The sequence below is a fragment of the Lemur catta genome, chromosome 7, assembly GCF_020740605.2.
Source record: "Lemur catta isolate mLemCat1 chromosome 7, mLemCat1.pri, whole genome shotgun sequence".
In the NCBI taxonomy this organism is placed as follows: Eukaryota; Metazoa; Chordata; class Mammalia; order Primates; family Lemuridae; genus Lemur; species Lemur catta.
Window position 1 is genome coordinate 11,738,509 of NC_059134.1, and position 142,493 is coordinate 11,881,001.

The window sequence follows — 142,493 nt, forward strand, 5'->3', positions numbered from 1 at the left end:
AACTCCTGTGCACAGCACCTCTTGAAACCCCGCTGGAGACTGGCCACCGTACTAACCCCTTAGCTCACACTATTCTTTCAAGCAGCCCTACCATTTATTAGCTGTAAGTTCTGTGAAGACAAGAACCGTGGGTGCATCGTCCGGCCTGCACCTTGGGTACCTGTGTGCTTGGCTGACAGCAGGTACTTGACACGCGTTGGTGGATGCAGGCTGCTGGTGAGATGGTGGACCTGCTTGCTTGAGGACGCGCTGGCGGTGAGGACAGGCAGGGATGGGACTCGGGTCTTTTGACTCTGAGTCCAGTAATCTCTCCCATATGCCATGTTTGCCTGTGTCCAAGCACCATGGAAACTTGTTGCTGTGGTACCCTCTGCCATGGATGTATTCTCCAGGAATAAATCCAGCTCTGTCTCTAGGCTCTTCACAGCACTCTGAAGCCAGCAAGGGGAGGGACAGAGAGGGAGACAGGGAGAGAGAATGGAGAAGGCTGTGATGGGGGGGCTGTGAGAGAGGCAGGGCAGTGGGGCGGGCGGTGTAAGGGGGGGGCGCTGAGGGGAGGCTCAGAGAGGAGGCAGCGGGATGGAGGCTGCCATTTCCATCTGACCTCTGGTGCCCGTTGGGTCCCCAGCCCTCTTTCCCATCTTCTGCACCTGCCTGAGCGATGTTCATGCCAAGGCTCCGGCGAGGGTGGGGGAGGCCGTGGCATAAAGACGCACTGGGCATCCCCCAGCACTGCCACACAAGGCCCTTTTGTGTGGCTGTTGAGAGCTCAGTGTGGAGGGTCCTGGAATGGCAGTTCTGGGGTCGAACGGGTACCAGAATGGACCCCCCGAAGCCCTCCAGCTGTGGCTTCAGGGCGCCCTTTCCTCCCTCATCCTCATCCCTCCCTTCTGTGGGTCCAAAGCGGAAGCATCAGCCGTCCCACACCACTGCTGGGCCTTCTTCTCTCTCCAGCCCCACCTCTGTGCACTCAGTTTCTTTTGGGCCAAGAGACATACTTTCTCCTCAGACTTTCCTTTGGACCAGACCCTCCCCCCATTAACCCTGCACTCACCTGCGCCATTCCCACCTGCACCATTCCCACCTGCACCATTCCCCCCTGCTGACATCTCATCTCCACCCTTCTGAGCTGACCATTTCCTCACTCTCCCGCAGCACAGTCTCTGTTCCAAACATGGTAGCCTCTTCCTCACGCCACAAACTTGCCAGCCAGGTCACCTCCTTGCCGTCTCCCCCCAGGCATTTGATTGCCACGCACCTTTACTGAATTCCCACTCTGGGTAGGTGCCAGGGTCACTAGGCAGACCAGACCCTTGACCTTGGTGGGTTTCAGACCAGCAGCTTCTCCGGCCTGCAGTCTCTCGTCTCCTCCACCTTGTCTCTTCCTCTCCTTTCTTGAAGATTGAGCTCAGCTCTCACTTCCTTTGCTCAGCCCTCACCATCTGCACCACCTCTGCCCCTGCGGTTCCGCTGCGATTCAAGCCTGGTCCGCTGTCTCTGTGGAGGTGCCATGTGGACGGAGTTCAGCAAGTGCTGCTCAAGTGGTCAGCCTTATCTCTCCAACCAGACGCGAAACTCCCGAGGGACTGAGACTGTGGCCGGCCACTTGGATGTCCTCCACAAGGCCTAGTGCACTGCTGACTGCAAGCCGGTGTTCGGGCGCTACGTGTTCCTCGGGAGCCCCTTCTGCAGGTGCTTCTCCAGCTTAGGGCCTGGCTCTATCCACTTGTCATTCTAGCATGGCCTGCCCCTTGGCTGACTCCACATATCTTCCTGAGCCTCTGCTCGAACCACCCTTTTGCCGGTTTCTAAAGGTTGCCAGCAGCGTGAGTCCATGACTCCATGTGCCTCTGTGGAAACTTCTATGCTACACCAGAATCCCTGGCCACCCAAGCCTCCAAGATTTTGGGATAAAGCTAGGTCCCATTTTCCTCCTATGTAATATCACAAGGGCATGGCACAGGGCCATCAGGGAGTCTGTGACAAAGAAACTGCCCATAGGAACGTTCAGGCCCTTCTCTCCTGCAGACCATAGTTCCCGCTACCTTCTACGGTTCTTTTCACAGATGGTGGATGATAACTCAGGCAAAAAGGAATGAGCCAAAGCCCCAAGCTGCTAGGGCCAGAGCCAGACGGTGCCACGGAGCCCTGACCCAGGGCTGTCTCCTAGAGTCCTGAATGCTAGGGTGTGTGAGTGAGGTCCCACTACTGCCACCTGTCCCGGCACCTCACTGAGTGGGCCCTTTGGCCATGGGCAGGCAAGGGCACACTCATGTGCCCCAGGAGGCCTAACTGTAGTTTCCAAGATGCAGCCCCTGGTAAGGTGAGGAGTTGCTGAACAGTGATGGTGACATGTTCCCATGGGACACTTCACAGTTAGGGCCCCTGAGTTTTGTGGGACAAATTTCATGCAGAGCAGCAGACCTCTTTTCTGCACTCCTAGCTTAAGCCACAAAACCACAAAGCATGTCTTCTCTGAGATTCTTCAGAGCTGGCCTGAAACACCAAGAAGAAAGAGAGGGGTCAGTATGGCTGAAGGTGCTACCCATCTGGTTTTCAAACAAACTTGTCTTAAATTATGAATTTACTTTCTACTTCAGGCAAGAACATGTTCCCTTTTCAACCAGAGAAGAAACAAATATAGTTTGGCTAAAATTCCAGGAACTGGTTTCTTTATCAATTAATTTCTACTCTGTTGCCTCAAACACAACTTTAGGAACTCTGACTTAAGGCTCAGCAGGAGAGAACTCTGCTCTGTAGATATACACAGTCAGACCTGTGCACGCATACATGACCAGGGCAGGCTGTGGGAGAGTGTCATCTGCTGCCCACTCTCAGGTGCACGACATCTGCCACATGTAGAGGACGGTTGGAGCACAGGGAAGCAATGCTAGGCTGCACCTGTGCAATGGATGGGATTCTGGTAGACTCTCTTCCTGGGCTTGTGGACTCATGTGGATGAAGTAGCAGAAAATGGTCGACTTCCATGGTTGAAACAGGTTGTCTTAAGTAAGGAAAGACTGGATCAGTCTCCGGGACAGTCACCCCCACCTAAGCAAGCTGTGGCCTTCAGGGGAAATTGCAACTGAGCAAGAGAACTCTGGATATTCCAGGAAATTTGAATCATAATGACATTGAGTTTTAATAAGAAAAAGGCTTCAGGAACTTATGTTTGGAGAGGGAAGGTGGATTGTTGAAGGGCTGCCTGGGTCCAGAGAAGCAATGATCAGAGGCCACCTACCCAAGAGCCAAGTAGGGAGCTAGGAGGGAAGGAAGCCATGCAAGGTGCCTGTAAAGTTCTGTCAGCATTTTGAACCTAGATGAAAAATTCTTACACAATAGGAGGATTTGAGAATCTTGCAAAGATTTTCTCCACTTCTGCATCAGATTTTAAGATTAGGTGTTTATATCTCAGAAATCCAATTTTCTTTGTTTATTTTCTTCTCTCCTTCCACGTTCTTTTAAAACATGCTGATTGGTCTCTGGTATATTAAGAGAAAACAAGGTGAAAGGATTTGCTTCACAAATGGGCTAGTTTTTTATAAGGGTCAAGGGCACATCTCTGAGATGTGGGACTGATGATGGCAGTTTAAATTAAAGTGAGAAAATTCCAAGATCCTGCTACTGTATGTCACGCCCTTTGGTGATGGTTAGTTTTAGGTGTCAACTTAACTGGGGTAAGGGATACCCAGAAAGCTGGTGAAACATTATTTTGGGTGTGTCTGTGAGGGTGTTTTTGGAAGAGATTAGCAATTGAATCAGTAGACTGAGTAAAGATCTATGTTTACCACCAGTGTGGATGGGCATCCATCATTCAATCCATCCATCAAGGGCCCTGATAGAACAAAAAGGCTGAGGAAGGGCAAATTTGCTCTTTTCTGGAGCGGGGACATCTTCTCCTGCCCTGTGGACATCAGGGCTCTAGGTTCTCAGGCCTTCAGACTCAGACTGAATTATACCACTGGTTTCTCTGGTTCTCCAACTCCCAGCTGGCATATAGTTGGACTGAGCCTCCAAAATTGCATGTGTCAATTCCCATAATAAATCCCCCTTATATAGCTATATCTATATTCATCCTATGGTTCTGTTTCTCTGGAGAACTCTAATATACCTTTCTTTCTAGTGATTTCTTCTAGAGTTCATTTTTGCTTTAGTTTTGAAGACTTTTTTCACAGCAAATTGTATCAAAACTGGCTGCAACACTCCCTACTTGTGCAATCTCCCATTCCACAAGTCCTTCTTACAGTGAGACAGGGACACTGCTCTACTGAGGGGTAGGAATCTGTATGCTCTCCCTTTGAACTGGGAAGGTTTTTGACTCTGGTGGAAGGGATGCTATGTGTCTTCCAAGGCTGGGATATAAAGGGTGATATGTCTTTCACTGGGTGCTATTGGAGTGCCAGCTCTCGGAACCCAGCCACCTTGTGAGGAAGCCCAAGAAGCACATAGAAAAGCCCACATGCCGAGGAACCACAGCCCTTTGCAGGCAGCCCTGGCTAACAGCCAGCACTGACTTGCTGGTCATATGAGTGAGCCACCTTGAAAGTTGAACTTCCATGGCCCCCTGGAGCCGATGCCACATGAAATAGAAAGAGCTGTCCCTACCAAGCCCTGCTCAAATTGCACATTTGTGAGCAAATGAATGTCTTATTAGTTTAAGCCACAATATTTTGGATTGGGTTTTTACATGGCAAGACAACTGATACAGTTTCCTATTTATATAAACACATGCTCTTTGGTGTTCATTTTGAGTAAATTGCTTTGATTTAGAGCTGCTTCTCTTCTTCACAAGCAGCTGTCCCAACAATTGTTCTATCCTGCATTCTACAAAGAGGTCTGGAGCTAGTGAGGAAGGTAGGAAGTGACAGGTGAGTGAATTATTGTTTTCTAGTCCTACTTGCTCAGTGGATATGAGGAGCGAGTGAGGCCAGTTTCCTCTTCTCTGAGATTTGAAGCTCCTGTCAGCACCTTTCTCACTCGCACTCCAAGGGCCTGTGGGGATGGGTGGGTAGGCGGCTGGGTGGGGTTTTTCGTGGACTAACTGACAAGACTAGTGTTTTGTATTTCCAAAAAGGGAATGCCTCTGTGAGGTTAAGAGAAGATGACATACACTCCCATACTTGATAGCCACAGCATTCCTGGATAGATCACTGCACTTGCTATCAAAGTACACCTAGGAGCTGCTCATGAGAATGGCTCATGTTCCTTCCATATATCCTTCTCAACAGCTGGGGTCCATACTTAACTGTATATGTTCATGCCAGGAAGTGGCTGACATCCTTCCTGGGTCCAAAGCTCAGCCATACGCCAAGAGGAAAAGATTTTGTTGGTCTCATTCCTCACCATGACCTGATATGTTATATTTCTCTTGAGATGACCCGAAACCCAGCTGAGACATATCTGATGGTGATGTTGATGATGATGATGATAACTTTTCCCTTTATCTTTCAATTTTCTTCCCTTTCCTTTCTGCCTTCACTCCCTTGTTCCACACTATTTCCAGTAGACTTACCCAGAAAAAGTTTATTCTTCTTTTTAGATAGTTCCTTTGAACCCCTTCCCAACCCAACTCATACTTTTAAGCTTGTTCTGTGTGTTTTTTTATTTCCAGTCTGACAGATGCTTTAATTCCCTAGTAGAAACCCCCATTCTGAGTAGGACAAAGTAGATGGCCAAACAAATGCATTCCAGAAGGATGGTGAGAGTGGCCTTACCCTGAAGGCCACTAGGAGAAGCTTTCTCTGACCCCTAATGTTTCCCATTCCCCTGACTTGTTTACACCTAAGAACGGTGAGGAACTGGAGTTGGCCCTTGGGAATCCAGCATCTCTCTCGCGGCCACAGTTAGCTGCTTAGAGGTTTGGAAGGAGGAGAGTCCTATAATCACTAGTTCTGCAGATGGATTCCAGTAAGGCTTCACAGCCCTAGGACCCTGGGAAAGTGCGTGTGTGTTGGGCTGGAGTTACCCTGGGGCATGCTGCCTGCAAATTACTGCATCAGTGAGACCTGGAGCTTCCAGCTCACTTCATAGCCCCACGAAAGGCATCTTGGCCCAGGAAGAGAACCTGAAGTAATTGCTCAGGGAGAGAGGTACCCAGAGTTACACATCTTCAGTGTGTTTGCATGAGTGGAGTGGGTGGGGAGGACAGGAGGTTATTCAGAGTTCTGGTTCTCCAGATTATAGCCAGGTGCTAAAACTTTACCAGTGTATTTACTACTCTGCTGGGGGTCCCAGCTTTTCACTTCCTGGCTGGCAGCAAGCTAAGAGGGTTCAGGTTTCAGAGAATGCTGAACCTCCAATGTTCAAAGCCACTTTCTATGCATGTGCATGTTGTGCATGTGTGTGTATGTTTGTACATGTGCATGTCCTTTCCCGTATTTTTCTTTTGGGTGCTTGACATCCTAGAACCAGGGCTTTGTGGCTAATGAGTTCTTTGAGACGATGACATTCCTGAGCTCTCCCTCTCTGCCCCTCTATTTTCCTTCCTTGGCCAACAGCCCACCCTGGAGAGCTGTGTGATTCTTACCATTGCTTTCCCTCCTTGAAAGAACAAATATCTTCACTGCAGCCTCAGAACGCTGGTGTGAGGTGATTGTTTGTAGTAGATGTTTCCATGACACTCATTTATTTCTTCTGCAAATAAGACTGTACTGGGGGAGGGGATAAGGAGAGGTTAGAGTAGGGGTATTGGGAAATCTGAAGACCTTCCAGTTTCCTTACCTATGTTCCTCTGCAGGAATAAGAAGCCCCGCTTCCCATTTCTCGGGGTCTCCTCCAACCCGAACTCCTGAACCGCTTCCCAAATCCATCTTGGCCTCATTCTGCTGAGATGGGGCTAGGCCCTGAGTAAGGTGGGAGGGGAGGACTCATGTGCACGAGGATGAAGCCTTTTTTTAGGAGAAGGGGGAAAAAAAAACTTTCATTGCTCAAAGTTAAGATTTAGTAATGATGAGCAACGATGACCGGCACTGGGGGTGGCAGCATGTGTGTATGCGTGTTCCAAAGGGGTCTGTGACACTTCGCAGCTGAGCGAATGACTCATTCCAAATCTTAACGACTTTTAGAGGTCATTTTAGTCATCCCCCTGCCTGCAGGCTGGATGGAGCCTAACTCAACATCACGTTTGGTGGAGGTGGTGTGCTGCTCGGGGGAAGAGTGTCTGTGTGCGGAGGGGAGTGGGGGTGGGGGAGGCAGCGCGTGACCTCTCTGAAAAAATCTCCAGCGAAGGACGTTCCCTAGCTCTCCCAGGCCGCCCGCTCCTGGGCTTCCCCATCACTGCATCAGCGTGGTCCTCTGGGAACTGCTTTTTGCTGGATGGAAACCGGATGTTGGGTTCCATGGGTGGGCGGGGGCTCCATCCCCTCAGACTTGACCAGGGTAATTAAGACATGTCAGGGTCCCGTTGGAAGCTACCATTTCCGTCACCAGAAACTTGCCATGCAGTGTGAGCAGAGAACAGAACCGAGCGGAGACGCTACAACGCCTTCTCCCCGGCAATGCGCATGATTCTGCGGCTCTGTGCTCGCCACACTTCAACGTACCTTGAAATGGGCTCGCCTCCCTCGCGCTGCGACGGACAGATATCCGAGCCAATTGCAATCTAGACTTGTGGGCAGTGGCCAATAGGCAGGCGGCGGGGGGCGGTCCCGGAGGCCCGGCCCGCTAGGCTTCACCGTGGACCCGGCTGCGCTCTGCCTCGGCTGGCAGTGCAGGTGCCGCTGCGCCGGGCCGGGGAGGCTGCGCGCCGAGCCGAGCGGAGCCAAGGAGGGATGGAGAGCTGGCCGCCCGGGCTGCAGGAGCACCGGCGCGGGGCGTAGGCGGGCGAGAGGCGGGCGTGAGGCGGGCGCTCGGGCACAAGAAGTGTGCGGGCGCAGGGGCACTTTGCGATAGGATGAGGCTCTTGGCTGGCGCGCGGTAGTACTATGATTTGGTATGTGGCCACTTTGATAGCAAGTGTGATCAGCACCCGAGGTCTTGCGGCTCAAGGTGAGTTGAAGTGCAGCCTCCCTCCTCTGCCCCTCCTGGCGCTGTCAGCCCCTAGCTCCGGGGCTCGGGCTCCCCGGCGCGCCGCGCCTTCCCACGGGGAGGCTCGGGCTCTGGCCAGGCGCATCCCGGGGCGCTGCCGGGGAGGGCCCGGGGCCGCAGGCTGGCGGAGCCGGGCGGGAAGGGGGCCGAGCTCACGGGCTGCCGGGCACTCGGGGAAAGGACACCTTGGAATCGAGGTTGGCTTCGCCCACCCTGGGCCCTATGGTTCACACGAGCGTGCCGAGTCCGTTGCCTCTTGCTCGAGCAGCCGCCTTCTCGAGCTTTGGAGAGTCGGCAGCTCTCCTAACTCTGGCTGCAGCGGAGTTTGCGGGTCTTCGGGCAGGCTGCAGCACGCTCGAGCCCCGCGCAGCGCCACCGCTCCGCGGAGGAGCCCTTGCAGGGAGGCGCGACCCAGAGCCTTGGGACTCTCGGCACTACGTCTAAAGGTCGGGGTTCTCGGCCCTGCGGGCACCCCCAACTCCGCTCGCGCCCCTCCTGCCCACACATCCTGGCAGCTAGAGGTCGAATCCCCCTTGCAGGGACTGGGGGCGCCTGGCGCCCCGTGGGAGGAGGAGAATTGATTAAGCCAGTTCGGAGGAGAGGAGTGTCCGCTTTTGGCTGGCCCTGCCAGGCGCCCGCGTCTATCTTAGCCGCATCTGGGCCCAGGCCAGGCAAAAGTTCCCCGGGAGCGCGCCGCAGCCGCGCGGACCCCACGCCGCCCTCCCCCCGGCTGCGAGGCAGAGCTGGCTGGGGGCGAGGGCGGAGGGGGAGAGGGTCTCCGCTGCTGCATCTCGGAGCAGGGGGAGGGTTCTCTTTTCGCTTTCCCAGGTCTGATGTGGGGAAGAGGCAAGAAGGAAGCCAGCGAGTTGGGTGATGCGTGCATGAGCGCGCGGGCTTTTGCTTTGGAGACGGGCAAAGCGACCTACAAGCCTCTGGGTGGCATCCCTGCTCTCGGCCCTTGTATGGAAGTAGGAGCGGAGCCTGGAGGGTGCCAGGACTCTGAGCTCACGGCTCTCAGCGCGCAGACACGACCCGGCTGCGGGCAAGTTCACAAAGCCGGGAGGAGATGGCGGCAGGAGAGAACCGGTCCGTGGGTGGAAGTCAGCCGGGAGCACGCGCCAGCCAGAGCACCCACTGCCAGTGGCGCTAGGGCAGCAGGGGTCGGCAGGAGGCGCCTTTAACAGGGTCCTCTCATCCCCTTGTCTGGGGGTGTGGAGGGGGGAGTGCTTCGAGAAAGTTTCTGGAATGGAATATATCTCCTATGCTACTGGGGGCGGGGGTTGTCTGAAAACAGAACCAGCGGAGGGCGAAAGGAAGGGTGATTTTGTCCAGTGATTTTTTGATCTGGCTGTTTTTGAAACTCCCCATTTGTCAAGTGGGAAAACTGAGGCCAGGGTGGCAGCAGAAGCTTATGGAATGGGGGTGGATGTGAGGTGGTTGTGCTTGAGAATCTTGTCTGTAGCCTCATCCTCACCCTCTCCCCCATTTCCTTGTAGTCTTCCAATGCCCTCACCCTCCTCCCCGCCAGTTTTTGGTATGTTCCTGCTATGGGACTGTCCCTGAAAGCACAAAAGGATGAGCTGGGATCTTTGAATAGAAAGGAGATGCTGAAGGAATGTTCTGAAATAGCCTCCAAACCTAACTCAGGATGGGGGGAATGCACTTCTTTGTAAGTTTAAGTACAGAATAAAGGAAAATGGGTTTACATTTCAGCAACACACAGGATGGCAAGACAGAAGGAAAGACTTCCCAGCATTGAAGGTTGTTGGTATGAAGGTTATGCCTTTTTTTAGGGTGCAGAGAGGTCCTTCTGTCTGGGATGAGTTGACACACAATCCTGTCTGGATGCAGAGGGTGATCTTACTGGTCTTGGGGTCTTTTTAGCCTAAAGTGGCTCTATGTCTGGTGGTTAAGGACCTAGGTCTAAAGTTAAATTACCTGGATTGGAATCCTGGCTCTACCACTTGCTGACCCTCTGACCTTGGACAAATTGCTCAACCTCTCTTAATGTCACTTGTGTCAATGGGTAATAGTATGAGCTTAGAGGTTTTTCCTTTTTTTGTGAACATTAGTAGTGCTATAAAGAAATGAGTGGTTATCTGTTATATAGTATATGCTTAGTAAACATTAACCTTATTATTTTAGTGGGATCTCAGGCTTCACCTCAATTTCTTTCCCTTGGGCCATTCAGGGCACCAGGAGCTGGGAGTATGTTGGGGAGGATTTTGTTAGGCTACCTCTGCCAGGAACTGAGACCCCTTCATGGGCTGACCTTGTCTGGACAGTACCTCTTGTCCCCCTGCCTTCTAGGGACACATGTGCAGGGTGTGCAGGGTGTGCAGGCCTCAAAGCTGCTTGGAAGTCCTTTGCAAGGTCTGCAAAGCTGGAGTGTTTCAGTGGCCAGAGGCTCGTGGAAGGACGCAGAGCCCAGGAGGTGAGCTGCTGACAGCACGTAGCCTCTGGAGGGAGTGGTGCCTGCTCATGTGAGAAGCAGCAGTGTTCAGATGCTGGTGAGGGTCCCCACGAGACCTCAGCTGTTCTCTGCCTGGGAGAGGTGACTTCTGGGGCAATCCCTGAATGGGAGGGACTTTGAGATGCCGCTCTTAGGATTTGGCTAAGCAGGGGCTGCTCCAGCAGAGGGGTGCAACGGGATGGGACCCTAGGTGGTGTCATGTTGGGACTATCAAGCTCAGGTGTGGGACAGAGGTAGGGATGGATGGGCTCTTCCTTTTGACTTTGATCATGTGTGTCTGGGAGGTGATTGAGGTCAGTGGACAGGTTGGGAGGGTGAGGAGGGCTGGAGTGGTACCTGGAGTCTGGAGCATGGTAATTGGCATAGTCTCAGCATCTCAGACTACTGCTGAGCAAGCTGGGAGGAGTTTGTCCCTCTGTGGGAGGCCCCTGGCCCTGCTTAGCTGACTCTGGACTCAGATGGGGGAGGGAAGTCTGGGCCTTTATGCCCAAGGCTGCCTCCTCTGTCTGTTACCAATTCTATGGTTGGCTTATCCCTGACTATAGTGTCCCTATGGGTTCTAGCTCAGATCCTGCTGGTAGTTGGACCGGAGCCCTCTACTCTCTACCTGGCTTTGGACCATCCTTGTTCCTTTTGGTAACTAAGATGGGGGGGAGGAGGTTTAGACCTGGAGGTTGCTAGCAAGACCCTGAGGGCAGCCCATCAGCTGAGAAGAACTTGACTCAGGAAGTGGTCAGTGGAGTGTGTGTGTGTGTGTGTGTGTGTGTCCCCAGCACATATGCTGGAGGCAGGGGTGTGTCTGGCAGCGTGCACCATGGGGAAGTTTGGGGGGGATGTGTTGGAAAGGGCATGGCCGAGGGGCAGTGGGAAGGATCTGCTTTCAGTTGCTGGCCTGTGGCCCAACATGTGACAGTCTTGGAGTTGTTGGGTCCCAGACCCTGAGTGGTTTCATGTTTATGGCTCTGAGACAGAAACTGGGATCTGGTTACCCAGGGAGCAGAGGCTGCCCAGCTGGGAGCTGCGGAACCCCAGCATCTCTCTGCCCCTCCCTCCCTCCGTGCCTTTGCTCTCTCCTGGTGAGGGCACTAGCTCTCGGAGCTTGGCCTGCTGTGTCTCCTCCCTTGGCCCTCTCGTACCCAGCCCTGCTGGGTGCTCCCTTTTTCCCCCACAGCCTTCCTGTTTGCCGTGCCCAAGATGTTGGGGTGGGAGGTGAGGCTCAACGAGGGCTGGGCCTGAGATTTAACATAGCTCCTTCTCCACCTTCTGTGGTCTTCTCAGGCTGGGTGCAGGGTTCCCTTCCCTCTGCTTCCTTGCATGCCTTAAGCAGCTTGGCTGAAGAGTGGGTCTGAATGGTGAGAAGAGCTGTAATTGGTGAGAACTTTTAGCTGTCTGGAGGTATGTGTGCACATGTGCCTGTGTACCTGTCCGTGTGCATGCCTGTGTGCATATGTGTGTGTAGACTGTACGTGTGGGTACACACACATGTGCCACACCTGTGTGTTTGTGTGCGTGGGTGTGGAATGTGGTAGGACAGGGACAGTTCGTGTGTGGGCATAAGGTGGGGAGCCAGTCTTCTCCGAGTGTTGTGCCTTGAGACCACCCTCGGAGCAGACTCCTTGCTTTCCTGTCCCCTTGCTCTGCACTGGAGTCTAGGCAGCCCAGAAATTACCACAGTGGGAGGCTCCAGCCCAGGGTCTGCACTGAAGGGTGCCTGAGGTCCCAGAGAGAAAGCCCACGTACGGGGCAGATGAAGGCAGAGTTCTCGAAGGTGCAGGAAATGGTCTGTCTTCTAAGGGGTGGGCTGTGGTCCCAGTTGTCCATTAGCCCGGCACACTCCAGGGTGAGATGGGAGGACTCTGGGTTGGACAGGCAGCTTATAGCCCTCCCACCAGGGGCACTGCCCACGGGTGTGAGCCCGGTCTGCCAGAGGCAGCTGACCTATTTTTCTTAGGAATCTTCCTGCTTTTCTGTTCTCTCTTGCGTGAATAAGCAGGAGATTGGGGAGCCAGGATGGGGCCCCCAGGAGAGTTGTGGAGAAAGATTCCATGTGGGCCGGGCCTGTGAGGGGGTCTCAGCCTCCTGACTGTCCTTCTGAGAAGGCCCCTCTCAGCCCGGCCTTTTGTGCCCCCCGCCCCCCCCCACCCCCGGCGCCTCCTTGCATGTGCCCACCGAGACGGAGCTGTGGCACAGACTTGCTCACAGGCACAAATTGTACGAGGTGAGTCACTGTCTTTATTTTCTGGCTTCAGAGTGGGGAATGTTGACATTTCCCCAGGAGTAAATATGGGACTTAGCTTTCCCACTTACTTACCGTGTTGATGTGGCACCCTACCCACGGAGTCCGGCCTCGTGGCAGGCCAGGCCTGCGGTGCCCTCTCTTGGCGGGGCCTGCTGGCCGGCCTCCACTTCCGGGCAGGCTCCTGGGCACCCAGTGTGCAGGGCAGGGCTGCCAGGTGGGGGCAGAGGGCTGGGGTGGGGGTGTGGCTTTGCTTTTCTGCTGAGGAGCCATTAAAGGAGCAGAGCGGAGATTGAATTACTGACTTCCTTCCTGCCAGTGGCTCATGGGGAAAGGGCTCTTGGAAACATAATCTATCCGAGAGCAAATTAAGGTTGCTAATAGCACGGCTGCCTCCCTGGCTGCCTCCCTGGCTGCTGGGGGGAGCCCAGCTGGGAAGGGTCAGGGAGGAGAGGCACCTGCAGAGGGAAGGAGCCCGCACGCCTGCGCCTCCCTCCCCAATGCCCTGCTCTTCATAAGGAGCCCAGTCTGGACTTCCCTGACCTCTGGCCCTGACCCTGAGAGGTCTGATGTGGAATGGGGGCCGGGACGACCATGGGGACACTGAGGGGGAGACCCCCGAAGGGTGTCCGGGATGCCCTCTACCCCACCTGCCTTCCGAGAAGGAGAACAAGGACACCATCGGTGTTTTGGGCACAGGTCTGTTCTGCATCTCGTACTTTCCCGGTGTTCTTCGCTTTGCTTTGGGCCTTGGCCTTCCTCCTGCCACCCCTCTGGGTGTGTGCCTCCCACTTGGTGAGCGCCCCAGTCTCCCGGCTTCCTGGAATCTCCTGGAGCCTCCTGGCTTGTCGGGGAGGAGGGATTGGGGGACTATTGGGGGCTGTGCCTTTTTTGGACTCAGCAGGGATTATTTTTAGGCTGGCAGATGGAGGTGGCGGTGGCTGTCGCTGGTATTATTAGACAACAGGCCTGTGGTTTGGAAGTCTGGTGCCCAGAGGAGGAGGAGGAAGAGGAGGAGGCTCCAATAAGGACTTGTACTAATGAGTGCCGGCGGCTGGGGCTCAGTCTGTGTTCCCCTTTCCACAGCCGCCAGCCAGCCCCAGTCAGGGGTTCCAGCATCTCAGACAGACGCTCTCCCCAGAGCCAGCCAGAGACAGCCCGGCCCGGCCTGCCTGGGCTGCAGGGTTTGGACTCTCGAAACCTGTCCGGAGTGTGGGGTGGGGAGGGCTGACCTCTGACTCGGTAAGAAATGGGAGGGACAGTCATGGAGGGGCCTTGGTCCCCTGGGCCTGGGGTGGGCCAGAGTTGTGTGATGGAGCTGGAATGAGTGGCCGGGTGAGCCACTCACCCTCTGGTTTGCTCGTTGGCAAATTGGAGACAACAGTACTTCTGCCGGGCCGCTGTGGGCGGTAAATGAGATTCAGGTAGCATTCCTCGAACAGCCTGGTATGCAGTAGGTATTTACAGCAGCCCTGGCTCCTCATACCTTCCTTTGGTGGTTAGAGTGTGTCCTGTTCTCTGGGGAACCTTCCCTCCCCCAGCCCTTCCCTACAGATGAGCTCTGGGCCGTGAGTGTGGGACGTGGGGCCGTGCCAGGCTCCCAAGGCCTTGTGGTTCTGTGCCCACAGGGGGTCTGATGGCAGCCCTGGACTCAGCTGCCCACTGGGTACCACCTGGCCCAGGGAGCGGGAGATTGGTACCCTATGGGCTTGCCAAAAGGTCAGCCAGACCGCAGGGGCCACCCCATCCTCCCTTGCCCTCCTGCTCTCTCTTTCCTGCCAGAACAGCTCCAAAGGGGGCCGGGCAGGTCCCTAAGCTGTAGATTTGCTAGGCTAGGAGCACTGCTATTCCCTGCCTTCTCTAAAAGGGTGCCTGAGACCTGCCTTCCCACTGTGCCACCCCCTGCCAATGCCAGTTTTCCCCAGTTGCAGGAGGAGGCCAGACCCCCAGGGCTGCGGTGGGCTGCTGTGATGGGGGTGCTCCACCCTACCCCATACCGCCTCGTCCGCCCTGCCTGCTCCCATCACAGCAGTGGGCAGCTGCTCCAGCCGGCCCTGCCAGGGACAGCTCGCCTGCGCCTTCCTGCCTCAGCTCTGTCCCTGTCCTGGTTCTGGGTGCTCTGGTGGTGTCTCTCTGTCAGGGCTGGGCTTGCCTGTGCCTGCTTGCACCGGGCGGGCCGCAGCTCCCCCCTGCCGCTTCCTGTGTCCCTTTTGCCTCTGGATTTGCGCCTGGTTCCCCCGTTTGGGTTTGCTGGTCTCTCCTCCACCAAGCCCCTCTTCCATCTCTGCTGCCAGCCTGATTACTTTTTGTTTTTTGTTTTTTTTTTTCACATTGAGCCTTTCTGGAGAGAGTGTTTTATTAGACATGCTTTGGCTCAGAAAGGATCAGGCTTGGGGGAAGTGCTTGTGTGGATGGAGTGAGAACTCGCTGTGCGTGTGTGTGTGTGTGTGTGTGTGTGTGTGTGTGTGTGTGTGTGAAGGAGATGAGGGAAAACTGGTAAATATTTTAGGATGCAGCAAACCGAGAAGGCTCGGACTGAGTGTGGAGGCTGGGCCTGGGCTATCACCCCTCTGCTTTCTTGTGGGAAAACTACCTCTTGTTTTGTCTTCTTATCATCTTTGGGATGTGTCCTCTGCAGCTGCCTCTGCCTGGCTGAAAGGGTCCCAGAGAGAGACGTGGGTGGGGCTGCCTGCCTGGGGTGGGCCCAGGGGGTGGCTGGGGCTGGGGCTGGGGGTGGACCTGCAGCTTTTGCAGGGCCTGGAAGGTATGAGGAGGCTGCTCATTGCCATGCAGTGGGAATGAGGAAGGCGGGCGAGGTGTGAACGAGCAGCCAAGCTGTGGGGACCCATGTCACTGCAGACTTCTGACATTGTCCCCTGGAGACCCCTGAGCAAAAACTGTTAGAGGTGCCTGTCACTCCCCTCAGGCCTCTTCCTCCTGCTTGGGCCCTAGGGCCAAAGCCCTGGAAAGGAGCCACCCTCTGTGGCCCACCCTGCCCTCTCCCAGGTAATCTGGCCCCTGGGAATAACTCTTTCCTCTTCCCCAGGCTCCGGTAGTTCTTTTTCTCATCTCTCCATAGGGCTGTGCTGAAGACAGTAGTGTGTGCACCTGTGCACACTCGTACACACACATGCTGCTTCTCTGCTTGCTCATGGCACCCACTGTTCACCCATTCCTTTTGGTCCAGCATCGGCCTTTGTGCTCCTGGGTGCTGGGAGGCAGGCTTGGCCTGCGATGTGCCCCTCAGGGTACAGGGTGTGCTGCTGCAGCTGGGCACCTCCATGCCTTCCCTGAGGGCTGGGATGCAAACCTAGCCTGAAGCAAGGTTGGGGGTGGGGAGAATCGGGAAACCTGCTGGGGCCTCAGGCAGGTGAGTGTAACACTCTGCTCTGCTCCAAAAATACTCTGTGATCTTAGCTCTTTCTCTAGAAAACAGTGATGTCACCAGGAGCCAATCAGCTTCTGGATGGGCTTGCCTCCTCCTCCTCCTCCCTCCGCAACTTGCAGGGGAGGGGGAGGGGAGAGAGAGACACACAGATGACATACAGACAGACACGGAGAGACAGACACAGAAGCACATGCATGTAGTGACAGCCCCTGCACAAAGAGTAGCAGGCAGACCCCTTCCCCTTGCACAAGCCAACAGAAATCCACAGACCTCCATCCCCCAACACACACACACACACACACACACACACACACACACACACACACGCTCATAGGGACAGAAACAGGCAGGTAGACAGGATCACCCACATAGAGTGGGAGCTAGAGAGGAAGAGAGAGACACTGGCAGAGACACAGAGAAGGAGCAGGAGACAGAGACATGCACACACATACAGAAGAAGCCAGAGAGAGACAGAGACAGACGGACAGAGAGACACAGGGAAGGAGCCAGAGGGACACACATTCGTACACACAGCAGGAGCTGGAGGGAGACTGAGACAAACAGACGGACAGAGACAGAGAGACACAGAAGGAGCCAGAGAGGGAGAGGGAAACGCAGAGAGAGACACACAAAGAGAAGGAGCCAGAGAGAGGCAGAGACAGAGAGATGAACAGGGAGACAGAGACAGAGAGACACAGAGGAGCAGAGACAGACAGACAGACCGAGTGGGGGTGGGGGGCACACAGAGGAGCCAGGTACACACACACACACACACACACACACACACACACACGTGTGCGAGGAGACGGAGGTACCAGACGGAGACAGGCAGGAAAGAAGACACAAGCAGGAGCACATGGGTCAGAGATGCAGAAAGTCAGACCGAGGCACTGGGAGGGACAGAGTCTGGTGCTGCTCCCCGGGCACCCTCCGCATGGGAGGACCCAGCAGGCTCCCTGGCTCTGAGCCTCTGGCATCCCTGCCGCAGCTGCTGTCCTAGGTGCTGCCTGTAGTCGGGACGCCCTGCCTGAGCCTAGGAGGGGTGGGCATGGGGAAAGCCTGGGTCCACGTGGGAGTGGTGGGTAGCACCAGGGAAGGCAGGGGCGAGGGGTCTCCCCCGCTGTCCCTTCCATAGGACATAGCTGTACAAGGTGACCTTGTGGTCTGCCTGGCCGCAGAGGCCTGGTGTGGGCAGAGTGTCTGCTGGGGTGGGGCTGCACACCCTGCTGGGGCCCAGGAGCCGGTGCTGCCCTGCGTGGGACGGGGCGTGGGACGTGGGACGGTGCATGGGACGGCGTGCTCCAGCTTGCAAGAGGGTGGGGGGTGGGCCTCCTGCCTGCCTCCTTCATTGCCCCTCTCCTGCCAGCCGGGATGGGTGTGCTGTCTGCTATCTGGTTTCGTTGTCCTCTGCCAAAGGTAGGGACAGCCAGGGCTTCCCTCCTCTGTCCCTAGCATCCTGTTCTCCTATCAGTGATGATGTCTGGGGCTTCTTAGAGAGGCTGGTGGATTTGGGGCCAGGCAGTGGGGGGCGGCAGGCCCCTCCCGCTCCCCCTCTTCAGCAGGGCTGGCGCACACTGTCGGGAAGGAGGGGCCGGGCCAGCTGTGGGGTTTTCCCTCTGGTGTTGCCATGGGCAGCCTCGGCTTAGCTTGTCAGGGAATCCCTGCTCCTGCGTGGAGTACCCTTGTGTTGTGCAGCGCACATCCGGCAGGGCTGGGGGCGGGCACAGGAGGAGGGCTGGCTCTGCCGTCTCCTACCAGGCTCTGCTGGGAAGCGTCCTGGTTCAGGAAGAACATTCCATGTTCACAGGCAGCTGCAGCTGGGCAGGGCCACGGGCCTCCATGGAGAGGGCTGAGGCCCCTCCGCCTCTGTGTCTATGAGTCCTTATAATTCTAGGGGGTTGTCAGAGGGGGGCAGGGGCGTGATTATACCTGCTGCTCTTTGGGGCTGGGTAGGGAAGGTCTGGCTTGCAGGACCGAAGGGAATAGCTCCCCTCTCCTTCCTTCCCCTTTCCCTTCCCCCCAGATTTGGGGGTGCTTGGGCCCCAGGAAGGGGCAGGTGTGAGCAGAGGGGTGGAGAAGGGGAGGGGGTGCTCTTGGGACCCTCGGGGGAGGGCAGGGTGGGTGGCGGGCGCAGGGGCCAACGGAAGGCAGCCGCGAGGAGTGGGGGGCAGCCCTGTGACATGGGCATGGAGCTGCCAGGGCAGGGTCTCTTTGTCACCTCCTTTCTGTGTCCCACTGGCTGTCCCGCCAGGCGCCCACGGCCTGCGAGAGGAGCCCGAGTTTGTGACTGCGAGAGCCGGGGAGTCTGTGGTCCTGCGATGCGACGTGATCCACCCGGTGACGGGACAACCCCCGCCCTATGTCGTAGAGTGGTTCAAGTTCGGGGTCCCTATCCCTATCTTCATCAAGTTTGGCTACTACCCGCCCCACGTGGACCCCGAGTATGCAGGTAAGGTTTGGGTGCTGGGCTTCCCTTCCTGGGCCTTGCTGTCCCTTCTGCCCGGCCCCCAGTGGTCACCAGGAGGTCACAGGCTCCTCCGCCCTTCTCTCTCTCTATTGCCTCTTATCTTTTCCTGACGGCTCTTATCTCCCCTCTTCACAGTCTGTGTCTTTTTCCTCTGATCCTCTGTACTCTGGTAGGTTTTAATTAAGTGGTGGGAGGAGAGGGACTGGGAGGTGATGCAGACATACAGCCCTTCCAGGGAGCACAGCCCAGGGGCTGGAGAGGCTGGTGGGCAAGAGCGAGGACAGTGGGGAGCAGCCCCTGCCGGGCAGAAGCTGAGTCAGCGCCGCCTCCCTGTGCCAGGTGTGGCCGCGGCAGCAGGGGCAGGATTTGCTCTGTCTGGCTTGCTCTGAAGTTGGGGCGCCCTCCCATCCCTGAGCCCCCTGCTGTCTGTGTGGCTGGCGGGCACCTGGGCTCTGCCACGCCGCGCCCCCCTTCTCCTGGCCCTGCTTGTGTCTTACTTGGCACTTACTCCCACCAGCGGTGGCCTCGCTGTGACTCACTGCTGCCGCCTGCCCCCAGCCTGTGAGGAGCAGGGCATGGGGGATGCGTGTGCATGTCTGTGTGTGTGAGAGAGAGAGAGAGAGAGAGTATGAGAGAGTGAGAGTGTGTTGGGGTTGAGAGGAAGAGAGCAGAGAGGAAGGACGCGGCCTTGACTTTTACCTTTGCTTGTGGCTTCTGAGTCTGAGTGCTTCCGTTTCTGCCTTTCCTCTCCTGTGCTGTGTCTCTTGCCCTGTTTTTGGCGAGGGTTGGTTTTGATGGTCTGGTTTTTGGGCAGATTGCCAGTGTCCAGACAGGGAGGAAGGCAGAGGAGGGCGTGGTAACTGGCTCTGGCTAAGGGTAGGAGGGGAGGGGCTGACCCCCGAGGGCTGCTCCGCCCTGCTGCCGGGGAGGAGGGGGCGACCCTGGTTTTTTCCTTGCCAGGAGCCAGAGAAGGACAGCATCCTGCTGGGGGCGAGGGTGGAGTTAAGGAAGGTGGCTCGGGGCTCTCTGCTCTGCCTGCCCACCCTTTCCTCATCCCGGGGGTTTAAGGGCCCCACTGCCCTCGGTTCCTAGAGTTGCTGAGCTTTGGTAGGATGTGTTGTCCCTCTGGCACTGGCAGCAGAACTGGGAGGGGACCCTAGCATCCAGCCCGCAGCCTGCCTTCCCTCTGCCCTGCAGAGGGTGAAGCCAGGTGAGGCCGTCCTGGGCACCCAGCCGGGGCAGTGATACCACTTCACCTGACCAGAGGTGCTCCAGGGCCCGCCGGAGGCCCCATCCTCTTCTGTTGGCACCCTCTGTCCGCCGCCCCCTTCATCTCTTCTCAGCTCTGTATCCATCATACCTTACCTTGGGCCCGGGAGATCTCCAAAAGAATGGAAGTATTCTAAGGAACTGAGGCTTTTCTCAGTGCCAAACACATTGAGTTGCCGTTGCCGGCTGGGGCAGGGCCAGCTGGGGAGGGAGAGTGGCTCCATGGCCAAGGCATAGTGCCTTTGCCTTTGCCACCTGCTGCCGGAGGTGGGTGCCAGCTGTTATTTTGGGGCCCTGCCATGGGAAATGGTGTGAAGGTTATGATGGGTCCCCTGCCTTTGGCTGGGGTGGGGGCTGGGAGCTGCTGGCCTTTGCCCTGATGGCCTCTGGGGCTTTTGTCCACTCTGTTCCCCCAGGCCGGGCCAGTCTCCACGATAAGGCATCCTTGCGGCTGGAGCAGGTTCGCTCCGAGGACCAGGGCTGGTACGAGTGCAAAGTGCTCATGCTGGACCAGCAGTATGACACCTTCCACAACGGCAGCTGGGTCCACCTCACTATCAACGGTGCGTATGGGCCGCCTCCATGGGGGGCCCAGGAACACTGCTTCTGAGGGCTGCCCTGGGGAAGCCCCTCTCCTGCCTGCTCCGTGTCCCTCCCCTTGCTGCAGTGGTAGTGGGGGGGATGGGGGCGGGGGGAGGCCTGGCCCTGTGAGCTATCAGCTGCCTGCTCCGGTGCCCCCTTGGTTGTCCTGGCCTTGGGCTCAGGTGCCCCCTTGGTTGTCCTGGCCTTGGGCTCAGGTGCCCCCTTGGTTGTCCTGGCCTCGGGCTCAGCAGGGGGTGCACAGGAGGGGCAGCTCCCTGTGCGCATGGTGCTGCCAGAGTCCCATAGACGGAGGAGGGAAGCTGTTTCTTGAAACCAGGAAGGTTAAGGCTCTGTGGAGGCAAAATCAGCCCCTGCTGGGATCATTTCCCAGCCTTGGGACGGCCCTGATAGCCCACTCCCCTGTGGAATCCCTGCAGTCCCACCGTTGGTCTGTCTTCTTGGGTTGATATTGTGGCTCCTCGTTCAGCGTGTTCCCTTGAGGAGTATGTGCTGAGGGTCTGTTGCGGGCCAGCCCTGCCCCCGACGACGGGTAGACCACGGTGAGCAAACCCGCACACGGTCCCTGCGCTAGTGGGCTTCCCCAGCTGACAGAGCGTGAGGAGCCTGGGAAGAGTAGCAGTTTTAATGGCTGTCAGCTATTTATAGCTCAGGCTGGATGAATTGTGCTGTGTGTGGATGCTTTGCCAGCGTCGGGTGAGGGCCAGGGGCCGGGTGAGCCTGCTGAACCTTGGGGCTGCTGTGACGGCACTGGGGGCTGGGCCCTTGGGGTCCCCTCCGAGGGTAGGCTCCCCTATGTGGCCCGGGGAGTCCTAACTGGGAGGCGGTACTCTGGAGGAGCCAGAAGCTGGAACCGTGGCGAAAACATGAAGGAGAAGTGGTCTCCACAGTGGAGGGGAGCGGGTTTTCCATTCTGTTTTGCTTCATTTTTTTGCCAGACCCTTATTCTTTACTCAGTTGATGACAAAAATGTATTCAGCCATCACTGTGTTGCAGACACTGTACTAGTCATTGCGGCTTTGACAGTGTTGGTGCTGGCATGTGCCACATGCAGCTAGGTCCTTATGGTTTTGATGTCTGAGACTGTAGGTGCTGGGGTTGGGAGAGAGAAACTGGTGTTGCTCTTGGCTTGGAAGCTCCTGTCGACATTGGCCTGCCGTGAAGGGTGGCTCTGTCCTCCCTACCTAGTGGGGCTCCTTCTGGTCTGGGTACCTGTCCAGGGTCCTGGAGGAACAGAGGGTTTTATATTGTAGCAAGACCACTGGACTGTAGGGGCCTCCAAGATGGTGGCCCCACATCCACGTTGGTCTAGCCTGCCCACCCACCCTCCACATGGGGTGCAGTTGGCTCCTGTCCATCAGTCCCGACAGACTGATTGGAGACATATTTTACATCTTGGGTGGGTTGTCCCTACCACCCAGCAAGCTTTTGAGTCAACCCCTTTTGATGCCAGCTGTTGTGTGAGCAAGGAATGAAAACTCATCTGAACAGTAACCCAAGCACAACATAATTAGGAAGGTAAATCTGCTGCTACAAGCTTGCCTGGATGAGCACCAGGCCCAGAGTTCCCCCGCTACTTCCTTTCTCTCCTGTGCCCTTTCCTAAACGGGGTGGAAATCATCTCGTGGGCTGCCTGCTTTCCTTTCACATCGTCCTGGCTGGTAGCGTCCACTTCAGGAACCCAAGACACCGAGCATTCAGTGGACACGCATGGGATGGAAAAGTAGAATTTAGTTTGGAATTGTGTGCCCTGTAGCATCTCTGTTTCCGCTTGTGCGAGTGGGGGTGGATTCTTTGGGAATTCCTGATTGCTTGGAGTGGGGTGAGCGTGGAGCAAGACCCTTAAAGGACCTGGATGGTGTCTCGAGCTCACGGTGTGTTAGCCGTTTGATCCGGGCAAGGGAAGTCACCTCTTTGAGTTCAGCTGCATCTGTTACAAAAACCAATGCCCATTTACAGAGCTGTTGTGAGGATTAAATGAAATGCTGTGTGAGGAAGTGTCTTGCAGTGTCCAGAACATTAATTACATGTGGGTAATTATGTGAGATGCTGGCCATCCTCCTTCTCAAGAGAGAAAAACATAAAGTCAGATGAAAACTGAATAGCAGGGACAGCAGGCCTGGAAGAGGCAGAGGGCTTTGGTAGTTTAAAAGTCCTTGTGAATCCATCAGTGACTGTCCATTCAAAGCACACTTTGGATGTGCACCTGTGGCAGGCTGTGAGGGTGCAGCAGCAGGCACGACCCAGTCCTGGCTCTTAAGGAGAGGTCAAGTCCAGAGAGGACCTGCAGTGTGGCTTTGAGAGCACAGAGGGGAGCGAGCTGCTCTGGAGAAACGGCCTGAGCTCAGGCCGGCCAGGGCAGGAGACAGCCAGGTGCAGGTGGGAGGTGGGAAGGGGACTCCTGGCAGAGGGAGGGAGCAGCACAGTCAGGGAGTCTGGGCAGGGTGTTCCTGTGGCCACGCTGGCAGAAGAGCTGGGCCCGGGACATTGCCTGCTGCAGGCTGGAGAACCAGGGCTGACGGTGGAGCATGTTTTGCCGAATCAAGGAGCCTACCTGCGCACAGGTAGAGCAGAATAGACACTCCTAAGGTAAAAGAGAGGTCTCTCTGCTGCTTTCCCTTGTGCCCAAGTTCTGAGGTTCGTTTCATCATAAATATTTCCATTATTGAAGGAAAGAATCCAAGCACCGGCATTCCATCGCTTCCAAACCGGAATGTTTAATGTCGGCATTTTCTGACAGGGATCACCTTTGGAAAGTGAAAGGCCAGTGAAAAATTAGAATTACAAATTGACTCATTCTCCTTCTGTGTTTTCTTTGAAGACCAGTTGGGTGGAAACAAGCCCAATTATTTCTTTATCACACATAAAATACCCGAGAAGCCCAAGCCAAGGTTTGCTTTAGGTTGGTGAATTGGTGGAGGAGAGGCCAGCCTGTTTCTAACCTGCACTATTAATTATAGGGCACTCGTGAAAAAGAATTAAGCCTGGAAGTGCAGCTGGCAAACTAACATCTAATTCAGTAAATAATTGAGAGTCAAACCATTATTTTCCTGAAAACTCGAAATTGTTCAAAGTACTTTCCTGATTAGCACCTAAATAATAAAGTAATTATGTAATTAGTAAGTAATTTGTCACTTCAGGATGTAAATTTAATTTATTATCTTTTCTTTTAAGCTCGACACCAGAGGTAATCTGGCCGTGGCTGTGTTAACTGTGTTTCGGGGGCCAGGCCGGGCGAGGAGGGCTTTCTGGGAGATGCGCACACACTGCCGGGGAAGAGAGGCCGCAAGCTGGGATTCTAGGGTCCCGGTACAAGGACGTGAAAGGACTTTTTATCATTATTTTTAGTATGTTCTTAGATATTGGATGAGAATTGATTTTCTTGAGAACGTGTGTTGTCTGGGTTTTTGTGTGTGAAGGGTGCTGCTTAATGCCTTCAATGGTCACTCTCCACATGCCCCGTGTGCCCACACTGAGCTGTGGGTTTTGAAGGTTGTGGATCACGGTGGTCATGCTCTTAAGTAGTTGTATGTGTTTGCATTTGTGTTGGCCTGTGGGTGTGCATATGTGTGCACCCTTCACTCCTTTGTTTGTTTCATTCGCTTGTTCACTGGACAAACGTTTGTAGAGTGCACTGCTGGATCTAGGAACTGTGCTGACGGCTGGGCACACAGTGGTGCTACGCAAAAGAAGCCTGCTCTCAGGGAGCCACCCTTGTAATAAGCAGACAGATAAGAAGCAGGGAAACAAATACATATTTTCCAGCACCAGGGACTGCGGGGATCGCTCCTGCTGCCCACTGCCCTGCCTCCGTGTCCCCAGCTGCCCTCCTGACTTCTGGCTGGTGAGCGGCACAAGGCTCTGACTCCTCCAGAGACAAGATCATTCCTTGCTACGGATTTAAAAAGAGCATCCTTTGTCCCTCCTTTGTGTCTCTGGCTTGGGCTTTGCTGGGAGAAGGGTGGGTAGGGTGTGTGAGTGAGTGAGAGAGAGAGGAAAGAAAACAGAACAGTGCGAGGGAGTAGAGAATGCTGGAGTACCATCTTAGATGGATGGGCTGAGCAAGCAGTGTTGTCGCAAAGACTTGCATGAACCGAAGGAGCCAGATGTGGGTACAGCATTCCGGGCAGGAGAGCAGCAAATGCAGAGGCCCTGAGGGCGGAAGATCTTGGCACACTGGAGGGAGACAAGGAAGGCCTGCATGGCTAGAACGCAGTGGAAGGGAGAATGCGGGCCTACAGCACTCCGCCTAGTTCTCAGGGCAGGGCTGTGGGGGAGAGGAGACGGCTCCCAAAGCTCCTCAGTGGTGCGGCTAGTGGGGAGATGATCGTGATGGGGGTAGTAATGGCGGGATGACCAACATTTTACGAGATACTTTTCACAAATATGTATTCCTTACGTCAATTCTGGAGGAGAGATGGTTTAGATGAGGCCCAGAGAGGCTGAGTGAGCTCCCCAAGATTACGACAAGTGGCAGGCTAGTGCTTGAACTTGGGTTCTGAGCTTTGCTCTGGGCCTCTGGGCTGGCATTCAGGAATGGGGGCCTCCTTGCCATTTCGGAAGACCCGGAAGATGGTGGGACTGATGGTCCAAGGGGTTAAGGTTGACTGGATTGCTTCTACAAGCAGCTCAGACAAATGAGTCTCTTCAAAGCCGATTATCCAAACAGGATGGAGTTTTAATCAAATCTCCAATGAGGGGGGAGATAACCTGGCACAGGCAGAGGGGACTCGGGAAGGGAGGAGCCTGCAGAGTGGGGTGTCCACTTTCACCCACGGGAGCCAGAGAGGGTGGAAGGGGGATGATTTTCTCGGCAGAATCTGGGAAAAGTAAGACTCCTTGTAGCCTTGGCCTGTGATCTGTGTTAGGCCCAGACAGGGCTCAGATGGCAAATGTCCGGGAAATATGGGGACCTGGCGGAGCTGGGGTTCAGGAAGTAGGGGCTCCTGTGTATGAGGAATAATCCTGAGGAGAGAGGCTGAAGGGTGATAGGATAGTCTGGGGAGCCGGCGTCCAACAAGTGTCCTGGAAGGGCCAGGAGAGAGCCCTGTCATTGACGTCGTGTCTCCAGTGTGGAGCACAGCACCTTTCCTGTAGTAGATGCTCGATAAACATCAGTTTATTGTGGAGGCACTAGGCATGGTGGAAACCGTGTAAACTTTGGACCCGGCCAGGCTGAGTCTGGATGCAGGTCTCTTCTCCTGCATAACATCCGGGGGTGAGTTTACTCCTCACCGCTGTGGGCTCCTCCTTGCACCGTGGAGCTGCACTGAGGATCGCACGCCGGCGGGCACTGCCTGCGGGCAGCCCCTTGGCTGATTCCGTCCTTCACTGTCGTGGTGTCCTTTGCAGCCCCTCCCACCTTTACAGAAACACCCCCCCAGTACATCGAGGCCAAGGAGGGTGGCAGTATTACCATGACTTGCACAGCTTTTGGGAACCCCAAGCCCATCGTCACCTGGCTCAAGGAGGGGACGCTCCTCGGTGCTAGTGGGAAGTACCAGGTGAGTGTGGCTCTAGGCTGGGGCCACAGCAGTTGCTCTTCCCCACCTCGCTCCCCTCCAAGGCGACCTCCCACTGCAGCCGGCCACTGACGCTGTGTGCACAGGCACAGAGGGGGTGGAAAGCCAACAGCTCAGCACGGCTGCAGGCGTCCTGTCTGTGTCGTTAGAGGGTGATCAGTGAGGCAGCTGCCCTCTGTATCCCCAGGTGCATGTGTCCCTGGGGCCATCTCCACTTCAGCATCTTCCATTGCATCCCTCTGCCTGAGAGTAGTGTCGGTGGGGCCCAAGGGTGGGTGCTGAGCTCCGTCCGTCCTTGTCCCCCAGGTGAGTGACGGCAGCCTGACGGTGACATCAGTCAGTAGGGAGGACAGAGGCGCCTACACCTGTCGAGCGTACAGCATCCAGGGGGAGGCTGTCCACACAACACACCTGCTTGTCCAAGGTAGGGATATTTCCTTGGACTCTTTTGTGGGACGTCAGCCCAGGTGAGCTATGGAGGGCATTTCCCCAGGGCACACTTGGCACAGCGGGGGGTGGGGTGGGGATGCAGCCCGTGAGGAGCTGTGCGGGGCTCCTGTGTGCCGTGTGCCTACCCTCGGCTCCCGCACAGGCCTGCCTGCTGAAGGGCTGGGCCCAGAGGCTGTGGCCGGGCACCACACAGTGTGGCAGGGAGGCAGTGTGCTGCCTGGGCTTCTGGTTTCTCCCTCTGTCCAGATGGCATCCCTGCCATGCCTCCATCTCCCCAGGAGGGGAGACCTCCTTCAGGTCATCTATCCATTAGTGATGGCATCAATAAATATAGGAATTCAATCCAAGCCCCAGACAGTTAAATAACACTAAGGACATTTGGCAGAGCTGAGGTCTGTGCAGTCAGCACCAGGAGATGCCAGTCTGTCCTGCCTGGAGCCCCAGAGTCACTAAGGAGGGGCCGGGCACTGCCCCACATGGGGCAGCATCCGAGTTGAGGGGTCTGTGCAGAGCCCATAACCTGCTCTGCCACCTCACCCCTGCCTGCGAGAGAAACGCAGGGGAGGGTTGGCAGTGGCACATGCTCCTCCTGCCTCCTGCTCTGAGTGCAGAGCCACAGCCAGGTCAGAGGTCCCTGCAGCCTGGAGGGAAGCTGCCCGCCCTCAGGAGGCTCCAGCTGGTGCCTCTGTCTGGGCAACCAGCGCCAGGGACTGCAGGGATCGCGCCCACTGCCCACTGCCCTGCCTCTGCACCCCGGCTGCCCTCCTGACTTCCGGCTGGAGAGCGGCACAAGGCTCTGACTTCTCCAAAGACAAGATCATTCCTTGCTCTGGATGTAAAACGAGTGGCCTTTGTCCCTCCTGCGTGTCTCTGGCTCAGGCTCTGCTGGGAGCAGGAAGGGCAGGAAGGGTTTTGTGTGTGTATGTGAGAGAGATGGCTGGTCTGGGTGGCCGTGGGTGCAGGTGGCAGGTGTGGTGGAGACGGGGCTGGGAGACAGCATGTGGGAACGTCTCCGTGCCAATTGCCTGGGTTGTGCTGTCCCCAGCGTCCCTTCCTGGGGCACTCGGAGCTTCCTGGGAGGCTGGTGCTGTTGCCCTCCCCCTTCAGGTGAGGTGAGGCCTGTTCCTTGTCTCCCCAGGGCCGCCTTTCATTGTTTCCCCGCCTGAGAACATCACCGTCAACATATCCCAGGACGCTCTGCTCACCTGCCGGGCAGAGGCGTATCCCGGCAACCTCACCTACACCTGGTACTGGCAGGACGTGAACGTCTACTTCCAGAAGTGAGCACCCGACTCGGACCCTGTCACAGAGCCCCCACCCAGTTCCCGGGGGCAAGGCCCTGAGCAGAACCTGTGCCTGTACAGGTGCCCTCGGGCTCGGGAAGCGTGGAGAGGCGGGCGGTCCAGCCAGTGTCCCCATGCTAAGGCCACAGTCTGCACGGAGGGGCTTTGAGGGAGGGGCCTGGGAATGCCAGGGGGCCCGAGGGCTAGGGGAGGTGGAGGTGACCCGATGCCACCTTGCTCTGGTGTCTGTGGCGGGACCCCCTTCTCCCACGTGCCAACACCTCCCCCCACGTCTCCTTGCTGGCTTTGCAGTGACCTGAAGCTGCGGGTGCGCATCCTGATCGATGGAACCCTGATCATCTTCCGGGTGAAGCCAGAGGACGCAGGGAAGTACACCTGCGTCCCCAGCAACAGTCTGGGGCGCTCCCCCTCTGCCTCAGCCTACCTGACGGTGCAGTGTGAGTAGGGGTGCGGGAGCTCCAGAAGGTTCAGGCCCAGTTGGCCAGACTGCAGGCTGGAGGGCAGCGGACACGAAGCACCATTCGGGGGGATGAGGGAGGAGGAAGGATGAGAGAGGAGGAAGGATGAGGGAGGAGGAAGGATGAGGGAGGAGGAAGGACCAGGGAGGAGGAAGGATGAGGGAGGAGGAAGGACGAGGGAGGAGGAAGGATGAGCGAGGAGGAAGGGGGCAGCTCAAGAGGAGGCCGAGGCCCTGCTGGGCAGGAGGGTGGCCCGGCACTTGCTGGTGTGTGCTGTGGGCGGGCATCGCTGTGTGTGCCAGCCAGTTCACCTCAGCAGCTGCGCTTAGGCTGGGCTCGAGGAGAAGAGAAACGGGCGCTCTGGGCAGTTGTTCTGAACAGTTGTCCCCGGGCTGGACGCCGGTGCCACCTCTGTACCTTGAGTGGTTGCTCTTTTCTCGGGGGACTGAGGGAGCGCAGCCCGGAGCTGGGGCAGGGCTAGGTTTCCCGCCGGCCACGCCCCCTGCCGTTCTGTGCCATGGATGTGGCCGGCATGGCCAGCGTGGCCAGCAAGGGCCAGAGGGCCCTCTCCGGGGCTGTCTCGATCGAGCTGTCATGCCTGCTTCCTGGGCGCCCTTCTCTGGGGTTCCCAGAGATGCAGATGAACGAGCTGCTCCTCACCCAGAGCAGTCGTGGGCTTTTGTTGAGCACAATAATTCTGTTTGCTAATCTTCAGTGCTGGGAAGGCCAGTCGCTCTCCCACCCCCTGGCAAGCTGAGCATGTGTGTGAGAGGGAAGGATGAGTAATGAAGATTAATGTCTTCCTTTTGATTTTCGGATGGCCCTGTCACTCAGGCAACAAAGGCCCCACGCTGCTGCTGTAGGTGACACTCACTCTCCGTCATTCAGGGCTGGTGTGGGAGGAGTGCTTACACCCAGAGGGGCAGGGGTGAGAAGTGGCAGAGTCTGCAGACGTGGCCCGGGGTCAGCACAGGAGCTGAGGACAAGTAGGGAAACCGTTGGTGGCCCCAGAGGCAGAGCTCGTCTGATAGCTGCCTGGAGCTGGGTGTTTGCGCACAGCGCCGTGGCGTGGTCATGGCGGTGGGGCTGAGAGGGACCCCCTGAGCCCCGAGGACCCCCAACCTCGCATTCTCACCGTTTTCTCTTCGCGATGGAGCACGTTTCTCTGCTTCACTGTCAACAACGTAAAAGTACGCTTAGCGTGCAGTGTTGTCAGTGCCAGGCATCACAGCCGTGAGCCCAGGGCCGCAGGTCTAGCGCACCCGGCCGCAGTGAGAGGAGGAGTCGAGGCATTGCTGTGAGTGAATTAGGACGTGCCCCGAGTCGGGCTGGAGCGGCCAGAACTGAAGGGAGACCTGCCCCTCGGAGGAGCGTCCCATCCCTCGGGGCAGGCTGCCGGCTGTGCCACCTGGGCAGGAAGGTGGCCGTGGTGGGGCGGGGAGCCGATGGGAGGTGGTCCTGGGGTGCCGAGCCCAGCTGGGATGAGACCCCAGCCGCCGTCCGTCCGTCTGTCTGTCTGTCGGGAGGTGTGCATCGGTCTCCTCGTCTCTCCCGGCGCCAGCACCACCCACTCCTCCTTGTCCTTTTTTACCTCCTTCCTGCCTTCAAAGAAAAGCCAGGGGGTTGAGATTTACAGGTGGGTGAGACGGGGATCTTTATTTCCGCTAAAAAGCAGTGTTCAGAGTATTTCTCATTCATAAACCCTTTGAAAACCTTGGAGGAGAGAAAAAAAAACTCTACCATACAAAAGTAGGAAGCTATGTCTAAATATATAACCGGGCCTGGTATTTATGTAATGCTGTTCTCTGAAGAGCTCGGAATGCTCAACAGATACCAGCTCATTCATCCTTATTGCCGCCTTAGTTCTGCGTCCTTCTCCTCCGTGGCCCTCAGGGGAAGTTGGGGAGAATCGAGAGGAGGTGACTCAGGCTGGGTGGCAGGATGTGTGGGGCCCTCTCGCCGCTCTCCTGAGGGCCTTTCGTCTGATCTGTGGGCAGGGTTGATTCTGCATTTCAGCTGCAGAATCAGATGGGGAAACCAAGGCCTAGGGAGACTGGACAAACAGCAGAATGGAGAGGAGGAGGAGCACCCTCTTGTGCTTACACCCGCGATGGCCTTACGCGGAGAACCAACGGCTGCCCAAGAGAGACTTTGGGGAAAGGAGCCGTTGGGAAAGGGTGTGGGCATGTGTTGGCCTAGGGGCTCAGGGTCTAGGGGCTGAGGACGATGGACGTGGAGAGTCCTTGCCTGACGGGCAAAGCATTTAAGGAGCACTCTGGACGGGGCAGGCTGGAGTGTGCCTTTGGGGGCCTCCAGGCGCTGGGAACAGCAGCCCTGCCCATCCGGGCTTGTGTGCGGGCTTGCCCCCTGCCTGACTTCTCACTTGGTGCCCCGTGTCTGTCTTCTCTCCCACCCACGCCAACTCTCTGCAGACCCTGCCCGCGTCCTCAACATGCCCCCTGTCATTTACGTGCCTGTGGGGATCCATGGCTACATCCGCTGCCCTGTGGATGCAGAGCCGCCGGCCACCGTGGTCAAGTGGAACAAAGACGGCCGTCCCCTGCAGGTCGAGAAGGTGCTAGAGAGACGCATGCTGGGGTTCAGAATGAGAGGCCCCTCCTGACACTGAGGTGCTGCCTCTGGGGCCTGGTTTTCTGCCAGGACTTTCCTGCCCCCTCCAGAATCTCTGGGAAGACAAAGAGCTGCTTCCGTAGGGGTCTGTAGTCCGGCAGGAGCTTTGCTGTTCCCCCGGGATGCCAGGCGATGCCCGCCCCAGCTGGAGCAGGGGTTCAGTCTGGTGTTGCCTGCGCAGCTCAGATCCAGCCTGGAGGGGGAGCTGGGACAGGTGCCCACTCCCTGACCGCGTTCCCTGCTCTGCTGTCTGTCCGGCAGAACCTAGGTTGGACCCTGATGGAAGATGGCTCCATTCGAATTGAGGAGGCCACAGAGGAGGCTCTTGGCACTTACACCTGTGTGCCTTACAACACCTTGGGGACCATGGGCCAGTCTGCTCCTGCACGGCTTGTCCTGAAGGTGAGGCCCCAGGGCTGTGAGCGGCTTGCATGTGCACGGGCACCCGAACACCCGACTTCACGGGTGTGCCTGTGCCCTCCTCCCAGGACCCCCCGTATTTTACGGTGCTACCAGGCTGGGAGTACAGGCAGGAAGCTGGCCGGGAGCTGCTCATCCCCTGTGCGGCCGCAGGGGACCCCTTCCCTGTCATCACATGGAGAAAGGTACCTGGGCTCCGGAGTTCCTGGGGCCGTGGGGGAGGTGGCGGGGACCTGGTGCTGGTTCTGTTCTGGATCCTCTCTGAGCAGCGAGGGGACTTCCCAGAGCAGTGGGCACTCTGGAGCAGGGGCAGCATCGGGTTTGGTGGCTTCTCCCCTCACCTCCGTTTCTGTCCCTGCCCTCTTCCCTGCCCCCTTCTTGGCCAAGGTAGGGAAGCCCAGCAGAAGCAAGCACAACGCCCTGCCCAGCGGGAGTCTCCAGTTCCGCGCCCTGAGTAAGGAGGACCACGGGGAGTGGGAATGTGTCGCCACCAATGTGGTCACAAGCATCACTGCCAGCACCCACCTCACCGTCATCGGTACGCGGCCGGCAGAGGTCCGGGTGCTGGGTGCTGGGGGTGTCCCATGGTGACTGTCTGTACTCTGCGGTGTCTTTCTGAAGTCAGTCCAGCCCCTGAGCCCAGAGTCCAACGCGTGGAGCCCTCGCCCCGTGTGGGCTCTGTAAGGGAAGGTCTTATCCTTGGGGAGGTCGTCTCCTGGCGGGCGGAATGCACCCAGCACCCCCTCTGGTGCAGAAAAGAGGCAGCTGTGTAGCTGGCAGTGACTGTGGACACGCCCAGCTGAAGGGCCAGGGAGCAAGCTGGACAGACTGGGACGCAGAGGAGTGGGCCGTGCGGCACCTTGGACGGGGACGCTGAGCTGAGACCTGTGGCCTGGGGCTGGGTGGGGGGACGTCTCTCCCTGGTGTTCCCATTTTTGATGGCCTGAGGTAGGTGTCCCCAGGACCTCGCCTGCCCCTGCAGCCTGTGCCTCTGTGTCCTGACAGCTATGACTGTAACCACAGCCAACACTTTTGAGCTGTTACCAGCAGTTTTAGGCTCTGTACCCACGGAGCGTCTGCAGCCCTCACCATTCACAGTTCAGGAGGTGGGCGCTCATGTTTCCCCCATTTATGCTCTTGGAAACCGAGGCTGGCGTGGCTCGAACCCCTTTCCTGGGTCACGTCACTAATAAGTGCTGGGCCCAGGACTCAAACCCGAGTTGAAGTTCTTACCTGCTGTGTCGTGCTGCCTCTCAGCCAGGGTTCAGGTGGAATGTGGCTGTCTCGTGAGGCCAGAGAGCTTTGCAGGAGATGGGACTTTTCAGCTTTCCCTGGGACTTTAGGGGACAGTGTTTCTAGCTTGCCTGAGGAACACAGGATTTGGGTCTGGGATAAGGAGCGTTCTGGTTTTCCTTTGGCCGGCATTCCTGATGCTCATGCGATCTAGTCCCACCAGACTGCACAGTGGGGTGGGCTTCCCTCCACAACCCCGCTAACCAGCAGGGTCAGGGAGCCAGCACGGACAGCATCCCCTCGTCCCCCAATAATGTCACTTGCAGTATTGCATGTTGCTGCCACCGGGGCTCCCCGCAATGAGACTGGGCCCCCAGCACCACAGGGCCAGTTCTCTTCAGTCTGAGGGGTCTCCGCTTGGCTTCCAGGCACCAGCCCCCATGCCCCGGGCAGTGTCCGGGTCCAGGTCTCCATGACAACTGCCAACGTGTCCTGGGAACCCGGCTATGACGGAGGATACGAGCAGACATTCTCAGTTTGGTACGGACCTCTGTGAGTCACCCCCGCATGCTTTGCTCTCTGCTTCCCCCCTCCCCGCCCCGACGGCAGGCGGTCCCACGTGGGGGGAGGCGGGGGACACGGCTCCTCTCCTGCCAGACCTGCAGACAGCGAGGTGGGCCGAGGCAGCGACCAGTTCTCGTGGATGACGCCTGCCTGTGGTCTGTGAGGGCCTCTGGACGGGCTGTGTCCCCAGCCCTGCAGGTTGGGGTGCCCATCTGGGCTGTGGCCTGAATCGCCCAGGACTCTCTGCTGCCCCTCCCGGCTGGTCCCCTACCCCCTGTTTCGTGCCCTACTTCATTCCTCTAGGTTCCTCTGGAGTCTGGGAGAGACTCCTAATCCATGAGAGCTTTGTGGAATAGCCCAGCCTGAAGGGAGGAGTCTAATTTGCATTCTGTCCCTTCCCCAGGGGTCCCAGAACCCAGAGTGGAGAAGTGATGCTCCCTTCCTGGGTGTGTTCAGCAGCGGCACTTTCTCTCTAGGACCGTGTGTTTCTTTCTTGCTTTTATTCCTTGTTGTGAACGTAGCCAGGTGCAGTGATTCGAGAGTGTTGCCCAAACCTTAGGGGACATAGAAACCTCAAAAATGCATGAATCAGGGTGAGGACAGGAGGCCCAGGAAAGGAGGAAAGAGAGGCCCAGCTGACTTCCTCCCATCACCCCAGGGCTGCTCTCTCCCCACACTCCTGTCCCGAGCCAAGAGCTGTGGCCACCTGCCTCGTGGGTGACACCTTTAGGCGGGGAGGACAAGCCCCCTCGCCGCCTCCTTCAGGCTTGTCTCACCTGGGCTTATGCTTCCAGCCAGGCCCAGCCAGAGCCTGGGGAGGAGGAAAAATGGGACTCCAGAGGGGAGCTCAGGGGGATTCAGGAGACCCTCGATACACTTTCAACAGCAAGGGAGGTTGAGAAGGGGACCTCCTTGTTGCCCGTCAGAGTGGTTTGGTGCCAATTTCCTGGGCATCTTGAGTTCTGGAGAGGTGAACGCATCTGCAGGGTGGCAGTTGTAACCCGGACACTCTCCCACCGCTTTGTCCTTATTCCTCCCGCAGCAGGGTGGGGGACTCCTCAAAAGCCTGCCCGGTGGCTGCTGCAGGTCGTGGTGCTGCCAGGCGGCTGCATGGCCAGGGGAGGGGCGTTTGGCATGGCCAAGCCATCTGTGGGGATGCCCGAGTGGGAGGTCTGGCGTAGACAGGGGCTCCCTTGCTGCTTGTGGCTCGCCGCACGCTGCTGCTCATCTGCATCGCTCCATCACGCCACTCCCTGCTTCAGTGCCCCGGCGGGAAGGGCGGGTGCCGGGGTTGGGGGAGGTCTCCTTGCCGCCTTTCTTTCTGACTGCCTCTAACCCCCCGTGTACTGACTCAGGCGTTTGGCACTAGCTTCTTTCTGCTGTGCTTTCTGCTGCCTCAGCTCACCCTCCTGGGCATACATGGTGGCAGCCTTGATACCTAGAGGGGAACCCGGTGGGCATCCACTGAGGTACAGCTCAGGGCTGCAGCAGAGGGCCACTCCCACGGGACAACGTCTCCCCCCTGCGGTGACTGGCGGCACTGCACCTGCCGCTGGCTGCTGTGTGGCTTTTTGGGAGGTGGGGGCACAGCCAGGGAAAGCCCTCACCCCTGGTTTCAGTACCCTCCACACGTGCTGTGACCTTGCCCTGCATTGTGATTTGTACCTCTGAAGGCCTTAGGGATCCTTGTCCCACTGCGGGGAGACCCTGGGCATTTTGTCACATGCCCTGGAGGTCCTCAGATGATCCAAATCGGACAGGACTGAGGGAGCCCTGTGGGTTACGCTGGGTCCCACTTTTGACTGTCGCTGGGAGGGTGGCAGCCAAGTCACCTGGGTTCCTTCCCTAGTCCTACCATTGCTGAGTTGTGCCTCTCCACCTTCTAGTGTTCATAGCCTCCCAAGGCAGAGCCCACTCTTGGGGCCACACCCAGGGCGGGATCCTCCCGCAGTGCGACTGGTGACATGACGAGCGTCGTGAGCGTGACTCACACCTCAGGGCCCTATCAGAGGAGGAGGCACCAGCCGCGGCTGGTGACCCGGCATCATGAGGATTGGCACAGCCACAGCCGGGCAGGTCTCCCGCCTCGGTCATCCCCTCTTCCTGCCCTTGAACCCGGGAACGCCAGGCCCACCCACTGCCTTCTCCATGAGGACCCTTGTGTGCACTCTCTTCTCTCCAGTGTAACCCACCCGACCCCTTGTTCCCTGCCCTCTCTCTTTGTTTTGGCCAGGATGAAGCGGGCACAGTTTGGGCCCCATGACTGGCTGTCCTTGCCGGTGCCGCCGGGACCCAGCTGGCTGCTGGTGGACACCCTGGAGCCCGAGACAGCGTACCAGTTCAGCGTCCTGGCCCAGAACAAGCTGGGAACCAGCGCCTTCAGTGAGGTGGTCACTGTGAACACTTTAGGTGAGGGCCCGGCCTGGGCTGCCTTGGGGCTGTTTCCCGGAGGAGCTGGGGTGAGAGGCGGTGAGAGGGACGGCCCACGCGGCGAACGTGTGGCCTGCTGCACACCGGCACCTTGCTAAGTGCGTCACGTAATCGTGGCATTGATCTCCCAGTATGGACTTCTCGTACCCTTCTGTGGGCTTTGCCCAGTCTCAGAACACTTTCGGCCAGATTCCTGTTGTGTTTTCAGATGGAGGAAAGAGGCTTAGAATTTTATTCTTCCTTGTGAGGCCACATGTTTGCAACTTCTGTGGCTTTGCAGGGGAGATTGGGACTCCTTCCTCCTGGGCCCTGCCTGCAGGTCCCCTGAAGCAGGAGGGAGGGCCGCTGGGAACAGGCTCTTCCCATGTGGAGTGGGCGGCACGACCCTACCTGTCCCCGAATTCTCTCCTGAACAGCCGCCAAGGTGGGCTGCAGGGTGGGATGCTCACCCCGGCTCTCAGCTCCTCTGCTGGGCCTCGTTTGGTGCCCCCGGGCAAGGAAGGCTGTGAGAAGATATGCCCAGCTCCTTGAAGAGCACAAAAGAGACTTTGATTCCCCCGCATTCTTCCTTCTTCCCTCTTTCCAGTCTCCCCCCTTTTGAGGTTCATGACTCCTTCATGCATGTTCTGTAGCAGAGCTCTGAACACAGAATCATGAAGCTCTGGCCCCACTGGCCCTGACCTGTCCCGCTTCTTGCCCCGGAAATGACGTGCGCAGGAGCGTGGGGGCCGTGGTGACCTCGGCGCTCTGATGCCATCTCCCTTCTCCCTCTCCCTGGCACAGCATTCCCTATTACAACTCCAGAACCCCTGGTGCTGGTCACCCCACCGAGGTGCCTCATAGCTAACCGGACTCAGCAGGGTGTGCTCCTGTCCTGGCTCCCGCCTGCCAACCACAGCTTTCCCATCGACCGCTACATCATGGAGTTCCGCGTCGGCGAGCGCTGGGAGATGCTTGACGATGGCATCCCAGGCACCGACGGAGAGTTCTTTGCCAAGGATCTGTCACAGGTGAGGGCTTTGCTCTCCTTGCTGCTTCTTCCCAAATTGTGGAAGTGACATGACTCTGGAGCCACTGGAAGCTTGGAGTGACCTGCTCAGGTTATGAAGTCAAGCCACATGCTGCACCTCCTCACCACCATTCCTGGGTCCTCCAGATCTGCTGCTGAGGCTTGGGCTCCTCAGATCACTCTGCAGAGGTCCCACAGATTCAGGGCCAGCTTGGTGGCCATGGGGACTTGTGCTGCACTGAGGATTTTCCCCAAGGTCTGACACTTGCTGGGCAGGGCAGGCAGAGAGGCCAGCATGGACAGACAGATTGCTGACCTCAGCTCCCTGCTGAGTCTCACCTGGGCGGCGGGGCAAGTCCCAGAAGGATTGTCTCCAGGTTTGCCCAGGGAAGGACCCCTCTTTTAATAAGTTAGAACCCCTGGAGGAAGATGCATTATCTGTTTTTCCAACTGATCCTCTTTAAACTTGGATCTCTCTCTGGCTGGGGAGAGGAAGCAGCTTGTTTCGTGGACAGGGACAATCTCATCTCTCTTTCCCCCTTCCTTGCCTGGGCACTCACTTAGTGGCATGCTGCAGTCGGCTCACTGTGGCCCTCGAGAGCCCATTGTGGGTATCTCTTTCCATGATCTCCTGTGCTTGGCTTGAAACCAGCCATGGTGGGGGTGTTTACACGCAGCAGTTGGCCACTGCTACCAGTCACTTACCGTCAGACACTTAGCAGTGCTTAGCAGCGCTTTGGGCTCCCCGTTCTGCGGGAGGCCAGGTGCAGGACCAGTGGGGGAGGGGCAGTGGTTGTCTTGGGTCCCTCAGCTGATGGGGTGTTGTCCCTGGGGCTGTAGGACACCTGGTACGAGTTCCGGGTCCTGGCCGTCATGCAGGATCTGATCAGCGAGCCCAGCAACATCGCCGGCGTCTCCAGCACAGGTACTGTGGGGTTGGGGCTTCTCTTACAACCACAAGGACGTAAGCCCCACAGCTGCATGGGAGTCCCTTTGCTAAACAGCTAACGGGGGAGGAGAGGCTGGATTGGAAACTGCGTGAGTCATGGCATTTCTTAAGCCCACTGGATCCATGCTTCTGTGATGCGTGGGATTCTATCCAACTTAGGTTTCTGACACACCTGTAAGATAGCCACATAAAGAAATTCAACTAATCTTAGAGTGTCAAAAAGGACTTGATTTATGTGCTACTTGCTATACATTCTTGGTTTCATCTAGTGCTATGCTCTGCAATGCGGGTGGGGCCGTGAATCCGTGGGAAGGAACAACAGGTCAAGCATTTATTGAATGCCTGTTGCAGACTTCTTTATAATTACATGGGTTTTATTTGGAAAATTGTTGTTTGTTGTTGTTTGCCTCCCTTCCTTCCTCTCCCTAGATCTTTTCAGGCTAAATAAAGCCAACTCCCTAGCATTTTCTCCATTTATCTTCCTTTCTCTTGGCCCTGGTCCCATTGCTACACATCTCTCCAGCTACAGTTCCTGAAATGTAGCAGGGTCCCTCCCTGAGTGAAGGAGCATCGTTGGTGTAGGGAGAGCAGGCAGGTGACGGCGCCACTCCCTTAGCGCTGCCCGCCCAGAACCCCTGGGGACCCAGTGGCAAGGGTGTGGGCCAAGAGGCCGGTGCAGCAGCACTTGCAGTTAGGAAGGCGCCAGTGTGGGCAGCCTGCAGGGAGGGAGGGCCGGAGTGGGATGAGATTGCAGGGGCAGGAGGAGAGTGTGATTTCTGCCTCTTTTATTAGGGGCCAGCAGACTTTTTTAAAAAACAAAGTTGTCCTCCTATAGGCAGCAGAACCAGAGTGCTTCTGTCTTGGCCTCTCTCCAGGAAGAGACTCAAAGATGGAGGAACAGCCAAGGCCAGAGTAGAGGACTTGAGCGTTTTGCAGGCTCACCTCAGTGGGCTGTTCTGTTCCCAGTAGCTTGGTGCCGGCTCCTGGAAGGAAACAGGCCTAGTCAGACGATTCCACATGGGAGAATGAGGATGCGGCAACCTCAGCATTCCCTGTATTTAGGTCTCCCCTTTCTGATGGCTGTAACGTTCATTTTCCACTCAATCAATCAGCATAATTTAAATTATTTTTATCCATTACTCTTATTGATGTAGCAATGAATTCTGGCCAAAATATCACAATATATCGATTTTCCCTGTGATGAACCTAGAGTGGCACTTACTGATGTAACTGTGCTATGAGTATAATACACAGGCCGGGGTCTAGTCCTGGCTGTGTCAGTAATGAGCTCTGTGAATCTGGGCACAAACGGGGCCTCAGTTCCTTACCTAGGAAGAGAGAATTGGGCCTATCTCTGCTGCCCGTGCCAGCTGTAGTGTTCTTCCATACCTGAGATAACCAGAGCATGCCAGTCCTCCCTGTAGAAAGCTGCTTGCCTGTGCTGTAAGGGGTTCAAACATGGGTGGATCTGAATTCTAACGTAATGGTCCCTCTCCCTGCTATCGTGTTCTACCTTCAAGGTGCCTTCATACCTGGGCTCTCATTTTGTGGAGACAGCATGGTGGAAGGCAGAGAATCCCAGACTGGAAGTCAGAACAACTGGGTTCTGGGTTGGCACTGATGGCAGTGTCTACATAAGCAAGTCTCCCCAGCTAAGCAAGTCCGAGCTTTTTCATTTAGCGAGTGGGAACAGTATGTGTGCTCTGTGTCCTTCATGGGGGTCATGCGAGAAGGCCCAATAACATGCATGGAAGCGCTTTGCAAAATGTCAGGCACCAGCAAGTACAGATTAGCACTGAAGTAAGGCATAGATGTCTGTCCTTTTTAGAAGCTGTGTGAAGATTGCTTGACTTCTGCAGACCCTCCCCTTCTCCCTGGTCGCTTTGCCGTGCAGACCTCCCCATGAGAGCCAAGCGTGGGGCCTGAGCCTCAGTACTGCCTGTCCCACAGAGGCAGGGCGGGATACTTGAGGGCCGTGTGTTAGGGCCGGTGGCGCCCAGGGGAGGGACGGACTCAAGTGCTCTCTGCCCTCCCTGCAGACATCTTCCCGCAGCCGGACCTGACCGCGGACGGGCTGGCGCGGCCTGTGTTGGCTGGAATCGTAGCTACCATCTGCTTCCTGGCAGCTGCCATCCTGTTCAGCACCCTGGCCGCCTGCTTTGTCAACAAGCAGCGCAAGCGTAAGCTCAAGCGCAAAAAAGGTGGGTGTCGGTCCCCCTCCCCACCTAGCCTGGTTTCAGATGCTCCCCATTAGGAGAGATGGACCACTTTTAGCATGAACTCCCCTTGGAAATAGGGACATTGGGGTCTTGTGGGTGGAGCTGCCAATGGGACTTGATTTGGAACAGGGAGTGAGGAAGCAGGGGTGCTAGGGAGAGGCTGACGGGCCCGAGCCAGCACAAAGGCAGGGCCTGGGTGGGCACAGGCTTCTGAGCTAGGCCCAGAGATGCCAGACGTGAAGGCAGCTCCTTCCCTCTGCGCTTGCTGCCGCCCTGCTCACCCCTGGGCAGGAGAATGCCGAGCTGCTGGCGGCTCAGGCCTCAGTGGGCTCTGCCCCCTTCTCTTCTCTTCCAGACCCTCCACTCTCCATCACTCACTGCAGGAAGAGCCTGGAGTCTCCGTAAGTGTCTCTGACCCTAGGAGAGCCGTACGGCGGGCTGTGGACAGGAGGTGAAGGGCGGGCACGGGTGGATGGTTGGCCTTGCCCAGCCCCAGTTCTGAATTTCTAAGCGGTTGCCTGTTAACTGACCCACATGTTTAAGTTGCCCATACCGAGAGAGGGAGTGGCAGAGTAATAATCCAAATTAGCGAGCGATCCATTCCTCTCTAGCCTTGGAAGGTATTTCTCTAACTTTTTTCCATCCTGACAGATACGCCTTGTTAATATGTCTTGCTTCAGTCAGTATTAAAATGAGCTTGTGTTTCCTGCACAAGCCGGGAATGAAGCTGGAGGTGTGCCTAGGCGGGGGGTGCCCAGCGTGGGGCAGGCCAGAGTGAAAGCACAGGAGTGTGCATTGCAGAGAAGGCTGAGGCACATCTAGACAGTGGAGAGTCGGCCAAAGTGTCTCTCAGCACGAGATGCAGCCAGTTTTCTGCAGCATCACCTTAGGAGTTAGTTGTTGCCTGCTGGGAGAAGGATGGGAAGTCCCGGGCCAGCATGCCCCCGCGCCTCATGGCCCCTGGCTCTTGCTCCTCCCGCAGCCTGTCCTCCGGCAAGGTGAGCCCGGAGAGCATCCGGACACTCCGGGCCCCGTCAGAGTCCTCCGACGACCAGGGCCAGCCCGCAGCCAAGAGGATGCTGAGCCCCACCCGGGAGAAGGAGCTGTCACTGTACAAGAAGACCAAGAGGGCCATCAGCAGCAAGAAGTACAGCGTGGCCAAGGCCGAGGCTGAGGCGGAGGCCACCACCCCCATCGAGCTCATCAGCAGGGGGCCCGACGGCCGCTTTGTGATGGACCCCGCCGAGATGGAGCCCTCGATGAAGAGCAGGCACATCGAGGGCTTCCCCTTCGCAGAGGAGACGGACATGTACCCGGAGTTCCGCCAGTCGGACGAGGAGAACGAGGACCCGCTAGTGCCCACATCTGTGGCTGCCCTCAAGTCCCAGCTGACCCCTCTGTCGTCCAGCCAGGAGTCCTACCTGCCACCACCAGCATACAGCCCTCGGTTCCAGCCCCGTGGGCTGGAGGGTCCCAGCGGCCTGGAGGGTCGGCTCCAGGCCACAGGCCAGGCCAGGCCCCCTGCCCCCCGGCCCTTCCACCACGGCCAGTATTATGGGTACCTCAGCAGCAGCAGCCCTGGGGAGGTCGAACCACCCCCCTTCTACGTGCCAGAAGTGGGCAGCCCCCTGAGCTCTGTCCTGTCGTCCCCGCCCCTGCCCAGCGAGGGGCCCTTTGGCCACCCCACCATCCCTGAGGAGAATGGAGAGAATGCCTCCAACAGCACGCTGCCCTTGACTCAGACGCCTACAGGAGGGCGCTCCCCTGAGCCGTGGGGCCGGCCAGAGTTCCCCTTTGGGGGGCTGGAAGCCCCAGCCATGATGTTCCCCCACCAGCTGCACCCCTGTGACGTCGCCGAGAGTCTGCAGCCCAAGCCCTGCCTCCCCCGAGGACTGCCCCCCAGCTCCCTGCAGGTGCCCGCGGCCTACCCGGGCATCCTGTCCCTGGAGGCACCCAAGGGCTGGGTGGGCAAGTCGCCCGGCAGGGGCCCTGCCCCAGTGCCCCCCGCCGCCAAGTGGCAGGACAGACCTATGCAACCTCTGGCGAGCCAAGGGCAGCTAAGACATACCAGCCAAGGTATGGGCATACCCGTGTTGCCTTACCCCGAGCCGGCCGAGCCGGGGGGGCAGGGTGGCCCCAGCACATTTGGCCTGGACACCCGGTGGTATGAGCCCCGGCCCCGGCCCAGCCCTCGGCAGGCCAGGCGCGCCGAGCCTAGTTTACATCAAGTGGTGCTACAGCCCTCCCGGCTCTCACCTCTGACCCAAAGCCCCCTCAGCTCCCGCACCGGCTCCCCCGAGCTCGCTGCCCGTGCCCGGCCTCGCCCGGGCCTCCTGCAGCAGGCGGAGATGTCGGAGATCACCCTGCAGCCGCCAGCTGCGGTCAGCTTCTCCCGCAAGTCCACGCCGTCCACGGGCTCCCCTTCCCAGAGCAGCCGCAGCGGGAGCCCCAGCTACCGGCCCGCCATGGGCTTCACCACTCTGGCCACAGGTTACCCCTCCCCTCCGCCGGGCCCCGCGCCTGCCGTGCCTGGGGACAACTTGGATGTGTTTGGACAGACGCCTTCCCCTCGAAGGATGGGGGAAGAACTGCTCCGACCGGAGCCCCCGCCACCCACATTACCTACTTCAGGGTGAGTGTGAGCAGCGTCTCCTGCCACCTGCACCTGGTCAGCCTCCCTCCCCTCATGCCGCCCTGCCCACACCCTCCATCCACCCAACGACAGGGCTTGTTCGGACATGCTGCAGCGTCCCCTCGGGAGAGGAGTTCTGGCCGCCACGGCCGCGGCATTGGCAGGCTGTGGGCACGGGGTGGCAGGGCTTACCTGCCCAGGTCCCCTGCCAGCAGTGTGAGGGATCTTCCCAGAGGCCCACAGCGTTCCTGGGAGCGTCTCACCTGAGGAAGAGGGACATGGAGTAGCAGAGCAAGTGGCTTCTGAGGGACGCCCAGCCCCTCTTGGCGTTGAGGGCTCTCCATGTCCCCGTCATCCTGGCACTGGGCAGTGGTGTGTCCAGCCTCCTTTTCCTCCCGGCCCCTCCTCCTTGCTAAGTAGGACCATACCCGGAGCCTGACTTCCTAGGACCACCAGGCCAGGCGCCTCCTGTTCCCAAACTCTGCCCCTTGGCAGCGTTAGTGAGCGCCGGGCTCCAGCCCCCTCCACGGCCTCTCCTGGAGTGGTGCGTCCTGGAGGCCCGGAGAAAAGTCTCAGGCCTTGTGACCGTGTGCGGGAGCCACACCCCCACGCCCCTGTGTGCCTCGCAGGAAGCTGCAGAGAGACAGACAGACAGACAAGTTCCCGCGATCAGCCTGCCTGAGAGAGCACTCTCTAAACTGTAGCAGCTGGTATTCCAGGTACCAGAGCCTGGACACCTGTCTGTGCCTCCTCTTCTCTCGTCTTTCTGCCCTGCCCTCCCCCTCCTCTCCGGCCAGTCTCTCTGCCCCTCTTCCTTCCTTCGCCATCGTCTCTGGTGGGCCCGACTTGCTCAGAAGAGCCTGCCACGTCTCTGTAGTGCCCCTGGATGCCCCCCTCCCTCTCCTCTCTCCTTCTCTCTCTCTCTCTCTCTCTCTCTCTCTCTCTGGCTCCGTCCTTTGGTCTCTCTTCTTGATGTAGCCGCCTGTGGAGGGGAGCAGAGAGTTCCAGAGCAGGCTGGCCTGGTGGTAGGCAGGATGGGGGTGGCCGAGGAGGGAGCCCCGCGCTCTCCCCTGCCCCCGTCCCCCACCCTCTCTGGGACCTGGAAGTGCAAGCTCGCCTCCCACCCTCGGCCCACGCGGCCCTGGGGAGGAGAAGGGCGCGGCGCGGGTGGCGGGCGCAGGAGAGCTCCAGCTAGGCCCGGCTCTGCCTGCGCAGAAGCTGTCGTGGCAGCCCTGTGTGTGCTTGTGCAGCCGCTCATCTGCTTCCTCCCATCGTGCGTCTGGGTCTCGTCTCTCTCCTCTCCTCCCTCACCCATTCTCTGGCCTCGCCTGTCGGTGCTCGCTGTGCCCCCCCCTGCTTCCCTCTGGGTGTGCGTGGGCAGTTGCCCCCGGCCGGTGTTGATAACTGCTTTGTTTCTGATTGATCTCAGCTATCTGGGCAGTGTTGTCGAGACAAGCCTCTCCTCAGCTCAATAGGTAAGGGAGCTCCTCGGCTGGGCGGGCGGGGGCGGGCAGGCGGACGGGGCTTCGGCAGGGCCATCGCTTCCTGGACAGGGGATCCAAACCATGTCCCCTCACTGCCCCGTGGGGTGGCAGTGCCGCTCCTCGATCCCCACGGCTTCTGGGTTCCCCACATCGTGCCGCTCCGGCTGCCTCACCGGGCCACGCTCGCTCGGGCGCCCGCCTCGCTGCAGCTTCTGGCCCCCACCCCCATGTCCAGCACCCCCCAGAGCCCCTGTAGGTCCCCTCACTCAGACACCTCGCCAGCCTGCTGCCAACACACCCAGGGCCTCCCCCAGAAGCCCGGGGCCCTGCATGTACCCCGAGGGACCCAGATGCCCGACATCGGCTTTGCATCCCTGCACCCTGGGCCTACTGTGGGGCCACTCTGGTGTCCAGGAACAGCCCCCCGCCCTGTTTTCCCAGCAGTCTCAGGCTTAGTGTCCCCCTTCCTGCCTCCCCAACCCCCCAAAGGCTCTTCTGGGGTGGCTGCACCCCCACTGCCTTCTTGGGCTCTTCACGACGTGAGGGCCTCTCCAGGAGCACAGCGTTGACGTGTGGCCCACGTCTCCCCTCGAGAGCGGGGCTTCCTCAGGGTCAGGTCACCCGAAGCCCTGCCAGACCAAGAGCAGGGAAGTGTCACCACTTCCCTGTGCCCCTTGCATACTGCAGCCTGTTCTTGGTTGTCACAGGACTGAAATGTGACCTCACCCTCAGGTCCAAATTGCTTTTAAGATCCCCGTAGTAGCTGTGCTGACACCCTTGGGTCACGCTGTAGGGAAAGGATCTGAGGAGGACCTCCCCAGGGGGAGAGGGCAGGTGTCCCTGGGGCAGAGGGTGTTGCCCTGGCGAGAGGAGAAAACCCCTGGGGATCAGCACTGCGCCCCTCCCTCTGCCCCACCAGGGCTGACCCTCCTCTAGCAGCCTTCCAGGTGGAAGCTAAAGAAACATGGGCGTTTTAGGGCCTGTCAAGTCTCTTAAAGAGGGCTAGGGCCACCTGAGGCTCACTGTCTCTCACAGTAGCCTAGAAGGTGCTTGTTTTTGCTGTGGCCTCCATTGCCCGTGCCCCTGGGAACATGCCCATGCAGGCAGTGGGATCCTGGGGGGCAGAGAGTGAGCCTCCCGCCTGGGCGCTCTTGGCTTTCCCAGGCAGAACGTAGCTACAGCCCTTCTATCTAGAGATGTCCCGGGAGGCTGATTCCCCTAACTCAGGACTGTAAATCTTGTGCAGTCACAGGAGTGGCCTCCCATAAAGAAGACTGCCTTGGCTTGTCTTTATGATCTGCAGCTATAAAATTGTCAGCAGCCCAGAGGTCCCCGAATGGAGGGGAGGCTGCTGGGAGCCACACCCCGCAGCCACTGCAGGGAGCGAACATTCATGAGCTCACCTACTCCGGGGCGCCCTTTACCTCCCCCATTTTCTCTCCCTGTGCCATGGAGGTGTGAGCGCTCTAGACCAGCACTCACCTAGCTTCTAGAAGCTTCCTGGACTCCATTCTCTTTTGTTACTTCCTCTCTCCCTCACCTGACTCTGTTGGCCCCCTCTCTCCCCAGGGCCCCCACTGGGCCAGACCCGAGAGAGCCCAGCTAGCCTGTCACTGCTGTGGCAAACCCAGAAACCAGGGGCAGCAAGGATGGACCGTTGTTCCTCTCCCGGGCCTGGCCGCACCCCAGCCTAGGAGAAGGAAATGCTCCTGCCTCCTTCAGGTCAGCCCTTCCTGGTGCTGGCAGCAGGAGCCCTCGCTCTGCTGCTTGCTGAGAGCCTCCCGGGGTGCAGTCGCTGCTGGGCCGTGGGCGCCGCAGGCTCCTCCGTAGACGCTGTCTTCATGCTGCGCCTTTGCATGTGTCCCACTTGGTCTTGCTTGGAGAAGTTGTGACACCTCTTGTCTACGTGCGTTCTCGCTGTTTCTTTTCCCTTCAGTTTCTTTCCTGTTCCTTCTGCCCATGCCTGTAGTTGTTTCCCCGCCTCTCTGCTTTTCTCTCCTTTTTTCTCCTCTTCCTAACTCCTATCTCAACATGGGGAGTTGGCCTGTCCTGTTTGTGGACTGTGGGGCAGGTGAGCCAATCCTTAGCTCCTGTGTGGTACTAGTAGTGCCCTGTCCCCACATCCCCTTCCTTGTTAAGACCTGCAATGACCTCTGCGGGGCCTCGGTCCGGGAGTGTGGGTGTGGCTAGGGGAGCCGTAGGAAGGAGCCCCGCTTTGGAAACAAGCCCCTGTGGAGTTCCGAGGCAGAGCACCGGCTGGAGCACTGACCCCGCTGGCAAAGTCCCGCCTTGCAGTTCGGCTGGGTGGGCGCAGACCTGCAGACCCCTGGCTCTCCACGTGGCTGTGGAGGATGGAATGGCCCTTTCCCTGGCTGGGCTTGTACACGAGCGGACTTCCTCTGCCTCCCGTCCGCGGTGCATAGTCAGGCGAGCAGAGTTTGCTCCCAGGCAGTTAGAAGGGGTGGAAAATGCCGTCTAAGCCACTGCTTGACCGTGTTGACTAAGGGAGGATGGAACTGGGTGTTAGGGTCAGTTCTCCAGGCTGAGGGGCAGGAAATGTCCAGATGGGTTTTACCTTCCCATCCTGAGGTTTGCCTGAACCTGGCAGCATCTTTCCTCAACTCCTTTGGGTAAGCAGAGAGCGAGGTAATTGAGACCTCTTGGGCTTACATGGGCATGATTTGGGTTTTGTATGGATTTTTTGAAAAGAGAGAAAGGAAAAAAGGGAGCAGTAAACTAAATTCCAGCAATTTTTTGTAGTTCTGAACTGCAAGAAACACCACCAGGCCTAGGCTTTGAGGCCTTCCTCTTTCAGAAATACCCCGACTTCCTGGGAGAAGGAAAGCCCCAGAGTTTGCACATTCCTGTATGTGTAGGAAGAATTTTGGCTGACTGGAAAGAGAACTGTGACCTCAACTTCTTGGAGAGCCCAGGGTTGGATTCTGTTGCATTAGGGTAACCTACAGGTTGAAATCAGGCTTATGCAACAGCTTGGTTCCAGGGATAGGATGGAGTTGCTTAACTCAAGCTTCCCATCCGTGGCATCAGGACCAAAAGCTGCATTATTGGAAGGGCCCTGGGTGGACATTGACAGTGGACATGGTCAGCCTTCCTAGAAAAGGGAGGCAGTTTGATTCTAAGAAGCCTTTCCATGCTGTCGTAAAGTCTGTTGGAACACATTTCATGTCCGTCCTGCCAGACACTTGCTTTTATTTTTGCCTCCTGTCTTGAGCGAGTGTCTTGGTGTGTCCAGGAGGCTTTTTCTGTCCTGTGGCTGTGTTTGAGCCCTGAGCCAAGAGTTGAAACAGGTGGGCAGCAGGTGTCCTGGAAGGGCTGTAGCTTGGCTGTTTCTCAAGGGAAAATTGGCTACTCCTTCTCAATGGATCATTACTGTTTGGGAATTTTTGCCTGAAGATATAACTTTTGCTAGATTTTCCCCACCCCTGGTCTGTCTTACCCTGGTTCTGCCACTGAAGCAGAGAACACGAGTGACAAGCTACTAGTGCACTCAGGGCAGATTTATTGCTCAGGTGTGGTGTGGATGCAGTGTTTTTCTTCTATACAGCTTCTGTAGCTGTGTTTATTGGGAAGAAGTTTGAAGAGCAGTTTAGCCAAGAGGTTTGGTTCTCTCACATCATAACCGGATTATTGGACAAGTTGCTTAGCCTCTCTAGACTTCAGTTTCTTCATTTGAAAAATGGGGGTCAATGTAGCATTTACCTTTTAGGGTTGCTACAAAGAGTAAAGGCAGTTCTCATAGAGAACGCAGGAAAGTGTCTGACGTGGTAAGTGGTAAATCAGTGCTACATGATAAAAGTGAAATAGTGATAAGATGTTGATTCTAACAACCACATACATCCCTCTGCCAGCTTCACCTGGCTTGGAGACTCCACAGCAGGGTCCCCTATCCCAGTTTCTCTTGTGCTCTAGCAGGCCGGAGTGAGGTTGGAGGCACAGTTCGTGCTTGCTGTGTGCCCGCCCGGGCCATGCGTTGCTCACTTTGTGCAGTCTTTCTGAAGACGCTGGCCAGGGCCAGAAGACAGAAGTCAATGGAGCGGGTGGGCTCGTGTCTTCGATTTTCCTTTTAGGCAGCATGAAGAAGTCTTAGTCAAGGAGGGGGTGAAGACACTCCACCAGCATTGGGAGGGCGCAGCCCCTCCTGCCCTAGGCATCTCACCCTTTGTCTGCCTTCAAATTCCCTGCCAGCTGCCGCCATGGCACAGGGTCTCTGGGCAGCCAGAGGGATTTGTAAAAGAGGAAGGAATGGGGCATTGGCATATTGGGTCTCTGGGGAGACTTCTGACGGTGAGTTGGACTACCTTCCACGGGAAGCAAATCCTGTGCAAGCTGCTTAGCTCTGCTCTCAGGGGCTGTGGGAAATGAAGACATTGGCTCTGACCTGAACTTTAAGGGAGTTTCTTGATACTTTATGGACTAAAGGACTATAGAATGATGACAGCCCTCAAAGAAGATGGAGGTCACTTCATTGCCAATTAATGCAGGAACCCCAGAGACGAGAGAGGCTTATCTACAATTAGCCTGTAAGTTTCCTCTTCCCTCCTCCCTGCAAAGATATTTGATGTTGGGGAGCTGGGCTGCAGTTTTCCTATCACTCTAACATGCTTTTCACCTCAGACAGCCTGCCTGCAGACCTCTGGGGACTTCTTTGCCCTCACAGTGTTGTCCGTCCTACTTCTTTTAATTAGGATTTACCAAAAACCGATTGCATTGGAGATGGGGGAGGGAGATATGAAGGTTGAGGCGAGGAAGAGTGCGAGTCACATCCATCCGTCATGGCCTTAGAGCGTGCCTGCTTCCCTGATCATGCGCTAATACCAGCGCTGCTGGGAGGCAGCGTGACCTATCTCCCTCTTTCCCTCGTTGTTCCCCAGGCACCCAGTTGGGCTGGCTTTGAGAAGAAATGGCATTGCTAATGCGTTTTCTAGGTTTTCTTCCTTTATGACTCTTGAAAAACTCTCTCCAGTGTGCAGAGTGTCGCAGACCACGCCCTCCCCAGTCCTCTGCGGCCCCTCTGCCACCTGGGCTGCTGCAGGGGCTCCACGTGAATTGGTGACCACGTCCTAACCGTGCAGTCGACCCACCACGCAAATGACAAAATGCATTTCACAATCACGGCGGAGAACGAGACACCTGAATACATGTTCTCCTCTCCCAGCCACCTCTGTTTCTCTGTGGGATCTTAAAATCTTAAAATGAGAGACCCACCGACACTTGTCACAGACAACAAGGGCTCTGTGAGGCTGCCAGTCCCGGTGCTCTGTCGTAATCTCCTGCACCCTCTTCTGTTCTCTTACGTGGCTGGAAGGTCTGAGCCTCGTCTGCAGGTCAAGGAGACACCCCTGCTGAAACTGTTGGTAAATGACAAGTATTTGTTGCCATCAGCTGCTGAGGTTCTGCCTGAATCTTGCAGCTAGAGTGGACGAGCCTGGGGAAGCCAGGTTTTGTGTCGTGCATCTCCCGGGTGCTGGCTTTCTTATTCAGTCCTTCCCGACCCTGCAGATGGGGGACAGTTGGTGGCAAGGGGGGTTGCTAGCCTCCTGCTCTAATTTGCCCTTTTACTTTTTATTCAAAGGTCTTGATTGTGATGATTTCTAGGAACTTCAGACATTGAACCTGCTTCCTTCTCTGCCGCTCATGCACGCCAGCTCCAGTTACGTGGGACGGGGCTTATCATTAAAGTCTCTCTCTCTCCCTTTCCTAGGGTCTTCTGGTTGCTCTGCAGGTTCGGTTCCACCTGAGGTAGTCCGTGCTGCTGGAGCTTCCTACAGGGTTTTCTTCCTTCCAGGAGCCAAAGAAAGGCAGGTGTCCAATCGTGGACACCTTGGACTCCGTAGAACTGGACCCTGTCCTCCTGTCGGTCAGCCATCTGGCTTTCTTCAGCCCCTCTTCAAAAGCTCCCTTGTCTGGGAGCTGACCTGTCCTCTCTAATTGTCCCTTCCAGAACACTTCCACCTGCACCCGGGAACGCTGCTGCACCTGAGAGGCTGGAGGCTCTGAAATACCAACGGATAAAGAAGCCCAAAAAGTCATCCAAGGGCTCTTCGAAGTCAAAGAAACGATCCGGTAAATGGTGGGAAGCCTGATCCTCTTTCCATGGTGCTTCGTGTCATGAGGAGTGTTGGGCTCAGGCCCTAGCCTTGGGTTTTCTCTAGAGTTGAATCCTCCAGCTTCTCTTGTTCTTTATTCCTTTTTTAACAGTAGTTTTCAAGTAATGCACAAATGCAACTGTCATGTAAAAAACAAGAAAGACAAGGCTAAAATCTCTGATTGCCCTCCCAAGTTGTTTCCACCCACCTAGGGACCACATGCCTTCAAAACCTTTTCTGTGCATACAGCTTTAGAAAATGTATCACTGTTTTAATGTGTTTTTAAATAACATAAATACATATGTGTTTTTTTTCACTGGGTATAGTACACCTTCAAATATTTCCATCTCTTTAAAAATTTCTCCTCCATCATTTCAGGCCTTCTAGTTGAACACAGGCGTGGTGAAGCCCTGCTTGGTGCTCAGGGTACGTGGTGACACGGGCCCAGCCTCTGCTTGGCGGCCACACTTGCCTCAGTGAGATAGAGTGAAGCCCCTGTGTCCTGTGGAGAGGGCACCGCTACTGCAGTACGTCTGATGTTTATCCAGCAGGGATAGGTAGCTCCTGAGACAGTGCAGAAATAATCCAGCCCTCTTTTAGACTCTAGAAAATTCCTTAATATTTATCAGAGACTCTCTTTTCACCAGTGGTTTTGGGACTGTTGTGGCAGGCTGTCAAGGAAGAATGTGGGATGGCGTCTGTGCAGATCTTTGGTAACCACTGGAGAGTAACTCTCTTTACAGACAGGGTTATACAGAAGTGGAGCCCCTGTGATCTTTGGAATGTGGTGATGACTTATTGATCACTTAGCCTTTGGGTGGTCCTAGTAGCCTACCTGTTTACAGATGGGAATACAGAGGCAGAGAAAAAGGAAATGGGTTTTTAGGGCTTGAGTGAGAAATTGGGGTCCAAAGCTAAATTTTCAACCCATTTTAACCCATTTCAGTTTAAGATCCACATATATATCTGTGTGTATGTGTATATATAATTTATATATTTATTTATTGCAAAAAAGTCGCATCAGATGCCTATATTCCCGCTTGTTCTGATGGCAGTGGTCTGCCTGTTCCATGTTGACAACTCTCAAATGTCTGTCTTTAGCCCAGATCTCTTCCATGAGGTCCAGTTTCGTATTTCCAGTTGCCCACTGCACATGCACGTGGGCGTTTTGCCAGCCTTTAAGATGTCTAAAATAGAGTTATTGATTATCCTCCCCGAACCTGCTTCTCCTCAGCTCTTGCCCTCACGTTTTCCATCCAGTCTGCTTGGTAAGGTCTACTGAGTGAGCAGCTCCAACATACCCCAAATCTGGCCCCTTTCTGCTGTTCCCACAGCTGCCCCTGCACTCGGAGCCGCTCTCCTCTCCCACTTGGCTGCCGCGGCACGTCGCAGGGCCCGCTGCCCCGTCCTTGCACCCTGCACAGTGTGTTCCACGCACAGTCACCAGAGCGAGCTCTAGAACCCGGAACAGCAGACTCGCTCAGTCGTGAGCATGCGTGCCCTCTGACACACACACACACACACACACACACACACACATCCCTCCCAGAAGGTTCCACTGCAACCAGAACAGATTTCAAACTCCTATGACACCCCATCCGTCTTTCCAGCCTCATCCTGCCCTGGTTGTGATGAGCTGCCTTCCATCTCGGGAACCTGCCACGTTGGCTCTTAACTCAGGACTTTTGCACGTGCCGTTCCTTCTGTGGGGAGTAATTTTCCTTCAGGTCTGTGGAAGGCTCTTAAGTCAGGACTCAGCTCACGTGTTAACCCTTCAGGGAGCAGAAGTAGTGCTTCAGTTGTTTGCTATCACACCTTATCTTTCTTTGTAGCACTTTCAGTATCTGCAAATTTCCTTTCTGTATTTTTTACATCTTGCTAGTGTGTCTCTTCCTCCCCACCCCCACACTAAAGTATGATCTTCTAGAAAGTAAAGGCTTTCCGGCTGCATCCCCAGAAAGGCCATGAAGCAGAGGAGTGGCCCTGGCAGTCCTAGGAGCACCAGGCCTGACTGTTGCATATGATTAAAATCTTGGGTAAAGCCTGTCTTTGCTTTGGGTTGGTGAGAAAAATGTATCGAGTCCTGACCTGTTCTTAGAAGCTCTGATCCTCATACCTGGGATGATGCCTGACATCTGGGAGGCACTGAAAAGAAATATGTGTAGATTGATTGACTAGATCTATGAATTGGCAAGAAGAAAAAACATATCCATCCAACTTTCTTGACTCTCATTCTCATGAGGCGAGCAGGGCTGGGTGGTTTGTTGCCTTAGTGGTGAAGAAGGTGGTTTCTCTGCAGCAATGTGGTCCTGTCCTCCCTACACTCAGCTGGTTCCTTTGCTGTAATGTTGGAAACCCAGAACGTGTCCCCGGCAGATGGAAGAGGTGAGTGTGTGAGGCTGCATGCTGCCTTTTCACCCACTTCTTGTCTTTTCTCTTGCATACCTGTGCCCGTCTCCCCAGACGCTTCTGCCTCCCAGGCTCAGCAGCTTCCCAGCTCTCAGGTTCTGTGGCCCGATGAAGCTGTCTGCCTCCGAAAGAAGAAGAGACACTCTCGTCCCGACCCCTTTGCCCGGCTCTCAGACTTGTGTCACCGCCAGCTTCCGGAAGACCAGACAGCAATTCTCAACAGTGTGGACCACGACGACCCTGGCCATGCCACTCTGCTGTGACTCGGCCCCACTTTAAGTGTCCCCAGGGCGAGGTGATGGGCTTAGGGGGCAGGGAGGGACGTTGCGAGGGGACATGTCCTCTTCTGCCCACTAGGGGGTGGCCCAGACCTCTGTTCCGCGGGCCCTTACTCCTGCTGGAGTGGGGGTCTCCCTCCAGATCCAGGCCAGCTGGCCCCGCCGCCGGGACGGAGGGCTGGAGCAGACCTTCCACCTGTGGGGCGAGGTCACGAAGGGAACTGGGGACAGGGAGACATTTGTCTCCTCCCTTCCTCCCCCTGCTTCACTAGATTGATTTTTTTTCTCACTTCTTCCAATGTCTTTGGAAGTGAAGAAGAGGAAAGCAATGGTTTTTCCTGCTCTCTGCTTCTGTCTCAGTTTTCCAAGTCCTGGAAGAGGGCTGGACTTCCCTCCCATCTTCCAGACGCCGCGTATATATAGATATAGATACAAATGCATATGTATGTAGTATGTGGGCTTCTCTATGTGTATATATATGTACATTGAAGCAAAGTGCTGTTGCTCTCTGTGGTCAGTGCAGGAGGAGGAAGGCAGTGGCCAGCTGAGGTTTGTGAGCAAGGCTGTCCGGAGCCGGCCAGGTGCCTGGCGTCTGTCTCCGGGGATTCTTCCTCCTGGAGCAGGACTCATACCTCTCCACTGAATGCACCATTTGTCTCCTACCTTCTCCCAGCCAGAGCAGAAGTGGGGCCTTGCCGTGATTACTGGCTGCCAGCTTTGGGGCTTCAGCAATGAGTTACTGCAGAACTAACACAAGCCTTCATTTCTTGGCTCCTGGGTGAAGGAAGGGCGGCCAGGCACCCTGACTGGCGTCTTTCTTCCCTCCAGCTGGGCTCATGCTACAGAAGTAGCAGCTGCCTAGCCACGGGGCCAGAGGCGACCCCTGGTGCACAGACTCGAGCTCATCTTTCAGCCCCTTTGGTCCAGCCAGGCCAGGGGCTCTGTGGCCAAAGCTTCTCTCACTCTGGAGCTGCCCGTGCTGAGCGCCAGGCTGCTGGGCTCTATTTATACCATCTCTGGCATGGCGCTGTCTGGAGCACGGCTCCACGGCGGCTGATCGGATCCTCCTTTCCTTTTGTGGGAGCTAATTCCCCACATTGATTAATTGCCACTTGAGAGCCGCCTGCGGCTGCTTCCTGTGCTCGCCACGTGCTGCTTGCCACTCTTCTCTGCCTGCGCTTCTCCACCCCGCAGACCCCAGCCCCAGCAGGACAGGATCAGATGGAGCCAGGGAGCCTCAGGTTCTGCGTTCTGGGGCACTCTGGGTCCCCGCTCTCTTCCCCAGCTCTGTTTCGTGGAGCTGGCTGAGGCATAGGAATGCAGGAGGAAGGGTGGTGAGTGGGGTCTGGGCACCGACGTTTCCTCTGCCAAAGTCCTGTCCTAGTTCAAACTATTAGCATCCAGAAGCTTCTGTGAGGCCATCTTCCTCCTGAGATGCATTTCTCTCTTCCAGTAAGATAATGGTGCTGCCCAGGAACTGGGCAGAAAGCCCTGAGGGTGGAGTGGAGGGTGGGTCTGCCATCTCCCCTCTCTTCTTGTGTAGGGGACCCCACTTTGGGCTTGGACCAGAGTAAAGGTAGCTGCCAGGCCCCTTGAAGTGTTTCCTTCCTGGTGCTGCTGTCTTGGTGGGTGTGGGGGCATTGCCCTCCTCCCCCGGTTACCTGCCTGGACCTTAGCCGTGTCAGAGCACTGGAAGGCCTCCACGGGTCTCACTGCCACTGCCAGAGGCTCAGCCCAATGACCGGGGCAAGGTGAGTCCTCGGAGGGCTGTGAAGCCGGTCTTTCCTCCGCGCCTCCGTCGGGGGTGGATTTCTCTGCCAGACAGGCCCGGGTGCTTCCTTCCTCTCGCCTGGCGAGCTGGGGACCAGCTCTGCTCCGAGGTTCACCATGTGAGTCACACCCCCACAGTTCACTTCCGAACGTGTCTGAAGGTGTCGCGGTGACAGAGGTGCACCCTGGGGCGGGGACCTGGGCCCTCCAGCTGATGTACTTCTATGGGGTGTGAGGATCCACTTGCGGGCTGGGCAGCAGCTCTGGCAGAGTGGGAGAGGCAATGCTGGTGACTGTCCTTTCCAGAGGCAGCGCCCCCTCTGCCCTGTGCCTCCACGTGCTGCCCGCTCCAGCACTGCCCTAGGGGCTGTTGGGAGCAGGCTTACCTGGAACACCAGGGTGGGATGGGGACACATCACCAGTCTGTGCCCTGGTGGCATTGAGTCCTCCACCAGGGCAGAGCTCAGGGTGGTTGGCCCAGGTCCTGCGATGGACTGGCAACGTGGGGCGTCAGGCTGTCGGACTTTGGGATGAATTCGGCCAACTTTTTTGAGCACCGTCCTGGAATTCCAGGCCTGAGGTTAGAAAAGAGGAGGAGGGCTGGGAGGCTTTGCTCCTTTAGGGCGTCGCAGGGCCCAGAGCCACACTTGGTGAGCTGAGATGCTGGGACGCTTCTGTGGTTCTGGGGGCCCCAGTGCTGACAGAGGTGCTGACTCCCTCCTGTGCCTCCCCGGCAGTGCCCCTTACCTCGGCAGGTCAGACCAGACGGGGGAGCTGTGCTTTTTGTTGACACTGGGTGGCAGCTGCACTGTGGTGTCCCCCAGGCCAGGGGAAGGACACCAGGTCTAGCTATCTCTCAGTGGCCTAGGACTCATTCTTCTCCCAAGAAGACTGCCTTCTTGTGACAGTATCCTCGGGGGCCAGCAACCTTCCTGCGTCCCTTGGAGCCATTTCCCTCCTTCCAGTGGAAATTGGCAGAACACAGCCCCTCCCTCCAGGAATGGCGGTAGCAATGTCACAGGCACAGGCGTAGGTGCCGGCTATGAGCACGTGTGTGATGGTGTGGTCATGAACGTGTGCATGAGGGGCGTGTAGCCATTTCTAGGGACCAATGTCCTTCGTATTCTGCCTCTGAACAATAGCGGTGACCACTATCCAGCTTCTTAGGACTTTCGTGCTCTGCTCTGTGGGAGATCCCACGTCTTCCAGACGTCCCTCTCTGTGGTCTTGCGGTAGAAGTGACTCAGATGAAAACCTATTCCTGTGTCTCCGACCCGCGCTGCCTCCTCCTTCGGCGCCGTGGCTGGAAACCGGCTGTTGCAGTGCTAGGTGACCCACAGGCCAGGGAGCAGGGAAAACGGGCTCCAGGGCCTGAACCACTGCGCAAGTGCAGGGAGAGAAGATGAGCCACAGCGGGGGAAGGCGAATCCCGTTTCCTGACTTGCTGGTTGGAGCCAGGTCTCCTCGGCTGAGCGGTCCCGTGCGGGGCTGCCGTGGGTGGCCTGGGCCCCGGCGGGCTGTGCCTGCTGGCAGCTTTCCTCAAGGGCCTGGGGCTAGGAGAGGCCTTCTGAGGTTCTACTTTCTCAACAGGAAGGATGCCTTCTTCCCGCTGGGCTGGCGGGGCCTGCGTCTCCCTTGGAGGGGGCCTGTCTCTGACCGTGCTCTCAGGGAAGGCTCGAGAGGGTGGACTGGGCCGAGTACTTACTGACATTTTTCCGTGCCCTCTGTCTTTATTTTTGATTCGTGATCTAAAATACCTGGGGTTGAACTGATTTCAGTTGTTTATTTCCCTGCCCTCTTCATGCAGAGGAAACTGGGTAAGGTTCAGATATTGAATTTCCTGACTTTTTTTTTTTTTTTTTGCCGGAGGGGAGGGCAAGGTTGGTGAAACAGTAGCTTCAGAGGAGAACCGATTTCCTGGAGTGTTGGGATGTCTTTGCCCTGCCCCGATCTGCATCCAGGGCTGGAATCTGTTCCTTCCAATTTTGTTAGCAAAATCCTTTTGGGAGTTTGGGGGTGGGCAGGGGGAAGAATTGTACATAAAGTACATTTTATTAATATGTAGAGAAACCTAGGAAAAGAAAAGCTAATGGTTAATCTTGGGCTTGCTTTGCTTGCATGTAAAGGAGCTTCTTGGGGGGGCCCAGCAGGGATTATTGGGGAGCATAGGAAGGGTGAGAAGACCGAGATGGGCGGGAACACAGGGGGCCGCCGTGAGCACAGCCCCCGCAGCTGTCTGTGGGAACTGTGCACGTTCCCACCGGACTCCTCTGCCCAGCCCTGCCTTTGGCTCCTCTCCCAGCACAGCGAGAGCGGGCTCCGGCAAGACGGGCGTGTGGAGCCCTGTGTGCTGCGTTTATTGCTTTGGGGAGGGGGCTCAGGAGGTGTCTTAATGGCCAGATTTAGATTGAATGGGGATAATAGGTGGGGCAGGGGGTTTTGGGAAGGGGAGTTAGAGAGTGGGAGCGTGGAGGGGAGGCCTGTGTGCTTTGCCAGGTGTCTGTGAGACCGGAAGGGGTGTACGGTGTTAGGTCAGGTGTGGATTAGGAGCGGGGACCCAGGGGTAGGATGGTGAGACCATGCCAGGGCACAGCAAGCCTCACCACTCTCTTTGGGGCATGTGATAGCTTAGTGACCCCGAAGGGTGATTGCCTGGTGGAGGCCAGCTGGGGCGTGGTGGCCGTTCAGGGCACGTGGGGGACGTGTGTGGGAGGGGGCCTTTAGTGGAGAACAGACTGTGGGGTGGGGTCCTGGCGTGTGGGCCAGACTGGATCTTGGAAGAGGTCTTGCTTCTTAGCCAGCCTTCCTTGCTTCTTCCCAAATTAGCCTCAAACACTAAGTGCCCAAACTGAACATGGACATCCTTGTAACGTATTTCCATTTTGTCTGTTTTTGGGGGCTCCCCAGGCCCAAGGCTGGGAGACTTATTTGAGCTGCCCATCCTGTCACCAGCTCCTCATCGGTGAAGGAGGGCTCCTTCCCGAGAGCTGCATGTGTTTCCTTCAGCAGAAGTGGCAGGTGGCCTCTCTTCTCTTCCGTGATCTGAAAATGTTCGCAGGATGTTGGTGACCGGGATGGAGAGGAGGGGCGGGGGCCCGATTTCCCTCTCTCTCCCTTTCTGCTTGCAGTATACAGGCTCCCTTTGGGCCCTGAAGCTACGCAGTGGCTTCATACCTAGAGAATTTGCCTTCACTTTCTCTGCTTTTGATAGGTCGAATTCACCAGTCTGTGGCTGAGTTAGGAAGGTGAAAGTTTTGCCCTGAGATCAGAGACCACCCATCCTTCTACACTCCTTAATGACTCCAACTCTGCTGCTTTTTGGATCAAGAGGAAGAATTAAAAATCTCTTCTTTAGAAGAAGTCAATAAACCAAGGATCAAAGCCCAGATTGGACTTTAGCACTCTTACCAACTTGACACGTGGGTCGGGGTATCCTCGCCACCCTTCCCTTTGACTGCCAGTGACTCTACACTGGTCCGGAGCCTTACTTCTGGGCCCCTGTCTATACTTTCAAAACAGTCTTTCAGGAGCAAGTGTAATATCCTCACCAAATATTTTGTGTGTTGGGTTGCTAAGAGGGTAGAAGTTTTTTCATGACCTCATTTTAAGCTGATGGAAAAATTCTCAATAGATTGAATCAGGTCCAAAGACACCCTCACACCCCAAAGGTTTCTGTGTAGCAGAAGGAAAAATTAAGCATGAGTGCGAAGGTTATTAATGGCTGGCTGCACCTTAGAGAAGGAAGAGTCAGGGAATCGCTGTTGCTAAGTACTTCGGTGGAACTGCTAGCAGTCGCTGAGATCGCAGGTGTTCTCTTCTGTGCTGGGTCAGTAGTAGGACTTAGGGTTTCTGAAGGGAGCTGGTGACATCGCTGTCAGCTTTGATGGTTGCCTGGGAGATCTAGATTGGAGAGTTCGTGTAAAGGGGGACAAGTCTGCAGCTCCCATCCCTGGTGTCTTGGCTGGCTACCTTTCCTGTCACACTGGATGGGGACACAAATGGCTGTCTGGGCCCATTTTTCTTTTGTGTCTTGAAGAAACGTTCTCCATCAATCCCATCTCTCCCAGGCACTGGATTTCCCAGATTTCTATTGGGAACTGGGGCAAACGCTCGCCTACACTCCCTATACACGCCAGTTAGGTTCCCTTTCCTTCAGCCTCCACTTCTTTATGGCTCTGGGGATCTTGAACATGTGCATGGTCCACGACAGGGAGGTGGTTGGGTGGGGAAGGAATCAGGGAGGGCACGAGGGTTGGGCTGCGGGTGGGCATTTGCATTTTCAGCCTTAGAATGCTGCGAGCATGCTTTTGGGCGACGAGTGGGGTGTTCACATACGTAGGTGGAAGGGCAGATGCCCAGCCCCCTCACACCGGGGATGAGGGCTCAGGGGACTTTGCCGCCTTGTGGCTTTGGGATCTATGAGACCTCATCTCTGGGGAAGGGATGCAAACCTCCTCACAGTCGTCTTGTAATTCTCCAAAGGGAGATCATTAATTACTCTATCAGTGAGTGTCTGTGTTGCCTCCTGCGAACAATGAGAGGTCTGTCATAGGTTCACGGCATCCTGACCAGGTCAGAGAAATGGAATTGTCCTGCCCGTCCTGCAGGGAGCTGTCTCCCCGATCTCTGCCCACAGCCAGCGTCTAGTCCGGCATTCCTTTTCCAGGTCCAAGAAGTGATGTGTGTGTGTGTGTGTGTGTGTGTGTGTGTGTCTGTGGTATGTATGTGTATTGTGGTGTGTTTCTGTAGTGTGCCTGTGTTGTATGTGGTGTGCATGTGGTATGTATTTGTGTGGTGTGTAGGAGTGGTATGTGTATGGTATATGGTGTGTATGGTGTCTGTATGGGGTGTGTGTGGTGTGTGTGTGTGGTGTGTGTGCACATGGTGTGTGTGTGGTTTGTGTGGTGTGTATGGTATATACCATGTGTGTGTATGGTATGTGATTATGTGTGCATGGTGTGGTGTGTGTGTAGCATATGATGTGTGGTGTGTGTGTGGTATGTATATGTTATGTGTGTGGTGTGTGATTGTGCATGGTGTGTGTGTGGTGTGTGATTGTGCATGTGCATGGTGTGTGTGATGTGTGTGTAGTGTGTGTGGTGCATGATATGTGTGTGTGGTGTGTAGTATATGATGTGTGTGTGGTATGTGTGGTGCATGATGTGTGTGTGGTGTGCATGGTGTGTGGTGTATGATGTGTGTGTGGTGTGTGATTGTGTGTGCGTGTGCATAGTGTGTGGTGTATGATGTGTGTATGGTGTGTGATTGTGTGTGCATGTGCATAATGTGTGGTGTATGATGCGTTTGTGGTGTGTGGTGCATGATGTGTGTGTGTGGTATGTGGTGTGTGATTGTGTGTGTATGTGCATGGTGTGTGGTGTATGATGTGTGTGTGGTATGTGATTGTATGTGTGTATGTGCACGGTGTGTGGTGTCTGATGTGTGTGTGGTGTATGATGTGTGTGTGGTGTGTGGTGTGTGTGTGGTATGTGATTGTATGTGTGTATGTGCAGGGTGTGTGGTGTATGATGTGTGTGTGGTGTATGATGTGTGTGTGGTATGTGATTGTATGTGTGTATGTGCACGGTGTGTGGTGTATGATGTGTGTGTGGTGTATGATGTGTGTGTGGTATGTGATTGTATGTGTGTATGTGCACGGTGTGTGGTGTATGATGTGTGTGTGGTGTATGATGTGTGTGTGGTGTGTGATGTGTGTGTGGTGCGTGACTGTGTGGTGTGTGTGGCGTGTGAGGGATTTACACAGACACACTGATTTGCCTGACTAGCGTCACCCAGCCCAGGAGAACCCTCTTTTTGGTTGGCTCCTTGTTTGCTAGACAACTTTTGTTTTGGTAGGAGGGTCAAATTAGTAATACACCATCTTAAGTGTATTTTTTATGGAGATTGTATATAAAATTATATAAATATATATAATTTGCTCTATTTTAAGGAGAGAGGGAACTTATTAGGGGGTAGGGGTCAGATGTAGCGGTGGCGACTGGGCCCTTGGGGCACCTAGGGGTGGGGGGGGCAGGAGCTTCAAGCCGGGCAAGGTGTGCAGGGCCCGCGCCTGCCGCACACACGTGTAAATGTAAAGGAAACCTATACAAAGTCTATCTATCAATCTTAGCTCTATATCTCTATATCTCTATGAAGTCATAGTTTGCTCTATTTTTGTACCTGTGCTTAGAGACGTTTTGAGCGGTGTCCTTCCCAGGTGGGCTGGGACACTAGCTCATGCCTTGATGCCGCCTCCTTCCTCATCCCTGCTTTGATACGCTCGTTCCGAGTTGCTTTAAGTCTTTCTGATGGAAATGTGTATATATGAAAAGTCTATAGCATAAAGCAAATAACCCACTTGCAGAAAGGAGACGTGAGCTGAGGGCTGTGTGGAGCTACCAGATCTGCTAGCCCCAGAGAACTGGGATCCACACGCCCCTCGCCGCTGGGGGGAACGCTGGCTTGAACTGTGTGGCAGACGTGCTTAACGGGGCGAGGCTGGCTGACAGATGGGAGCGCTGTGGCTCTCCCCACGTGGCTGTGGGCCGGAACCCAGTTCCTCAGAAGGAAGCCCGCTCAGCAGCATTAGAAGGGGAGGTCACGGTTACCTGGGGGCTTACAGTGACACCTGTCCTGAGTTGGAGCGCTGTGACTCCAACAGCTCCCGGAGGGTGTGGTGGCGAGAGAGTTTGTGAGGCTGACAGCATGGGGCTCAGTCTTGGAGAAGACACACCCTGGTCATTCTTGCTGCAGATTCTTGAAACCAGTGTGAATGTGGCATCTATTATTATAATAGTATCAATATGTCATCTATGCTTTTTTCAGTTATTTTTAATTGGAAAATAAAGTGCCATTGGATATAGGATGATCTGATCGTGGGACACAGGGAAGGGGGGATAAGGAGTGAGAGATTAACTTTAGGCAGGACTGGGAGGACGGGTCCTAGTAGAACCTTTCTTGTGGCACCCAGCCTGGGACTTAGAAAACCCAACAATGTTTTGCCAGAGTTTGACCCAAAATGAGAGAGTCTGGTGAGCAGGCATTCACTTGTCTCTGAGCAGGAAACTTTGTGCGCCCTGAAGAATACCTCTCTGAGCCAATCTGAGACCTCACATACGCCGCAAGCCCACGCCGCCTTGCAGCCTCTGCACGCGTCTCCTGGGTGCTAGCTCTCCCTTCTGATTGCCAAGAGCTCAGAGCGATGTGTTTGAGGCTGGGGCAGGGCCAGATGGCACGGGCAGGGAGGGCAGAACCACGTCTGCAACCTCTCGCCTCTTACTCCTACTCGTCACTCCAAAAAAGGCAGTACTAACCCTTCTTCCCCAGCCAGAGCGGGACGCTCTCTAAGAGCTCTTGTCTGCGGAGTTTGAGCATTAGAGGAACTTGGATGCCTCAGCCCTGGGAAGGGCTCTCCTTACATTGTGGAAGTATTGTGGGGAGAGGAGGTTGGGGTGAAGCTTGAGTCTGACTCCTGATGCTTATGTGGACCTTATGGGGCCCTGCCATTCACTCAGGCACTGTCCTTGGGTCTTCAAATTATCTGCTCAAACAGAACACTTCCCGTTTGCTGAGGACACTGAAGGGAAATGGCTCTGGCCGCACAGTCCTGGAAGGGCTCCAGTACTGTGTCCAGCTGGCAGTGTGTCCATCTTGCCGTTGACTAACCTTTCCTGCAGTCTCCTCGGGAGGGGCAGGGGGGATACGGCTGCGTGTTCCTTGTATGATTTTTCAGGGAACTTGAGCAAGAAGAAGGGCAGCAGATTCTGTCCCTTCTGGGCTTTCAAAGCCCCATAAGCCACCAAAGCCTCCACCCAGGGAGGGTTTCCAGTCCTATTCCTTTGGCTCTTAGAGCCACTGTCCTCTCTCCTCTGTCAACTCTGCCTGACTTCTGGAACACACGTGACCGGCAGGGTACATCACTTCAGCACCTCATGGGACTAGTGCTCCCACGACGGCCAGGGATCCCCCAGCCCTTGGCTGTCATTCCACACTGAGCCAAAGGCTTGGTCCTTAGAAACCGCAGCAGCATCAAGGGACAGGAGAGCAGGAGAGCCACTGCCTGCACGGTGCCATTCCATTCCTCAATCTGCAAATGGACTCTTCGTTTTGGGGAGGAAAAGGGAAGGTGGGGACATATTCCCTGCCTGGAAATTTTAGCGCTTAGGGAGGATGTAGCGCTGCCCTGTGCCGTCTCCATGACGCAGCCCTCAGCAAGATGGTGAGCGGGTGGCTGTTGAGGGGGAAGGACAGATGGCCCCCCAGCAATCTCCAGTTTCCCCGAAGAGCCAGCCTTTCACAATTCCCGTGGAGCAAAGGGGAGTGAGGTCTGAGTGTGCACAGAGAAAGCAAGAGACCTTTGAGCCCCTCAGTGGGGCAGGTGGGTGAGGCCCACAGCCACTGCCAGGAACCTGAGCTGTTCTGTCTGCTTGTCACATACTCCTTGGTCCCCATATAGTAGAAGGGACATTGACTTTTGGTGCTTTACCCTTTCGGTAGGAGGTGGGGGAATCTGTAGGGTTGTTTCCATTTTGCTACCTCTATCTGCGATGTAGAACAAGAGTTTGGAGTAGACAGAGCTGCTGGGAACTGCTCTCCCGAGGATCAGTGCAGGCCTCTTCCCTGTTGTCATCGCCCGATAGCTTGGGAAGAGGAGTCTGTCCATTGTCCTCAGATGTTTGCTGCAGACGTTCGTGTCAACCACTCTGGGCAGTATGAAAGCAGGAGGCGGGGGACGGGAGAGCCCACGCAGCACACTTTCCTGCAGGCAAAGGATTGGCCACGGCGTTGCAGTGTGGGGGTCTCGCCCACGGCTCAGTAAACTAGTGCAGTGTCTGGGGACAGGGAGGGGTGCTTCATGGAATGGTCTTGATGCTGGAATTTCGGATGGAGGTTTTAGAAGGGGAGTGGCTGGTTAGGGGAGAGCAGCAGTTTGACGCCTCATTTACTGAGTCGTACGCATCAGTGTCAGAAGGTCTCCAAGTCCAGTTCAGACTTAATTTCCTAACTGCCATTCGTGGGGCAGAGACGGAGGGCCTGGGCCGGTGTGCTGTCACCAGCTGCCCCTTCTTCTCCGCAGCCCCTGAGTGAAGGGACCACAGCTGCTTCACGTCAGCGACTCTCGCCCCTTTGTCTTCAGCTTTTTCTCTTCCACCAGGAGGGGCTTTTATCATCCTGGATAGAATTCTTCCGTCGCACCCCTGGAGGCGAGTTTTCTATGAACTCTTTGCCCTGTTTCACCCGGTGGTCTGCAGACACGCAGGGGGTGGGGGTGAGTAGGCATGTGGGCAGGGAGGGGCTCCCGACGTCACCCCCCTCGGACCCCCTAAAAACTCCGTACCTCTAGACGCCTGGTGGCCTCTTGCTCTAGCTCTTCTTTTCTTACAAGTCTGGATATGACCGTCAGTTTCGTCATGAGATTCCTTGCTCTCATTTCGAACTCTTTTTTCCTTTCTCCCACTTTCTTTGGGGGTTACCCCCATCCATACCAGGTCTTGTGAGGACCATTCAAACCTCATGTCCATTTCTTGAATGTTGAGTATTACAACATAACTGCGCTAGGGTGCTTCATGGTGCTGTTCTCGAAGACGCCAGTGGACTGATCTTTCGCTCCGCTGGTTCCTTATCTCTTGCTGTATTTTGTCTTCTATTTCATTTTTTTCTCTAGGGGTTTGGGGTGGGAGACTTAGGGGTGGCTTTTGTGTTCTCTTTCTCTCTCTCTGTCTCTCTCTCTTTTCTTTCCGTATGTGTGGACTGGTTAAAGTCAGTTATCGTGGGCAGCTGACTTTATGGCGTTGATTGGCCGACTTTGGTTCAATATTAAAGACAAACCAACACATTGTACAGCTGCACACAGAACACCTTTGAGTGAAATTGAATGGCAACTAGAGGCTTGCTTTTTGAACTTCAGGTATGTAACTCAAAAGTAAATAAAAACACTATTTTTTCAGTGAGCTTTTTTTTTTTTCTTCTAAAAGATGACTTAGAACTCAAACTACAAGAACATTAAATCGGTGCTGTACCAAAGCCTTATATGAACATGTTCTATGCTCTGTGTAACCTGTCTGTGGGGAGCTCCCTGCTCCATCACGTGTTCCTCAAAAGCCTGGGAATGCCAGCGTGTGCCAAGCCTGGGGCCGGGTCTTGGGGATCTGGGGGCCAAGGGGACCCCTGGGAGCAAAGGATGATGGTGAGGATGGGACACCATTCTGCTGCCTGAGCAGACTCTGAAAGGAAACCAGGCGTGTGTGTGTGTGTGTGTGTGTGTGTGTGATTGTATGTGCACGTGTGCTTGTGTGTGTGAGCTTACAAGTGCATGATGCCAAAGTGCGTGCACTAAGTGGGTCCTGAAAGGGAGAGCCAGGTGGGCTCTGGGAGTGGGGTGGTGGGAGGAAGGCGGACGCTCTCTCTCCTGTTTCCTGTGTCCTTCCCTCCTCGGCTGTCAGTGAAGGGAGGCGTATTGGAAACAGCTACACTCTCAACCAGGTGCTTTTTTCCTCAAAATCTCTAAACTCTAATCATTTATAAAGGGCCCATCCAAGGGGCAGGCACCTCCAGCCCCCAAATCACAGATTTCCAAGACTGGGAGGCACCTTTTTCCTCCCCAGCCCGTGCTTGGTTTCTCGGGGAAAAGGGACCCTCCGCCAGGGTCCCTGGACCTGCCGGTCCCAGGCCTGGGGTATTGGCTGTCCTAATCCACTTCTCAGTCCACAGAGAAGACGCCACTGGAGATGACCCCTAAGCCACGCTTGCTCTGTGGCCCTAAGCAATAATGCCCGCCCTGGCTACCAACGGCAGTGATCCCTTTGGCCTTAGACGTGCCGGTTAAAAACTGAGTGATGCCCCAAACTCGATTAGGGAGAGACTCGCAGCCTGCCGCAGGCTGTCACGCCAGGCTCCACGCGCTGGTATTGTCAGGCTTGCTAACACTACCCAACTCATCACCAGTAACACTGCATGTTCATATCCTGAATTAAAAATCAAAATGCGTGAACAAGTACGTAAGCAAAAAGAAAGAAAGGCACATCAAATGACAAGATGTGTAGCCAGTGAACGTCCTCCTGGGAGTGTTGCAAGTTTAAATTAATTAAAATTTAGTATTTAACTGCTCCTCATGTAACATTACTCTGCTTCAGAAATGTTTTGTATTTTGATATAAATAAACATTTGCTAAAAAAGTTCACCTTCTAATTGCTTTTTTGTACCTAGGAATTATTTCCTGATGTTATCTAATCTCGCCTCTGGCCCCCTAATCAACCTAGGTCTCCCTAATCAACCCGTTTTAAACTCATGGCTCCACATAATTCTGAAAGGATTCGAGGCTTGGAGATGAAGGGGCTGCTCTTCATTCACTGAGCAGATGCACACGAGTGTGCACATCCCCGTCCTGTTCACCTGGGATGCATCTGTGAGCAAAATGCACAAGGCTCCTGCTCTTGGAGGGCTTCTGTGCTAGTGGTAGCAAAGCAGAGTGATTACTGCATTAAGAAAATTACATAGGATGGAACAAAATGACAAGTGATCCAGGGACAAAAAGTCTAGCAGGGTAATGGGCAGCGGAGGTAGAGAGGGAAGGTGTTGGTTGCAATTTAAAATACAGTGCTCAGAGTGGGCCTCACAGAGAAGGTAGTAGTGGAGCAGAGACTGTATTTAATGCACTTAAGCTACTTTACTTGGTAGGCTTTTTACACGGCCTGAAATCTTTGCTGACTCTTTCTTCAATTATGTGATGGAAGTAATTTTTCGGTTTGACGCCATCCCGGTCTGAACGAGTCCTCAGCTAACAAGGGCTGGCCCAAGGCAAACTCTCTCATGCAAGAGTCAGTGGTGCGATGGCCCCTCTCTGGTTGAATTATCTTCTCACCGGGAGGAATTAGCAGGTTCCCACATCTTACTCCGTCCTCTCCAGGGTTGATTAGATGGGTTTGATTGCCTAAGTTGGCATACTTGCCTTCCCCGACCACGTGATCTTTCCTATTTGTTGGCGTCCTTCCTGCCTTACATTCTTTCTAGGCAGTGCTCCCTGGGTGTCTATCAGCTCCTACTATGCTTGTCTTTAATTTTATTTGGGATTTAGGTGGAGGAAAAACATCAAAATATGATATTCCTATTTATGTCTGTTGTTCTAAGAAAAGAAAACAACCAACCGAACACACGAAAATAGGTCTATCTACAAATTTTAAAACCTCTGCCAGTGTTTGAAAGCCTGCATGTAAATTTCCCTAGAAGCTGTGAGACGAGGACGCTGTACCAGGAGGGCCCTCTGGTGTCCACACGCCTGTCCTTCGCCACAGTCACTTGTCACAGTTCCCTTTCTTCCCTAGCTTCCATTTCTTCTTCCCTCTGCCCTCCCCTTTTCTTAGCAGGCTGTGATGAGGATCTTTTCAACATTTTTTATGTTTTTTGGTCTTGATATTCTAAGAGCGGATACTTGGAGTGTTTTGCAGTCTCTTATTTACACACAAACGAATGTGCCCGGCATTGCCAGACCCGCCCAGAGCAAGCCAGCTCCAGGTTCCTGCATGCGAGGCTGTGAACAGTGAAGTCCCCTCAGTCCTCTCACGGGTGTGGGTCTTCTATAGGGGCAGCTTGTTGGTCTGAATAAGCCTTTTTGCTACATTTGCGGGCTCTGTGGCAAAGCTAAGTTAAAAAGTAGTAAGGAAAACCAAATTTTGGTCAGGAGAAGCTTCTCTGTGTTAAACTGTGTTATTTAAGGGACTTCAGCCTATTTTTAAAGCTGGGCCTAACTTTATGTTGACACAGTGCTCCATATGTTAAGAAATCCCTTTGCTTTTATTTCACTGGGGGCTCACAGTAACCTTATGGGGTAAAGAAGCCCCTGTCTCTGTCTCTCCCTTCCTCCCTCCCTCCCTCCCTCCCTCCTTTCCTCCTCTCCTTGTTCCACAAACGCTTTAAGGCAGCAAGATGTTGCCTAGAAAATAAAAAAGGCCCCGTACTATTTCCCTTAGGCTTCCTTTCAGATGGACAGGGCACAGGCCGGGGTTGCCTATGTTCCCCACCTGAGGTCGCATGGCCCCTCAAGTCTCGAAAGTGACACTTTGGAGCCCCACTGAGCGATGCCAGTGCTTTTATTAGTGGAAATTCTGGTAACTTACTGTGAGAAGAAAGGGTTGGCGGGAGCCCATGAGACAGCAAACTTCATAGGCTTATAAACCTCAAGACAAGGCCGGTTTCAGGGTCAAGGCTCTCTCTTTGCTTTTAGGCTCTGGGGAGAGACTGAGCTGGCCCTGGTCTGTAAAAGTCCCCCTGCCGTCATGCAGGTGGCAAGCCTGGTGGTGCAGGCCATCCCAGGTTGGGCTGTAAACTGGCCACAGTCTCCTGTGTCCCCAGCCTCCCTTTTGGGCCCTTCCCCTATTTCCATAGAGCCCTTTTCCTCTGTGGTCAGGGGCCTCGGACCCTTCTGTCTACAAACCCAGAGTTCCAGAAGAATTTGAAGATGCTGTAGTTATCTCACCAGTCGAGGCAGGCAGTACCCTTCCTTGGGACTCGGAAATGCCAGAGCATAGATTCCTCACTCTGCTTCAGAAGCAACCTTATTTACAGTGGCTCGAAGTCTCTGTCCTGCTTCTGCCATTTAGTAAGGTATGAACTTGGGGAAATCACTTGACCTTTCCGAGGGAGCTGCTCTGGGGCAGGGAGCCAGCTTCTCTCCTTCAGAAACACCCTCCATATGTCCCCAACACCGGGGTGCTGGTCCCACTCTCTCCGGCGCTCCCGCGGCAGCGCCAGGCTGAGCGAGGTTCTGCAGCTCGTGCAGCCCTTCCGAGGAGGGAGAAGCCACTTTGTCCTTCGCTGGCAACTCAGTTGCTGTGGCCTATTATTGCAGAGTGTTATTTCACTGGGCCTTTAGGGGGAAGCACCCTCTTTTCACCCACATGGGGTGAGGAAGGAGACACCTCATTAGGCCAGTGACTGGGCTCTCCCCTCTCTTTGCTCTCCTCCCCTGCCTTCCCCTCTCCCTGCAGAGGAGCGGTGGTGTGGTCTCTTGTCAAGCTGTGCTGGAGGGGACCAGCCCTCTTGAGAATGAGGGGTCCTTATTCCTGTGTGTGGCAACAGGGAGTGTCCCTTAACACTGTGTCACTTGCTCATTGCGTGTCTGCCTTACTGATGGAGCCCCAGTGCCTGTCACAAAAGAGAGACTTACTAAATATTTATTGAAAGAATGAATCACTGGTCAGAAAAGTGCCTATTCTATGTGACACATTTAGGCCTTGTCACATTGCCGAGGAGAAGGGACCCCCAGGTGAAGAGCGTCTGAGGGAGAGGGCTCAGTTAGGGCAGCCCGAGGGGGAATGAGTTTGGTCTGGGAACAGAAGAAAGAGTGAGGTTTGAGCGGGAAGGGAAGGAGAGAGCGGCAGGAGGTGAAGCTGCAGCAGCAGGCCAGGGCTTTGCAAACCAGAAAGAGGGTTAGGTTTGATTCTTATGGCGGGAGGTCACCGGGGAGTTCTAGGCTGGGAAAGGCATGGCCTGACGGATGCTGTGAAAAGTCTCCTCTGACTCCTGGTGCAGAGGGGCCTGCAGGAGGGCGAAATGGCTGATGCCGTCCACAGCTGAGGAAGGCGGGGTTTGCACCAGGGTAGCCCCAGCCGAGTGGCAATGGGGAGAAGGCCGGTTTGGATCTGTTTGTGGGAGAGCAGGCAGGCCTGTGAGAGGCGAGGAAACAGGGGAATCACGGATGACTCGTAGCCTGAGCAAGGACCTGAGCAATGCAGAAGGAGAGGACGGAGGGAAGAGGAGGTGTGAAAGGGGAGAGAAATCAAAAGTCTGAAAGGATCACTAACCTTCCCATTGGAGATGCGGGGTCAGGTGCCACTGGATACGTAAGCCCGGAATCCCAGAGGAAGACCGGCGTGGAGGTGGGGATTAGGGAATCCTCCTCGAGAGATTATTCAGGCCTAGGGAGAGGGGCAGATGGAGACGAGCAGGTGCATCCCGGCCACTGGGTGAAGGAAAGTGAGATGCAGCATTGGCAGGCTGACCAGGGCAGTCTCGGTGGAGCGGTGGGGACAGAAGTCCACCTGGAGCCGGTTGAGGAGAAAGTGGAGACAGTGACCGTTGACTAATCTAGGGCTGGGAGGCAGAGGGGATATTATACTGGTGCAAAGGAATTTGCTGATGACAGAGTGGACATTTCTCAGGACATTGCTCCAGTGTTTAGGACACAGTGGCTGCTGCAGTGCCCCCCACATGGCCGCTTTATGGGGTGGGTGTGCCCAGCCCCTGGCTTCTCTGAATGTTGGTGGCTAATGGCTCACAGGTTCCCCGTGGCTGGAGAGGTGTCCTCAAATGATATGAGCCTCCTTGCCCAAGAGGTCATATGCCCCTCCCCCAGAGTGACCCTCAGCCAACAGCTGACACAGGGATATGAAAGACCACCACTCGCCTTAAGAGGGGACCCCCTGTGGTGCTCCCCAGGACTAGACCAAGGCTGGAATTCACCTGAGACTGCATCCTTGATCACTTCTTTTTCCAAACTTGTCTAGCTCTCCTCACTTCCTTGTACCTTTTTTCTTGAAGACTATTCCCACACTAAAGCACCCCACTACCCAGCAATTGCCCACCTTAGGCTCTGCACGTAGGAAACCCATGCTAAGGCCTGCTGCCAGGGGACTCTAAAGACAGAATTCTGGAGTTGGGCCACCTGCCAACTGGCTGGCAGTAGGACCCCATCATAGTGGTAGGTTCAGTACTAACAGTCCCTGGCATGTGCTAATGGTGCAATTGCTAAGACTGTCACCTATGCAGAAGTGAGGCAGGGTACAGGTGAAAGGGATGTGCTTGTTTATAGAATATCTTACATTTGAGAGATACTGGAGGAAGAATCCTTAAAGGAACTGTGGAATCAAGTGGCTGTCACAGAATGCCATCGATGCTTTGAAGAGAGAAAATGTGGGATCAGGGCAGTCAATCACTGATTTAATGCAGAGTGAGAGTAAGAATGCCTCCTTGGAAGCTTTGAGGAGACTCTCACATGCACAGAAGGGCAGACAAAGCTGAAGACAGACCCAGGACTTAGTTGTAAGAGTGGCAGAATTTTGGAGAAGGCTAATCTCACCCAGGGTGAGTCTTCCATGCCAAAGTCATGGCTCTGGTAGGAAAGGACCTGGACCCCAGGCCCTGGGATGGGAGTGTAGAGATGAATGTGTTGGAAGACCTTGAACTTTCTGATTATCCTGAAGCCTCTGGTACTGCAGAAATGGCCATTCCCCTTTCCTGGAAGACAGAAACCCTCCTTGCTAGAACAAGCAGATGCCTCACATAAGGCAGGCGTCTTATAAGAAATTCTTGACTTCTCAGTGGTTGCCCCATGTGTCCCTTATTGTGTCTCTTCTTATCATTTAGACAAACAAGAGTCAAGCCTCAGCAGCCCCACCCCCACCCCATGACCGCCCTGGGCAAGTATTGAGTCTGCCAAGGGAGGAGAGGGATTTCCTCAAGGAACTGCAGGGCCTGGCTGATGTGTCCTGGGCAGGTATGGGGGAATATGGCTGCAAGTGAGCCCTGCTGGCTCAAGGAGGCTGGAATAGAAAGCTCTTTAGGGGAGCATTAATATGGGGGCACACCTCTGTGATACAGAATTTAACAGTCTTGCAAGGGCCCCACAAGGCAATTCTAATAGCTGCTAAGTGTGATGGCCCACATTAAATGGAACAGGAATTCCCTTGAGGACTGTGGATGAAAGCTCCAAAGGCTTAGGGAGGTGGGTGTGCTAGGATGGACCTGCTATAGAAGACCAGAAACCCCACCAGTGGACTGTGCTGTTTAATTGGGCTGGAGAACTCTCCATTCACCAAGGTGACAAGGATGTTGGTGAGAGGGTCCCAGTGTGGACGAGCAGCTTGGTGTGGCTGTCCTTGAGAGGCTGGGGCTGATGGTAGAACATGCTGACACAGAACTCGGTATCTACCAAAAGCCTATAGAAGGTGTCATTATTCATGGTGAAACAGGAGCTGCAGTCCTTGTAAAGCCTGTGAAGAACAAGAAAAGAAATGACATCAACTCTACCGTGAAATATTTTATAGGAAATCTAGCCAGTGTAGTCAAACATGGATCGGTAGAATCAATGTTGTTAAAATGTCCATACTACCCAAAGTGATTTACAGATTCAATGCAATCCCCATCAAACTACCAATGCCATATTTCACAGATCTAGAAAAAATAATTCTATGCTTTGCTTGGAACCAGAAAAGAACCCAACTAGCCAAAGCAATTTTAAGCAAAAAGAACAAATCTGGAGGCATCACGCTATCAGGGCTCAAACTGTACTACAAGGTTATAGTAATGAAAACAACACGATATTTTCACAAAAATAGAGACATAGCAATGGAACAGAACAGAGAACCCAGATATAAAACCATCCATATACAGCCAACTGATCTTTGACAAAGTAGACAACAATATACACCGGGGGAAAGAATCCCTATTCAATAAATGGTGCTGGGACAAGTGGATAGCCACGTGCTGAAGAATGAAACAGGATCCATATCTCTCACCACTCACAAAAATTATTTCAAGATGGATAAAAGACTTAAATGTAAGGCATGAAAACATAAAACTTCTATAAGAAAATGTAGGAAAAACTCTTCTAGATATTGGCCTAGGCAAAGAGTTTATGAAAAAGACCCCAGTGGCAATCACAGCAACAACAAAAATAAATAAATGGTACTGGATTAAATTAAAAAGCTTCTGCACAGCTAAAGAAATAATCAACAGAACAAACAGACAACCTACAGAATGGGAGAAAATATTTGCAAGCTATACATTTGATAAAGGGCTAATAACCAGAATCTATAAAGAACTCAATCAAATCAGCAAGAAAAAAACAAACAACCCCATTAAAAAGTGGGCAAAAGACATGAACAGAAGCTTTTCAAAAGTAGGTAAACAAATGGCCAATAAACATATAAAAAATGCTCAACCTCACTAATCATCAGGGAAATGCAAATTAAAACTACAATGAAATATCACCTTATACCAATTAGAATGGCTTTTATTAAAAAGTCTAAAAACAATGTATTCTGGCATGGATGCAGAGAGAAAGGAACACTTTTACACTGTCGGTGGGACTGCAAATCAGTACAAACTCTATGGAAAACAGTATGGAGATTCCTCAAAAAACTAGGAGTAGACCTACCATTTGATCCAGTAATCCCACTACTGGGCATTTACCCAAAGGAAAAGAAGTCATTTTATCAAAAAGACACTGGCACTCAAATGTTTATAGCACCACAATTCACAATTGCAAGGTGCCCATCAATTCATGCGTGGATTAACAAAATATGGTTTATGAATACCATGGAATACTACTCTGTCATTAAAAAAGCATAAATTAATGCCTTTGCAACAATTTGGATGGAACTGGAGACTATTGTCCAAAGTGAAGTATCTCAAGAATGGAAAAACAACCACCACATGTACTCACTATTAAATTGGAACTAACTGATGAGCACACATGTGCACACAGGGAAGTAAAACTCAGTGGAAATCAAGCAGGGGGGAGGTAGGAGGAAGCAGTGGGTCAAAACCCACCTAACAGGTATAGTGAACACCATCGGGTGATGGGCAAACTTATAACCCTGACTTAAGCATTACAAAAGTGATCCTTGTAACCAAAAACATTTGTACCCCTGTAATATTTTGAAATAAAAAAGTGCTTTTTTTTTTACCCCCTTATTAAATTTGGAAGTTTAACTGTCATTTTACATTCCATTAATGATAATGTTCCATTTTCAAGTACTCAATCAAACCCATATTTCTTCACCACTATTGAGTGATAACAAATGCTAACCGTTTCTTCCATCAAGACACTCAATTATCTGACTGCTCTGTCACCTTGCATGTGGTGAGACTTTAGGAAATTTTCACTTCCAGACTTTTCTCTTCCCCAACATGCACGATACCTTTGAATATTTTTACTTCTGCCTCCCATCCTAATACTCAGGTTTTGCTGAGAGTTTAGGATATTTATTAGAATTTATCTCGCAGTAAGTAGGTTTCTTCTATTTAAGAATCCTTATTTCTTCGATTATGCACTCTCAGATGCTCTTTTTCAATATATGGTTACCTATATGTGTATATAAAAATCTATGATTGCATCCATGTACATACATATGGATTTGTGTATTACTCACCACGTTCTCTTCTCCATCACCCTCTGTTTGTATTTGTATTTTGTTTTTGAGAGTAAAGTCCTTTCTCAGGTTCTTTTCTTAGACAGGTTCCTAGATGGTATAGTCTCTGAATCATGCGTTTCTGCAAATAGTCATTTTTTACTCCTTGAGTGAGCAACGTAGCAGCAGGCAGCTTTCAACCCATTTCAAGGCACTGTGGGGAGAGAAGACTCAGCTCACTTGCCCGGGCATAGCCAAAGAGAAGCACACACAGCTCACATAAAGTCCTGGCCCTGTCTCAGTGCTCGCTTTGCTTCCTTGGAGTACAGAGAGGACAGGCACAGTCCTGCAGGCTGTTCTGTCTTCCCCTGGGGTTCGGGTATCTCTGCGCACCAAGTGTTCTCCAGGAGCCACCAAGTTCCTCCTCTGGCCCTGGGATTTCACCAACACTTGTCCCTAAGTCAATGTTTTTCAGAGGAAGCACAAATGGAGCCTTAGATTAAATCATGGAAGTGGTTGAGAATACGGAGAGAGGGTGGGTAGTGGCCAAGAAGAGAATCCCAGGGAAAGAAGCCATTACATCCAAAAGGTAGCTGCTCCCATACGTTTACTGCAGCCCTAGTCACAGTAATAAAGATACAGAATCAACCCAGTGTCCATCAGCATAGGACCGGGTGAAGAAAGTGTGGTATATGTACACACTGGAACACTACTCAGCCATAAAAAGAGTGAAATTTTATGTCTTTTGCAGCAGTGTGGATGGAACCAGAGGCCATTATCTTAAGTGAAACAAGTCAGACGCAGAAAGTCAAACACCGCATGTTCTCACTCATGAGTGGGAACTAACTATTGTGTACACAGGGACATAGAGTGTGGATTGATAGAGACTGGAAACTTGGAAGGGTGAGAGGGTGGGAGGTGGTGGGTGATGAGAAATTACTTAATGGGTACAATGTACATTACTTATGTGATGGATGCACTAGCAGCCCAGACCTCACCACTACTCAATATAACCATGTAACAGAATTGCACTTGTACCCCCTAAATTTATATAGAAAATAAAAAGAATAGAATCCTGGGGACATGCATGTTTAAGGAGCAGGCAGAGAAAAGGGGGCCTAAGAAGAAGGAAGTGGTCAGTAGGTCACATAGAAGAGAAAGGTCATGTACATATCGCCTGTGTGTCTTTACAAGCTGGGATAACAATCGGGTTACTTCCCATTAGAACCATACGTTTCAGTGACTCTGTGTCTCATCTGCCATATATACGGAAAGGCCAGTTTTCCAGGGTCCCTTATTCTTACAGTTCTCAGAATCCTTGGAGGGTTTACGTGACCTCAAGAATCAATCCTGGCCGGGCGCGGTGGCTCACGCCTGTAATCCTAGCTCTGGGAGGCCGAGGCGGGTGGATCGCTCGAGGTCAGGAGTTCGAGACCAGCCTGAGCAAGAGTGAGACCCCGTCTCTACTAAAAATAGAAAGAAATTATCTGGCCAACTAAAAATATATATAGAAAAATTAGCCGGGCATGGTGGCTCATGCCTGTAGTCCCAGCTACTCGGGAGGCTGAGGCAGTAGGATCGCTTAAGCCCAGGAGTCTGAGGTTGCTGTGAGCTAGGCTGATGCCACGGCACTCACTGTAGCCCGGGCAAGAAAGTGAGACTCTGTCTCAAAAAAAAAAAAAAAAAAAAAAAAAGAATCAATCCTGGATATCTTTGCTGCTTGCTCATGGGAACTCGTGTTCAGCTCGAAGGAGTCTAGGATGGCCGACCTTGTATCTCAGGGTGTTTCCTGCTCTTGCTGCTGCCAAGCCCAGGGTGGATAGAGATGGGCATGTTGCATTGTGGAAGGAGGCAGATGTTAGTGCTGTGCTCCAGAGGCTAGACAGAAGCACATACAGCTCACATAAAGTCCCAGCCCTGTCTGTTTTAGTGCTTGCTCTGTTTTCTGTCGGAACACCCAATTCCTAGAATCTCAGAGGGTAGGGGTCAGGGACTCTCTCCATTTTCTTCCCCTCTGCCTCAGTATAACTTGCTGGATTTGATTAGATGAACAGAAGGAATAACATCCAAGTTCTGAGTGCAGAGGTGGGAGGGAGAGGGGAGTGATGGATGGTGCCACACTGGATCAGTCGGGGTTTCAACAGGAAACAATCAGAGGGCAATTTATGCAAAAGAGGATAATATTCATAGGTGAGGGAGGGAAGAAACCATGTAGGTAGTACAGGAACCCAGGGCAATTAGTGGCTGGCTGCCACTCTCCTAGGGCTGAAAGCAGGAAAGGAAGGAGCGGCCACCATAATTGGGAAAGAGGAGTTCTGTAGGGCAGGCCACCTTGAGAGCAGCAGTGACAAGGGCTACAGCCAGCACCAGATGACCTCACAAGTATGGAACCAAGGGAGCGGACGCCTTGCTTATTCTCCTGTCCCCTCCAGTCTCGCTGAAGCCAAGTGAAAGCCGCAGGCACAGGAGTCACTCGGTGGGATCCCCACCGTGGAGGAGAGGAGGGAGGGCAGTCGAGATTCTGGCGCACACGTGCCCTGCCTGCAGAATGTCTGACTTAGATCTGTGCTCAACTAACATGTTTTGTCACACAAAATATGATGTTGGATTGGCAGAGCCCACTGGCAACCTCTGAAAACAGGCGTGGTAGGAAGATCAGGAGAGGGAGAGAAACTGCAGTGGCTGAGGTAAAGGGGAGGTGAGGAAACGGAGAGACCGAGTGAGGAAGACTCTCAGGGAGCCTGCGATGAGAAGGAGAGATTTAGAACGAACTAAATCTAGGCGATCTCAGGATGTAGGGCACTAGAGATGCCCTCAGTTCTTACCCCTTCCTGTGTTCAAACCCTTTGCCATGTGGCTTTCTAGTGCCTTCCCTCTCTACCCTGCACCTGATCAGCCTTGGCCATTTTCACGTCAGCAGATGTTATATGGCTGTTGTTGAAGCGAGCTTGTATTTTAGGGCTTGCTGCCTTGTGCTGCCAGTGCCATGAGGACATGCCATGGTAACCCACTGGGAGAGTCCTAAGACACAGAGCAGAGCCACATTGCTCTAATTGCTGCAGCTGGAGCCAGCCTATATCCGATGCCAGTGCAGATCAGCTGATCCTCAGATATGCGGGTGAGCCTAGCCAAGATCAGGGGAGACTCCTAGCTGACTCCAAAGGTAGGAGTCCATGTTTCCAAGTGTTTATGATTCCAGGAGTTTATGAGTAATAAACACTTGTTATATGCCACTGACATTATTTTTAATGCAGCATTATTAAGGCAATCAATAACCGATGCATAGGGTAAACTGATATTCTTAATAAACTCCCAAACGTTTGGAGACCTAAATGTAAAAATTGCATCCAAATAAGTACTAGAAGAAAGCTTGGGTAAATTCCTATAAAATTTGGGGTGTTGAAAAAAACTTTTTCATTATGATTCAAAATCCAGATGCAATTAAAAAATTAATAAATTTGATTACATAAAAATGAGGAAATTCACTCTGGGAGGCCAAGGTTTGAACTCAGGAGTTCGAGACCAGCCTGAGCAAGAGTGAGACCCTGTTTCTACTAAAAAAATAAAAAGAAACTAGCTGAACAACTAAAAATATACAGAAAAAATTAGCCGGGCATGGTGGCGCATACCTGTAGTCCCAGCTACTCGGGAAGCTGAGACAGGAGGATCTCTTGAGCCCAGGAGTTTGAAGTTGCTGTGGACTAGGCTGATGCCATGGCACTCTAGCCCAGGCAACAGAGTGAGACTCTGTCTGAAAAAAAAAAAAAAAAAAAAAGAGGAAATTTTTCACAAGACAAAACACCATTATTAGCAAGGCTAAAAGTTAAAAGTGATAAACTTGGAGAAAATATTTCAACATATATCATAGATAGACTACTAGTATACCTAATCCATGAAGAATTGTTAAGAAGCAAAGTAAAAGAACTAAACACGTAACAGAAAAATGGAAAAAACATGTAGAAGGTTCACAAAAAAATATAAATGGCTCTTGAGCAAATAAGTCAATACTCAACTTGCCTTGTAATTACAGAAAGGCAAATTAACATACACAGAGATATAATTTCTCACCTATCAGATTGGCCAAATTTCAAAAGTTTGATAAAATACTGTTGATGCTGCCCTGGGAATATAGGCATGCTCATGTATTGCCAGTGGGAGTAAAAGTGGTACAACTCTGTGGGGTGACATTTAACAATATCCTAACAAAACTGCAAGTACATTGAATCCTACCTCCGTGAATATGCCCTGAAGCAACACCTCTAATAACAACCACAACAAATGTACACAGGGTTATTAATTACGGCATTATTCGCAAGGTATTGAAAACACCCAATTGCACATTCAACACATTACAACACATCCACAAAATGTAGTGCTATAACCTGTAAAAAAATGAGGAAGATTTTTATGAAATCATATGAAATATTAATAGTGTTACAGATACATTGCTAAAATTAAAAAAGTCAAAAGAATGTGTATATACACATTTAGTAATATTTAACTATTTTTCATAACAAATTACTCCTAAACTTAGTGACTTTAAGCAACAATAAATATTTATTATCTCAGTTTCTGTGGATCAGGAATTTGGGAGCAGCTTAACTGGGTAGTTCAGGCTTAGGGTCTTTCACGAAGTTTCAGCCAAGATGTTTGTTGATGTGCAGTCACATGAAGGCTTTCCTGAGGCTGAAAGGTCTGCTTTCAACATGGCCGGCAAGTTGACACTGGCTGTTGGTGGGAGAACTCCGTTAGTCCCCATGTGGACCTCTCTACAGGACTGCTTAGAAGTCATCAAGTTTCTCTAAGATCAAGAAATCCAAAAAACCAAAGCAGAAGCTGCTGTCACTTATGACCTAGCTTTGTGTTCATTCATATATAGGTACATAGTTGGCCCTCTGTATCCCTGAGTTCTGTACCTATGGTTTCTGTCAACTGAAGATTAAAAATATTAAAAAAACAAAAGGATGGCTCCATCTATACTGAACATATACAGACTTTTTCTTTGTCATTATTCCCTAAACAATACAGTATAACAACTATTATATAGCATTTTCATTGTTTTAAGTATTATAAGTAATCTAGAGAGGACAATTACATGTGAGGACGTGTGTAGGATGTATGCAATATTACACCACACTGCTTTACATAAAGGATTTCAGCATCTGTGGATTTTGTTATTTGCAGTGAATCCTGAATCCAACACCCCAGAGATACTGAAGGATGACTCTGTATATCTCCTAAATAACTTGGATTTGTCATAGAAATTTAATGTTGTTTTGACATTTGAAAATCAGTCAATTTAATGCATTATAATAACAGAACAAAAGAAAAACCACATGATCATCTCAACAGATGCAGAAAAACTTGGATGTCTTAACACTCTTCCATGACAAAAAGTGTCATCAAACTAGGAGTTGAAGGAATCCTATTAAATTAGATGAAGGGAATCTACCAAAAAAGCGAGGTATCATGTTTAACAGTAGTAAAATTGTGAGCACGTTTCCTCTCAGATTAGAAATGAGGCAAAGCTTGTTTTCATCACTTCTATTCAACATTTTACTGATGATACTAGCCAGTGCAACAGGGCAAGAACAAGAAAGAAACACTGTAATAATTGGAAAGAACTAAAAATTATCATTATTCACATATGACATGATCATGTATGTAGAAAAGCCCAAAGAATCTATAAACAAGTACTATTAATAAGTGAGTATCACAATGTTGCTGGATATAGAGGTAATATAAAAAATTCTGTTTACTACCAAAAAATAGTTGAAATAGAACTGAACTGAAATAAGAAATAGTTAAAAATAGCACTAAAATATCAAATATTTAAGTATAAATTTATTGAGAGATATGCAAATATTCTACAGTGAAAACTCTTAAAACATTGTTGATATAATTGAAGAAGACCTAAATAAATGGAGGGATATAGTATGTTCCAGGCTGGAAATCTTACTTTTATAAAAAAACTTAATTCTGTCCAATTTATTGATGTACATAGTCAGTAAAATATTAATCAAAATTCCAGAAGATTTTTTGTGGAAATTGACAATTTAACTTTGAATATATGTAGAAATGCAAAAGACCTAGAATAGCCAAGGCTATGAAGAATAAAAAAATCAGAGTTTACTTTATTAGACATCAAGACCAATGATAAAATAAAAATTAAGAAAAGTGCTGTTGTTGCAAAAAACAGACCAAGAGAATAGAAAATAGTGTCCAGAAGTAGCTCTACACATACGTTGTGTAGAGCTACTGTTCATAATAAAGGAACCCTTCAATTCAGTGGGAAAAGGATGGTATTTTCAATGAATGGTTCTGGGGCAACATGAATGTCTGAATGAAAAACGTAAAGCTGGATTCCTAGCTCTTTACACAACACACAAAATTAATTTGACATGGGTCAGAGATGAAAGTGTAAAAGCTTCTAAAACAATAAATCTTTTAGAAGAAAATACAGAGGATGTCTTCATGACTTTGGGATAGGCTTTTTAAAATTTCAACATAAAACAAAAACCCTGACTGTAAGTGACAGGGGTGGCTGGGGAAAGAGGCTCACTGGTTTCCATACAATGGATCATCTTATCCACTTTATTAAAATTCTCCTCTGCTGAGCTCATTGTTCAGTGAGCATTTGTATGGAACACAAATATCTTCAAGTTTTTTGCCCATTCATAGAGGTCTATCCATATCCCTAGACCTTCTTGTCACCAATTTTCCAATCATGTTCCTTCCAAGGCCATGACCATTGAGCCAAACCACTGACCACAGCCCATAAATTGGTATATAATCACATGTCTGGCCATTTTTCCTTCCAATCAAAGTGAACAACCAGATACACTGCTCAAAATTCTGTAGACAGGGAGGATTTCCCTTCATCACTGTCCTTCAGGGACGTCCCAGAAGGCAGCGGTAGTGCTGCAGTTGTCCATTTTTGGGTGGTGCCTGAGTGTTGCATGGAATGATCTGTAAACCAGGCCAAATCTTCTCTGGCTCTGTCCACTGCTCCTAGGGAACTTCCCCTGAGGCCACACATGTGGACTGGGAAAGAGAAGGTATGTAGCAGAAGTGGGGAGCATAGGCATTTGGACCACATTATCATGTAACTTCTTTGTGCCTTTGGGGCCTTGAGGCTGATTGCAACTGTACCACTTCCACGTGATGGTAGAGTGCTACCATGCACACCCAACTAATGGCTCGGTGGGTCAGGCAACACCCAGGTCATGATGGGCAGATTAGGTTGCATGGTAACTTGGTGGCCCGGGTTAAGCATTCAGTCTCTACTAAGGCCCAGTATCAGGCTAAGAGCTCTTTCTCAGAAGGAGAGAAGTTATTCACAGAAGATGGCAAATCTTGCTCCAAAATCCTGAGTATTCGCACTGTGATTCACCTATAGAGGCCTCTCAAAGGCTCTCGACAGCTACCTATCTGCCACTGACACTTCAAGCACCATACCAGGTGCATACCAGGTACAAGGGAATGTGTTAATTTGCTCAAGCAATGAAACCATATCTGAAGCAGCAGCTACAATTGGAGTCACCACCTAGTTAAGCTGATGAGAATCTACCACCATTCTCTAAAACCCACCTGTCTTCTGCACAGGCTGAAGAGGCAAGTGGAATGAAGATGTGGAATGAAGATGTGGCATGAATTGCCACCTTTGCATTCTTCTTCAAGTTCAGCAGTACTGATCTCTGCAATCTGTCTAGGAATGTGGTATTGATTTTTGCTTACTATTTTCCTAGGTGAAGGCAGTTCTAGTGGTTTCCACTTGACCTTTCCTACCATGACAGCCCTCACTGCACAGGTCAGGGAACCAGTGTGGGGATTCTGCCAGCTGCTGAGTATGTCTATTCTAATTATACATTCTGGAGCTGGAGAAGTAATCACAGAATGGGTCCAGGGACCCAACTGTATCCACTGTGAGACAGATCTGAGCTAAAACTTTATTAATCACCTGACCTCCATAAGCCCCTACACTAACCTGTATACCATAGTGGCTTTTTGGGTCTCTTAGGCTTAGTTCAGAATCAGTGTCCAGTAATCCCTGAAAAGTCTATTTTCTCTCCCCCAATGCCTTTAACCCTGGTAAAGAGCTACAGTTTCCTTTCGGGGAAGGCAGGGAGAAAAATTCACAGTATGCATTTTTGGCTGCATGCAGGGATCCTGCCTCTCTTGAGTGCACGGGGCTCTGGGTCTGCACGTTGGCTCAAGTCTGGGACTTGACTAAGGGGCTGGGACTCTGTTTTCATCAGTAAAGTTAGACTTCTCTTCATTTGACCTAGAACTTTTCCACTTGTACAAATCAAGTAATAATTTAGTAGACTGCTCATCTATTTCTCTTCTGGGGCCACCGTGGACCACCAGCTGACACCACAGGTCTCTGTGAGTCAGACTATTCCTAGTGCTGCTTTGACTTTGCTGTTCATTGCATTAACTACACCGCTTGGGCCCTGCCATCCCAGGTTCCAATTATCCTCATTTCATTTGGGTTTCCCAATTCAGTGGCAGCAGTTTCCTCTGTAATTTCTGACCCACAGAGAAGAGTGACCACAGAGCACTTCAAGGACACTGAGTCTCCCCTCACAAGTCTATTTCTCACAGTTGTGGTGAAAGGTTAGCTCTCTGGAAGCTTTCAGGGCAGGAGAGCACGTTTCAAGCAATAAATCCACGTCAACATTCCAGTATCCCTACGTTCTTAGACACTGTCCCCTGCAGTGCTCCTCCAGCCAGTTAACATCCTTTCCCACACCTATTCCCCAAATATCTGTATAAATTTGAAAAATCATGTTGTAGTTTTGGAATGCAGCTCACCTCCATACTGGCCACACTTTGTACCTCACCTTTTAGGGGCTGCTGGGATGTGAACGTACTTACAGGCCGAGAAGCAAAGAGGAGCAGTGGGGGAGGGGCCCGAGGAGAATCAGCAGTGTCTTAGAAGGCAAACAACTTGGAAAGCCAGTCACAGTTTGTCCAGGCAAAGCAGGGTTAATCTCAGACAGGGGTGGAAGAGACCCAGAAGAACTTAGGGTTTAACGTAAGGCATGAAACTATAAGAATTCTAGAAGAAGCAGTTGGAAAATCTCTTACAGACATTAGCCTAGGCAAAGAATTTATGAGGAAGACCCCAAAGGCGATCTCAGCAACAGCAAAAATAAATAAATGGGACCTAATTAAATTAAAAAGCTTCTGCACAGCCAAGGAAGCAATAAATAGAGTGAATACACAACCTACAGAATGGGAGAAAATATTCACATGCTACACATCTGATAAAGGGCTAATAACCAGAATCTACAAAGAACTCAACCAAATCAGCAAGAAAACATCAAACAACCTCATTAAAAAGTGGACAAAAGACAGGAACAGAAACTTTTCAAAAGAAGACAGACTAATGGCCAACAAACATAGGTAAAAATGCTCAACATCTCTAATTATCAGGGAAATGCAAATCAAAACCACAATGAGATATCACTTAACTCCAGTGAGAATGGGTTTTATCAAAACCTTTTATCAAAAAGGCCCCAAATTACAAATGCTGGCATGGATGTGGAGAGACAGGAATCCTTATACACTGTTGATGGGACTGCAAACTAGTACAACCTCTATGGAAAGTAGTATGGAGATACCTCAAAGAACTAAAAGTAGATCTACCATTGGATCCAACAATCCCACTACTGGGTATTTACCCAAAGTAAAAAAAGGCATTTTATAAAAAAGACACTTGCACTTGACTGTTTATAGTGGCACAATTCACAATTGCAAAGATGTGGAAACAACCTCAGTGGTCATCAATACATGGGTGGATTAATAAAATGTGGTGTATGTATACCATGGAGTACTATGCAGCCATAAAAAGAAATGGTGAACTAATACCTTCTGTAACAACCTGGATGGAACTGGAGACCATCCTTCTAGGTGAAGTATCACAAGAATGGAAAAACAAACACCACATGTACTCACTATTAAATTGGAATGAACTTTTCAACACTCATGGGTATGTATGGTCGTAAAACTCAACAGAAATCAAGCAGGGGGGAGGCGAGAGGAGGGGATGCGTAAATTCACACCTAAGGGGTACAGTGCACTCTATTCAGGTGGTGGGCACACTTATAACTTTGATTCAAACTGTACAAAAACAACTCGTAATCAAAATGTTTGTACCCCCATAATATCCTGAAATAAAAATAAAATAAAATAACAATAGAATAATTTAGGGTTTCGGTGTCCCTGCCCTCATGAGGATACTTCTGTATGTCCCAATTCCAGTTTCAGGATCCCAGAACTTCCCAGTCAGTGCCTTCACTGTAACAGCAGACGTCCTGCAAGGTTGTTGCTACAGTTGGGATGTTGGTGTCCCTCCAGAATTTGTATGTTGGAACTTAATCCCAATGTGATAGCATTAAGAGGAAGGGCCTTTTGGAAGTGATTAAGTCACTAGGGATCCACCCTCATGAGTGGGATGAGTGCCCTTATAAAAGAGGACGAAAGGAGATGCCTGCCCTTCCACCACCTGAGGACACAGCAGGGGAGTGGGTCCTCACCTGACACTGATTCTGCCAGTGCCTTGATCTTGGAATTCTAGGCCTCCAGAACTGCGAAATAAATTTCTGTTTTTAATAAATCTAAAGTCTAAGCCGTAGACTCTAAGGTATTTTTTTTTACAACAGCCTGAATGGACTAAGACAGTTGGGAACTCAATTCTGTTTTAAGTAATTCAGCTACTCACAGGATGAGACTCTGGGTTTGGTTTTCAGCAATTTCAGCTCTGTGGCTGGAGGAGATATGGGTTTCTCTTGCTCCAAGACTACAAACCTGTACAGCGTGTTACTGTACTGAATACTGTAGGCAACTGTAACGTGATGGTGGATATTTGTGTATCTAACCATACCTACACATAGACAAGGTACAGTAAAAATACAGTATTATAATCTTATGGGAACACCATAGTATGTGCAGTCTGTTATTAACCGAAATGTCATTATGCAGCACATGAGTGTACACGGTGACCCAGAATCCTGCCTCGTTAGTATTTGATTAGGGATAGCCCATAGTTATATTTTGCATGTCTCTATTGCCACTTCATGTCAGGAACTACCAATGCTGTATTTCCTACTGGAGAACCAATTCCAGAAACCCCAGAACCAATTCAGATAACTCATCCTTAAGATTCTGTTTTTCTAGAGCCACTCTTAGTACCAAAATGTGTATTATTCAGGCTCCTCTGGAGAAACAGAAACAATGACATATCACTAGAATCTGTATCTATGTCTACATCTTCATCTACATATGTATATCAATATCTAACTTATCTTTCTACATATGTGTAGAGAAAGAGCTAACTATTTATTTTAAGGAATTAGGTCATGTAATTCTGGGGGCTGCTGAGTCCAGTATCTGCAGGGCAGGCCAGCAGGTTGGATACCTAGGCAGAGTTTCTAAGTTGCATCCTTGAGGCAGAATTCACTCTTCTTTGAGGAACATTAGTCTTTGCTTTAAAACATTTAACTGATTGGGTAAAGCCCACCCACATAATAGAAAGTAATCTACTTAAAGTCCACTGATTGTAAATGTTAATTACATGTAAAGAAAATCTTCACAGCAACATCTAGACTAGTGGTTGACCAAACAACTGGCAACCACAGCTTAGCCAAGTTGACACATAAAATTAATGATCACAAGGAGAGAAAATGATTTATCATACACAGGGAGCAACAATACAGTTAAAACCTGTTCATCAGACACAATGAAGGCCAGAAAGCAGAAAATGACGTATTGTAAGTGATGAAAGAAAACAACAGCCAAGCAAGAATTTTAAATTCAGCAAAGCTATCCTTAAAAAAAGGGACCTAAAGATATTTCCAAATAAATAACAATTGAGAAAATTTGTTGCTATCTTGCTTGCCTTGTAAGAAACATTAAGAAAATTTCTGTGGACTGAAAGGAGGTGATACTTTATAGTGACTCAAGTCCACATAGAGAAAGAGCACTGGGAATGGCAAATGAGTGGGTAAACAGAGAATTCTATGTAAACAACTAGGTAGAAGATTAATAAGAAAAGGGAGGACTTGACAACACCAAAAGCCAATTGGACCTAACAGACACATATGGAACATTCCATCTAACAACAGCTGAACACACAATTTCCTCCACAAGCGCACATGGAACACCCTCCAGGATAGACCATGTGTTAGGCCACAAAACAAATATTAATACATCTAGAAAAATTGAAATCATACAAAATATGTTTTCTGATCACAGTGAAATAAAACTAGATATCAATAGCAGAAGGAAAGCTGGAAAATCCACAAATATGTGGAAGCTAAATAACATATTCTTGAATAACAAATGGGCCAAGAGGAAATCACAAGGAAAATTAGAAAATAATTGAAAGAAATGGAAATGAAAACACAATATACCAAAATTTATGGAATGCAGTGAAAATGGTGCTGAGATGGAAATTTATGACTTCAAATGTTTATATAAAAAGAACAAAGATCTCAAATCAACACATTAAATTTATACCTTAAGGAATGAGAAAAAGAAGAGCTAAACACAAAGGTAGTAGAAGGAAGTAAACAATAAAGATTAGAACAGAGATAAAACAGAATAGAAAAATAATAAAGATAATCAACAAAATCAAAAGTAGGTTCTTAGAAAAGATCAACAAAACTGACAAACCTTTAGCTAGACTGACATAGAAAAAAGAGAACTCAAATAACTACAATTATAAATAAGAGGACATTATGACCAATTTTATTAATATAAAAATAAACAGGATTATGAGAGTATTATGAACAATTGTACATCAACAGATTGGATAATCTAGATGAAATGGACAAATTCCTAGAAACACACAACCTACCAAGACCGAATCAAGAAGAATTAGAAAATCTGACCAGACTTATAATTATTAAAGAGATTGAGTCAATAATCCAAAACCTCCCAACAATGAAAAGCCCAGGACTGGATAGCTTCACTGATGAATTCTACCACATATTTAAAGAATTAACACCAATTCTCCTCAAACTCTTTCAAAAAATTGAAGAGGAGGGAATATTTCCAAATTCATTCTTTTAAGTTACCATTCCCTGATACTAGAGCCAAAGACATAACATGAAAATAAACCTAGAGAACAGTGTCCCTTATGAATATTGAGACAAAAATCCTCAACAAAATGTAGCGAACCAAATTCAATTTCATACTAATAAGATTATATACCATGACAAGTGGGATTTATTCCTGGAATGCAAGGATGTTTCAGCATACAAAAACCAATCACTGTAATATGTCACATTAACAGAATGAAGGAAAAAAAACCCACATCATCGTCTCAATTGATGCAGAAAAAACATTAGACAAAATTCAGTACCTTTTTTATGATAAAAATACTCAACAAACCAGAAATGGAAGAAAACTACCTCAACATAATAAAGACCATATGTAAAGAGCTCCCAGCAAACATCACACTGAATGAAAAGCTTTTCCACTAATATCAGGAGCAAGACAAAGATGCCTGCTTTTGCCACTTCCATTCAATATAGTACTGGAAGTCCTAGCCATTGCAATTAGGCAAGGAAAAAAAGGCATCCAAATTGGAAAGGCAGGAGTAAAATTATCTCTGATCACAGATGACATGATCTTATATGTAGAAAACCCTGACAATTTCACACATAAAAATCACCTCTCAGAGGCCAGGTGCTTGTGGCTCACTCCTGTAATCCTAGCACTCTGGGAGGCCGAGGCGGGCAGATCGTTTGAGCTCAGGAGTTCGAAACCAGCCTGAGCCAGAGTGAGACCCCATCTCTACTAAAAAATAGAAAGAAATTAATCAGCTGGACAACTAAAAATGTATAGAAAAACTTAGCCAGGCATGGTGGCACATGCCTATAGTCCCAGCTACTTGGGAGGCTGAGGCAGAAGGATTGCTTGAGCCCAGGAGTTTGAGGTTGCTGTGAGCTAGGCTGACGCCATGGCACTCTAGCCAGGGTGACAGAGCAGGACTCTGCCTCAAAAAAAAAAAAAAAATCACCTCTCAGAATTAATAAATTCAGCAAAGTTGTAGGATACGAAAGCAACATGTAAGATCAGTTGCATTTCTATACACTAACAATGATTACCAGAAAAGGATATTAATGCTACAATTCTTTTTACAATAACAGAAAAAAATACTTAAGAATAAACTTAACCAAGCAGGCAAAAACAGTGTGAAAGAAATTAAAGAAGGCACATATGAATGGAAAGACATCTTGCATTCATGGATCAGAGTACTTAATATGATTAAGATGTCCATACTACCCAAAGTGACCCACAGATTCAGTGTAATCTCTATCAAAGTCCAATGGTGTATTTTTGTTTTTGCAGAAATGGAAAAATCCATCCTAAAATTTATATGGAATTTCAAGGATCTCCAAATAAGCAAAACAATCTTGAAAAAGAAGAATAAAGTTGGAGGTCTCACCTTTCTGGTTTCAAACTTATGACAAAGCTATAGTCATCAAAACAGCGTGGTATTGGCATAAAAACAGCCACACAGACCAATGGAAAAGAATAGATGGCCCAGAAATAATCCCTCATATATATATGGTGAAATGATTTTTGTAAAGGGTCCTAAGATTATTCAATGGAAAAAACAGTCTTTTAAACAAATGGTGTTGGAAAAACTGGGTATCTATTATATATGCAAAAGAATGAAGTTGACCCTTACCTTAGACTATATAAAGAAATTAACTCAAAATGTATCACAGATCTAAATGTAGGAGCTAAAACTATAAAACTCTTAGGAGAAAACATGAGGGAAATCTGCATGACATTGGATCTGGCAATGATTTTTTGGATATGACACCAAAAGCTAGAAACAGGAAGAAAAATAAATAAATCAGATTACGTCAAAACTCAAAACCCTGTGCATCAAAGAACAGTATCAACAGAGTGAAAAAGCAACCAAGATATTTGTAAATCATATATCTGGTAAGAGATTAGTATCTAGACTATATAAAGAACTCTTGCAACTCAACAACAGCAATAGTAAAAAACTCTAAGTGACTTGATTAAAAAATGCGCAAAGAATTTGAAGAGATATTTCTCCAAAGAAGATATGCAAATGGATAATAAACACATAAAAAAGATAATATCACTAATTATTAGTGAAATGCATATCAAAACCACAATGAAATACTACCTCATACCTATTAGGGTGAGTACTATATATATGTATTTTTTAAAAACAGAAAATAGTTAAGTGTTTATGAGAATGTGGAGAAATTGTAACTCTTGTACACTGTTGATAGGAGTGTAAAATGGTGCAGCTGCTATGGAAAACACTATGGCAGTTCCTCAAAAAACTAAAAATGCATGCATTTACCATATGACCCAGAAATTCTACTTCTGGGTATATATGCAAAAGAATTGAAAGCAGGGTCTTGAAGAGATATATGTACAATTAATGTTCATAGCAGCATTATTCACAAAACCAACAGGTAGAAGCAACCCAAGTGTCTATGATGGATAAATGGGTAAACAATACGTTGTATATACAATAAAATATAATACAGACTTAAAAATGGAAAGAAATTCTGAAATATGTTACAACATGGATGAACCTTGAAGATATTACACTGAATGAAATGTCAGTCACAAAAAGACAAATACTGTATGATTTTACTTATATAATTTAAGGTACCTATAGTCACACTCAGAGTGATGGGAGGTAAAATTGTGGCTATCACAGGTTGAGGATAGGCAGAACTGGGAGTTACTGTTTAATGGGTGGAGAGTTTCAGTTTTGCAAAATAAAAAGAGTTCTGGAGATGGACAACGACAGCAGCTGCACAACGATGTGATTGTGCATGTGAACTATTAATAAAATAAAATCTTAAGGCTCTTCACCCCCTCCAGCTGATTGAATGGACCCCCTCCTGGCCAAGGGGATACCCTAAAAGTGAGTTGCTGGCCATGAAAGGGAAGTCAGACATGCCTCATCATGCCCCTCCTTCCCTTCTTGGAGACATCCTTTCTAACTCATTATCAGGCCTAAGGCTATAAAGACAAACCTGCAGGTCCTCAATTTACACAACAAATATATGGCTGGTAGCTTGTCTCAGATTAACAGACTTCCTTGTGTTAATTTAAAACTCTATGCCTTTAGACAAAGCTTCATTTCTTTAACCGATTATAAGTCAAAGAGTCTTTAAACCCACCTATAAGCTGTAAGCCCCACCCCCCCTTGGTTTGAGATGTCCCACCTTTTCTGGCGGAACCAATGTATGCCTTCCACATATTGATTTATGACCTGCCTGCAATCCCTGTCTCCCTGAAATGTATAAAACCAAACTGTAACCCAACCATAGCAAGTCCACTTGCTCAAGGCTTCTTGGGCATGGCTCCGGGCCATGGTCCTCAAATTTGGCTCAGAATAAATCTCTTTAAATTATTTTACAGAGTTTGGCTTCTTTTCTGTTGACATGCATTAATAACAGTGACCTGTACACTTAAAAATGGTTAAGATGATAAATTTTATGTTAGGTGCATTTTACCACAGTTAAAAATAGTAAAAATAAATCTATGTAAATATGTATATGCATTTTTTCACTTCTCTTAATTTCTTATAAAGATATAAGAATGCACAATGCAATGATTATAACCTTGTATTACTGGGTTTACAACCTTGTATTACTGGGTTTGCAACATGTATAGGTTTAATACATATGACAATTGCAAATAGAAGTGGAGGAGATGGAGATACACCAAAGCAAAGTTTCCCAGAATTAGGTTAGTATTAATTTGGAGTAGACTGTGATTAATTAAGATGCATATTATAATCCTTAGACCTACCACCAAGAAAATTACACAAATACAGTTTATAAAGTCAAGAGGAATTAAATGCTACACTAAAAATTACCTATTTGACACAAAATAAAACAATAAATGAGGAACACAGGAACAAAAATCACATGAGGTATATAGAAAATAAATAGTAACATGACAAATGTAAATTCAACCATATCAATATTAGCATTATATGTGAATAGACTAAATGCTTCAATCAAAAGGCAGAGATTGTTAGACTTGATGAAAAAAGAGGATCCTACTCTATGCTGTCTGTAAGAGACATATTTTAGATTCAAAGACACAAGAGTTTAAGAATAAAAGAGTGAAAAGTATATGCCATGCAAATAGCAGCCACAAGAGAGCTGGAATTGCTACATTAATAGTAAAGTAGACTTTAAGATAAGAAATATTACTAGAGACAAAGAAGGACATTTCATAATAATAAAAGTGTTAATTCACCAGGAAGACATAACAATTATAAATATCTATGCATGAAGCAAGAGAGCCCCCAAACATATGAAGCAATAACTGACAGAATTGGAAGGAGAACTAAATGGTTCAAGTTAGAAACTAAACACTTACTCCCAGTAATTGATAGAAAAAGTAGACAGAAAACCATCAAACTTATAGAAGATTTGAATAACACTATTGACCAACTTGATCTGATAGTGAGAGAACACTTCAACCAACGGCAGCAGAAAACACACTCTTTGTAAGTACACTTGAAATCTTCTCTAAGATGGGTCATATGCTATGTCATAAAACTAATCTCAATATATTTAAAAGAATCGGAATAAAAAAGTATGTTCTCTGGATACAAAAGAATTAAATTAGAAATCAACACAATGGGGAGAAATTTGGGAAATCCCCAAATATTTGTAAGTTAAACAGCATACATAGAAAATTCTAGAAATAAACAATTTATAAGTTTCAAATTGTAAGTCATTTTGAATAGCGTGATGAAATCTCGCACCATCCTGCTCTGTCCTGCCCAGGACGTGAACTATCTCTTTGTTCAATGTACCTATGCTGTATACACCATCCACCTACTAGTCCCTCAGCAGCTGTCTTGGTTATTCGCTGTCAAGGTATCACAGTGCTTGTATTCATGTCATTATTTTACATAATAATGGCCCCATGGCACAAGAGTAGGGAGGCTGGCAATTTGGATTGACAGAAGCCATAAAATTCTTCCTTTAAGTGAAAAGGTAAACATTCTGGACTTAGTAAGGAAAGAAAAAAAAATTATATGCTGAAGTTGTTAAGATCTATGGTGAGAATGAATCTTCTATTTGGGAAATTGTGAAAAAGAAAATGAAATTCACACTAGTTTTGCTGTGACATCTCAAACCACAAAAGCTACAGCCAAAATGTGTGGATGATAAGTGTTTAGGTAAGATGGAAAAGGCATTAAATTTGTGGGTGGAAGGACAAGAAACGTGTTCTGATTGGCAGGAACTGGGTTCTGTACTATCAGCTGTTTCAGGCATTCACTGGAGGTCTTGGAATATAAGCCCTGTGGATAAGGGGGTACTTCTGCAGGTAAAATAAGTCACAAAGGAAATTAGAACATATTTTGAATTGAATTCATATGAATATACAATTTATAGAATACAACTAACTCTATGTTTAGAGGGATTTTATATCTAAACGCCCATATTAGAAAAAAAGAAAGATCTCAAATTAATAATCTAAACTTTCACCTTAGTAAACTGAGTAAAGTACACCCAAGCAATCAAAAGGAAAGGGGGGGCCGGGCGCGGTGGCTCACGCCTGTAATCCTAGCTCTGGGAGGCCGAGGCGGGTGGATCGCTCGAGGTCAGGAGTTCGAGACCAGCCTGAGCAAGAGTGAGACCCCGTCTCTACTAAAAAAATAGAAAGAAATTATCTGGCCAACTAAAAATATATATACAAAAAAATTAGCCGGGCATGGTGGCTCATGCCTGTAGTCCCAGCTACTTGGGAGGCTGAGGCAGTAGGATCGCTTAAGCCCAGGAGTCTGAGGTTGCTGTGAGCTAGGCTGATGCCACGGCACTCACTCTAGCCCGGGCAACAAAGTGAGACTCTGTCTCAAAAAAAAAAAAAAAAAAAAAAAAAAAAAAAAAAAAAAAAACAAAAGGAAAGGGGGAAAATCCCCAAAGAAATAGAAACCAGAAAAGTAACAGAGGGAAAAAATAGGAAATTTCAATGTAAACGAAAGGTGGTCTTTGAGAAGATTAAAGAAATTTAACAAACCTTTAGCTAGGAAGAGCAGGAAAAAGTAGAGAACATAATAAATTACCAAAATTAGGACTGAAAGATAAGACATCACTACCAAATCTATAGATTTTAAAAAGATTCTGTGGGAACACTATGAACAGCTTATAATACTACCAACAAATTAGATAACTTAGGTTAATTTATCTATGCCTATCAAAATTCCATCAAGCTTTTTATTTTTTGGTAGAAATTAGCAACGATAATTCTAAAATTTGTGTGTAAATGGAAAGAATTTAAAATAGCTAGAAAAGTTTTGAATAAAAGACAAGGAGTCACACTACCTGATCTCAAAGCTTACTACAAAGGTATAATTATCAAGACAATGTGATGATGGTATAAAAATAAGCATATAGGTCAATGGAACGAAATTGAGAGGCAGAAAGAAATAAACTCTTATGATCAATTTAATTTTTAACAAAGGTGCCAAGGCAATTCAGTGGGGGCAAAAGACAGTCTTTTCAACAAATGGGGCTGGTATAATTATATGTTTATGTGCAAAAAGATGTATTCAGGTCCTTAGTCATACCATACACACAAAAACAACTCAAACTGAATCATATACCTAATTGTAAGAGATAAAATTATAAAACCCTTAGAAGAAAATAGCAAACATTCTTGATGACCTTGGATTGAGCAAAGAGTTCTTACATATGATGCCAAAAACATATTCCATAAGAGGAAAAAAAATTTGACTTCATCAAAATTAAAACCTTTTGCTTTCAAAATGTAACACTAAGAAAGTGAAAAGACAAGCCACAGATTGGGAGAAAGTACTTGTAAATCACATATTAGATAAAGGACTTGCATTCAGTGTATATATATAACTCTTAATACTTAATGAAGACACCCTAATTTTTTAAAAAAGATTTGGATATTATACAAACTAAGATATATATATGTATATATGTGTGTGTGTATATATATAGCTAATAAACACATAATCAGATTATCAACATTATAAGCTATCATAAAAGCGCAAATTAAGACAGATGACATACTCTTCACACCTCAACAAGAAGGCCATGATAAAACAGACAATGCAAATGTAATGAGGATATTGAGAAACTTGAACCTTCACACATTGCTGGTGAGAATGTAAAATGCTACAGAAAAAAATTTGACATTTATTAAAAAGTTAAATATACACCAAATATTTAAAGAAGAACTACACCAATTATTTTACAAACTTCCAAAATGTAGAAGAGGATGGAATATATCCCAATTCATTCTATAAGTGCAATATTACCTTAATATCAAAACCAGACAAGGATATCACAAGAAAACAAAACTATTGACCAATATTTCTTATAGATATAAAAATGCTCAATAAAATACCAGCAAACTGAATTCAGTACACATAAAAAGAATTATACACTATCGCTAGTGGGATTATCCCAGGGGTTGGTTTAAATATGAAAGTCAAAAACTAATGTAACACATGACATTAATAGAATAAAAGACAAAAAGTACATGATAACCTCAATAAATGCAGATAAAGCATTTGACAAAATCCAATGCTTTTTGATGACTAAAACACTAAAAAAACTAGTAATAAAATGTGAACTTTCTCAACCTGATAAAAGGCATCCACAAAAAAATCTTATCTAACACTATATTTAATGGTGAAAGACCAGGCTTTTCCCTTAAAATCAGGAAGCAAGAAAAGGATGTTTACTCTCTCCAGTTCTAATTAACAATGCATAGCCAGGACAATTAGGCAAGAAAAATAAATGAAAGGCATTCAGATTGGAAAGGAGGAAGGAAAATTATCTCTATTTGCAGATGACCTGATCTTGTGTGTAGAAAATTCTAAGGAAACCATTTAGAAACTAATACAATAAATGAATTTAGCAAAGCTGTAGGATACAAGGTCGTTATTCAAAAATGCACTATACTTCTATACATTAGCAATGAAAAATCCAAAAATGTAATTAAGAGAATTCCATTTACAACAGCATCTAAAAGGAAGGCATACTTAAGAATAATAAACAAAGTGCAAGACTTGTACACTGAAACTACAAAACTTTGTTGAAAATAATTTACGGTCCAAATAAGTAGAAAGACACTCCAAGTATATGGATAGAAGACTTAATATTGTCACGATGAAAATACTCTCCAAATTGGTCAACAAATTCAATGCAGTCCCCATTAAAATGCCAGAATTGACTGATTGTTTTAGGACTTACCCTTCCCAATATCAGAACATACTACAAAGCTACAGTAATGAAGACAGTGTGATGCTTGCATAGGGATAGACACAAAGTTCAATTAACAATCCAGAAATAAACCTTATGCTTATGGTTAATTGATTTTTTACAAGGGTGCCAAGACAATTCAATGGAGAAAAAATATTTTTTTCAATAAATGGTACCAGGACAACTGCATATCCACATGCAAAAAAATGAAGTTGGATCTTCTACCTCACACTATTCATAAAAATTAACTCAAAATGAATCATATACATAAACATAAGAGCTACACCTATTAAACTCTTAGAAGAAACATAGGAGTGAATCTTTATGATCATGGGATAGGCAATGGTTTCTTAAATACAACACCAAAACTACAAACAATGAAAACAAAAATAGAGAAATCAGACTTTATCAAAATTCAAAACTTTTGTGCTTCAACTGACACCATTAAGAAAGTGAAAAGACAGCCCACACAATGGAAGAAAATATTTGCTAATCATGTATCTGATAAGACACTTGTACACAGAATATATAAAGAATTCTTACAACTCTGAAATAAAAAGACAAATAATCCAGTTATAAAATGGCAAAGGATTTGAATAGATATTTCTCCAAAGAAGGTATACAAATGGCTAATAAGCACAGGAAAATATGCTCAGCATCATTAAGCACTGGAGAGATACAAATCAAAACTATAAAGTAATACCACTTCATATTCATTAGGATGGCTGAACTCAAAATGACAGATAATAACAGTGCTGGAAGAATGTGGAGAAATTGGAATCCTCATACATTGATGATGGGAGAGTAAAATGGTGGAGCCATTTAAAAAACATTTTGACAGTTCCTCAAAATGTTAAACACAGGGTGACCATATAACTTACCAATTCTACTGCTAGATATAAACCCAAGAGAAATGGAAACATATGCCCACACAAAACCCCATACACAAATGTTCTTAGCAGCATTATTCATACCAAAACATAACAGACAGTGCAAATATTCATCAACTGGATAAACAAAATATGGTACATCCATACTGTGGGATACTACTCTGTAATAAAAAAGAATGAATTATTGATATATGCTACAATCTGGATGACCCTCAAAAACACCATCTTAAGTTAAAGAAGCTAGTCACAAAAGACCAGATGTTGTGATTCTATCTGAACAAAATGTCCAGAATAAGCAAATTTCTAGAGACAGAAAGTAGATTAACGGTTGCCTGGGGCTGAGGGGCAGGCTGGGGGACAGGCTGGGGGAAATGGGGACTGACTGCTAATGGGCACAAGGTTACTTTTTATAGGTGACAAAAAATATTCTAAAATTGGATCAGGCAAAGAATTCATGACTAAGACCTCAAAAGCACAGGCAACAAAAATGAAAATAGACAAAAGGAACTTAATTATACTAAAAAGCTTCTGCACAGCAAAAGACATAATCAACAGAGTGAACAGACAACTTGCAGAATGGGAGAAAATATTTGCAAACTATGCATTTGACAGGGGACTAATAATCAGAACTTAAAGGAACTCAAAACTCAACAATAAAAAACAAAATAATCCCATTGAAAAGTGGGCAAAGGACATGAATAAACATTTTTCAAAAGAAGACATACAAATGGCCAACAGGCATATGAATAAATGCTCAGCATCACTGATCATTGGAGAAATACAAATTAAAACCATGAGATATCATCTTATAGTAGTCAGAATGGTTATTACTAAAAAGGCAAAAATGATAGACATTGGCAAGGATGCAGAGAAAAGGGTACTCTCATACACTGTTGGTGGGAATGTAAATTAGTACAACCTCTAAGGAAAACAGTATGGAGATTTCTGAAAGAATTAAAAATAGAACTACCATTCCAACCAGCAATCTCACTACTGGGTATCTACCCCCCCCCAAAGAAATCATTATATCAAAAAGATAACTGTACCTGTATGTCACTGCAGCATTATCCACATCGGCAAAGATATGGAATCAACCTAAGTGTCTATCAAGGGATGACTAGATAAAGAAAATGTGGTATATATACACAATGGAATAGTATTCAGTCATAATAAAGAATGGAGTCATGTCTTTTCCAGCAGCATGGATGCAACCGGAAGCTATTATCTCAAGTGAAACAAATCAGACACAGAAAGACAAATACCACTTCACTTGCTCCCACTTATAAGTGGGAGCTAAATAATGTGTACATATGGATATAGGGTATGGAATGACAGACAATGGAGACTTAGAAGGGAGAGAGGGTGAGAGGGGAGTGCATGATGAGAAATTAAATAATGTACCTTATTTTGGTGATGGATATCCTAAAAGCCCTGATTTTACCACTACACAGTCTGTGCATGTAACAGCATCACACTTGTACTTCATAAATTTATACAAATTAAAAAAAGAGTAAAAAATATAAAATTGGACTGAGTTGATGGTTGCACATCTCTGTGAATATACTAAAAACTATTGAATTGTACACTTTAACACATTAACTGCCATGGGAGTTGTATTTAACTCACACTAGTTTTGAGCCTGGGGACTGCAGTTGGTTCGTGAAAATCTTACTTGTTGGTGCTGTTATTGTTACATTTAATATTTACAATTTCATTGCATATAATCCATGCACAGAAAACAATAAAAAATAACAAATTTTTCACTAAACTAGAAAGGATCATTTTGTTTTTGAAGTTTTTATTCTATTTTTGTAATAAAACACCATGGCCCCAAGGAAATTTTTTTTTTCTAGTGTGGCAGTCAATGTGTTAAATGGGTGAATTTTATGGAATGTGAATTATGTTTCAATAAAGCTGTTAAAAATGTTAAGCATAAAGTTACCCAATCCACTCCTAGGAATCTGCCCAAGAGAAATGAAATATACGTCCACATAATAATTTTTTTCAAATGTTCATCTCAGTGTTATTTTTAATAGCCAAAAAAGTGGAAACCATCTAAATGCTCATCAATTGGTGAATGAATAAACAAAATGTGGTATATCCATGCAATGGACTACTACTCTGCAACAAAAAGGAATGAATTATTGTTACATGCAACAATGTAGGTGACCCTCAAAAACATTATGCTTAGTGAAATAAGCCAGATACAATATGGTGTAATTGCATTTGCACGAAACATTCAGAAGAAGCAAATCTATAGAAATAGAAAGTGGATGGTGAGACTGGGATTGGAAAAAGGGACTGACTGCAAATGGACATGACAGACATTTTTGAGGTAAGGAAAATGTCCTAAAATTGGATTGTTGTGACGGTTGCATAATTCTCTGAATTTATTACAAATCATTTAATTATACATTATGATGGGTGAATTTTATGTTATTTAATTATATCTCCATAAAACTGACTTTAAAAATTAAGAGTTTTTGTTCCTCAAAAGATAATACTAAAAGAGTAAAAAGGAAAGTTGTGGCTTGGGATAAAATAGCTATAAAACACATACTTGATAAAGGACCACATCCACAATACATAAATAAGTCCAACAAATCAATAAGAAAAAGACTTATAATTTAATAAAAGGGCACAAGACTTGAAGAGGCACTTCACAAAAAAGAATATCCAAAGGGGCCAATAGGCAAATAAAAATATGCATAATGCTATAAATTAATTATCAGTTAAATGCAAATTAAACTATTATTAATCACCACTATACCTCCAACAGACTGGCTAAATATAAAGGAATGACAATACCAAGTGTTGACAAAAACATGGAGCAACTGTTATTTTCATTTTGCTTATGAGCAATAGATTAGCACAACTGCTTTGTAGTACTCTTTTGTATATACTAAAGCTAGATATTTGTAATGCCTATAACCTAACAACTCCAATCCTTGTTATATACTTAGAAATCAGTGCTTATGTCAACCAAAAATAGGTGCAGTACAAAAATGTTCATAGCAGCATTATTTTAAAAAGCATCAATCCAGACCTAATCCAAATGTCCATCAATAGTAAATTTAATAAATAATTTGTGTTATAGTAATACAATGAAATACTATCCAGAAATGAAATAATAACAAACTACACTGTCATGCAACAATAAAATGTTCAGCGAAGGATGCCAGAGAGAAAAGAGTACATAGTATATATTTCTAGACAAAACTTATCTGTGGTGATAGAAGTAAAAATGCTGGTTACCTTTGTGGTAACCATAGAGTATTCACTGGGGATCTGCTTAGGTATTAAAAAATGTTATATATCTTTATCTGGGCAGTAGTTAAGCAGGTGTGTGTGTATGCATAAAAATGTTTCTGAGCTGTACATATATTTGTACATTTTACTGTATGCATTTTGATATAGTAATACAAAAGTGAGACTAGAATTTATATCTTGGCTTCATTTTGGCAACATAAACACAAGATGTATAGCCCAGAAGCTAATGAAAATTTTACTTTTCAAGTGAGTTAGAACAGAGTTGAAGGGATAGAGGAGATGGCACTCACCTGAATATATCTTTTCATGTAGTTTAGCTTCTTTTAGAGATGGGGGTCTCTCTCTGTTGCCCAGGCTGGTCTTGAACTCCTGGGATCCTCCTGCCTCAGCCTCGTGAGTCACTGGGATTACACGTGTGAGCCCCCATGCCTGCCTCAGTTTTGATTTTTGAATCACATTGTTTTAAATATTCAAAGAATAAATTTATATCAATAAGGTCAAAAACAATTTTTAGGGGATAGTAGCAGAAACAGAGATGTTGACAAGTAATGTCACTTGCTGTTTTACAATTTCCGGTCTCCCTTGGAGTTGGGTTGGGGCCATATGACTAGTACTGGTCCAAAGCCTTTAAGGATGAAGTAGCAGCCTCTGGGCTGCAGCGCAGAAGGGCCGACTTGGTTCCCCCGTGTGCTCTCTTCCCCTGCTCGGGCAGTCGTGGCGGTCACACCCTGAGAATGGTGGTGACAGGACGGACCATCCTGGGTCTCCGAGTCCCCATGTGAAGCACAGCTGCTGTGAAGAGTTGCTCTCAGAGTGGGAAATAAACCTTTCTGATCTGGAGGTTCGATCCGGAGCAGAGCCGAGCCCTGGCCTATGCTGCCAACACGGGGAAGATGTTAAATTGAGGTGGTTTGTTGAGAGTGACGACACGTAGCGATTATGTTAGGGGAATCGGGGAGAGTGATAAAAGGTTTTCTGCAGTCCTGAGACGAATGAGAATGGGAAAACGGAGCTAGAATAAAACTAGAGATGCTATTTTATGCCTTTCATTTTAAGACAAAGAAACTCACACCAGAGAGACGACTGATTAGGTCAAGGGTACATAACAAGCTAGTGGTAGAGACATTATTATGGTCCTGGTTTCCGAGACTTTGAGAATAGTCTCAGGGTTGAGGTACAACTACTTCTGAGAACAGCTGAACATCTGCTTAGGGTCCTTTAAGATACTGTGAACTTCTTTCAGTTTTCTGGTAGAGGTTCTTGATGGGAACAGTGGCCATCGGAGCCCCTGTTGATTTTTTGCCCTCAACTCCAAAGTGGTAACATGACCCCCTTCCCATTTCCATGTGACTGTCCTTCCCTCAAGGCAGCTCACCATGGGTGAATTGATATATTAGGTCATTAAACATAAAATGTCCAATTTCGAATTAAAGTGTAGTTTATTATGTCTCAAACAAGAAGCAGTACAATTAATCAAAGTATGCCCCCAAACTATCAACACAGTTTTGTCATCTAATGGTAGCTTTTTTATGCCAGTAGCAAAGAAACCTGGAGAGCAAGTGACAATGAGATCACAAAAGGCATTTTCCACAGCTTGTTGAGAATTGAACATTTTTCCTTGCAAGGAGTGGTCCAAAGCCTGGAAGGAGTGGTAGCAGTTGGTGCAAGTTCTGGTGAATATGGTGGATGACAGAGAGTTTCCAAGTCCAGCCTCTGTAGTTTGAGCAGCTTTGTTTGTGGGACATGTGGTTGAACGTTGTCTTGCAAGAGGATTGGCCTGTCTCTATGGACCAATCTTGGCTGCTTAATCACAAGCATCCTCATCATTTCATCCAATTGATTGCAGTAGACATTCTCTATAATCGACTGACCAGGTTTCATGAAGCTGTAGTGGATAATACCAGCCCTACACCACCAAACAAATGACGTTAGCTTTTTTTGATGAATATTCAGTTTTTAACTGTGTTTTGGGACTTCATCTTTATCCACTATTGTGCTGAATGCTTGTGAATGTCAAAAAGAATCCATTTTTCATCACATGTAACAGTATGGTGTAGAAATGGTTCACCTTTATGTCGTGACAGCAAAGAAAGGCAAGCTTTGAGATGATATCTCTTCTGATGCTTGTTTAATTTATGTGGCACCCAACTATGAAGCTTCTTTACCTTGCTGATTTGTCTCAGATGGTCCAATATTGTTGGAATAGTAACATCAAACCTTGCTACTAATTCACGCTTAGGTTGAGATGGTTTTACTTCCACTACAGCTTTCAGCTCATCATTATCCACCTTGGTCTCAGGTTGCCCACGTGGCTCATTTTCAAGATTAAAATCACCAGAATGGAACTTTTCAAACCATCCATGCACTGTGCATTCATTAGCCACATCCTTCGCAAACACTTTGTTGATATTTCAAGCTGTCTGTGCTGAATTGGTTTCATGACAGAACTCATATTTGAAAATAACACAAATTTTTGACTTATCCATGGCTTCACAAAAATTGCTCTAAAAAAATCTGAAAGATAATCACAAGCCAAAACATGTTTTGAAAGACTAAGGATGTACTTTCACAATAAAAATAAAACAAGAAGTGTCAAAGTGAAATGTCAGAGATTATCAACAGTCAAACTTAGTACTTAAGGATGTCGGGCATTTTATACTTAATAACCTAATAGAATAATCAGGAAACAACCTTTAAAGAAATGGCACTTTCACTTCTGACCCTATTAACCTCTTACTGTTTGGATTATGTTTTAATGATTTGAATCACTTGTGTAGACAAAGTGATTCCAAATAAAAAGACATCCTTGTTGAGAATTTTGACCCCCATCTTTGATGTTTTTTGGGTGGACAGCAATATCTTCCCCCCCTAATATATAAAGATAAGAGTAGGGATACCTGTGGCATTGTTTTTGAAAGAATGTCCAGAGGGCCCCAGGTCATTTTGCCACAAATGTGTTTCTTTGATTTGTGAAATCTCTTTTTGCTTTAGCATTGCTCAAGACTGGGTGACCAGTCATCAAATCAACACCCCACCTTCCCACCCTGATGTTCTCTATCTGTGGTTTGGGTAACTCCCCCTTTGTGTCCTGCTCGGGCCCTACCTCCCATCCCCTTATCTGTCCATTTCTGAGCTATGACTGTCACTAAGGAATAACCTCCTGACCTCTCTTTTCCATCTCTGCTTGGCCCTGGAGATGCAGGGAGGGCATTGTCACATCACCACTGGTCAACCAATCAGGTGGGCACCTCCCATCAATGCCCTCCCTGTCCCACAGGAGTTCTTGGGCAGCTTCGATGGAAGGAGGGAGCCAAGAAGGAGGCCTGGTGAAAGCCCAGAGATGATAATTACAACGTGGATTGTGTACATTCTCGCCCGGAAAGGCATGGGGCTCCCCTTCCCGCCAATAACCAGCTCGGTAAGCAGCGCCGGCGGTAGCCACGTGGGACTGCTTCTAATCTCTACTATCCTCTCAGTGCTCCTGCTGCCCTTCAGAGAGGCCTTACAACCTCTGCCTTGGAACAAGAGCGGGCTGGACGGGGAGCTGGGCTGCTGGGTTTCCTGAGGTTATCAGCTTACCAATTTCTTCTAGGACATTGATGTTGTGGAAAGCGAGGCTGTATCTGTAGTACAGCATTGGTTGAAAAAAGTGAGTAAAATTCTTCTGTGACTCAGGGTATTCAAAATTTTACAGAGCTGGTCTCAGTGGGTGTGGGGATCGGGACTCCCTTCTACATAGAATTGGGAACTCAAGTTCATTGTCAAATACCCTGCCTTGAGTTGAGTCTCATCCATCTAAATATCCTAGAGGACACTGGGGCCCGTGTCCTGGGCAGAAATGTGTTAGTGTCACCACTAACCCTGCCCTGCTTCTCAAGCATCCTGGATTAAGGAGCAGCATCATTTTCAGCTTGAGGGCATCTCACACCTTGGGACAGGGCCAGGGACTTAAGGAGGTCCCTGGGACTTCACAGGAAAGTCGCAGTAGAGGAGCTTGGGTCAGGAAAGTGAGATGTGGAGTGCCCGTGTGTGAAGATGAGGTATGTGTGTTGTGATGGAGAAGGAGAAAGGGGGGAGGAAGAGGAGAAGAGAGGACTTGGGATCAGATGCGGTGATACTTTCAGAGGAAAATCACTCACATTTCAGACAGAGGAAGAGGCTGCCCAGGGCATAAAGGAGAAGATGTCAACCAACCTTCCTCCCACCCATGGCCAAGACATACATGTGACCAGAGATGCGGTAACAGAGTTTGAGACAGTCCTGGGAGGGGGCTGGGAGAGAGGACCGAGGTGGGAGGTCCCACTGCAGGGTTCTGGGCAGGGGGCCTCTGGCGTGTGGCAGCCCAGCCAGGGGTCCGTGCTGGGTGAGAATCAGGTGGGCCCCTCCTGGATTTCCTAGGTGAAGCACCATCTCTCAAAGTCTGATCTGTCAGCAAACCAGAGTCAGGAGGTGCTGGAGGAGAGGACAAGAATCCAGTTCATCAGATGGAGGTGAAGCATCCCCTTCGCCCTGAGCGAAGGCGCGGGGAGGAGGGGAGGGAGAGTGGGAGAAGGCACCAGTCCCTCTGTCCGGATGCGGCCAGCGTGAACCCACAGTCGCTCTTCCCTAGCTGTGCTGTCTCCTGTGGCTGAGAAATGCCTCAGCACTGCCTTGGGTGCTTAAGGGAATGTTCTTGCTATCTGGAAAGCCCAGCTCATTCCTACATTTCGAAATGACTCGAGGGGTTGGAAAACTGGGCTTGCTCTCCGTGTCTTAAATGCTTCTGAATACATTTCAGACTTCTGTTATTTTTGCACTTGAGTTGTTCAGAAGTGGCTGTACTTTAAAGAGCTAAAAGAAAATAAGCTCTTAAATTGCAAAAGCCAAAGCCCTCAACTACAACTGAGGTGCCTGGAGGTTTCCCGGAGCCTGAGGCTAGAGTTCTGTGCTCCACACTGGCCCTGCCAGGGACCACCTCTCCTGCTCTGAGACACAGGGGCTCAGGTGGGGGAGCTGGGCCAGAGCCACCTCCTGCTAGGAAAGTGTAGGCTTTCCTATCGCCTTTCCGGTGCCCGTGTTCACTGGGGCCTCTGGGCTGCATCACCCAGCTCTTCCCAGTAGCCGATAGGGGGCTTGGACTGGTCTGGCACTGAGCCCCGAAGTCACCTTCTGCTCTCCCTACTCTCCCCTCCCTTTCCCTGCCCCCATCGCGGGCTTTGCTGTCTTCTGTGGAGGAGGCTTTATTTCTCAGGAAGTGCACTTTTGGTTCCCCTTATGGGGTTTTCATGTGTCTGCCCCTTCTCATGGCACCTGTGTTTTAGGAGGATCCAAACACACAGCAATTACATGACAGGAAGAGCTAATGAATGGTGGAATTTGAGGCCTTCCTGGGCCTTGAGTGTTTTGCATGGAAAATCTTCTGAGGCCTCTGAAATCATAAATGCCGTTGATTGTAATCCAGGCTTTTTTGTGCCTGACCTGGTTGCACTGTGGAATTCTAAAGCTGCGTTCCTTAGCCGGGACAATACACACATCACCTTCCGGTATTTTGAAAATCCTGGCTGTTAGCGTAACTGTAACAGGGCTGAGCTTTTGAGCCAGGCTACAGCCATCAGTTATCTACGTATAATTTTTCTATCTTGGATTTTCTACAGAGATTTTTTTAATCCACTGGCTCTGCCTGTTTTCCCCGTAATCCACTGGCTTTAGTGTCACCCTTTTAGTTTCAGTAAGTGTACAGTCAGAGAACGCATACCCCTTTAGGAGCACCCTGAATATTTATCTGTTTGTTAGACGTGTGCTGGCTACCCAGTGTTTGCTAGGCCCTTTGGCAGAGAGAGAAAATACAACATAGTCCTCAATTTCAAAGGGTTAAAAGTTACCCAGGTGGGCAAGGTCCGTGAAAGTTGAAGAAAATGTTAGAGAAGCCATGAAGAATATCTGAGAACACAGGATGGGGGCCCAGGTCACACCTGGGGTACTCGAAAGCGTTCTAGCAGGCTGTTTGCTCGGACTGGCCCTTGAGTGGGGCAGGACTGGGGAAACAGGAGCCAGGGTGGGGAAAGGGAGCACTCAGAGAGCAGGAACCTCGCACCTGGCTGGTCCCCTGTGCCCTCCAGGGCCCAGTGCTGGGCCCTTCTCTGAGGCCTTCCCGACCGTCCTGCCCGGGGCACTCCCTTTGCTGGAGTCCCTGCGCTCTTCATCTCCTCTCAGGCCACCTTTGCCTTTATCTCCCTCTCAGGCTCCTCCTTGCCCAGTGACAGTCATGAGCACAGCCCACCTCGTGGGCTGCGGGTCCCTGGTGGCGGTAGCAGTGCTGTTGTCACCTATGAAGGCCCCGAGCACTGAGAATGGGGCATTATCCAAAGAGGGCAGTTTCAACAGACACAGAAACGGGGTGTTCAGTGGATGGAGGGGAGCACTCGTGAGGGGAGGAGTGGGAAAGGACAGGAAGGGGACCAGAGGGAGGCAGCAAAGCTAGTGTGATGAAATAGAACAGCAGCCACCAGGCACCCTCGGCTTCCCTGCGACAGAAAGTTCTAGAAATATCTCTAAAACATAGTGGATGTGGCCCAACGCAGATTGTAGATAGTGGTGGTGAAGTTGAGGAGGAATTCAGAAGGGGTGCATTCCATATCTTTCAAGACCACTGACCCCCTGACTTCAGTCAAGGCAGCAACCTCTGTGTCCCCGGCTGCCTTAGGACCCCCTGCCACCTGCTCAGCACTGTTGGGCGGCTCTGGCGTCCTTGGGTGGTGACAACGCTTTGTGCTCAAGACTCAAGAAGGGGGAGGGGCCAGCTCACATGCTCATTGTAATGGGGCCAGAGCTATTGTTCCTGCGACCCCAGCTCTAGCAATTTCACTATGCCTAGTAACAAAGGTTTGAATGGCGTTTTGCAGCCGTACCCGTATCTTCCAAGTGCCAAGTGAGATGACGGAGGACATCATGCGAGATCGAATAGAGCAGGTGAGAAGAAGGTAAGCTGTTTGGGACCCACTGATTTGTGTTCCTAACTGAGGGCAGGTGGGGTGGGGGTGTTCCACCATCAAGAGCAGGGACAAGCAGTTCCTGTGCTGCTGTCCTGTCCTCTGTGCTCCGCGTTGCAGGGCTGTGTCAGCCTCCGTGGTGCCTGCCCCGGGGGGCACAGAGGGCTCTGGGCTGAGGGCCTCTTGGTGGGACTCTGCTCCTGGGCCCAGATGTGGCCACGGCCCAGCATGGCCAGCCCGACCTCCGCTCCCCCAGCCCCTGGGCCGTGGTCTGGGTGCGTGGTGGGTAGCCTGTGCTAGCAGGCAGACCCCTCCACCTCGCCCCTCCCCTCTGTCCCCTGCAGCATATCCCACATTACAAGTGAGGGAACTCAGGACCCCTGCATGACAGTTTCCTTCGAGTGCTAAGAGCAAGAGGTGAGAGAGCCGACAGGTGAGGAACTGGGCAGAGCACAGTTACCCTGGGCAGCGGAGGGTGCGCTCGGGTGGGGAACTTGATAAGAAGGCCTTGCCTTTCCCTTTGGGGAGGGGCCTGCACTTGGGGCAGTGGGGGTGGGGGAGAAGGCGGCTGTCTCGGGCTCCTGCAATGCCTTCCAAGCTTTTGGAAGGACTTGAAGCCAAGCTTCAGATTGGCCTCTCTGACTCTCTTAACTGTGGTGTCAGAGAGCATTGCTTCTCCGTTGTTCGTGGCTCTAGGATCTCAGGCTGGGTACCTGGTGGTGGGGCCGCAGTTCTGCATTTCTAAAAGTTCCTGGGCATCGTTGCGGCTGGTCTACTAACCTCACCTTGAGTCACAAGATCAGAGAGTCAGGACTGATGCCACACAGGCTTTGGACTTGCACCTAGTAGGGATGTGACTTTGGGTCGCAGGGCCTCTTTGCTTGGGCTGGGTCCCAGTGGTCACATGATCGCTGTCTATGAGGTCCTGGGAGGTGGAAGGCCAACGGCAGGGCAAGACGGCTGCATTTGCCATCCGGGAAGCAGCCACTGCACCCCTGCCAGAGGGAACGGCTGCACAGGCTATTGCGGAAGCTAAAGACGTGATTTAGACACAGCGTCCTTGGGATGCTCACAGGAAGGCCATGGGGATGTAATGCTGGCATTGATTGAACACTTACTGTATGTCAGCTTCCTCATAAGGCACTTTGTCAAGGTTTCTCATTTGAACCAAAAACGATCTTAAGAGGAGGGCATCGTTCAAGCCCATCCTACAGAAGGCAGAGGTTGAGCCACGTCCATGAGCAAACAGTGGGTTCCCATCCGGTTCCACCATGGGCAGGTTACTTAACGCCTCTGTGCCTCCATTTCCTCATCTACAGTGGAGTGTCTGCTTCAGAGGGTTGTCTTGGGGGTGACGATGTCTAGCACACAGACGTGCCACGTCAGGTGTGTGCTACTATTATTAGAGATGAGGGATCAGGGGTTCTGGAAGGGCAAGCCGTTCACAGCGGCTTGTGAGTTGGAAGCAGGAGGCCCAGGCTTCAATCCCAGCTGGCTGATACACCACTGCCTTTTTGTTCCATGGGATTTTCTGTTCTCCAGACAGAGCTCTGTGAGTGTGCAGAACAGCAGGGTTAGAGGGAGTCATCATCAGCTCTGCCCTTTGGCCAACCACAGCTCCATGACGTGTCCCCTGGGCACTTCTCTGCCTCCCAGGTTGAAGTCCTTCAGGGCCAAGGAGCAGCCTATGTCAGAAGAACATCCATCTCCTGCTTGACCTGAAGAATGACCAGACCTGGGCAGAGAGACTCTAGCACGTGAGCCCTTCACCAAGACAGTGGCAGTGCTGGAATTTTCTTGCTGAACCACTAGTAAAGAGATGTGCTATTTAACAGCACTCCTGGTGTTGGTGATTACTGTGCTATGCCGGTCTCCATGCACTCACTCACAGATGCTGGGCAGCTTGCAAGCCCGGCTTTGGGGACACATGGCTTACAGCCCTGCGGGGGAGACAGACAGCAGCCATTCCAGCACTGTGTGACGAAGGCCATGTGGATGCTCCCGGAACATTAGAAGGGGTGCTGGCATGGGCAGGGGCAGGGAGGGCTTCCTGAGGGAAGTGTGGCTGGTTTGTTTCCAGTATTTATTTTATTTTCACTTTTCCCTTCCTTAGCACCCTTCTTTCCTTCATGTACGTATGTTTGATTTTCTGACCTATAGCCTCTTTCTTCTCTTTGAAGAACTTCTTTTACCATTTTTTGTAAGGCAAATATGTTAGTGACAATTTCCCTCAATTTTTGATTGTCTGAGAAAGTCTTTATTTTTCCTTAACTTTTGGAGGATAATTTTTCAGGATACAGAATTCTAGGCTGGCATTTTTTTTCTTTCGACACTCAAATATTTCACTCCACTTTCATCTTGCTTGCATGGTATCTGAGGAGAAGTTGGATGTAATTCTTATTCTTGACCTTCTATTACCTTACTCTGGCTTCTTTCAAGATATTTTCTTTGTCTTTGATTTTCTGCAGTTTGAGTATGGTAAGACCAGGTGTAGATTTTTCCCCCCATTTATCCTGCTTGCTATTATCTGAAATTCCTAGGTCTGTTGTTTGGTGTCTGTCATTAATTTTGGAAAATTCTAAGCTATTATTACTTCAAATATATTTGTGTTCCTTTCTCCTTTTATTGTTTTTCTAGTATTCCAATTACACATATGTTATACCTTTTGTAATTGTTCCACAGTTTTTGGAAAATCTTTTTCAGTTTTTTTCCTTCTTTTTTTCTCTTTGCTTTTCAGTTTGGGTACTTTGTGTTGACACTTCTTGAAGTTCACTGATTTTTTTCCTCAGCCTTGTCCAATTTACTGATGAGCCCTTTAAAGACATTATTTTTGTATAGTTTTTTTTTTAATTTCTGGCATTTTCTTTAGATTTTTTTTCTTCAAGTTTCCATCTCTCTGCTAACATTACCTGTCTGCTCTTGCATGTTGTCTACTTTCTCCATTACAGCCCTTACAATATTTATTATAACTGTGTTAAAGTCCCAGCCATGTTTGAGTCTGGTTCTCATGCTTGCTTTGTCTCTTCAAACTATATTTTTTGCCTGTTAGTAAGCCTTGAAACTTTTTGTTGAAAGCCAGAAGTGGTGTATCAGATAAAGGGACCGAGGTGGTTACACCTTTGCCGTGAGTCTGGAAGGTAGGCTGTGTTTACTATTTGCTATAGCTGTGTCAGAGGTCAGATGTGCTCTGATATCCCTGCTTTTGTCTTCCCTGTTGTCTTTGGGTTTCCATAGGACTCCTTAAATAGAGCCTGAGGCTCACAGTTATTTCAGCTGTATGCCCTGTGATTGCACAGGAGTCTACTATCGGGGTGGTACTGTGTGGGGGGAGGGGAAGTGTTCTATAGTTGGAGGATTAGGTCTCAGTAGTTAGTGAACCTGTGCCCCTGGGCTGTGACCTCCGCCTCTCAGCGCCCACCCCCTCCAACTTTAGGAAAGATAGGAAGAGGAAAGGCTAGTGCGGAAGGGCTGGAGTTGGATATTTCTCGTCTTCCAGGCTGGTTTGGCTCTGGCAAAGTAGTTCACCTTGCAGGTAGGCTTTTGTTAAGAACAGAATGCTCTGGACATACTTAAAAGTGGCTACTTTCCACCTCTTCCTCGGGAAGCAGGAGGGATTCAACTTTCACTGTGAGGACCTAACAGAGCTCCTGGAGTAAAAACTCACGAAAGTGTGGGGACCCCCCTATGACTAGGCCCTCTTGGACTTTTTAACCATCAAGCTTGTCCACACTTAGCTTCCAGCAATTTGTCAGCTACAGTGCAGGTTTTCTTGCTCAGACTGGTCCCTGTGGAGGTTTATACTCCTGGGCTTCTCTGCTCTGGGAAGCTGTGATTCTCTGTATCCACCTTTCGGGCTCTCCAATTTTAAGGTCAGCAGTTTGCTTTGTGAGCTCAGTTCTCTAATGGATATAAGAAGAGTTGTGAATTTCCAGTTTATTCAGCTTTTTTTCTTGTTGTGAGGATGGGAGTGATGACTTCCAAGCTCTTTACATGTCAGACTAGAAACAGGAAGTTTCATTCAAGTATTTATTGAGTGTCTATGAGAATAACAGCTAATGTTTACTGAGCACTTACTATGTGCCTGGTCTTATCTAAGGAATTTAGATATATCCAAGTGCTTAATCCAAGCAGCCTTTAATGTAGATACTATTATTATTATCAGAGAGGAGACAACACAAGACCAAGAAAGTTAAGTACCTTGACTAAAGTCACTTTGGTGCCTGGGAGTGTTAGAACCCCAGCCTGGCTCCTGCTTCAAAGCCACCTTTTCCAGCCACTTCGTTATACTATGTGTGCGCCCTGGGGTAGGCCCCATGCATATGGTAGTGACTAGGGCCCACCCTGTCCCTGCCCTGGTGGAACATTCATTTTGACAGGGGAGATGAATTTTAAACAAACTATTTATGAGTCACAATTTTCATATCTACTATAAAGGAGAAATACCACATATAATGGAAATGTGACCTGCTCAGAGAAAAAACTGAGGAGATTTCTTTTTTATTACTTTAAAATCATTGTCACCATTTTGCAGAAGAGGAACAGGAAGCTCAGAGAGGTTAAGTAGTTTTCCTGATGTACCACAGCCATTAAATGGCATGGCCAGGATTTGAATCCAGGTGAGCTCATGCCAGAGCCAGTGTCCTTAACTACTGCCCTGTACAGCTGAGCTGGGGAGGGAGCACTTCGGCTGGTGGTGTCCTTTGCCTGGCCAGACACCGTACAAGGAAGGGAGGGGGTGGGCCGAGGTAGCAGGTAGGACAGGCCCTTACCCACCCTGCCCCCCTCACAGGGGACAGGACATCTGGACTTTCCCTCCCCTCCCCTTTCCCTCCTGCAGGCCTCCCTTCACCTGCTTGCTCCAGTGGGAGTGGCCACGGGAGGACAGGGTGAGAAGGACACACCTAGGCAGAGGGGCCAAGCAGCCCTGGGCAGCGGCAAGGGCGAGGAGGGCGAGAGGGTTCTGAGTGGGGGGCCGGGCCTCACAGAGGAGGCCGCTCTGGCTGGACCGGGGAGCGGGGGGAGGTGGGTCCACGGAGAGGCTGTAGAGGGGTAGAGGCCTGCCGTGTGGGGTTTGGCCCCCCTGGGATCCCCACCTCCTCCTGGCAGAGATGGAGGTGGGACGTGCAGGAATATTTGAAGCAGAGAGTGCTGTTACCAGTGGAGACAGGCTGTGGCAAAGGGTGGCAGCAGGGAGCCCAGCAGGGGTCCCCTGGGCAGTGGGGGGTGGGTCTGAGACAGGCCTCGTGACTTGGTCAGGCATGGCACATGACGGGTGGACAAGAGCCATCCTGGGGTAGGGCTGGGGAGGGTGCCATCAGCTAAGGCAGGCAGGCCCAGGTTGGGAGATAAGCTCAGCTTGGGCCCTGGGCTTGGGCCCCCATAGGACACCCCAGTCACGATGGACACCTGGGGCCGGGCTGGGCTGGCCCGTGCAGGTTGAGGTGGGAGCTTGGAGAATGTTCAAGGTGGAGGAGTAGCCCGTTCCAGCACTGCTGGCTAGGAAAGACCCAGCCTGCTTAGCAGCTTGCACCTCAGCGGAGGGAGGGAGAGAAGAGAGGTGAGCAGGCCTTCCTCAGAATCCTGGGGGCGACCACGCCCTCCCAGCCCCTTACTCGGGCTTCTTGGGAAGGCCAGAGCCCATGCTGCCGCAGAACACCCTTCTCAAACCCCTTGTCCGCAGGAGACTGGCAGGGGGAGGAAGCCCTCTGGGTCCACTATTGCTGGCTGAGCGGCTGTTTTGCTGGAAACCACCAGATGGTGCCATTTGCACGTGAAAACACATTTCCTGAAGGTGCCCTGGTCTTTTCTTTGAGTCAGCTCCTGAGAGCAGGGCTGGCTGGGGGTAGATTTTTAGCACCATTTGGGAAGCCTCAGATGGGACACTTTTGAGTATCTTGGTTATGAATAAAGCTCACACCCACATGCAAGAACTATACAGGGGCTCTTCAGTCCAAGAACACTGAGCACTTTCTCCCCGCCCCAGGCCAGTGCTGGGAGTGTGGGCACACCCAGGTGAGTAGCCTGGTACATCCTTAAGGAGCTCAGAGTTGTGAACTAAAATAAAATCTTAAGGCTCTCCCCCACCAGGTGACTGAACGGACCCCCTCTTGGCCAAGGGGATATCCTAAAACTAAATTCCCTGCCTCGAGGAGGGAGATCAGACGTGCCTCATCATGCCCCCTCCCTTCTTGGAGACATCCTTTGTAACCCATTAACAGGCCTAAGGCTATTCAAGACATCTGCAGTTCCTCAATTTACACAACAAATACATGTCTGGTGGCATGTCTCTGATTAACATTTCCTTATGTTAAAACATTCCAGCCTTTAGACAAAGCTTCATGTCTTTAACCAATTACAAGTCAAAGAATCTTTAAACCCACTTATCACCTGTAGCCCCTGCCCCCTCCCCCACCCCCACACCTTGGGAGAGATGGCCCATCTTTTCGGGCCAAACCAATTTATGCCTCCCACATATTGATTTATGACTTTACCTGTGACCCCTGTCTCCCTGAAATGTATAAAACCAAACTGTAACCCAGCCACAGCGAGTCCACTTGCTCCAGCCTTCTTGGGTTTGGCCCCGGGTCACGGTCCTCAAATTTGGCTCAGAATAAATCTCTTTAAAATTATTTTACAGAGTTTGGCTTCTTTTCTGTTGACAGAGTGGTGGAGGGGCTGACATGCAAACAAATAAATACAGTGTGAAAATAAACCAAGAGTATAAATGGTAGAGTGAAGGAGGGAGTGATTTCTCTGCTTGACAGAAAAAGTGTCAGCTGATTCCTAGAGGAAGTGATGTTTACGCAGAGCTTCAGAGGCCTTGCCAGGCTCTGGCAACGGAGGAGGGGTCTTTGAGGGAAAAGGAACACCATGGGGGCGGCACAGAGGATGGTTAGGGGATTCTGCCTGCATGTCTGGCTGTCCGGGATGCCAGGTAGGGTAGGTAGGGGCAGTGGGGGAATGGCAGGAGGAAAGACTGAGGTGGACAGGTGCACACTCTACAGGTGGGTGCCCAACGACCCCATGCTACCTGGCAGGGATCCAGAGGAAAGGAGGGTGGAAGAGCACCAGCTGGCCAAGCAGGGCTTTCCAGGGGATGGAAGATGTGCCCAGGAAAAGAGGGGCGCCCACCCCACCCAGAGAGTGCAGGAGACCTGCAGTGGGCGGCTCTGGCCTGGGAGGGATGGCTGAGGGGCTCCCGATCTCCCTCTCTCACACCCACATCTGGAATTTGGGGGTAGAGGGACCTACATTAGTATTATAGCCACAGCTCCCTCAAACCTAGGGTGGAAATGAAATCATTAAGTGGCTCAAACGGAGTTTTGTTCTGTGCATGATTAACCCCAGGAGGGGAGTTTGGAAACAAATATGCCTTCTGTACCTGTATTACAGGGGGACTGAGCCACGGAAAATTAAAAGAAAATCACTGGCAAATTTGGGACCAGTCAGCTGTGACCAAACCATTTGTGTAGCTAAATGGAGCTGAAAGAGCTAATAAAGGCTTTGTGGGTCATGGATCCTCCTGAGGGGAGGGCGTGGGAGCTGGGGGTGGGCAGTGGGCGGGGAGCTGGTCCAGGCAGGACATGTGGAGGTCTCAGCAAGGGACTTCTTGGTGATGGTGGTGGTGGTGGTGGTGGTGATCATGGGGATAGGGGATGCTGGCCTGTCCTTGTCATTCAGGTGTGTGTCACTTCCTAATGCAGTCTTGTTAATTCCAGACAGAGACAGGGACCCAGGCCCAACCTTGGCCTCCTGGTGCCTCACCAAAGACTGGCTCCTCTAGGTAAAGCTGAGCTTGGAACACCAAGGGAGATAAGAAGGGTTTGTTCACATCTGCTGTGGAGCAGGCGCCTCCTGAGGTGTCACTGCAGAGAGGCAGGCAACGTGGGGGACTTAAGGTAAATGCAGCTGGAAGGAACTGCGCCCAATGTGGGGACCATCGGGTGAAGGCCCAGCCAGTGTCCTGTCCTGGGGTATCCTCCTGGGGTTGGTGGGGGCTCTATTCCATCCCCAGAGGAGGAAGTTAGGCAGCCAGCCAAACCGGTATGGGAAAGCGGGGCTGGCTGGTCTCAGAGGGAGGCTGCCCAGGCAGGTGGAGCCAGGGGTTGGAGGTGGGGAAGGAGTGGCAAGAGAAGCGAGGGACCTGGGCCGCGGCTCCAGCTCCAGCAGGGTCGGGGACTCCACATCGGGGTGCCGTGGGGTGCGAGTGGGGCGGGCCCCCAGGACCGGGCCCGTCTCCGGGGACTCGGCGCTCGTCCATGCAGCGCCCGCACCGCCGGGACCCGCGCTGCCTCCGTTCGCCCCCGCCGCCCCCGCTCTGACTCCCTCGCGCCCGAGGGACTCCCTTCCCCGGTGGAGCGGCTTCTGGGGCTTCTCCCTTCCAGCCCGGGGAGTGGGCACCGCGGCTTGGGGACCTGGAGACGGCACTGCACGGAGGACTCCTCCCCGAGGGACAAGGAAAGGAAGCCACCCCGCCTCCGCGGAGCAACCAGACACATTGTTCGACATGTTTTCCAATTACTTGGCAGGCTCCGCAGCGATGCTCGAAATTCATTTTCCATCCTGAGAGGGAAAAATAAAGGCAAGAGAAAGCAGCAGCTGCTCTCCCGAGTTGGGAAACTTTGCTGCAGCAGCCGAAGCCGAGCAGGGAGGTCCCCAGGCCTCGGCCCCATTCCCCCTCCCCATCCCGGGTCCCCTGCTCCTCCCCAGTCCCGGGACCGCTCCCCTCCCCATCCCGGGTCCCCTGCTCCTCCCCAGTCCCGGGACCGCTCCCCTCCCCCATCCCGGGTCCCCTGCTCCTCCCCAGTCCCGGGACCGCTCCCCTCCCCATCCCGGCTCCCCTGCTCCTCCCCAGTCCCGGGACCGCTCCCCTCCCCCAGCCTGTCTGCCCCACCCTCACCTGCCGCCTTGGCCTTGGAGCTTATTCTCAGGCCACTGGACTAGAGGGACCTGGGTGGGAGGAAATGGGCCCGGGGCACCCTCATGGTCTCTGGAGGAGGGTGGAGGCAAAGGTCTGCGGCTAGAAGGCCCCCAACAAGTGGGTTTGGTGGGGGTGGGGAAGGACACGGCAGGACTCGGGGGGGGGGGGGGGGGGGGAGATAGCAAAGGCAGGGGACGGTAGTGGAGAAGGTCCAAACTGGCAACTTGGCTAGCACTCCTCTTGGCACACTGCTGTCTGTGACGGTTTACCCATTTCTTTATTTGGGGATGGTCTCCACCATTGGAACGTACCCCGGGGAGGACAGGGCAGGGCCGAGCTCCCTAGTTTACTGTTGTTTCCAGGGTGCCCCCCTGCACAGCTCCTGATGCAGGTGCTCAGTAAATATTTGTGAAACAAATCCATGACCGGATGGGTCTGCATCCTGAGTGCTTGCGGGTGTTTCTTAGTGCTCACTTCAGTTCTGTGCCTCCTCCACCTTCCCGGGGCCCTCATCCTTGGTGTCTTCTCATGGCACCTTTTTGTGGGTAGACGTGGAGGTCCCACAAATGAACGCTGACTGGGTCATGCCAGGGAGCCTGGTCTGTGAGACGCGATGACAGGGAAGGGCAGGTACAGCAGTGCCCACCTCATTAGGAGGGTGCATGGAAGGCTCAGTAAGAAACTGCACGTGGCATGCTTTCAGCACAGCATGCGCTTCCTAACCGCGTGTGTGCACACGACGGCTTCTCCTGGGAGCAAGTTGCTTAACCTCTCCGTGTAATTCCATTTCCTGGGGTCCTTGTGCAGATCAAGTGAGATAACTCCCACAGAGGGTGCAGCGCATGCCTGGCACTTGGTAAACCCTCAGCACAGGGTGGCTACGATGACTCTTATGCCCAGGCAGAGGCATCAGCATAGCACAGCCCTTCCCAGCAGTGATGGCTGTTATTGCTGCTGTTAATCTTCACACTCGTAAGACATTCATATTGTTTGCAATGTGAGTTGGTGATCTAGTCGATCCAGAAAGAAATAGTCGCTGCCCTCTTGGAGCTTATACTGGGAGGCAAAAGACTATGGGGGCCTCTAAAGATGCTAAGGAACCACAGACGAACATTTAGGAAAACTGAAAATATTCGTGTGGGTTTGGGAGCCAGTGTGGGAGGCAGTGTATTGTCAGAGATCAGGCTTGGTCAACACTGGGTCTGCACATTTTCAAGGGAGAACCAGAGTTCCAGCTCTGTGGTCTCAGAAGAGTTGCTCCTCTGGGGACCAGGTGGACCCAGGACTCCTCACATTCTGAGTAGGGGGCTGTGTGCCCTCACTGAGGAAAGGCCCCCCTGGGGCCTGGACTGGGAGGAGGGTGGTGTGGCACCCTGCAGCCAGCAGATGATGCTGTTGAGCCAGTGGTGTCAGCAGCCAGGCCCTAGATGGTGCCCTCGCTGCCCATTCAACTCCAAGCTGCTGACTGCTGACGTTTTCCACCAAGGACGCCTGCACAAGCCACCAGCACGCCCATTAGTGCCTGCAGCTAGCTCTGCGCTTGTCCTCCCAGTACGGACAAGCTCCCCTACCCACCCTGGGCAGAACTGACTCCAGGATTCGGGAGGGAACAGAGGGTGGTGGACCCTATATTCTGTAATGGGGGAAGAGGTGCCGTCTGGCTCTATGTGGCTGCAGAATTCACTGTCTGGGGGATTGCATTCACCTTGCCGCTCCACAAAGATGCAGTGCTGCCGGCTCACCGTAGGGGCTTCTCGAGTCAGCCAGAGGCCCTGTAAGAGGATGGGCTGGAGGACAGGGGTGGGGTGGGGTGGGAGGAGTGGGGGTGGGGGGGGTGCGGACAAAGGAGCAGCACCATGAATCAGAGTCCCAGGGCTTCAGGAGCCCCCTTTTGGGACCTAAGTCCTGTGTCCAATTCTTCAAAGGCTGGGCTAAAGCAGCGCTTCTCCAACTCTCCCGGACATCAGAATCCCTCTGCGGAGGGTTCTTGTTAAAAATGCAGGTGATTGGGTACCACCCCGATTCATTTTGACTGGTAGGTTTGAGACAGAACCGGGGACCTGCATTTCCATCAATTCCATCCCGGCGATTCTGAGACAGCTGTCCTCAGGCTGTGTTGAGACACGGATAAAAACGCTGCTTTTCTTAGTAGAAGAGGACTTGGCAACACCACGATCAGCACCAGGAGGACATTCTGCTCACGTCAGCTGCCCTTCACCTGGTCTTTGGGAAACTCTTTTGCTGGTTATACCTGTGACCACCTCCAGGTGTCCTGCCTTGCCTTGGTCCAGCAGAATTGACAAAGGGAGAGACACAAGTTATGGGTAATTTGTTTCCGTGGGTACACTGTAATCTTATTCAGCCTGAGCCCACTAACCCTCCCCCTAGCCCAGTCCTGGCTCCCTGGCCCTTAATGCAGCCTTTTTCCTGAAGGCTTGGCTCTGCATCCTGCAGCGGAGAGACCTAGCCACCAGCAAGGGTGTGGCCTTTCCTTGGGCCTTATCAGGAGAATGTCACCAGTCATGTTGCAGAAACATGCAGGCAGGTAAGGGTGTGTGTGTGTGTGTGTGTGTGTGTGTGTGTGTGTGTGTGTGTCTGCAGTTGCACACGCATTTCACTACCCTGCGTCTCCTGATGTCAGGGTCACACAATGCCTTGTGAAGCGAAGCAATAAAAGGGTGCTGTTCTTCAAGTTTGCACCCACTTCAGTTCACTTTCTCGGGGCTGGTGGCCAACATTCTCAGAAGCCGTGTGGGACGTGGGAGGAGGAAGTGATGGAGGCAGCAGGGCCATGTTCATGCTGCTTTGCCTTTTGTGAGCTGGATAGTGGTGCTTAAGTCACTTAATGCCTCTAGACTTGGGCCTTTTCCATCTGTGAGATAATAATACCCTTCTTTCAGTGTTATCATAGTAGATGAGTGCAAATCCCCAGCAGAGCTGGTGGCCACTCAGTGTTACCTACATGCCCCAAAGAGAAGGGGCAGGCCATTCAGTGTATCTAGACCCCAGCTTACCTCTCTGGAAAATGCTGACTGTTGAAGTTGTTCCCCCCTCCTGGCCCCGAGTTGGTCTTGGCCAAAACGACTGGAAGGGGCTGGAGCGGGGAAGGGTGTTATGGTTTGACTGATACTTTCACTGCCTCCTGCTTGGGGCCCTGGGCAAGCCCTTGATGTTAGACTGCTCTTTCTCTGTCTAGTACTTTGAGGCCTGCCTGTCCTCCTATCTTCATGTTGGGTTTGTGCAGCAGGTCCCAAGTGGGCAGACCTCGGGAGCCACCCCGTGCCTGGCACATAGTAGGCACTCAGTAAATTGTGTTGAGATGGATTGGCTGTGTGGCCTTGGACAAACCACGTCACCTCTCTGAGCTCATAGGTAACATAGGAATAATAATATCTACATGGTAGGCACAGAGCAAATGTACATATAGCTTTTAACAGTGTTCAGCTCATATATTAAGTGTCCCAATAAATGTAGCTACGATTAGTACAGTGCTGAAAGGATGGTAGGTTTTCCTTCACTCCTGTTCTTGGGGGACTTTTGTTTAAATAGAAAGACTACATTTCAATCCAAGCATCCTCCACCCCATGCTTTGAAGAAGCAGGAGGACACTAAGAGAAATGAACAAACTTAAATTCCTGATGGGCAGAGATGCATCATTTTTCTTTCCATAATGGGAGGGGAGAAAGCTACAGTGCTGGTCGAGGCTGCCTCCCTGGTCGAGGATGCCTCAGGGTTTGCATCAGCAAGTTCAGTTTGGAATACTCGTGTGTACCGCCTTCCTTTGGAAGCAGGTAGTGGGCAGGGATCATATGCACAGTTTTTTTCATGTTGTTCGTGCGTTTCTGTACTTCCTAGAGTTATTTTAGATGACCAGACGTCATCTCCAGACTTGGCCTCGTCCATCCCAGACAGGTGAGGGCCCTGCTTCTGCAAGTCTGTGGGGTTTGCCTGGCGGCTTCCTTCTTCCTCCTGGCCCAAGTCTGCTGTTCAGCAGGCTGGAGTGCCTCCCACCCCGATTGCTTTGAATGTCCCACCCGCCCTTTGGGACTCAGCTCCCCACCACACCCTGTGCAAGGTGAGTCCTCTTTTCTCCTGGTTTCCAGCTCCCAATGAGATTACATTTACTTCCACCTCTCACTGTCTATATATTTAGCATAATCTCTTTTTATATTATATTTTTAAATCATTTTTTCTCTCTCATTGATGGGCCTGTCAGACTCATTACATTGGAAGATTCTTTTGTGCAAGATCCGGGTCTTGTCTGTCTTCAATGGGTGCTCATTACAGCTTGAACGGATTCAGTGTAGCCTAAAGCAGCCCACTGACGTGCAGTTACCGCTGATTTACCTGTTGCGTTTTCAGGCCCAGGCTGATGCAACATCCCGTCTGTATTCCTGATACTTCTGTCCTTCCACTGCCCACCCCCTGCCACTCCAGGTCACACATTCTGTCTGCAAACCATGTGTTTCCTCTTCTGAATGGAATTCTGTCATAGGTGTGACAAGGTCCCTCTGAACGCACCCAGGCTGCAAAAAGCATCTCTCCCAAGATCATTCTGGTGACAGTTCCTGTAGCGATTAGCATCCTCAGGGTGGAGCCTTTGGGATTGCCATGTATATTTCCTACTGAACATAAAAGGCCCTTCAAGGGGCCTTAAAGACTGAAAGAAAGGACCAGCAGAAGGTGGCATTCCAAGATTTCCTCACCTTGTGGGCTTTCCCCAACCCCATCTGTCTAGCTCTCTCCCTCCCCACCGTGTATATATATATATATTTTTTTTTTTTCTCTCCCCCTCTCCCCCCACTTACCATCTCCCTCCCTCTTCTCTCCACCTCTCTTTTTGTCTCTCTATCATCTTTCTCCCTATCATCTGTCTGTCATCTGTCAGCACCATTCTCTCTCTCTCTCCCTTTCTGTCTTCCACAAGCCCCACCTTCAATATCATAGTCCCCATCAGTAGGTTTGCTCCGTTGCTAGGAATAAAACTTTCATGCTCAGGTTGCAAAGAGAGACAATACAGGTAAATGTACCACACGCACAGGTGTATTGGGCCGAAAGGGAGAAGAATTCCTCCAGAGGAGGGCCCATCGACCAGGTTGCTCCCAAGCAGTCTGGTGCACGTTGACCCCTTGTGTGTGACAAGTCTGGCTCCCTCCTGTCCTCCCTACCATAGGGCACCCTAAGTGCTGCCGGGACACGAGTGAGTCCTGGCTGCAGTGGAACTGGATTCTTCAGTCACTGCAGGATGTATTTGGCCGTGGGAGTCTTCTCTGTATCATTGTCGCCCTGAGTTATATTTATTCAGAATTTAGGTTTTCGTATGGTAGAAAAAACACTGAATTTGAGGCCACAGCTCTGTTACTTCCTAGATATGTAATCAAGTCAAGGGCAAGTGGCTTAATCTGTCTGAGACTCATTTAAAAAATTATGTCACGAACTCTTGGATGAACTAATGAACATATGTGCACTCTTGTAGGCTCTGAAGTTACAGGCGCGGGTGGGAGAAAGTCCCTGCTCTCACATTCTGGGGGGCAGGGGTAGACAGTGAGCAGATTTATAGATAGCTGAGAGACGGGAGGCTGGCGGTGCTACATGCTTTGAAGTAAAGGAAATCAGAGTGGAGAGAGTGGCTGGGAGTTGCTCTTTTATATAACATGGACACTGCTGGCCTTGCTGAGGAGGTGGCATTTGGGAAGGACCCCAAGTAGGTCAGGAAGCGAGCCATGGCTATCTGGGGAAGGGTGTTCCAGGCAGAGGGAACAGTATGTGCTAAAGCCCTGAGGCACAAGTAGGCCTGTCCTGTCCAAGACACGGCTGTTGTGGTGGCAGCAGAGGCAGCAAGGAGGATAGAGGGGGCAGGAACTGCAGCATGGCTGGAGAGATGCTGAGTGAGCACCACCCCTAGTGTGGACAGTGAGGGCTGATGGCCCAGGTGGAGCCAGCGAGGGGGTCCAGGTCAGGGTGGCAGGCCATGGCTCCGGTTCAGATTCCACGCTGCCTTTGCCCTAGTGTGAGAGTTTAAGGCTGCGGCAGCATGACGGGATCAGCTTTGCATCTGAAAAGATCTTTGGTTGGTCTCTGAGATCCAGTCTTCTCATCTATGTGATTAAAACAGTGCCGCCAAACCTCATAAGACGTTGTCAAGATCAAGTGACATGTTTGATGAGGGCTGAGTGAAGTCGTGGTGCACAATACCCATGTAAGCGGCTGTTAGGATAATTAGGCTTCCCCTGAGTGTTGAATGGATTTCCATTTCTCTAGGTGTGTGGCCAGACAGCAGTCTCAGAACTTGAAGAACACTTTCCTAGTAGATTGTCTCACTTAATCCTCACACCCCATCCAGAGTGGTTGAAATTATTATTATTCCCATTTAACAGAAAAGGAAACTGAGGCTCAGAGAATTCAGAGAGGTTAATACACTGAGCTAGCTGGTACGGGATGTGGGCTTCCAACTAAAACCTTCCAATTCCAATTCAGCTCCTAAGAAGACGGTGTGTCTGTGGAGGTCAGATACGGGGGCTGCAGAGGCAGGTCAAAGTATAGATTCAGTGTTGAATTGGATGTAAGCAGAATGCATTTGTTGAGAGCCACTGCTGTTGTTATGGTCACACACACAGTCCCTGGAAAAGGATGCAGCGTTATAGACTGCATGGATTAATACACAATAAAAATTGCTGAAAATACTTGAGGCAGATGCTAGCTTTATCACAGAAAGCTTAGAAAAATAAGGCAAAAATCATAATGTACCAGCTGATCGCGATTAATACAGATGACAAAAGAACAATGTAGTTCGACTGAGATCTGAAAGCCTCGCTGTAACTGAGATACTGGCCCCTGAGAAAGGTCGAGGTGCAGGTGGTGCTTCCACCCGCCAAGAAAATTGCCCCATCAGCACCCCCTGCAGGAACGGTTCGTGAGAAGACAGAGGATCCGTGAAAAAGCAGCAACTAGTTTCCAGGGATGTCACCCTGAAATCCCACTGGCCTGCACCCCAACACTTTCAAGGAATTCCTGGGGTTCCTTGACAACTGTAAGTCCCTGGGGCTCCTGCCCTGGTTTTGGACATGCCAGAAGGCTGGAGTTCTGCAAGTGTCTAACACATGGTGAGCAGCTCAGCAAAGACTGTTCCCATAGGCAGCCCTCAGCCTCCACGCGAGACTCTTGTCTACTTGAGCCAAATATGCAACTAGCCCTTTCTTGAAGTTTGCCGAGAAAGGAATTCTGTAGCCCTTATTATTTCTTCCTTCTCCAAATGTTCTCCGCTGAAATGGAGGCTCACGTATTCCTCTCGTTCATTCTTCATCTCCTGCTCTGGCTTCAGTCGTTCTCGGAAAAGCTCATTGATGCTGAGTTCGCGTGCTTGTGGGAAACAGAAGTGGGGCCATGGTCAGGGTGGACAGGGGGAGACTGGGGAAGGGCAGAGGGGACCAGCCGCTCTTCATCCAGCTCCTCACGCAGCAGTCCAGGGGCCGGCCGTGGGGCGGCGTCCCTGGTGTGCTTTTATCAGCATTATCATGCAATATTCCCAGCCTGCTTTGTCTTTGCATTGCATTTTATCAATACCACCAGCGGATCCTGCTGTCCCTTTCCGTGGGTTTATTAATATTGCCCTCTGATCTATGGGTAGCCGCCACACTTTATATTCCAGCCCCATCCCAGCTTCTCCAAACTCAGACACCATATTTAATTAGATTTTCTCCCTGGCTCAGGCAAACAGAAATTGAACTCCCAGTATATCTCTATTGCTCTAGAGCTCGCGCCTGACACCAGTAGACAGCTCTCTTTCCCTCTCTGGCTGTCTCTGCCGCATCCCCTCCACTCCCACCCCTGACATTAATATTCCAGCAAGCCCACTTCTAAGTTCAATCTTTGGCCCCAAACTCTGAAATTCATTCTCATGTTACCCACTGCCATTCAAATGAATCATATGCCAGAGGGTTTTGCTGCTCAAACTTTTCTGATCTTGCTCCAGGCTTTGAGCTGGGCCTTCCCGGTGCAGGGAGCGGAGGAGATGGGTGTGGGGTGGAGAGTGTTTCCTGGAGGCCAAGGGCTTGTTCTGCCTGAGAACAAGGAGACACAGTAAATGTCCTTTCAAGGTGATGCCTCCACTCTTGAAGTAATTCACTGGAAAGGTCTTAGGGAAAAACCACTTTGTGGTGTTACAATTTTTCCATCCATAAAATGGGGAAGGAAACAGAATTGACCTTTATTGAAGCTGTGAGAAATGACCTCTATTTTCATTTTCTGTCCACCAAATGTGAAAGGAGACAGCAGGTTAAGAAGAGACCTAGAGAACACGGGAAGGAGTCCTGATGGGCCAGCTTTCCTGTGCCAAGGAAAGTCCTGCTGGGTGGGAGGGGACAGCAGGCTCCAGGTAGCCCCGAAACCTGACCACGGAGACTGGGGCCCTGGGTCTTCAGGAAATGTCTCCTTTTCCCCCTTCAGTTACCTTGTACCCCCTCAAGAAATTTACTTAGTACATCTGAGACTCAGTTTCGTCACCAGTTAAATGAGGATAATGACAGCTGCCTTGTGTGTGTCCCATAGAGATGACCCTTGAATAAATCTGTGCACCTAACTGTGTTCCATAAACTGTGACCCTCCTCTCTAAGATCAGGCATTCCCATTCTAAGTGAAACCTTGCTTTGCAATTGCCATTGCAAAAGAGTAGACAATAAAATAACTTTTATTTGACTTGGAAATGATTTTTATTTTCTTTATCCAGGAAATTTCCCATTATAATTAGCTTACCTTGCCTGAGCACTTAGACAGACTGGTATCAGAAGGGATTTAAGGTAACACAAATAAAATAAAATAAGGAAGGAAGAAAAAGAAGGGAAGGAAGGAGGGAAACACAAGGAGACAGCAGAGAGGGTGGTTTATCCAGATTCCTTGGGTAATGTTTGAAATGGCTTCGTACCAAGATATAAAAATATGCACATTTACTTTAAAACACAGTAGATATTTAAGACATTTACGTGTGAAGAGCTGCCAGTCACTCCTCAGAGGGCAAATGGGTCTGCACGCGCCACCCCCACCGCTGCCAGGGGAGCAAAGGGCTCTGGAGGCACGGCCTCCCCCCCGGGTTAAGGGGCCATCCTCACCCCCAGCTGGGGACACTGCCTCCCGGAGAAGCGGTTTGGGGGCAAGGGAGCTCCTCCCGGTTCTGGAGGTCATGCACAGTGCTGGGAGGGACCACAAGGGGCAGAGCGAAGCACAGCACAGGCCCCGCCCCCTGCGCGGATGGAGCACGTGTGGGTGTGGGTGTGGCCTTGGGTTTGGGGCAAAGGCTTTGGAGTCGCTGGATACGGGTTGCAGTTCTGGCTGTGCCACCTAGCAATGTGACCTCTGGGAAGTTATAAATCTCTCTGCCCTCAGTTTTGTTACTTGCATCAAAGGAAAAACACTGCCTGTTTTGCAGGGTCACAGGGTTAAATGGAGTCATGCAGGGAGGCGTCAGGAGGCCTTCTGGGCCCTCTGCACTGAGTGCCTTCCGGGGCCGGGCGGGGGTGCTAGACCGAGTGCGTGCTCAGATCCCATTTTCAGGGAGCCAGGTCTGAATTCTGACTCTGGCGTCCGGTCACCTGGGGACGCTGGGGTGAGTGGGAGCAAGAGTGGGTTAACGCCAGCTGTTCCGAAATTTCGGTGGCTTGGTATGGTACAATGGAAGAGCATTTCTTGCTCAGCTAACAGTCCGATGTGGCATCTCTGACCAGCAGATGGCGCTCCACCCACGATGACTCAGGAACATCTTTTGTGGGGTCGTCCGGTGATCCCCTGTGGCCTTGCTGCCTCTTTCTCTGGATGGGGGCAGGGAAGAACGGGGTGGCGAGGAGAGGGGCACAGACACTTCTTGGAAGCTGTGGCCTGCAAAAGACGCCATCACTTTCACTCATGTTCCACGGGCAAGCGCTCACGTACGTGGCCACCTTTCCCCACGAGAGAGACTGGGAAATGGTCTCGCTATACGCCCAGAAAGAAGAGGAAGACAAATTCCCAGATGCTGGTGCACAGCTGGCAAATGCTACCACCCTATCTGGCCGCCCTTCCTGTCACCAGGTATTGGTCATGCTCTCCCACCCTGGCCTCAGAGGGGGCATGTTTTCCCTCCAGTCTTTGTGTGGTTTCCCAAGGCCTGGCACCTGTGAACTAGAAGGGCCACTCACCTGCGCTCAAGGTGCAATGGGGCAGCAAGGACAAGAACATCCCCCTAAAAATGCCCATCTGGCCAGTGTCACTCGGCAGGCACACCGTGCCCGAGGATGGATGCAGTGTGTTGGCAGGCAGGTGACGAGGCTGCACTCTGGCAGTGGGGCGCTCCCTGATGAGATCTTGCTTCTGCTTTCTGGGAGAGATGTCCTGTCCGTGGTTCCGCAGAGCCCCTGCGTACCGTTTGGGAGGGTCTTCCTTGTCCCCTGCCCTCAGTGGTCACATCTGAGAGGGCGTCGGGGTGTATGTCGGCTTACGACTGGCCTGAGCTTTTCACTCTCAGGCCCTTTTAGGCCAGCTAACGGTTTCTTTGCTATTCAATTCCCTTAAAATCTTGGTAGGTTTCTGAACTATTTGCTTCCAGTCAGTTTCCAGTACTAGTATCGGCACCTAAAGTTCTTTCCAAGATACTGTTCTCAAGAGCACTTGAATTCTTTTCTTCTTCCTTGCCCCCACGCCATTCTTTCTCTCAATTTAATAACAGCCACCGTGAGATATCAGAAGCAACAGGCTTGGAAAGTGCATGAGTTTGCTAGGGCTGCCATAACCAAGTACCATGAACTAGGTGGCTTAAACAAAAGAAATGTATTGTCTCACAATTTGAGGGTCTGGAAGCTAGGATCAAGGTGTCGGCGGTTTCCTGCTGAGGGCCGGGAGGGGGAAGCTGTTCCATGCCTCTCTCCCAGCTTCTGGTGTTTTGCTGGCAATATTTGGTGTTCCGTGGCTTCTGCTATATCACCCTGATCTCTCCTTTCATCCTCCAGTGGTGTTCTCCCTGTGTACAAGTCTCTGTGTCCAAATTTCCCCTTTTTATAAGGACACCAGGCGTATTGGGGACAGGGGTCCATCCTATTCCAGTCCGTCCTCATCTTTACTAATTACACCTGCGATGACCCTGTTTCCAAATAAGGTCGCATTCTGAGATGCTGGGGATTAGAACTTCAGCATAGGAATGTTTAGGAGACACTATTCATCCCATTACAGAAGGAAAGGCAGCATCGTTAATTTGATCTTTGATACAGGGCCGAGTCCCTCTGCTTAACTGAGAATTATCAATGGGCCTTTGTTTCTCAAAGCCCCTTCAGTTTCATCTCTGTTCCAGCCCTTCAATGTCCCAAATTTCCAAATGCTCTACAAATATTGTTCCTAGAAAGAAAACCCATCCCTGTTAAAAGGAAAGGAAGGGCAATTAGCAAATGTTGAATTCCTACTATGTGCCAGCCACGGTCACATATCTTGTATCTCTTTTAGCTGCACAGTTTTGGGATTCTGTGAAATTAGGGTGGATGTTCCATGCCTGGGAGGAGAGAAGTTTTTCAGGCCTGCTCCTACACTGTGTGCTCACTCCCTAACCTTTTCAAGCCTTTGTTCCCATGTCAGCTTCTAGGTGAGCCTTGGCTGAACACCCTATTTAAAATTAGACCCCTTAGCATCTCTCATCTCCCTTCTCCTTGCCCCCATAGCATTTATCCTACCACCTTCTAACAGAGCATGTGATTTTCTAATTTTCATGTTTATTGTCTGTCTCTCTGCACTACCAGGCTCCACAAAGACAGCAGAGAGTCTGTCTGCTCTGTTCGCAAAGTGTTTAGCACTAGAGCAGTGCTGTGCACGTAGTATGCACTCAGTAAACCCCTGATGGGCAAACGAATGGGAGGTGTCTGGATCCTCCCTGCAAGCCTGGGGCTACAAACAAGTGCCAGGGGCTGCATCAGAACCGCAGCGGGGCAGGTGGCTCAGAGTCACCCCAGCTCTGAGGGAAGGCACCTCGTCTTTCTGTGCTTTAGTTTCCTCATTGGAAAGTGGGGACAATAACAGTCCTTCCCCCACAGGACTGTTCTGAGGATTAAGTAATAGAATGCATAGAGAAATGCTTAAAGGGGGCCAGCAGTGCTCAATAAATGTCACTTCTTCTTGTTAGGGTCGTTGTTAATAACATGAGATCTCTCAAAAGGAAATCCCTCTGCCTTTTCACTGTTGATGTATTTTTTTTGAGACAGAGTCTCACTCTGTTGCCCAGGCTAGAGTGCCGTGGCATCAGCCTAGCTCACAGCAACCTCAAACTCCTGGGCTCAAGCAATCCTTCTGCCTCAGCCTCCCGAGTAGCTGGGACTACAGGCATGCGCCACCATGCCCGGCTAATTTTTTCTCTATATATTTTTCGTTGGCCAGATAATTTCTTTCTATTTTTAGTAGAGACGGGGTCTCACTCTTGCTCATGCTAGTCTTGAACTCCTGACCTCAAGCGATCCACCTACCTCGGTCTCCCAGAGTGCTAGGATTACAGGCGTGAGCCACCGCGCCTGGCCTGTTGATGTATTTTGCATCTGACCCCTTATCTCAGTGGTCACGAAATTGTGCCTCCGTCGGGAGAAAAGCCGAGGATGGCTTTTGCTGTAAAATACTCAGTTTCATTCCACTTTTCTCCTACCAGGTTCCTTGGACAGCTGTGTGGCTGTCTGTGTAGTTGTGAGGACAGCGGAACTGGCTGCAGGGTCTGCTCCGCCCGCCCAGATGGTTGGTCCTTGAGGGTTCTCGTGCGCCTTGCTCAGCTTCTTTATTCAGGAAGGAATGGGATCTCATTCTCAGTAGAATAATTGAAGAGAGTTCCAAAATTTGGAGCATGATAGGGTTGGAATAAAGATAAAGCTGAAAAGGGAGCGGCTTGGAGAAACAAAGGCCTGTGGACAATTTTCATTTAAACAGAGGGCGTGTGAAGTCCCTTAGTTCTAACTTTTCCCAATATTACTGTCTACAGTTTGGACAGAAATGTGTCTTCACAGTGACTCTCCCAGATGTTGCTGTCTCTAGATTGTGAGAACTTTTGTGCTTGCCTAACTCACTGTGTTCTGGTGCTGTCTGAGCTGGACTGTCCTTGGGCCCCAGGAAAGTCTATGAACCATCTCTGACTGATGGGTTTAGCTTTGGTTCTCCAACTTCCACAAGCACTTCCGCTCCACCAGGAGCCTGGCGCCCAGCAGGCTGCTCCTCCTGGGTCCAGCGGGTCTGGAGTGCACAGGGGCAGAGAGGGAGTGTGAGGGACTGGGAATAGCCAGGCCCATTCGCTGTCCCCATCCCTTCTCCTGCAGGACCTCATTCAGGGCCAGCAAGGACGGGACTAGACAATTAGATTCTGGGTGTGCATTTTATTAATGAAGGGAGAAGACAGCAGCGGGGACTGTAACGATATCATGGTGTGTCTGATCTAATTATGCTAATCAATTTTTATGGCTCATCAGGGAATCCTAGTTGGCCCTGTGTCAGGAATTCCCCAGAGGATCTGGAGAGGCTGTTCCAGGACTTGGGAGGCTGTTGGGGGAATATCTCAAAACCTCACAGGATTGGGAAGCTTCTCCTGCTGTTCCAGGGAGAGGTGGGGGCCGCCAGAGTTCATGATTCCAGAAGGAGCAGTGGAGGCCCCTGGGTGAGTGGGCTGCAGGGTGGGCCCCGCCCTGCTTTGGTGGTGAGAACTGCAACCTAGCTGTGCACGAGAGCGCTGGAAAATGTGGGGGCCTCGGTCCACGCAAACTGCCCACCGTGCCCCCACCTGCTCCTTTCTGCTCCCTTCCCACCTGCAGACTTTAAAGCACATTTTACCCCATGGGTGTCATTTCCCATGCTTTACCAGTGTATGGGCCAATTCCTTGCCTGTGTCCTCAGTTGGTACCTCTCTCTCCTTCCTCCTAGCTCTCCTTCTTCATCTCTTCCCCTAAGTGTGCGCATATTTTTATGGCTAGGTTAGGCAACATAGACAGGTAGAATATTGGTTATTGAAGGCATCCTGAGAAAACATGGAGACCCAAATAATCCTACTCTCACTTAATTGGCTGCCTAAAATTCCATATTTCTCTCTCTCTCTCTCTCTCTCTCTCTCTTTTTGTTCTTACACCATAGGTTCATGTTACAGGGCCTTCTTCCCTGGGCATGTGAATGAGTGTGTGCAGTGTTTTAAGGCATCAATCGTTGTAGCCACCGGGGGAATCACATCCAGATCCTTTTTTGAGGGGAGTTGTTGAAGGTGGTAGGGAGCACGGTGGCCACCGTGACAATGTGGTGGCCACACTGTCATATGGGCAGTCCCTGGCCAGCCTGGCTCTCTGCTCTGCCAGGGGCCAAGCACAGGAGGGCGGGCTCCCGTCTGCTCAGTGAGTGGCACGGGGAGGAGCTCAAGCACAGCGTGTGCTGGCTGGCTGGGTGGGTGCGTCTCAGAGGTGTGGGTGCAGGGGATTAAAGGACGCCAGAGCGTGGGTGTGGATCAGTGGGCCAGAGTTCTCGAACAGGCTGTCCTTAGGGTTTCCAGATGCTAGTTAGAAAAACACAGAGTATATTCCTACCGGAGCCCGGGGCACCACGTGCGTTGAAATGTTAGGCTCAGAATTTAGAGCTGAGAGCAGTTACTGGCTGTATTATGACAGCGAGTTTTCTATTGCTGCCATGACAAATGGTCACAGACTTAGGGGTTAAAACACAAACTTACTGTCTTACAGTTCCGTAGGCCAGAAGTCCAGCGGAGCTAACATTAAGGTGTCATCAGAGCTGTGTTCCTTCCTGGATTTCCTTTATATGTCCACTTACCTTTTCCAGCTTCTAGGTTTCTTTGGCTCATGATCCCTCCTCTGTCTTCAAAGCCATCAACATAGCATCTCTCTGACGACATCTTCCTTTCTGACCTCAGCTGGGAAAGGTTTCTCTGCACTTAAGGATGCATGTCGTTAGATTGGGCCCAAAGTCCCTTTTGCCATGTGGGGTGAGGTATTCATGGGGCCTAGGGTAAGCACACGGACACCTTTGGGGTACGTTATTCTGCCTACCACCCTGGCAGTAGCCAGACAAGCCTAAGCACGTACCTAAGGCCCTGGGAAGGCCTGGTCTCTACAGCGCAGGGACTCTGTGACAACATTACTGTGCTTGAACTTTTCCCCTTGCCTGGGGCAGGGCACAAGTTGATGGCTAGATGCTCATCAAACTTGTTTCTTGTTCCTAGGGTCACAGCTGACTGCATAAACCTTCCTTAGAGTTACCTGGGTCGAGGGGAGGTGTGCTACCTCCAGGCACCGACCACACCATCCTCCTCCGTGCTGGCGGGATGCACAGGGCCCCGGGGAGGCTGCTGAGTGCTGGTGGTGGAGAATCAACAGGACAGAAGGAGCCTGAAGGTGTCAACCTTCCTGAGTGGCGACTTTCCAACGTGTGCTGGACTGTGACAGGAGCAATAAACAAGACCCCATAGGGTTTGGCCGCTGAACATGGGATTTTTTGTTACAGAAGTGAGTCTACTCTGAATAATATAGGAATTGGTCCCAGAAGTGGGTGCTTCCATAATAAAAAAGTCTAAAACATGGGACATGGGCTTAACAGTCAGGTGGTGGGTGGTGAGGAAACACTTGCGGGAGGCTGGAAGGCTGGCCAGGCCCGTGTCGCCGCGGCAAAGCATTTGGTAGAACTTCACAGTGATGAGCTGGAAGGGAGACCATGTGCCTGGGATTTTAGTCTCGGAGAAGTGTTTGGAAAATAGAATATTAGCAGTGTGCGCATGTTTATGTATGGGGGGCTCCTATTGTCTGCCTTGGGCAAAGTGTTACAAGAAGAAAGTTAGGAAAGAATGAGACGATTTGCAAGAAGAATAAAAAGCAACAGAGGGAATTCAGAAATGTGGGGACATCAAGCATGTTCCAGCTGTTATCACTGTGTGACCAATGACCCTAAAACATAGTGTCATAAGCCATTATGATGCTCCTAGATTCTGCGCATCAGGACTTCAAACAGGACACAGCAGGGACACCTTGTTTGGGGGCAGTGAACTGGAAGACTTGAGGCTGGGGACTGGAATCATCTGCCACTCACTCGTGTGTCTGGTGGCTGATTCGGGCTGTTGGCTGGGGGCCTCTGTGCCTTTGCACATAGACCTCTCCCCTTGGTCTCCCCATGTGGGTGCATTTGAGCTTCCTCAAAGCATGGCAGCTGGGTTGCCGGGTAGAAGTTGTGTCTCCTTTATGACCTGGCCTCAGCAGCAAGGCAGTGTCACCTCTACCTCACGCCAGTCTTTATTAACAAGTCACTAAGGCCAGCACGTATGCAGACAGAGGGGAGTCGCACTTCAGTGGGCCGAGTGTCAGGGTTCTGGGAGAATACACGAGATTGGCAAGATCGCTATGGCCAATTTTTGAAAAATACAATCTGCTTCAGAGGGGTTGGAAAAGCTGACTGCTTCCTAACAGTAAGAGATATGATTGAGAAAGTTTATAGGAGACAGAGACTCATTAAAATGTTTCAATTGAACAAAGTGACTTGGTCTTGTAAGCAAAAAGTTAGATTGGGGTGTGCCTGTCGCATTCAAGCCTACTCTTCCGCGTAGCCTCAAGACAGCTGCGGAGAACAAGAGAGGCGGGAGGGTGAGCGGGAAACAAAGAAATCAAGCATATTTTAGAATTATATCTAAAAGGACCTTGAATGTGTTTGTTTTGCACATGGAATTGCCTGGAAGCAAGTGGATCAGAAGCTATTAAGTTTTTGTGTTCAGAGGGTGTGGCGGAGGACTCCAGGGCCCTACGAGACAGGACACAGTCGGAAGGGGCCAACGTCTCCTGGCCGCCACCCCGCCACGTCCCCACTGGTCCACAGGAGACTGGGATGTGAGCAAGAAATAAGCCTGTGGGGTTTTGGTAAATAGCAGTTAGTCTACCCTGACTAATACAAGCTGTTTTCCTGGCGTATCCTTTGAAGAAACAGTAAATAACATTTGTAAGGAAGTCCATTTCTCTAATGGACTGGTGCACGAGTTCCCTGCATCTCCTACTCCCGCCAGCCACAGCTGATTACTTCGAGGGTGTAAGATGACATCAACCGAGTCAGCCACATTACGTACCTCAGGCATTTGGAACTGGGAGTTTAGCAGGCTGGTGTGACGCATTCGGGATGAAGCTGGTAGGGCTGGTGGGGCTGGGTGGCTGCTGTCCGCTGCTGCTCCCAGAAGCAGAGAACGGGGCTCCAGCGACCCTGTGCACTGGGCAGGGAGCTGAGGTGTCTCCTGGGGCAGTGCTGCTCGCTGCGTCCCAGCTGGCATTTCCTGGGTTCTATAAGAGATTCCTGATTCATAGGATGCATTCCATTTTACTGAATCTAGTGTTAGTGGGTTCTATTCATCACAAAAAGCTGTTGATTGAGACAGAATCAACATGGAAGAGTGTTCATGGTATTTTGGGTGGAGAGAATAGGTTAAAAAATAGATTGTACATTATGATCTTGAGCTTGTGACAATAGTTATTATATATATGTATACATATATGGAATATAGAATAGACACCAACATAGAAACAATGGTTATCTCAGGAAGTGGAGGAGAGTATAGGTAACTAGTATTTAAATGTTTGGGTTTTTTTTTTTTTTTTTTGCTAAGAATATATATTGCTTTAATAATCAGAAAAAAAAATCAGGTTTTGAATACACAATATACCTAAAAAGGAAATTGAGGAACACAAAACACATTTAAAAATAGCTGAGGATACAAATGGTAGTGCCTGGTTGGCAGGTTTTCTCTTGGGTGTCTCGCTTGTAATGGGAAGATTCTCGGCTCTTCCCGTTCCGACCAGTGCTGGGCCTCCTGCGGCTGCCCCTCTGTCCCTGCTCGCTGGGCTGTGCCCTCTAGCTCTTTGAGAGATAAAGACCTTTGCCTCCTTAGGCCTGGACCTTACTTTGTCTGTGACAACCTGACCTCTTAGCTACTCACTGTGGTCACCAAAGAGCATTTTGGAAAATCCAGAAGGCTCCCTTCCCTTGCTCTCGTCTTCTCCCAACTCTCCTTTGCCCACTTCCCCTCTCTTTTGTACTGCTAGCTCTGGGCGCTGGAAGTTCTGCACTCTGTCCTGATTGGCTCTTCTGAAGGACAGCTGGGGCCTTTTGAATTCTTTAGGTTTCATTTCAGCCTTGTCCTGTCTGGCCTGGCCACGTCTTCTTCCCAGGAGCCAGTTGGCTCGGCTTTGTCTAATTTCCCAAAGCAGAGAAGATTGGCCTAATTGTGCCCAATGGATGTCCCTTCTCCTTCCTATTTGCCTCTTAGAGGCGTGATATTCCAGAGCTCTTGAAATCCCATTGCAAAAGCACAGTTGAGGCTCACAGCAAGGGGAAGACCCAGGCCATGAGCAATATACCCTCTCCTGGCCAGCTCCCCAGAGCTCAGCCAGACTTCTCTCCTGAAAGGACATGGGTAGACTCCCTGCTTCAAAGCATTTAGGATGTCTGCCAAAATGGAATTGTCCCAGCTCCGTGTTAAAATGCTACTCGTTGAAACTCATATGCTGAAAATGCTGATGAAATTTTCATTTTATTGTTTGTTTTAATTATCATCCTCTTCTTGCCTTGCAGCAATGTTCTCTCCCCCCTGCAGGAATGTTAGTGCAAACACAGCTGCATCCGTGGGCTCATGCAGAAGGGGCCCAGAAGGAGGGAAACAGACTGCAGGCAGGAAGTGAGTTTGACCCAGCCGCTTGCATTGAGCCGGGTTTGGGACATGTCTCCATTATTAGAACGCGCTGGGAGAAGGAGCAGAGGCCCTTGTGGGACCGTGTAGCTGACCAGTGCCCTCAGGGCCTCCATGTCTATTTCCAGAGTCAGTTGTCCTCGAAAGGGAGGTAAGATGTGTTGTTAGCTTTTTTTTTTGGTGGGGGGCGGGGGGAGACAGGGGATTTATCTAGGGAATCCACAGCTCATAGTCACTGAAGCACAATTCAGAAATGACTTTGTTGCTTTAAATGATATCTCTGTTTACACATGAGGCATCTTGTATAATTCATGAGGATTTTGTATCACTTACCAGTAAGGATCAGCAAACATGGCTTTCACGTTCTTGTAACTTTGTAGGTCTTGGTGATGCGCTTGCCTGAGCAGGGCTGGCTGTCGAGGCCTTTTGCTCATCTCAGGGACTTTGTGAAGAGCACAGCAGCTCTCACAAGTCGCAGACGTCATTGATAATAGTAATTATTGCCTTTACAATGTACCAAAGACGTAGCATGGCCCCTCTTCCTACCCCAGGGAACCAAGGCTCCAAGAAAGTTAAGCATTTTGTTTAAGGTCACAAAATCGTGGAGCCTGGAGGAAAACTTGTGACCGTCTGGCTCCAGGGCTAAGGTTTTATTTCCCTCAACATGGGAGTGATGGAACCGAAAAGCACAACAGAACACGACACAATGCAGCATTTTGTTGTTGCCTGAAGGATGGAGACAGCTTTCTAACCCTGCATTGGGGAGGTGTTCCCATCACTTTGGTTTTCTAATTCCTCTGGGATTTGCTCTTCTTAGCTGGTTAGATTGTGACAATGTGAGCAGAGAGACATCACGTAAGGGTATCCAAATCCTCCAAATATTTTGATACTCATTTTGATGTAACAGGATTTTGTGGGGGCTTTGCCAGGGAAATCCTGGTTAGCATGTGCCGAAGGCAGGCAGGGAGTTTATGATGTGTGACAGCTGGGGAAAGTATCGTTTAACCATCAGTAGCAAGAAAGATTAGGGCAAACACCTTGGGTTTTGTCCTAGGTAGCTGCCCTGTGGAATTACAGTTCAACAGTCACCATTCCATTCCTTTGGTCAGTGTCTTGTCCTTCAGATTTTCCTTCCACTGGCAAATCCCCCAGTTCCCCTATTGCTAGGAAGACACAGTTATACACAGGCGCTGTTGTGTTTTCAGAGCACATAGGGCTGTGTGCTAAAGGCTTTCTTCAGCCTTTCTTTATGGATCCTTTGAAATTTCATTGTCTCATCGGAGGATCGAATTCAATGAATGCTTTATAATTAGGTTTTTATGGATAAGAGATGGGGAGAAATACCAGTATCACAGTATCCAGTTGCAAATATCATTTATTAATCTGAGAAGCTAGAGGGATTTAGGGCTTTTTGAGTCAAACACTGAGAAGCTGAACATTTTCAGTCTCTAAAAGCTCAGGAACTGGGCCCACAGGCCAGCGGGATCACTTCCTTGCCGTGTAAATTCATGTTTTAGCTGAAGGTTCTTCTCAGTGCAGGCAGAGGCCTCTGTCAAAAGCAGGCTTAGCATGGCAGCTGTCCCAGGCCTGGCTCCATTTCCTTCCCTCCCCCGCTCCTCCTTTCTGCTGGTGACTTTCTCTGGGGCTGGGGCCTCTTGGGACTTATCAGGTGCACCTCATTCACTGGGCTTCACTGTATGAGATGGGTCTCAGCTGGAGGCAGCAAGTGTAGGGGGGAAGAAAGGGCTGATTGAATTTGGTTTGGGACCAGCTCCAAGTCCTGCAAGGCTTGCAAATGTTTAGGGGGTGATTTCCATATCACTCTAAAGTTGCTTGTCTTTCTCCCAAAGGCAAAGGCTGCTGCCAAGAGTGGAGGACTTAAAGCTGGAGGCTGCCCCGAAGACGGAGAAATGAAGAAAACTCCATTTCTGGAGCTCACTGGTGTGTGTGTGCGCGTGCGCACACATGTGCATGTGTGGTGGTCTTTGGCTCCTTGTTAACTCCCTATAATAGAGATCACAGTGCCGAGGAGAAGCCCAGGGCTTCTCTAGGCATTCAGCCAGCAGCAGAGGCACAGCACAATGCCTGGAGAGGGGATTCTTGGAAGAAAACGGAATGTTATAATGTGGGAATCTTGGGTGCCGTGGAATGACAGACAGGGCAGGGTGGCCATGAGTTTGGAGTGAGCTTCTATGCAACTATGCAGTTGAGGACATTAAGCAGCAGGAGCCAGGATGAGCACGTTTGCAGTGGGATCTGTTGGAATCCCCTGCAGGCAAGTCACTTGTGAGATCTTTCCCACATAGTTTCCAGGCTGTGGATGGAGATCAGGATCCTCTTGGAACTCTCTGGCTAGTGATTCTGCAGGGGGAGGAGACACCAAGATTAGTAAGCTGCTGCCCCTGCCTGCGCGGAGCTTGCTGAAAGCTCGGGAGACGGGTGCAAAGCTTGCAAGAGACTGTGGTGTCTGCGATGTCTGATTTAGTGACTTCTGAGGTCCTTTCCAATTCTGAGGCTCTGAGTTTCTACAAAGCCAAGCCAGTGAAGTCATTCATTCATTTCTTTGATTATTTAGCAGTTATGTGTTAAGTACCTTTAATAAGCTAGGCCCTGGGGATATACTGAAAAACAAGACAGGAATTCCCCTGCACACATGGAGCCTAGGTCTCTAACAGATTTTGAAGAGATGGGTGCAAGAGCATTTGCTGTAAGGAAGGAACAATATATCTGACACCCAGGCGCAGGCAGACCCTCCTCAGGGGTGCTCGTGGATGGCTATTTGGAGCAAGTGACATTTAGTTGACATCTGACATATGACTGGCGGAGGGAAATGGACAAGAAGGTCTTTCCCTGATGACATTTTCAGGGAGCAGAGAGGTGTCCAGGGTGGCTGGAGAGTGGAAGCTAGAGAGAAAGTGGAGGAAAGTTCAGGAAGGGAAGCAGAACTGAGTTATGTTTGGCTTTGCCCTGGGTTATCTTTGTCTTTGAAAAGGGGAAGTGATGAAAGGTTTTTAGAAGGGAACTGTGACTCTGACAGGTCAAAAGCCACTCTTCAGAGAGGTCTTTCCTGACTGCCTCAATTGAAATTAGGTGTCCCTGGTTCAGCAGTCTCAAAGAACACAGAGCTTTTCCTCTAGAGCACTTACCCAATTTACAGCTAGCATCATTTTCCTGTTTATCTTTTAAAGACCGTCTGTCTCCCTCACGGAGTGCGGGGGCCATGGCCGTGATCCCAACCGTCTCCGTCCACTGCTCACACCGAGGCCGACCCAGTGTGGGCATGTGGTGGATGCTGGCTGAATGAAGGCGTGACTCAGACTCAGGGGTCTTAAGGATCCTTTGCCTGAGTCGCGAGTGGCTCTTTCAGAAGACAGGTGAGAGAGGAAAGCGGGCTGTAGCAGGTGGGGGGCGGCATGGCAAACGGAAGAAGCTGGCGAAGACTGGAAGCCCTCCGTGTGGAAGCCACAGGACGTTATTGTGGGGCATTTGTAGGGCATCCCAGGAGAAAGGGGGAAGGATTATGCCCAGGGTTCTGGCTAGAGGATGGATAGAGGTGCATTTATTGAGATAAGAGTTCCAGAAGAGGAGCCTATTGAGGGATTGGGGTGAAGGGAGTGGTGCAGTTTGGGGCCCGGCTGCCCCAGGGCGGGCTCTAGGGGCCTGTGGACTCCTTTCCCCGCATGTGAGCGGTGTCCTCACGAGCTCTGCTGCGCTCCCCACCCCACCCCCTGGCCGCGGCTGCATTTCCGCCTGGCTCTCATATGTTCGTGGAGTTTGCTGTTCAGGCCAAGAATGTGAGGAATTGTCTTTTTTCAACTTCTCAGATGGTTGCTCAGGAAGTGTGGGAAAGACCACAGGACAGTACTTCAGCCTCGTGCTCATCCTTTGTTTCCGAGCAGGCTTCCGTTCCAGTTCCCCCCAGATAAACTAGGTTGATGATTGAATCTCGTCCCGCCCACGAACCCCTAAACGGAGTCCTTATAGGTTATGTTACTCCTTTCGCCTCAGTCAGAGCTGATTGAATTAGATGTAGACGTCTGACCCAAGGCCGGCTGGCCCATGGGTTTGGCAGTGGTCAGTCAAATACTCTCCGAGATTTGAGCTGAGAGACGTGGAGACATGGTCCATGCATGTTCTGGGGCTGAAAAGTCTTGTGAACTTGTGGGGTGCTTTGAGAGACCGGACAATACAATGAGTGGATGACACATGGTGACGGGGAGAAGGGACTGCTTTCCAATTCTTACGAGGTCTAGCTGTGCTACCTTTCAGTGGGCTTGGAGGGACCTTGTTTTGTTTCTCCTTGCATGTTAACTGCAGCCTACAGAGAATGGCAGTATTACCTCTTCTCCATGTAAAAGCAAGCTGGGCACGAAGCTTCCACTGTTTGTTTTTACCTATTTATAATTTTTAATTTTTTTTTTTTAAAGCAAGGCAAGTGTGAAACAAGGTTTATTGAGGAAGGGCAAGGTGGGTTTACAGAGCAAGAGCAAGCTATGTTCACCACAATGCGGAATGGGCCCCTGTCATAACAAAAGAGCCTATAGTTTTTAATTTTAAAAGAATTATAAAATGTTTCAGATGTGCAGACAAAGAGAATAACAGAGTGAACATCTGTGTACTAGATTTACCAAATCTTAACATTTCCCTTTGGCTATATTCAGTTCAAGTACCTTATGCTTCGCCCCAACCCCATTCTCTTCTTTTTTCCTTCAGAGGTACACACTGCTCTAAATTTGTCGCTTATGAAATATACTTTTATCATATTGAATATGCCTATTGACATTATAAAGTATTGTTTTGGGTTGACATTAAGCTTTATATAATTGGTTTTCTTCTCTAGAAAATTCCGTAATATTTTTTTCACTAAACATTATGTATTTTAGATTTGTCCATGTTATTAACTATGGGTTTAACTTTTTCATTTTCATAGCTGTAGAGTGCTCTGTTACATGAATATATCACAATTTATCCATTCTTTTATTGATGGTCTTTCAGATTGTTTTCCCATTTTTTTAAATTACAAAAAGTGTTCCAGTAAATATTCTCATAATGCACACTCATGGGTTTCTGTAGGGAGCGTACTGAGAATTGGAGTTGCTAGATCTTAAGGCTACACACATCTTCAACATAACTAGATTTAGCCAAATTTTTTTCCAAAGTGGTTGTTCTAATTTTGCCTTGTTTCAAGTTCCAATTGCTCCATACTCTCACCAATGTTTGGTATCATCAGGCTATTTAATCTTTGCCAGTAGATGAATGTGAAATGGTATATCACTGTTGTAAAGAACATTTCTGTGATTACTAGTGGAGTTGGCCATATTTATATATATATACTGGCCATTTCATCTTTTTTTCTTGGTGAATTGCCTGTTGATTCCAGTTGCCAGTTTTTCCATAGGGTTTTTTCTTTTGCTCATCAAGTTGGAATTTTCATATATTTCAGATATAAATCCTTTGTTAATTATGTCTTGCATATGTCTTTTCCTCATATGTGGAGAATTTACTTTCCTTGCATATGTGGAAATTTATTTTCTATTTGTGTATGGTAACTTTTGATTTTCATAGGTTTTCAGTTTTAATGTAGTGAAATTTGTTCACCTTCCTTATGGTTTATGGTGTTTGTGTCTTTAGCAATCCTTCTTTACCCTGAGGTCATATAGTTTCTTGAATTTTCTACTGAAGGTTTTTAAAGATTTGCTTTTGTGCTTAGTTTTAAAATCCAGATGGAATATATATTTGGTATGGAGTGAGGAATATAATTTGCTTTTTTTCCATATGAGCACCTAGTTGTCCCAGCACCATTTATTCATTATTTCATACTTTCCCCAGTGGTTTATATTGTCACTCTGTCCTGTCAAATTTCATCATATTTAAGGTTCTGTGGGCCTCTGTCTTATTTTATCTGTTTCTGCAGAGATGCTGCACTATCTTCATGATTGCTTTATAGGTCTTAATATTCGATATAATGATTACTCCCACTTTGTTATTTCTTCAAAAATTGTGGTCAATTTTTGGTCTTTTGATTTTCTCTATGTATTTTAGCATCAACTTACCATAATTCTTGAAGATCATTGTCTGACTTTAAATAGATTACAATTAAATTTATAGATTAATTAAATTACAACAAACTTGTAGTTTAATTTGAGGCAAATTGACAGTTTTGTAATATTTTCTCCCCACTCATGAAAATGACATATCTCTTTATTTATGTTTTCTTTAATATTCTTCAATAAAATTTTATTATTTTCTTCAGAAACATAATATACATCTTTTGTGATTATTATTCCTCTATGCATTAATATTTCTCTAATTTTTTGTCATCTTTTAAAATTTTTAAATATTTTAAAACTATTATTGCTGGTATATAAGAACACAATTGATTTTATTGATTATATCTGTGACAAACTTTCTGAACTTTCTTATTGGTTCTAATTCTTTCTTTTCTATTTATTAATTTTGTTCTTACTTTTTATTCTTTTCTTAAAAAAAAAACTTTTTTTGTGTATTACCTTGCTGTTTTTCTTCTGTCTTCTTGCTATTTAGGTATGTTTTTAATCTTTATTTTGTAGTAAATGTATTTTTAAGGCTATACATTTACCTCTGAGTACAACTTTAGCTGTATCTATAAGTTTTATTTATTTATCTTTTATCAATAAAAGTATTTTATTGCTAAAACCATATATAGAAATGTATTTTGATTTATAAAACACTGTTGTACTTTTTCATTTGATCTTACATTAATATTATTTATAATAATAATGATGATTTTAATTTCTACCCAAAGTTGAGAAAGAATTGATTAATTATGGCAATTTGTGACACTTCTGGGAGATTTTTTACAATGTTCTTCCTTGAGTAAAATTACAGACTTGGGTAATTTTACAATACACATTAATTGCTGTTGACATAATCCAGTTTCTCTGAGGTCTTCCCAGATTCAACATATTTCATCATTGCTGTTTAGGAAAGCCTACTTAGTTTTATTTCACATTGAAGATATTTTCTTCTAAATCATATAAATAGGAGGATTCCTGCTGGGTAGGCACATGAACTGAGAGAGTTGAGAGGCAGGCACTGCCTCCTGACACAACCACATAGGATCCCAATGGTTAGTGGGAGGATTGGTGTAAGTAATGAAAAATTGCATTCTAAGTCTTATTTAGGCAGATGTATCCTATAAGTTTTAACACATATTTTTATTGCTCAATACTAAATATTTTGTGAATAGCAATTTACTATATCCAAGGGTTTATTTAAAAATTTACCAAAATTTCTAACATATGTATTTTTTGGACTATCTTGTTCTATTTTTTTATTGTCAGTATTCATTTAACTATAATTTGTCAAAAAATTTGTTCTATAAGATATCAATGCTTGTAAATTTTTTGAAATGTTCTCTGTGCTAGTTTAAGTTCAATTTTTATGAATGTTTCATGTATTTTCTTTGTTGTTGCAACATTCTATATTCATGTCTATTTGATCAAACTTGCTTACTTTGTTGTTTGAGTCTTTAATATCTTTTTATTAAACATCCTTATTTAGGTATAATTGATATAAATAAAATCCCTGTGCATGTTTAATGTATACAATTTGTTGACTTTGGACATATAGCATACAGGCATGATGCTATCACCACAATCAGGATAATATATAAATCACCTTCAAAAGTTTTCTAGTGTCTCCTTGTGTGTGTGTGAGTAAGAGAGTGTGGTAGGAACACTTAACATGAGATTTACCTTAATACATTTTTAAGTGTATAATACTGTATTGTTAACTATAGGTGCTATGTTATATAGCAGATTTCTAGAACTTATTTATCTTGCATAATTGATATTCATCTTGCATAACTGAAACTTTATAACTATTGAAAACAATTTCTCATTTCCACCTCCCTCCAGCCCCTGACAACCACCATTCTATTCTTTGCTTCTATAAGTTTGACTATTTTAGTTATCTCACATAGGTAGAATCATGTATTATTTGTCCTTCTATGACTGGCTTAGTTCACTTAACATAATTTCCTCCAGGTTCATCTGTATTGTCACAAATGGTAGGATTTTCTTCTTTGTTAAGGCTGACTAATAGTCTGTTATATGTATATACTTAATATCTTTATTAATTTCATCTAATTTATCTATTTTAGATAGAAACATCCAAAAATCTCCAAGTATGTATATAAAATTGTCATTTTCTAAATGTGATTTTGTTAGTTTCAAAATCACAGCCTCAAAAGGCTTATTACTTTTTATTCTTACTAAATTATTGAGGCTAAATTATTATTTGCATAAAATATCAGAATTGTTATAACTTCCTAGTGAATGGTTTTGTGGATTACACATTGGCCCATTATGGTAGACTGTATCATTGTTAAACTACTCATTCCCCTACTAAGGGAAGATTATATTTTCCTTCCCCTTCACATAAGTTTTAGTTGTGTGACTTGGTTTGGGCAGTGATGTCTGAATGGAAGTGAGAAGCATCACTTTCAGAACATTTAGGAGCCAGTGCATGGTTCATAATGCCATTTCCTTCTTCCGTGAGACCAGCAATGTTATAGATAGAGACTAACCTATCAGCCTGGGTTCAAGGGTGAATGTACTGTAAGCAGAGCTGCTCCCACTCTGAGATGGGTATGTTCCATGAAGAGAAATATTGATAAACTACTTTTTGAGTAAGTCACTAAGATCTTCTGGGTTGTTTGTTACTGCAGCCTAACTGAACTTATCATGACTAATACTTCCAGCTTATTCCTACTAATGCCTTTTTCTAAGGTCAGTTTTGTCTATAATTACTATAGCCACTCTGATTTTCTGTGAAATAGCGTTTACCTGGTGTATCCTTTTCAATCTCTTTGCCTTCCACTTTTTGAGTCACAATTTTTATGTATCTCTTGTAAACCACAGTTAGCTAAATTTTGTTTTTTGTTTATTCCATTCTGAGATGCCCTGTCCATTTAAATTTATTGTTTTTATTGGTGTATCTCTTCTATCTTGTTTTGTGATTTCTGTTTGTCCTACTTTTT

General features: G+C 49.9%; 2 protein-coding genes across 2 annotated transcripts; both read left to right on the forward strand.

The window, feature by feature from the left end:
• The first annotated feature begins 18,266 nt into the window (after window positions 1-18,266).
• IGSF9B (immunoglobulin superfamily member 9B) lies at window positions 18,267-59,033 on the forward strand. The gene is given in 20 exon segments (XM_045556267.1): window positions 18,267-18,358; window positions 18,360-18,571; window positions 20,275-20,421; window positions 25,811-25,962; window positions 26,287-26,404; window positions 27,569-27,710; window positions 28,026-28,171; window positions 30,625-30,767; window positions 31,085-31,225; window positions 31,312-31,428; window positions 31,631-31,781; window positions 32,905-33,016; window positions 35,274-35,449; window positions 36,254-36,480; window positions 37,320-37,404; window positions 39,468-39,629; window positions 40,003-40,048; window positions 40,630-42,279; window positions 49,726-49,847; window positions 52,334-59,033. Coding segments are annotated over 20 exon segments (4,314 nt in total). The 5' UTR covers window positions 18,267-18,302; the 3' UTR covers window positions 52,543-59,033.
• A 43,205-nt stretch (window positions 59,034-102,238) lies between these two features.
• SPATA19 (spermatogenesis associated 19) lies at window positions 102,239-106,156 on the forward strand. Its single transcript, XM_045556905.1, has 7 exons — window positions 102,239-102,316; window positions 102,491-102,547; window positions 103,045-103,137; window positions 103,297-103,388; window positions 105,780-105,857; window positions 105,987-106,052; window positions 106,123-106,156. The coding sequence occupies exons 1-7, from the start codon at window positions 102,239-102,241 to the stop codon at window positions 106,154-106,156; spliced, it is 498 nt and encodes a 165-aa protein (XP_045412861.1).
• The last annotated feature ends 36,337 nt before the right edge of the window (window positions 106,157-142,493 follow it).

What these genes read in the sequence shown, in the direction of transcription:
- SPATA19 (XM_045556905.1), top strand. Translation starts at nt 102,239, where the DNA reads ATGATAATTACAACGTGGATTGTGTACATTCTCGCCCGGAAAGGCATG. An exon ending in TACAGCATTGGTTGAAAAAA is followed by an intron (nt 102,548 to 103,044) that starts GTGAGTAAAATT and finishes CTCACATTTCAG; the next exon opens with ACAGAGGAAGAGGCTGCCCA. An exon ending in ATAGAGCAGGTGAGAAGAAG is followed by an intron (nt 105,858 to 105,986) that starts GTAAGCTGTTTG and finishes TCCGCGTTGCAG; the next exon opens with GGCTGTGTCAGCCTCCGTGG.